General features: G+C 40.7%; 2 protein-coding genes and 1 long non-coding RNA gene across 7 annotated transcripts in view; 2 read left to right on the top strand and 1 right to left on the bottom strand.

Annotated features, from left to right (window-relative positions):
• The window catches only part of LOC108415343 (carcinoembryonic antigen-related cell adhesion molecule 5-like), a 653,433-nt gene extending 615,122 nt beyond the window's left edge, over positions 1-38,311 (top strand). The window contains exons 8-15 of the mRNA XM_037547406.1: positions 14,988-15,260; positions 20,163-20,432; positions 20,630-20,899; positions 23,611-23,958; positions 24,129-24,398; positions 34,467-34,742; positions 37,150-37,398; positions 37,518-38,311. Of these exons, the coding sequence (XP_037403303.1) occupies positions 14,988-15,260; positions 20,163-20,432; positions 20,630-20,899; positions 23,611-23,958; positions 24,129-24,398; positions 34,467-34,742; positions 37,150-37,398; positions 37,518-37,687 (2,126 nt within the window). The 3' untranslated portion in view covers positions 37,688-38,311. The remainder of the gene's footprint in view (positions 1-14,987; positions 15,261-20,162; positions 20,433-20,629; positions 20,900-23,610; positions 23,959-24,128; positions 24,399-34,466; positions 34,743-37,149; positions 37,399-37,517) is intronic.
• Positions 38,312-60,398: 22,087 nt separating this feature from the next.
• On the top strand, positions 60,399-129,228 carry LOC108416012 (carcinoembryonic antigen-related cell adhesion molecule 5-like). 5 transcript variants are annotated; one of them, XM_037547433.1, is made up of 15 exons: positions 60,399-60,452; positions 74,720-74,752; positions 93,918-94,268; positions 94,439-94,708; positions 103,894-104,169; positions 106,154-106,432; positions 108,952-109,200; positions 109,294-109,398; positions 109,608-109,676; positions 110,020-110,112; positions 110,779-110,853; positions 111,240-111,305; positions 112,502-112,594; positions 112,972-113,049; positions 115,509-116,141. In XM_037547433.1, exons 1-14 carry the CDS (start codon positions 60,422-60,424, stop codon positions 113,019-113,021), a joined length of 2,040 nt encoding a protein of 679 aa, XP_037403330.1. In that variant the 5' UTR covers positions 60,399-60,421; the 3' UTR covers positions 113,022-113,049; positions 115,509-116,141. The 5 variants fall into 5 exon arrangements, with proteins under 5 accessions (XP_037403330.1, XP_037403344.1, XP_037403339.1 ...); XM_037547447.1 differs by lacking the exon at positions 93,918-94,268; XM_037547442.1 differs by lacking the exon at positions 106,154-106,432.
• Positions 125,476-126,083, bottom strand: LOC119266043. The gene is made up of 3 exons (XR_005131828.1): positions 126,041-126,083; positions 125,796-125,868; positions 125,476-125,556 (listed from the first exon to the last, which is right to left on the bottom strand). It is a non-coding gene; the product is annotated as an uncharacterized LOC119266043 (long non-coding RNA).
• Positions 129,229-144,179: the final 14,951 nt, after the last annotated feature.

The following is a 144,179-nucleotide window of genomic DNA, read 5'->3' as shown; positions in this document are numbered from 1 at the left end:
TGCTTAACTAATGAATCAGAGCTTAATAAAACGTCTTCATTACATTGAATGATTATTAATACTTAACTAATGAATCAGAGCTTAATAAAACGTCTTCATTACATTGAATGATTATTAATACTTAACTAATGAATCAGAGCTTAATAAAACGTCTTCATTACATTGAATGATTATTAATACTTAACTAATGAATCAGAGCTTAATAAAACGTCTTCATTACATTGAATGATTATTAATACTTAACTAATGAATCAGAGCTTAATAAAACGTCTTCATTACATTGAATGATTATTAATACTTCACTAATGAATCAGAGCTTAATAAAACGTCTTCATTACACTGAATGATTATTTAGAAGTTTAAAAACAATATTAAGCTTCTTTCAGAACTGGTCTATAACTTTGTACAGACTTCAGCTCACTGTAGTGAAAACACCACGTTCACTTAACCAGAGCAGCTACGGCAAATTTAGAAACACAAACTCTGCTCTAAGACAGGCTCACACTGAGTCTTTGATCCACTCAGATTATTATGAAGTTCAGAAAGTTTTTCTTTTGTAACTTCTACAGTTCTGAAATCAGGGTTCGCTGATTCCCCACTTCTTGCGTCCTTGCAGTGTTTTCTGTGCTCTCTTTTCTGTAAATCATTATGATTGAAATTTTAATCATTATAACAGCGTCATGTTCAGCCTCTGACTGTAAATTATGCTCTGAGACTCTGTTCTTTCTTCTGTTCTCTCAGCTCCTGTTTTTAGAATAAGGCTATTTTTACAGCAAAGGGTATTTTACTGGTTTATAATCATTATTTAACATTTCATTATGTTCCTAAAGCCTTGACTGTGTAACTGTTTTACAGCTGACCATCCTCAGCAAACCTCGTATCTCCATTTCTGTTGATTTTCATTTTTTAAGATAATTTGAAAAAGCTTTTTGGCCTTTATATTGTGTGTAAAATTCATGAAAGATGGGCCAAAATAAATGGCCTAAAATGACTTGGAAAGAAGTCTGGTTCCATTGACTTACATTGAAAGTATTGTATGTTTGTTCCTTCTCCTCTAAAGTTTCCATTTTGGAGATACAATGTTTTGTTCCGACAGCAGTGATATGCACATGTTCCTATTCAGATAATATTTCAGACTGTTTGTTTAACCTTAGTGAAGCAGAGCTGCAGCCTGGGAAAGCCATTGCTCAACAGATGGTGGAGAGGGGCTGGCCCACCGAGTTAGGATACATTTTTTTGCCAGAAATGAAAGTATTAGAAGTAAAAATTTGCTATTAGTATCAAAAATACGTTCCACTCCTGTTCCCAAAAGCTACAGGGCAGGAGACTCTTCTGAAATGGTGTTTGGAAGATTTCTTCTACCCTAATATGTACTCTGTCCCAGAAAGTGCCAATTCTTTTACACTGCCAGAACGCATGAAAAAATGTTCCTCTTTCAGTTTTACATTTAAAACACAAATTAGATCTATCTGGAAACATCTTCTGTAAGCAAACAGGTGTGAAATATATCTTATTCATGAATTTAACATTAAGCTCATGAACACCAGATGAGGAACATTTGGTAAACAAGTCTTTACAAACATTGCACCAGTCCTCTTCTGTGATTGGTTGGCCCAAGTCCCTCTCCCAGCCTCCTCTCAGACTGTCTGATGATGGTTTAACATGTTTTAGCAAAATGCCATAAATTGGTGAAATCACCCCTCTAGCCTGGCTTTTCTTAACTAGCAGCTCTTCAAGGTCGGTTAATTCCTTTCTGAATCTCCCATCCTTAATAGTTGAGATGATCAGGTGACGAACCTGGAGATATTTTAAAAGTCTGACCTAGGTAACTCGTACTCTTCTTGCAGTTGTATAAACGATTTGAACAAACTTCCAGCAAACATGTGGGAAATGTTTTTAATCCCTCTGTCAAACCGAACTGAGAGTCCAGAGCTCTTCAGCTGAAAAGAGAAATCTGGGTTATGGGCCAGGGGGGACAATAATGAAAGACAATGAGGGATATTAAGATATTTCTTAGCATCTGTCCAGGTTATAAGAGCATTGTATAACACACAGTTCTCAGAGACACACCTCACCTTTACAGCATTATTAATGAACGGTAGCCTATTTGCATAACAACTGATCATCTGCTTAATTAACCAGTAATACAACTGCATATTAGGCACACAGGCACCCCCTTCCTCCGTCGCTCTCATTAATCTGGAGAACTTCAGTCTTGGCCTTTTATTATTCCATACAGATTTTGAAAACATTTTCTCTAAATCCTTGAAGAACATTGTGGGTAAATGGCAAAGGATTGACTGAAATAAATAAAGTAAGCAAGGGAGGATATTCATTCTTATAACATTCCCCCTGCCAAATAAGGAAATGGGGAGAAAGTTCCACGATTTATGATCATGTTTTATATTATTGATGAGTGGGAGATCATTTTTGTCAAAGAGCTTATTAAGGTCTGGAGTAATGTGAATACCTAAGTATTTAAAACCTTCTAATGCTAACTGAAAGGGGGATGTACCTGCCCAAGGTGTGTTGGGGGATATATTTAGAGGTAGAGCTAACGATTTTGAAAAGCTGATCTTATAGCCAGAGAATTTACTGTATTCTGATATGCACTTCATTGTAGCTGGAATACATTTTTCTGGGCGGGCTCAGCAAAACGTCATCTGCATAGAGTGAGATTCGGTGGTCTGCTCCTCCTACTCTAATACCTGAGATGTCCTGGTGGCATCTAATTCTTTCTGCCAGTGGCTCAATTGCTATAGAAAAAAGCAATGCAGAGAGAGGGCAGCCTCGTCTTGATCCTCGGCCGATCTGAAACTTTTCAGAAAGCAACCCATTCATATTAACGACAGCGTCTGGGTCGGCTGCATACAGCAGTTTAACTAAATGAATAAAAGTAGGACCCAAATTGAGTTTTTTAAAAACAGCAAACAAAAATGGCGAATCAATTCTATCAAATGCTTTCTCTGCACTGAGAGAATAGTATAAAACAAAGAAGTGACAAAATAGTATTAAAACACGAGAAAACAGGAAAACAGTGGCTATTATCCCCCCACAGGCACCAGCACCCTGCAGAGCACAGACAGGCACACGACTATTCAAACCAGCCTGTTTTTAAAGCCAACATCCCCTTAAACTGGACCAGCTCGACCTGGACAATGACTGTGTTAGTCCACTTAAGACTGAGCTCCTCAGCTCCTGCTAGACCCCTACTAGACCCCTGAATCCTGCTAGACCCCTGCTAGACACCTGAATCCTGCTAGACCCCTGCTAGACCCCTGAATCCTGCTAGACCCCTGAATCCTGCTACACCCCTGCTTGACCCCTGAATCCTGCTAGACCCCTGCTAGACCCCTGAATCCTGCTAGACCCCTGAATCCTGCTAGACCCCTGAATCCTGCTAGCCCGCTGAATCCTGCTAGACCCCTGCTAGACACCTGAATCCTGCTAGACCCCTGAATCCTGCTAGACCCCTGAATCCTGCTACACCCCTGCTTGACCCCTGAATCCTGCTAGACCCCTGCTAGACCCCTGAATCCTGCTAGACCCCTGAATCCTGCTAGACCCCTGCTAGACCCCTGAATCCTGCTAGCCCGCTGAATCCTGCTAGACCCCTGCTAGACCCCTGAATGCGGCTCCAGCTGTAAAACCCACGTCCGGGTGTTTAAGACTGGTTTAGGCGAGTCTGGGTGGAGGTGAGAGTTGGAGCTCCTACCTGCTCGTTAGGGGCTTCACGGGCGGAGCTTCACTACTGAACCTCCCGACCTGCTCTATGATCACGGACGCCGCTTGGGCCGCTCTGGAAATCGTCCTCACGCACGTGATTTGCAGCGTCCACGACCCGCGTCACGACTTTCTTCCATCTTAACTCGGCAGCCCCGACGCGGACTGCTGACTACGACCGGCAGAAGACCAGACGAGACTAAACGATACTGATTTACAGAATAATTCTGCTGTAAACTGTAGAGAACTGCTGCACATTTACAGCAGAAACAGCTCTGTGCTCTGAGACTCTGTTCTTTCTTCTGTTCTCTCAGCTCCTGTTTATAGAATAAGGCTATTTTTACTGCAAAGGGTATTTTAGTGGTTAATCGTTATTTAACATTTCATTATGTTCCTAAAGACTTGACTGTGTAACTGTTTTACAGCTGACCATCCTCAGCAAACCTCGTATCTCCATTTCTGTTGATTTTAATTTTTTAAGATAATTTGAAAAAGATTTTTGGCCTTTATATTGTGTGTAAAATTCATGAAAGATGGGCCAAAATAAACGGCCTAAAATGACTTGGAAAGAAGTCTGGTTCCATTGACTTACATTGAAAGTAATGTGTGTTTTTCCTTCTCCTCTAAAGTTTCCATTTTGGAGATACAATGTTTTGTTCTGACAGCAGTGATATGCACATGTTCCTATTCAGATAATATTTCAGAGTGTTTGTTTAACCTTAGTGTATTTTGATGAAACACAAATTACAGATTAAAACTCAGTTCTCAAATAGACATTAAAGAACCAGTAGGAGCCTAATGCTCCAGTGCAGTGGATCTCAGTGTGCTGTAGATTTTCATTCAGACAGTAAAATTACTCAGGATAAATTAACACAGTCATTTAAGAAAACGATCTTTTTCATGCTTATCCTAGAAAGACATTAGCACATTATTTGTGCTACTAACAGTTAGAACTTTGTTACTGAGCTTGATTTGAGCTGCTGGACATACTGACCCAGTACAAGCATGCGGTTCAACGTCAGTGCAGCAGACAAAATATTGGGAGAGTCTGTTCAACATAAATGATGAACTAACCCAACTTTGTGTAAATAGACCACAATATAGAAATATGTACACATGTGCAGTCGTGACTGACGTCTCTTTTTTCTGAATTTATACAAACACCATTTCACTTTATAGTAAATTTGTTTTGCTAGTTTATTTTTATGAACAAAAACATGAACTAACTCTAAATCTGCACTAAATCTAACTCTCTGAATCTGCACTGCTGTTCTCTTCTTTCTGTAGATCTACCCAAACCTACACTGACTGTAGAACCAGAGAGACCTGTGTTCAGTGGAGAGTCAGTCGCTCTGAAGTGTGAGATTAAAGATTATGATGGATGGACGTATCAGTGGTATAAACACGATAAACAGAGTGAACTGACTGCAGTGTCTCAGTCTGATTATCACACTGTAGACGGAGACACTCTCACCATCAGAGGAGACACTGTGATTAATGGAGATCAGTATCTGTGTAGAGGAGAGAGACGTGACAGACCAACATCATCAGAGTACAGTTCCTCTGTTACTCTCACTGTAGAGGGTGAGTCCGTTAATGTTTATATTTTACGTCTTTTCATGTTCACATATAAACAATTCAGTTAGTCAGTCTGTTGGAGACTCTAATGATTCTTCTTTTATGGTGACACTTTCGGTGGTCTAGAACAGTGGACCCCAAACCTGGTCGTGGAGACCCCCTTTGATCTAAACACTTTAACAGAAACACAAGAAGGTGTTTTAAGATGGGGGGGCAACTTATATATGACATGACAGATGAGGTCCTGCAAAATGGTTACTTTGTTTTTTCATTTTATTTATTTTATTTATAATTTGTGTCAAACAGATTGTGTCATACAGCTTTAATAATGTGAGAAATGACAATAAAAATATCTAACTGACACATCAAACCACTGACGCACATCTTCTCTCTGCTCTCTTGTTCTGGACCAACTTTATGTAAATGAGCTGAACTTTATGTAAATGAGCTGAACTTTATGTAAATGATCTGGCCAACAGTTTTCAGCTCACTGCAATGAAAACACTGCGTTCACTTAAACAGAGCAGCTACTACAGATTTAGAAAGTATAAAAACACAAACTCAGCTCTAAAACAAGCTCACACTCCACTCAGGTTATTATAAAGTTCAGAATGTTTTATTATTTATTCATCTGTTTATTGTTTATTTATTTGTTTGTTTGTTTTTAACTGTTGCAATCCTGGAATCAGGAGCTGCTGATTCCTTGTTTCTTGCTTCCCTACATTTTAGTGTTTTCTGTGCTCCTAACACATCTGATCTGTATAATGACATAATGAACAGGCCTTTACTGGGATCAGGTGGGTGTGTTAGTGCAGGTAACCATTAAAATGTGCAGGACAGGGGGTCTCCAGGACCAGGGTTGAGAACCACTGGTGTGGAAAGAGACACCAAGAATTCATTTTCATTTATTCCTGTAAACTGCGTGGATGTTTCATTGTTTGTTTCCATTTCAGTGACATGTTTAGTCTCTGACTGCAAAATGTGCTCTAAGACTTTATTCTTTCTTGTGTTCTCACAGCTTTACCTACTGCTGAACTCACTGTAGAGCCCAAATGGAGCCCTGTGTTCATTGGAGAGTCAGTCACTCTGAAGTGTGAGATTAAAGGTTATGCTGGATGGACGTATCAGTGGTATAAACACGATAAACAGAGTGAACTGACTGCAGTGTCTCAGTCTGAGCATCACACTGTAAACGGAGACACTCTCACCATCAGAGCAGACACTGTGATTAATGGAGAGCAGTACTGGTGTAGAGGAGAGAGACACGACAGACCAACATCATCAGAGTACAGTTCCTCTGTTACTCTGACTGTAAACGGTGAGCTCTTAACTATGATTTCTACTAAATGAAATTATTAATCAGTGTAGCAGGTCGAGGTTTTACAGCACTGAAATCTCTGGAGTTGATCTCAAATGTATCCAGGTGGTACCAGGGAGGTTCTAAGAAGTGCTCAAGAACCCCATGAAAATCATTCAGCACCCCGTTAGCACCCGTGAAAATGTTGATTTGCCTTTTTATATAAATAATGTGCCTTTCATTAGACTTTACGTTCATAAGTCTTTTCCACCTCCCACAAGTTTATAATTAATCTGTGTACCTACACAGTCCCTCACTGAGACCGCTGATAAAGGATCAGGTCTTTTAGAGAACTCTTAATCAAAACACCCTAAAATGCTGATCTTCAGTCAGACACTAACATATATACACACTACTATTGCGAGATCACTGTAGTGGATTATTTTAATAAGCTGTTTAAACACAAATCACTTCTTATTCCTTCCAAAAGACAGAAAAGTCAGAACTAACCAGTGAAAGTACCAGCAGCTCCCACTTTGAGTCAGTCTCTTTATCACTTACAGCAGCTGCTTCTGTACAAGTGAGTTTAAGGACCAGCTTGACCTGGACAATGACGGTGTTAGTCCACTTAACACTGAGCTCTTCAGCTCCTCCTAGACCCTTGAATCCTGCTAGACCCTTGAATCTTGCTAGACCCCTGAATCCTGCTAGACCCCTGAATCCTGCTAGACCCCTGCTAGACCCCTGCTAGACCCATGAATCCTGCTAGACCCCTGAATCCTGCTAGACTCCTGCTAGACCCCTGAATCCTGCTAGACCCCTGATAGACCCCTGAATCCTGCTAGACCCCTGCTAGACCCCTGAATCCTGCTAGACCCCTGCTAGACCCCTGAATCCTGCTAGACCCCTGCTAGACCCCTGAATCCTGCTAGACCCCTGCTAGACCCCTGAATCCTGCTAGACCCCTGCTAGACCCCTGAATCCTGCTAGACCCCTGAATCCTGCTAGACCCCTGCTAGACCCCTGAATCCTGCTAGACCCCTGCTAGACCCTTGAATCCTGATAGACCCCTGCTAGACCCCTGAATCCTGCTAGACCCCTGAATCCTGCTAGACCCCTGAATTCTGCTAGACCCCTGAATCCTGCTAGACCCCTGAATTCTGCTAGACCCCTGAATCCGGCTAGACCCCTGAATCCTGCTAGACCCCTGCTAGACCCCTGAATGCGGCTCCAGCTGTAAAACCCATGTCCGGGTGTTTAAGGCTGGTTTAGGCGAGTCTGGGTGGAGGTGAGAGTTGGAGCTCCTACCTGCTCGTTAGGGGCTTCACGGGCGGAGCTTCACTGCTGAACCTCCCGACCTGCTCTATGATCCCGGACGCCGCTTGGGCCGCTCTGGAAATCGTCCTCACGCACGTGATTTGCAGCGTCCACGACCCGCGTCACGACTTTCTTCCATCTTAACTCGGCAGCCCCGACGCGGACTGCTGACTACGACCGGCAGAAGACCAGACGAGACTAAACGATACTGTGGCGAACTATCGCGGGACTGAAACACACCTGGAGCACGAAGATGGCTGCCTCCAGGGGCTGCTTTCAAATTAAAAGTCCCCATCTCACCCTTAACCCTGCTGGCTACAGCTAGTAACCTGCATATATGTACAGAAAGATGCAGAAAGCACAGTAACTTGTTTTCAGGCTGTTAAAAGTTATATATCCGAGTATTTCAATACTACATGATCAAAGCATAAACTTTCAACAACGAGAGGTTTTTACATTTTATATGTTCAAATGTTTGAGTAACACATTTTCTGTTATATCCATAAAAATTCACTGACAAACCAGTATATTCAGTACTCCTACCTTCCGTTGTTACCTGCAGACAGGTACTCAGTGGCCATTTTATCAGAAACACTTACCATATAGGTAAACATTAAAGGAGCGTATAAATTGGACAGAGACTGATGGGCTACAGTCGGTCAGTGTAGACCTACAAAGTGCACCTTTAATTATTAATTAAGAGACACTTATTAGTCCCTGTGGTATATACGAGCGAGCACTTTGTGCTCGACTATGTGAGCCTGTCATTATCACCACGTGGGTGATTGATTGCTACTCACTGCGTGTGTGTGTGTTGTTGAGTGCCCGAGTAAAAGAAGTTGTACTGCATCCTTGCTTCCGTGTATCACTGTTAGAAGTAACCCACAGTATTAATATTATATAGTTAGCACGAGACTACAACATGGTGTCAGAAGACGGAGGTACGGAGTAATACGAGGACAGTACCATGAAAACTTTTCAACAGTACCGTGAAAACAATTTTCGAAGCTTATCCACAGCAAACACAGTGTGCGCTGCAATTCAACGGCGCAAAATGGAGCAATTCAAGCCACCGTCGCTGCTGATACTCACAGGTAGCTTAGCTGAAAACTGGCGTAGATGGGAACAGGGGTTCCGGCTGTACATGGACGCTTCAGGTGCGTTGGATAAAGAGGAGAAGGTTAAAAGAGCCATTCTACTTCACACTGTCGCCGAAGAAGCGTTAGAGGTGTATAACACGCTCACCGTCACCCCAACCGGAGAAAACAGCACAGTACTGATGGAGGACGTTATGAAGGCATTCAGGGACGACTCCAGTCCACAAAAGCACGTTGTCTTCGAACGATATCAGTTCTGGTCGCACACGATGTCAGCAGGAATATCGGTGGACAGATTTATCACAGAACTACACCAGAAAAGTAAAAACTGCGGTTTTCAGGAAATGAAGATGATATGATTAGAGATAAGCTAGTATTCAACATAAATGATACTCGGTTGAAAGAGAGGCTGCTAAGAGACACTGATTTAACGCTACGCAAAGCCATAGAGATATGTAGATCTTCAGAGCTTTAAAAAACACAGCTTAAAACAATGTTATCAATACCTGTCAAACATGATACATCTGTGGATACGTTGAAAAAAGCAACTGTACAAAAACGGACAGGATGGAACAAAAGCAAAATGAACAGCAAAAAGCAAGCGACAAATGGATGCCATAAGTGTGGAAACAAACATGAGCCCAGACGATGCCCAGCTTATGGTGTAACATGTCACAAATGTGGAAAAAACAACCACTTCGCAAAGGTATGTAGAGCAGACACTGAGAAAGGCAGTTCCAGAAAAGCAAAAACTGTGAATAACAGAGAGTGAAGTTGACTCTTTGTACATTGGCCTGGTACAATGTGAAGGAAAGAAAATGTCACGACGGTTGAAAGACACTGTATGGCACGAAACAGCAACAATCAGAGGCATGCGGATAAATTTCAAGCTTGACACAGGAGCTGATGCTAACGTGCTTCCCATGCATTTGTATCAGCAGTTACCAGGTTCAGCTCAGTTGCGGCCCACAGGGACTGTGTTAATTGCTTTTGGTGGTGCCCGCCTGCCTGTAGATGGTGTTGTGTCTCTAGAATGCAAAACAACCAAATGCATAGCTATGCTTGACTTCCATGTAACCAGCCATGCAGACAAACCGATTCTGGGTGGAAATGCATGTAAGAAGCTGCAGCTGCTGAAGAGGACTGAAGTGCTCACAGCCAAGTCGCCACAGACAGGACCACTTCCAGCTACCAAACAGGAGCTACTACAGAGATATGCAGAGGTCTTCACAGGACTGGGCGAATTTCCAGGAGTCCACCACATACACATCGACCCAGCGGTCACGCCAGTGATCCATGCCTGCAGAAATGTGCCCCTCTCTATTATGGATCCATTGAAAAAGACATTGAAACAATTGCATGAAAGTAAAGTGATAACAGCTGTCAGAGAGCCAACTGAATGGGTTAACAGTCTTGTTGCCACAAAGAAGAAAAATGCTACGCTTAGGGTGTGCTTGGACCCTTGCGACCTGAATCAAGCAGTCAAACGTCAGCACTTCTCCATTCCTACTCCTGAAGATGTTTGCAGCAAATTAGCGGGAAAGTCCATCTTCTCCATCCTAGATGAAAAGGATGGATATTGGCAGATTAAGTTGGATGAACCGTCATCAAAGCTCTGCACTTTCAATACGCTGTGGGTCGCTTTGGTTTCCTCAGACTCCCGTTCGGGATCAAATCGTCCAGCGAAGTATTTCAACAAAAGAACTGTGAGACCTTCGGTGACATTCCAGGTGTACATGTCATCGCTGATGACATGATTATTGCAGCATCATCGGAACAGGAGCATGATGTGATCCTGCATAAGGTGATGGAGAGAGCGAAAATAGCAAATGTGAAGTTTAACAAAGACAAAATTCAGTTCAAAGTCGACACAGTAAAATACTTGGGACATGTCATCACAGCAGCAGGTCAGTGAACAGGTGATGCCAAGATCAAAGCAATTGTTGACATGCCAACCCCTGATGATAAACAAAGTCTCCAATGTCTGTTAGGAATGACAAAGTTCTCGGCACAAAACATTCCAAATGAAGCTTCACTCACAGTTCCTATCAGACAGTTGTTGAAAAAGGACACGGTATGGCAGTGGTGTCCTCACCACAGTGCGAGATGACATCAGCATCCAAAATGACATTGTCATGATAGGAGAGAAAATTGTCATTCCCCAGAGCTTCAGGAATGTGATATTAGAGAAATTGCATTTTTCACACCAAGGAGTGCAGCGTACAAAAGCGAAGGCAAGAAAAATCCTTTACTGGCCTGGCATGGCACGAGACATAGAGACCATGACTGAGAAATGTGCACAATGCCAGCAGCTACAACCCAAACATCAGCGACAACCTCTCATTCCTCATCAGGTTCCAGAACTGCCATGGATGAAAGTCGGAGCAGACATCTTCGTGCTGAACGGTCAGTCGTATCTTCTGCTAGTTGATTATCTGACCAAATATCCAGAAGTGCTCAGTCTGCCTGATACAACTGCTTATACAGTAATTCAGAAAATGAAATCTGTTTTTGCAATCGATGCAATTAGCGATCCATCAAGACAGTGAAACATGCGCTAACGAAAGCCATGCAGACCGGCACAGACCCACATCTTGTACTGTTGTCACTGAGAAACACACCGGTGACGGGACTAAACATGTCACCTGCACAAATGTTGATGGGACGTGTCCTGTGGAGCACACTTCCTTGTTCCAGTGCTGTGTATGTCCATGACAGAATACAGGATCTACAGCGCTGTCAAAAACAACACTATGACCAGCATGCAAAGCCACTTCCTGTGCTGAGCTCAGGTGACACTGTGCACATGCAGACACGTCGAGGTTGGGAGCCTGCGGTTGTTATACAACAGAGAGATGAACCACGTTCCTACACCGTGCAGACTCCAGCAGGTATGATGTTCAGGAGGAATAGACATCATCTGAGGAGGATACATCCAAGTCTTTTCCAGAACAAAGACCCTGATCAACACATTGACTCAGAGGTGACACCTCAGACACCCAGATCAGACCAACCACCAGACGAGACGCCACACATTCCACCTCGTGAGAACAGAGACAATGAGCCTACTTGCTACACGAGATCTGGTAGGGCGTGACTGCCCTACCAGGTACAGGGACTAGTCCACTGGATGACATAACATGTCATTTAGTTTATTCTTGTTGTTTAAAAAAAAAAAAAAAGAAAGTGTGAATGTTAAAATTTACAGAAGATGAGAAGATTTGTTTAAGTTGAAGTTATTTACATTTGTTTAAAGTCTAAACACAAAGGTGAACAGAACACAATGCAAAGTTTGACAAGAAAAGTGTTTGATACTGATTTACTGAAAAGTCAATTGTTTACTGAAAATATGATTTATAGTGCTCTGGAATCTACATCTTGAAATAAGAGTGAGTTTGAGTTAATACACTTTAGTTAATGTATCAAGTTCAGATGGCGATAGTCGTGGACCATGTCTCAGTCTTGGAAAAGAGGGATGTGGTGTATACGAGCGAGCACTCTGTGCTCGATTATGTAAGCCTGTCATTATCACCACGTTGGGTGATTGATTGCTACTCACTGCATGTGTGTTGTTGTTGATTGCCCGAGTAAAAGAAGTTGTACTGCATCCTTGCTTCTGTGAATTACTGTTAGAAGTAACCCACAGTATTGATATTATATAGTTAGCACAAGACTACAACAATCCCACGACGGGGAAAATTTCACCTCTGCATTTAACTCATCTGTGAAGTGAAACACCACATACACACTAGTGAGCACACACACACTAGGGGGCAGTGAGCACACTTGACCAGAGCGGTGGGCAGACCAATCCGCAGCGCCCGGGGAGCAGCTGGGGGTTAGGTGTCTTGATCAAGGACACTTCAGTCATGTGCTGTCAGCTCTGGGGGTCAAACCAGCATCCTTCTGGTCATGAGGCTGGTTCCCTAACCTCCAGCCCATGACTGCCCCCGAATGTATTAGCTGTTATGTAGGTGTTACTGATAAAATGTCCAGTGAGTGGCCACTCAGTTTACACAGCAGGCGTAACTAATTACTGTAGTCTACTATGATCACTATTAACACAGTAGATGTGTTTGAAATATTTCTAAAGCATTTCATTTTTACTGCAAGCAGAATATAAACCAGCTGTGATGGTGTTTCAGAGCCGTGTCTACAGTGGAGACTCTGTCACTCAGAGCTGTGGATCAGGCAGAGTAAACCAAACACAGCTGATACGTTTCAGCTTCTTTGTGCAGAAAGACAGACGTCAGCAGTTAATTTACAGAATAATTCTGCTGTAAACTGTAGAGAACTGCTGCACATTTACAGCAGAAACACTGCAGTGATCTACTGTCCTCCTTAAAGCAGTGGACTGCAGTAAAGAGTGATGCAGTAATTAGCTGTGATTTGCTGATTGTATTGTGAGAGTCTGCCTGTCTCTGAACGTTGTGGTGATAGAGGACAGAGCTTCCCATCATTCCTTGCAGTTTTTGCAAGTCAGTTTTGCAGTCAGTGCAGCTCCTGCTTTGAACTCCCAGCCACTATAAAGATGTAGAACTCTGCTCTGCTGAGCTGCTGTGTTATTCTAGTGTAAAACAAGCTTTAGTCTGATAAATCATCAGAGCTCAGAGCTCAGAGCGGGGTGGGCTACTATGCTAGCTGACAACATGGATCAGAACAGATTTAGATGAGAACATGTTTGCAGAACAAATTAGTGAGTCATTATTTTATTATTTCTCTGTTCCACAGTTTCACTGAGTAACAATACAGGCTGATGCATTTTCATTCGTTTATCATGGTACTCTGTTGTATTTTTTGATGGAAATTACAGTTTGTGTCAAAATGAATTGAAAATATTAGGAATTTTAAGATGAGTTTATGTTTAATTTCGGTTCACAAAATATTTGATGGGTTGTGAGACAAACACTGCCTCTGCATGAGGACCCTGACCTGAAAAGGTTTGGCTTTAAAAGAATGCAGTTACTGTGGAGATAAAATGGGATTGGTTAAAAAACAACACAGTAAAAAGTGAATAATACACATTGTTTCATATTATATGTTATTATTATTATTAATAAATGTAAAAAGTACATGATTAGATAAATAGATCGATAAATAGATAGACAGACTACCAGACAGACAGACTATCAGACAGACAGACAGGCAGACAGGGAGGCAGGCAGGCCATTGTTCACAGGTAGTAAAAGTGTAAGTCTGGCCTGAGAACAGAAACACAAGAAAAGCCAAAATTGGATAAACCTGTAGAAAATCAATGATTGTGTTTTTTTGTTTGTCTCCTTTTTAATTACAAGTCATAAAGAGCGTAATTATCTGATGCTGTATTCTGTCAAAGTAATTGCTCCTCCTCCTTCTTGGTGTAAAACACACACGACTCCTCCAGTCAGTTCACTTTAGTAAATTGTTCCAAACTGTTTCTTTGCATAATCTCTCCTGATATTTTTGTGGATAAACAATGCCACTGCTCAAAATGCACATTCATTAGGTCAGTATCAGGTCAGTATCAGGGCCCCCAGTCCTGCAGCTCAGTGGAGACCCTGTGCTAAACGGGCAGTTCATGTTCGAAAATTACACAGTGCAGCCGAATTAAAGCAGTTCTCCTGTTTTAAGAGTGGGTCAAAATTCCTCCACTCGATGTAAAAGACGCATCACAAGTCATCACAAATGTTTGATTGTAGTCGTTACTGCCAAAGTTGGCACAGCCAGATATTAGGTTTTGGGGGCAATTACTTTTTCACAATAGTTTGGTTGATAGGTTAGGTAGGTCACATGGTTTTGGTATTGAATAAATCTTTATCTTCAATAAAGGAGGGATCATTTAATAGCTGCATTTTGTGTTTACTTGTGTTGTCTTTGTTTTAGAATGTAAAAATAGAAGTAGAAGAAATCGGGTGAGGGGCAAATACTTTTTCACAGCACTGTAGAAATCATCTTTATCTGAATTATTTGTTCTGAGGATTTCTTTCTCTCCACAGAGAGACCAAAACCTGCGGTGTCCATACAGCCTGATCATCAGGTGTTCAGAGGAGAGACTGTCACTCTCAGATGTGAAATAAAGGGAGGAGGAGTCTCTAACTGGCAGTACAGCTGGTTTAAAGATGGTTCATCCACTCCTGTCAGTTATAAACAGCAGTACAGTATCAGCTCTGTTACAGCGTCTGACGGAGGAACATACACCTGTAGAGGAGCAGTGAGAGGAACATCACGCTACTCACACTACAGTGAAGCCGTTACACTGACTGTATCAGGTGAGTGTGAAAAAGTTTTCAGCTCACTTAATACTTAACTAATGAATCAGAGCTCAATAAAACGTCTTCATTACATTGAATGATTATTAATACTTAACTAATGAATCAGAGCTCAATAAAACGTCTTCATTACATTGAATGATTATTAATACTTAACTAATGAATCAGAGCTTAATAAAACGTCTTCATTACATTGAATGATTATTAATACTTAACTAATGAATCAGAGCTTAATAAAACGTCTTCATTACATTGAATGATTATTAATACTTAACTAATGAATCAGAGCTTAATAAAACGTCTTCATTACATTGAATGATTATTAATACTTAACTAATGAATCAGAGCTCAATAAAACGTCTTCATTACATTGAATGATTATTAATACTTAACTAATGAATCAGAGCTCAATAAAACGTCTTCATTACATTGAATGATTATTAATACTTAACTAATGAATCAGAGCTTAATAAAACGTCTTCATTACATTGAATGATTATTAATACTTAACTAATGAATCAGAGCTTAATAAAACGTCTTCATTACATTGAATGATTATTAATACTTAACTAATGAATCAGAGCTTAATAAACGTCTTCATTACATTGAATGATTATTAATACTTAACTAATGAATCAGAGCTTAATAAAACGTCTTCATTACATTGAATGATTATTAATACTTAACTAATGAATCAGAGCTTAATAAAACATCTTCATTACATTGAATGATTATTAATACTTAACTAATGAATCAGAGCTTAATAAAACGTCTTCATTACATTGAATGATTATTAATGCTTAACTAATGAATCAGAGCTTAATAAAACATCTTCATTACATTGAATGATTATTAATACTTAACTAATGAATCAGAGCTTAATAAAACGTCTTCATTACATTGAATGATTATTAATACTTAACTAATGAATCAGAGCTTAATAAAACATCTTCATTACATTGTATGATTATTAATGCTTAACTAATGAATCAGAGCTTAATAAAACATCTTCATTACATTGAATGATTATTAATACTTAACTAATGAATCAGAGCTTAATAAAATGTCTTCATTTCATTGAATGATTATTAATGCTTAACTAATGAATCAGAGCTTAATAAAACGTCTTCATTACATTGAATGATTATTAATACTTAACTAATGAATCAGAGCTTAATAAAACGTCTTCATTACATTGAATGATTATTTAGAAGTTTAAAAACAATATTAAGCTTCTTTCAGAACTGGTCTATAACTTTGTACAGACTTCAGCTCACTGTAGTGAAAACACCACGTTCACTTCACCAGAGCAGCTTCGGCAAATTTAGAAACACAAACTCTGCTCTAAGACAGGCTCACACTGAGTCTTTGATCCACTCAGATTATTATGAAGTTCAGAACGTTTTTCTTTTGTAACTTCTACAGTTCTGAAATCAGGGTTCGCTGATTCCCCACTTCTTGCGTCCTTGCAGTGTTTTCTGTGCTCTCTTTTCTGTAAATCATTATGATTGAAATTTTAATCATTATAACAGCGTCATGTTCAGCCTCTGACTGTAAATTATGCTCTGAGACTCTGTTCTTTCTTCTGTTCTCTCAGCTCCTGTTTTTAGAATAAGGCTATTTTTACTGCAAAGGGTATTTTAGTGGTTTATAATCATTATTTAACATTTCATTATGTTCCTAAAGCCTTGACTGTGTAACTGTTTTACAGCTGACCATCCTCAGCAAACCTCGTATCTCCATTTCTGTTGACTTTCATTTTTTAAGATAATTTGAAAAAGCTTTTTGGCCTTTATATTGTGTGTAAAGTTCATGAAAGATGGGCCAAAATAAACGGCCTAAAATGACTTGGAAAGAAGTCTGGTTCCATTGACTTACATTGAAAGTATTGTATGTTTGTTCCTTCTCCTCTAAAGTTTCCATTTTGGAGATACAATGTTTTGTTCCGACAGCAGTGATATGCACATGTTCCTATTCAGATAATATTTCAGAGTGTTTGTTTAACCTTAGTGAAGCAGAGCTGCAGCCTGGGAAAGCCATTGCTCAACAGATGGTGGAGAGGGGCTGGCCCACCGAGTTAGGATACATTTTTTTGCCAGAAATGAAAGCATTAGAAGTAAAAATTTGCTATCAGTATCAAAAATACGTTCCACTCCTGTTCCCTAAAGCTACAGGGCAGGAGACTCTTCTGAAATGGTGTTTGGAAGATTTCTTCTACCCTAATATGTACTCTGTCCCAGAAAGTGCCAATTCTTTCACACTGCCAGAACGCATGAAAAAATGTTCCTTTTTCAGTTTTACATTTAAAACACAAATTAGATCTATCTGGAAACATCTTCTGTAAGCAAACAGGTGTAAAATATATCCCATTCATGAATTTAACATTAAGCTCATGAACACCAGATGAGGAACATTTGGGAAACAAGTCTTTACAAATATTGCACCAGTCCTCTTCTGTGATTGGTTGGCCTAAGTCCCTCTCCCAGCCTCCTCTCAGACTGTCTGATGATGGTTTAACATGTTTTAGCAAAATGCCATAAATTGGTGAAATCACCCCTCTAGCCTGGCTTTTCTTAACTAGCAACTCTTCAAGGTCGGTTAATTCCTTTCTGAATCTCCCATCCTTAATAGTTGAGATGATCAGGTGACGAACCTGGAGATATTTTAAAAGTCTGACCTAGGTAACTCGTACTCTTCTTGCAGTTGTATAAACGATTTGAGCAAATTTCCAGAAAACATGTGGGAAATGTTTTTAATCCCTCTGTCAAACCAAACTGAGAGTCCAGAGCTATTCAGCTGAGAAGGTAAATCTGGGTTATGGGCCAGGGGGGACAATAATGAAAGACAATGAGGGATATTAAGATATTTCTTAGCATCTTAGCAGACCATGGAAACACATTCCATGAAGCTCTCTACTCTGTTCTTGAGCTAAGCTGAAGGCCACATGAAGTTTAGAGGACTATATCGATTCTGACTCTGCAGAAAGTTGCCGACCTCTGCGCACTATACGCCTCAGCATCTGCTGACCCCACGCTGTCATTTTACATGGCCCACCACTTCGTGGCTGAGCTGCTATTGTTTCTAATCGCTTCCACTGTGTTATATTACCACTGACAGTTGACTGTGGAATATTTAGTAGTGAGGAAACTTCACAACTGGACTTGTAGCACAGGTGGCGTCAGATCACGGTACCACGCTGGAATTCACTGATCTCCTGAGAGCGACCCATTCTTTCACTAATGCTTGTAGAAGCAGTCTGCAGGCCTAGGTGCATGGTTTTATACACCTGTGGCCATGGAAGTGTTTGGAACACCTGAATTCAATGATTTGGATGGGAGAGTGAATACTTTTGGCAATACAGTGTATGTCAGCTGTGTAACTTTAGCCACATTATTTACAAATACTATACAGATACTGTTAAGTTTTACTTTAAAATGACCTAATATCTTAAATTTTGTTACATATCCGATAAAGAGCTACAGCTACCAGAAACAGTATAAACAAACATTGTAGCTAGCATGCTAACATTAGCTAAGTAAATCTTATCAGTCTCACATCACAACTAAAAAAAAAAAAAAACACCTCGTGGTTTATTGACAACAGGTCAGTAACATGATCGGGTATTAAAAAAGCATCTCAGGGAGGCCGAGTCTTTCAGAAGGAAAGATGAGGAGGGGTACACCAGTCTGTGAAAGACTGCACAATCAAATTGTGGAACAATTCAAGAATAACATTTTTCAAAATAAAATAGCATAGAACTTCTGTTTTTCATCATCTATGGTACAGAATATCATTAAACATCTCAGAGAATATGCAGAAATCTCTGTATGCAAGGGACAAGGCCAAAATACAGTATTTGCTGGCCGTGAACTTCGGGCCATCAGGTGGCACTGCATTTAAAACAGACATGATTCTGTAGTAGAAATCACTGCATGGGCTTAAAAAAACTTCTGCCGTTTACTGTCTGTGAACACAGTTTATCACTGCATCCGCAAATGCAAGTTAAACGCAAAGAAGAAACTGTACATGAACAGGATCCAGAAATGCTGCCACCTTCTCTGGGCCTGAGCTCATTTAGAATGGACTGAGAGGAAGTGGGAAAGTGGTCAGACAAATCTACATTTAAGATTCTGTTTGGAAATCATGGACACTGTGTCCTCTGGACGATAGACCACTCAGCTTGTTATCAATGCACAGTTCAAAAGCCAGTATTCCTAATGGTGTAGAGGTGCATTAGCACACATGACATGGGTAACGTGCACATCTATGAAGTCACCGTTAATGCTGAACAATATAGACATGTTTTGGCATCTTTCTGTTTTTTTCAGAGAAGCCTTGTTTACTTCAGCAAGACAATGTCAAACCACATTCTGCACATATTACAACAGCATTGCTCAGTAATAAGAGTCCAGGTGCTAAACTGACCTGCCTGCTGTCCAGAACAGTCACTAAAACATTTGGCACATTATAAAATGAAATATACAACACAGGAGACCCTGAATTGATGAGCAGCTGAAATCCTATACCAAACAAGAATGGGAAAACATTTCACTTTAAAAACTACAGCAAGTGGTCTCCTTGGTTCCCAAACGCTTACAGAGCATTGTTAAAAGAGGAGAGGATACCCAGTGGTAAACATGCCCATGTCCCTTTTTAGAACATGTTGGCATCAAATTCAGTAATGCTATGAATTAATGTTGTCATGTATCCTTATTGTAAAGTGTTATTGATAAACCTTCATTTAATCCAAGCTAAAGTTTAACCTTTGTTGGTGCAGCCCATTCAGAAACAATGACAGCAGATTTAAAGACTCATTAATAAAATACAGTGTATAAGACGATTGAACTACTGCTTGTGTTGTAAAATGAAAAGCAGCTCTGATTCATCATTTCATACCAACAGGAAAACCCAAACCGACTGTGAGGGCGGATCCTCGGAGCTCTGTCTACACTGGAGACACAGTTACTCTGACCTGTGAGGTGAAGTCTACTGGATGGGAGTTTCTCTGGTACAAAGACTCTCAGCCATTACAGCCTCAGAGTCCTGTAGATAAAGGCACCAAGACACTGAGTGTAACAGTGTCTCATGCAGGAACAGCAGAGTTTAGATGTGCAGCACGCAGAGGAGCCTACACAACACAGACCAGTGCTCCAGCCGTGATCACAGTTACAGGTTCGTCTGTTTTCTTGCAACAAATTTGACTTTAGAATAAATAGAGGAGGCATTTCTCATATCATTTATGATCAGTTATCCCATTATTCAGTCATTTTTCCAAACTCACGTGCATCTTCCGATTATTTGAATATAATATTTGAAAATTGAATATTTTAGTCTCAAAAGTTTCTAAATCATTCGTCCTGTTTTTACAGCGAGACCAAAAGCTACAGTGACAATACACCAAGCTGATCCTGTGTTCATCGGAGAGACAGTCACTCTCACGTGTGATATAGGAAGTCGACATCATTGGCAGTATGACTGGTTTAAGGATAGTAACCCTCTCAGTGAAGCTCAGTGGAGGAAGGAATACACCATTTCTAATGTTGCTGCATCTCATAGAGGAGTTTATACCTGTAACGGAAGACGGTCAACACAGCCGCGTTACTCAGAGACCAGTGATGCTGTTACACTGACTGTATCAGGTGAGTAACGTCTCAGTCACAAAGTCTTTCTGCTGTTATTACTTTGAAACACTGAACTGCTTTTAATGCTCTGCTTCTAAATGTTACACCTGCAGTTTATTCACTAGACAGTAAATTGTGTATAACTGACAGCATCTTCCACACCAAACGCATTTTTTCAGACATCAAAAGTATTTTTTTCACCCTCTATTTACTTTTGTGAACTCACTGTGGACAAAACCTCACTGCCCAAACACGGTCACCTCTGCTTTTGGAATGACTGTAGTGGAGCTGATGGAGCAGCTGAGGTCCAGCTAAAATAACTTTTTCACAAACGCTAAAAGCCTCAGAATCTCTGAAAACATACAGTCAGAAGAAACGTCTTCATCTTAGAATTTATAATCTAGATTTTATTTTAAATCGATTGGAGATGCACCGCTTAACTTTAAACATAGATGAAGCTACAGACACGAAACACATATCAGACCATTCAGCAGACGCAGCTCAAACCAACTAGCGTGACGTCATCGAGCGGTGACGTCAGCATCAGTACGTAATTTGGCTGGAATATCACCCAAAGTCTCGATATTATTGCTCTGCTCTTTGCCCTTCATATTCCAACAATGGGTTAAAACAGTGACATGATTCACAGATGATGCTGACCATCTTGGCTCTGTGGAGATTTCAGCTAGTAATCCAGTCAGTAATCCAGTTCAGAAATCCACCGTCCAGTGAAATCCACCTTGAAAAACACAGATAAATAATGAAAAGATAATAAGGGCGTAACGTGGAGCGAGGAGGCGGACGCACGTGCTGAGATAAGCGGGATTTATTAAGGGCAAATCCAAAATCAGGGTCGAGACAATAGAGAGAGCCAATACGGAGAGATCGTGGGGCCGACATGACCGACACCAGAATCAAACCAACTACACAGACAGAGATTGAAACAAAGCAAACATCAAACACAGACCAATACAAAGACCAGCGAAAACAAAGGGCAGACTCAGGGCTTAAATACACACCAGGAAGATGAGGGACAGGTGAAAACAATCAGGGGCAGAGTCACAAAAACAAGGGGCTAAACCAAAACATGAACACATGGACAGGACTGGGAGGAGCCGATCGTGACAAAGGGTGAAAATATTGTTTAAAGCTTAATAATATGTAAAAATCTGTTGTCATGATGTTCATAGGCTCTTCATGATGGTCAGGAGCTAAATAGAAAGACTGAATGCTGAGTCACCGCCTCAGAGGGCTCAGTTATATATTCAGCTTTACTAAAGCATCACTTCTTCATGGGTTCATGTTTGTGGCCCTTAAAGTAAAGTGGTGAAATATTACTTCTTTATCACTGTTAATGATTAAATAACGGACAAAAGCCAATCATTAAGATTTTATTTATCTTAAAACATCTTAATCCATCTAATTGTCTTTACAGTCCTCTGTCAATGTTTCAAAAGAAATAAATACACACAACACTAATAGTAAAATGTTTTAGCTGCACATACAGCTCAGTAAACACAACAGCACAGTTGCAAATATGCGACATAGAACACAGACATTCCTGATACAATAGAAATAAGCAGCGCCTTAAAATGTGCCTGATGTTCAGTTTATTAGAACAACATGTGAGACTTTAAAATGGTTTTACTTGATCCATTCAGGCCACTTTCCTAGCAGCAAATAAACACTGAGCTAAAGCTTTATTATGTGACAAAATCAAAATCAAACAAATAAAAATATAAAATGTATTTTCTCAGCTTTTTATTGTCTTAGCTTCACAGACACAGCACCAGATATTTAAACAGTTTTCTTCTAGTTTCACTGACTGACAGAGAAGGACAACCTGTCCTGAAGAAACAGAAACACATGATGATCCCACCTGATCAAATATGGGTCTTTGGTAGTTAAAACTTGTGAGAGGACTGTATACGAATATCATGAGATCATCATAAAGGCGTTTACACAATTAAAGAACATTTAACATTCAGTCGTCATGAAGAAACCAGGAGCCATAATTACTTTATCATTATCAGTTTATTAGTGTTTTATTTAACACTAAACAATTTGAAACAAACTTTAATTGGAAACTATCCAAACTAATCTGAATTACTCACAGCCTGCTAGCCTTGAGCTTACACAGTAGCCACAAGCTAACCCGCTAACAGTGAGCCAGCACACCAGCTGTGAGGAAACATGTTAGCCACACACAAAGACGCTAGAGTACACATAAGCTGCACTTACCAGGAGTGTGCTTTAGCACTTCTACTCAGTTTTGAAGTAAAGAATGGAGATTTTTTAGGGAAGGTACTGTTTGCCCTCACTGTGGATCTGCCTTTAACACCTCATTACAGTCTATGAATGTAGATTCATTCATGTGTTACACGTAAAGATACTTTTCTAAATAAAAACATTATTTAACGGTGTTCACTAATTATTTCATCAGTAACCAAACAGTGAAAAAGAAGGAAAGAAATAATTCACCACTTTACTTTGAAGGCTACAAACATCAGGAACCCATAAAGAAGTAATGCTTTAGTAATGCTGTATATATAACTTCACACTCCTGTTCAGTGAGGAGCTAAAGTTTAACCTTTGTTGGTGCAGCCCATTCAGAAACAATGACAGCAGATTTAAAGACTCATTAATAAAATACAGTGTATAAGACGATTGAACTACTGCTTGTGTTGTAAAATGAAAAGCGGCTCTGATTCATCATTTCATACCAACAGGAAAACCCACACCGACTGTGAGGGTGGATCCTCAGAGCTCTGTCTACACTGGAGACACAGTTACTCTGACCTGTGAGGTGGAGTCTACTGGATGGGAGTTTCTCTGGTACAAAGACTCTCAGCCATTACAGCCTCAGAGTCCTGTAGGTAAAGAGACCAACACAGTCAGAGTAACAGTGTCTGACAAAGGAAGAACAGAGTTTAAATGTGCAGCACGCAGGAAAAACTACTTCGACTACAGTTACCAGCGCTATGACGGCTACGACTACGACAACAGTAAGAAACGCCATGTCTACTACAACGTCTACAACACACATCGCAGTGCTCCAGCCATGATCACAGTTACAGGTTCGTCTGTTTTCTTGCCACAAATTTGACTTTAGAATAAATAGAGGAGGCATTTCCTGTAATTTCATGTTCACTTATCCCATTATTCAATAACTATTTTCAAAACTCACATCTTCTGATTTCATATTTAAGTTCCAAAAGTTTCTAAATTATTCGTCCTGTTTTTACAGCGAGACCAAAAGCTACAGTGACAATACACCCAGCTGATCCTGTGTTCATCGGAGAGACAGTCACTCTCACGTGTGATATAGGAAGTGGACATCATTGGCAGTATTACTGGTTTAAGAATAGTAAACCTCTCAGTGAAGCTCAACAGAGGAATGAATACACCATTTCTAACGTTGCTGCGTCTCATAGAGGAGTTTATACCTGTAAAGGAAGACAGTCAACACAGCCGCGTTACTCAGAGACCAGTGATGCTGTTACACTGACTGTATCAGGTGAGTAACGTCTCAGTCACAAAGTCTTTCTGCTGTTATTACTTTGAAACACTGAACTGCTTTTAATGCTCTGCTTCTAAATGTTACACATGCAGTTTATTCACAAGACAGTGAATTGTGTACACTGTGCACAATTATTAGGCAAGTCTTATTTTTGAGGATTATTTTTATTAATGACCAACTACAGCGCTCTCGGTTAATCCAAAATTTTAATAAACCTGTTTAAGAAAAATAAAGTGAAGTCAGGTCAATTGGACATGCCCCTAGGTGTGAGTGACTGTCTGTGTCTGTCTGTCTGCCCTGCGATGGACTGGCGACCTGTCCAGGGTGTATCCTGCCTTCCGCCTGATGACTGCTGGGATAGGCTCCAGCATCCCCCCCGCGACCCTGATGGAGAAGCGGCTTAGAAAATGGATGGATGGAAAGTGAAGTTTTGGGTTTCTTAGGAGAATATCTATATGTGCACATTTACTGGGCAACTATAATGGTGCAGAATTATTACGCAGCTAAATGAAAAACACACATTTTCCCATCTCACCTTTTTATTTTCATCTGTTCAAGTGAGAATTATAAACAAACAACTCTAAGCTTTCCAACGAACATTTCTAAGAAATAAAAAAAATAAATTAGTGACCCATATAGCCCCCCTTCTTTTCAATAACAGTGATAAGCCTTCCATTCATGGAGTCTGTCAGTTTCTTGATCTGTTGACGATCAAATTTTTGTGCAGCAGCAACCACAGCCTCCCAGACCCTGTTCAGAGAGGTGTCCTGTTTTCCTTCACTGTAAATCTCCCGTTTAAGAATTGCCCACAAGTTCTCAGTTGGGTTCAGGTCAGGTGAGGAAGGGGGCCACGTCATAAGTTTTTCATCTTTAATGCCTTTACTGGCGAGCCATGCAGAGGAGTACTTGGATGCATGTGATGGAGCATGTCCTGCATAAAAATCGTCTTTTTGAAAGATGCAGATTCTTTCTGTACCACTGCTTAAAGAAAGTGTCTTCTAAAAACTGGCAGTAGGCTTGGGAGTTGATTTTGAGCTAATCTTCAACATGAAAAGGTTCAACCAGCTCATCTTTAATAATACCAGCCCATTCCAGTACCCCACCTCCACCTTGCTAGGGTCTGACTCGAAGTGGAGCTCTGTCCCGTTACTGATCCAGCCACGGGCCCATCCATCTGATCGTTCAAGAGTCGCTCTCATTTCATCAGTCCATAAAACCTTTGAAAAATCTGTCTTCAGATTCTTCTTGGACCAGTCTAGACACTTCAGCTTATGTGTCCTGTTCAGTGGTGGTCAGGTTTCAGCCTTCCTTACCTTGGCCACGTCTCTGAGTGCTAAACATCTTGTACTTCTTGGTACTCCAGGTAGGTTGCAGTTCTGGAATATGACAGAACTGGAAGATAATGGGTTCCTGGTAGCTTCACGCTTGATTCTTCTCAAATCCTTGCCAGTTAATTTGCGTCTTTTTTTCTCAGCACGTTTCTTGCGACCCTGTTGACTATTTGCAACAAAACGTTTGATGGTTCTGTGATCTCGCCCCAATATCTTAGCAATTTCAAGAGTTCTGCATCCCTCTGAGAGACTTTTGGTAATTTTTAACTTTTCAGAGTCAGTTCAATCTCTTTTTTGGCCCATTTTGCCTGAAGAAAAAAGCTGCCTAATAATTATGCACACCTTGATACAGGGTGTTGACCTCCTTAGGCCACACCCTCCCTCATTACACAGATACACATCACCTGCTATGCTTAAATCCATTAAGCATTCAAGTTTATCCAGCTTGGAGTTAGAAAATATGCCTAAAAATGATACATTTTCAAAATACTCACTTGCCTAATAATTGTGCACACAGTGTATAACTGACAGCATCTTTCACACCAAACGCATTTCTTTGGACATCAAAAGTATTTCATTCACATTTCATTGGAATTTATAATCTAGATTTTATTTTAAATTGATTGGAAATGCACCGCTTAACTTTAAACAGATGAAGCTACAGACATGAAACACATATCAGACCATTAGCAGACCCAGCTCAAACCAACTAGCCTGACGTCATTGAGCGGTGACGTCAGCATCAGTTCGTAATTTGAATGATAATAATGAATATAGACTCTTTGTGCTGTTGTTGTGGCACAGAGTTGAAGAAAGCAGCTCATGTTAGCTACAGATGTACTCATACAAATGACTGATTTTATATAGACTATTTATCAGCGTATTTATTAAACAGGACAAGATGAACGCAGCGTGTGTTCTTGTTTTTATTTATTATTTTTTCAGGAGTAGCACTACCCATTTACTGAGGCAAAGGCCACTGGCATGTGGATAAAGATGCTGAGGAACTGCTCTGAGAAACAGCTCAACTTTAATAGATGCCGACAGCCGTTACATTATCATTAATGGAACCATAGTCAAGGACAGTCTAACCTTCGCTAATATTTATGGTCCTAATACAGACTCTCCAGCATTCTTCCATTTACTTTTCACAGAGAGATCTAAATTTCCTAATTCCTCCCTTATTCTTGGTGGGGATTTTAATATAGTCTCAAATGCATGTGTGAATTTCTCATCAGCACATACTGGTACAATCAGTCACTCAAACAATACATGTTAGATTTTGGACTGGTGGATATTTGAAGATCACAGAACCCTAATAATTTACATATTACTCCCCACACCATAAATCATCCTAACTAATAATTCCATTTCACACAGAATAATTGACTCTGACATTAGCAGCATCATCTCAGATCATGCTCCTATTAACATTTCTTTTCTTGTAGAACATAAAGCTCTACCCCCTCCATGAAGGTGCTTTAACACCGCTCTACTTACAGATGAAGACTTTGAAAGATATTTTGAAACAGGAATGGAGAGTTTTATTCAAATTAATGAGGACCGTTTTTTAAGGAGTGTCTCTTCCTAAACTAATGAAAAAACAGGCAGAATCATTAGACAAACCCCTTTAAAGCTCTCTATCAAATGCCAAATCAGAAATCACATGGACCAGATGGATTCCCAGCTGAATTTTATAAACGTTTTCGGTCACTTATCTTATATATGATCAGTATTTTATTGAACATTTTATAATTAACACAATTTACAAAGCCTCAGAATAAACAGTAGTAAATATCACAAAGTCAGGAGCAGGGAAAAGAAAGTTACAGTATGTTATTATTATAATTACAATATCAAAGATGTACAACATTGTTTATTTTCAAAACAAAAAGAAAAAATAGTAATAATAATAATAATAATAATAAAACAAACCAACAAATAAATAAAAATAAATAAAAGGAGGGTATATATGTAGTGCTACTACTTTAACAGATGTGACTGGATCATTTGGACAGGTGTGCGCTATGAGGTGGGGTTTGCTGAGTCTGAACCAATATGACCGAGGAATTTCTGCCACTTCTTAAAATACTGATTAGGTGTCCCTATCAACCTGAAAGAGAGTCTTTCATAGGAGGCCACTATTTAATAACTCGTACCATTCACTTAAGGTGGGAGCCTGAGACGACTTCCAGTGTCTCAATAGTAGCCTCCTGCCTACCATAAGAGCTGTCTGGATCCAATCACAGTAATAAACAGTCATGGAAATCAAAGGGCCTGGATCCCCAAAACATATAGGCTGGGTAGATAGGGATACTGTACCCCGATTATCATTTCGATGGTTCTGTGTAGCTGCAGCCAAAAGTCCTGAATTACCGAACAATCCCACATACAGTGAATTAGTGTACCTTCCAAAGAACACCTCCAGCAAATAGGGCAGTCTTTCAAGTTTGCTCTGAATAACTTACTGGGTGTCCAATAAAAGCGATTAATAATTTGAAACTGTACAAGCCTAGTTCTAAGTTCTCTGGACATTTTCTTTGATTTCCTTAGAATATTTAACCAATCATTATCATTGAATGTAACATTTAAATCTTTTTCCCATGCTGGTTTTAGCGAAGAGTGTTTGATGGACTTCTGTAGCAGAATATAGTAATACCTAGATGCTTCATGACCAAGGCCGAGCAAATTAAAGAAATGTTTTTGATCCTTTGCCTGTGGGGGTTGTGTACCAGCCCCAAACACGTGTAAGCAAAGACTGCAAATTTGGAGATACCGCCAACTCTGGTTAAGGGGAAGTCCATATTCATGCTGGAGATGCTCAAAGGATTTAAGAGAATCCCCTACATGTAGGTCCTCCACCATATGAATGCCCTGCAGTACCCAAACCTTCCACAGAAACGGAGACTTGCCAATACATAATTTAGGATTTGACCATATGCTGGAAAGGTTGTTCAAAAATGGACTGAATCCAACCAGCTTTGAGACTTTGCACCATACCCACTGAAGATGTGAAATGACTGGGTGATCTGACTTCACAACAGAAGGACAACTAATAACAGGAAGGGGGTGGCATACATGGCTCTCTATATCGAACCAAGGTGGAGCTCTTTCAGGGGGAAGTGACCATCACACCAAGTGTCTCAAGCAAAAAGCATAGTGGTAGAGCAGGAGATTAGGTATGCCCAGCCCTCCCTGATCCACTGGTTTTTGTAATTTACTCAGGCGTATACGAGGCCGTTTACCATTCCAAAGAAAAACATTACAAAGCTTCTCAAAATGATGAAAATATTTCAAAGGATTGGAGATTGATAGAGCCTGAATAATGTAGTTAAATTTTGGGGCAACATTCATTTTAAGGACATTGGCCTTTCCCCACAATGAGAGATAGAGTGGGGACCACCTGTCTATTTCCGCTTTAAAATGATCCAGAAGAGGTTCTACGTTAACCCTACTCAGATCAGACAAATTTGGGGGGAACAGGACACCGAGATATGTTATTCCTTTCTGAGGCCATAGAAATCGTGAAGAGAATGCTGTTTTAGGGCAATAAGATGTCAGGGGGGGGCTTCACATTTAGACCAATTTATTTTATACCCTGATAGTTTGGAAAATGAATCAATAGTTGTTAAGAGAGAATTCACCGATCTTTCGGGGTTAGAAATAAATGTTAAGATGTCATCTGCGTACAGCATTATTTTATGGGTCTTTTGGCCTATCTGAACACCAGGGAAGTCTGGATTCAGTCTTACAGCTACCGCAAGAGGCTCTAATGCCAAAGAAAATACAAGGGGGGATAAAGGCGATCCTTGGCGCACTCCTCTTTGTAGCCTAAAATATGGTGAAATAAGCCTGTTTGTAACAACAGCGGCTTTGGGCCCTGTGTACAAGATATGAATCCACTTTATGAAGACATCTCCAAATCCAAAAGCTTTCAGGGTCAGCAAAAGATAGCGCCACTCTACCCGGTCAAATGCCTTCTCTGCGTCTAATGACAGAGCAGCTATAGGTTCCTGGTCATTCTGAACATGCCACATGATGTCAATGAACCTTCTGATATTATCTGTAGAGTTGCGCTGATGGATAAAGCCAACCTGGTCAGGATGTACCAGTGTCTCCACTACTTTATCTAATCTCTTTGCTAAGACCTTATCTAGAATTTTTGCATCACAGTTAATAAGAGAAATTGGTCGATAGCTCTGACAGTTATGGGGGTCTTTACCCTTCTTGAGGATGAGAGAGATCAATGCTTCAGACAGAGTTGGCGGAAGAGAACCATTTGCAAAAGATTCTTCATACATATTCAGTAAGTACGGGGTTAATTCCTTACAATACATTTTGTAAAATTCTACTGTAAACCCGTCTGGGCCAGGTGATTTGCCGGTGGTTAAAAGTGTGATCGCATCTACAATTTCCTCCTCAAATACGGGTTTGTCAAGCTCCTCTTTCTGGTCTGTTGAGAATACTGGTAAACTAAGTTTGTCAAGAAAGGATTCAATCTCACCGTCATCCACCGCCAACTCTGTACTGTAAAGGTTTTTATAGAAATGATAAAATGATTCATTAATCTCTTTTGTAGAGGTTTTTAATTCCCCACCTAGATCTCTTATACTGGAAATTGTGCTTAAAGATTCCTGTTTTTTTATGTAGCTGGCAAGTAGTCTGCCAGCCTTATCTCCTTCCTCAAAATACCTCTGCCTGGCTCTGAAAAGAGAGAATTCCACTTTTTGTGAGAGAAGAGTATTAAACTCATATTTTAGTTGTACCAGTTTGAGTAGGGACTCATTCGACAGGTCTATTTTGAATTTATCTTCTGCGACACTGATTCTCTGCTCTAATTCCAACTGTCTTGCAGTTCTATTCTTTTTTTTGTAAGCACAGTGTTGGATTATGTGTCCCCTCAAAAAGGCCTTAGTGCTTCCCAAGCCACAGCCGCAGTTGATGCCGTAGGCAGGTTAGTTTCTGAATACATCTTAATCTCAGCATTAAGTGCTGTTCTAAATGCTTCATCCATCAGCAGACTTGAGTTTAGCCTCCACCGATGAGATTTTATTGTTTGGGTGAATGGTTGCATATAAAGTGTCACGCAGGCATGATCTGAGATTATTATATTCCCAATTTTACAAGATAAAATTGCAGGCATTAATGTTTTGGATATGAGGAAGAAATCAATTCTTGAAAAGGTTTGAAGTGGGGAGGAAAAAAATGTGTAGTCCCTTAATGTAGGACTCAAAGTGCGCCATATATCCACCAAACCTAAAGCTTCGCATAGATTTTCAAGAACCTGCTTTGATCTCCGGGGTTGGGAAGTGGATGGTCTACTCCGATCGAGCACTACGTCCAAGACCTGATTGAAATCCCCCCCTAGAATGACTGGGTGATTACCCATTCTATTCATACTGCACTCTAGGTCTCCAAAAAAAATGGCTCATCCAAATTAGGTGCTTAGATATTTGCTAATATTAATGTTTGTCCCTGGATTTCTGCCTGAACAATTAAAATTCTACCCTTTCTATCTTTAAATTCTTTTTTACATTGAAATTGTAAATGTTTATTGATGAGAATTGCCACCCCCCCGGCTCTTGGTTGAACCTTCACAAGAAAGAACATTGCCCACCCAGTCTCTACAAAGCCTCTTACACTCCTTGTCTGTGAGATGTGTTTCTTGCAAAAAGACCACATCATAATTTCTTGATTTCAAGAAAGACATTACTTTTCATCTTGTAATATTGTGATTTAACCCTTTCACGTTCCATGTGGTTCTGCTCAAACTCTGTGTATTTCCTAATGTAGCTGACATTAAATTTGACATTACAGCAGTATGGTGACCACCTGTCCATCATCTTCCAAATTTAGCTCAGTATGTAAAATGACCAAATCCCCAAGATCGTATTTATCCTTTGAATGAATAGATACACTGGCACTAATAAAAGGAGTAGCAATGACTGGGGTAAAAACAGAAAAACAAACAACCAAACTGAAAAAACAAAACAAGATGATGTAAATAAAACAAATGGGCTTCCACTCTCCTGGCGCCCCGAAAACACACCAACTAGGTCCGTGATCTGCAAGCCTGTGGCAGCGAGAAGGGCAGTGTCACCATCACAACAGCGAACTTTAAACAGTCTCTGTAACTCGACTAAACGGCTCCCTAAACGACGTGACAGGACGTGGGTCTCATTGTAACCTGAGAGCATCGACAAGGACATTATTAATGTAAGCGAGCAAAGGAGCTTAGTGATTAATATTGTCCAGACAACCAACAGAGCGGGATCCATAACAACCGTTCAATCAGTAACTCACTTCTGCACATGCGCAAGTATCTAGAAAAGCGGTTTACATTTACAAGAGACCAAAATTCACGTAAACTATGTATAAACAACGAAGTGGGTGGTTAAGAGCGGCGCTCTTAAGCAGTAACGCACATAAAACCTGTCCGTAACAATATTTACATTACCTTCAAGTTCTCTGTTGCTAAGCCATGTTTAACGGCCAATCTGGCCTACATCAAGTCCAGGACTCCCGCGGTACAATGCGCCATCAGGTGGGGGCTCGGCCACCGGCTGTAGGGCTGAAATGAAGCTCAGCGCGGTGCGAGCACTCTCAAAACGCCGCTCTCCTCCGCCCCCCGTAGCGATACAGAGAACCGCCGGGTATTTCAGTTTGAAAGCTTTCCTGCGGCCTCTTGCATTCTCAACACTTTGCCGCAAAGACACCGTTTCCTTTGAATAGTCCTGGAAGATCCGGATGAGGTTGCCATTCCAGCGGATTTCACCCTTTTCCCTCGCCGCGTTGGGTACTGACTCCTTGTCCTCCCAGTTAAGGAACCGGGTGATGGGAATTCTCTCCGGCCTGTTGCTCCCCATACGAGCGGCTGCCAAGCGGTGACATCGCTCCACCACGAGCCCACACGGGAACTCCAAGCCGAGCATCTCAGGAATCACATCCCACAGGAATTCTGCTGGGCCTCTCCCTTCGCAATGCTCTGGAAAACCCTGAAATCGCAGATTGTTGCGGCGGGATCTTTCCTGCAGCTCCACTATATTGAGAAGCTCGTGTATGCTAGCAATCTCTTCTCGGTCGCCCGCGCCATCTTTAGCGTTATCACGTTGCCTGGTTTTAGGTGGACTGACGCGTTTAGATGCCATTTTATCCAGCAACTGTAGGTCGAATAGCTGCTTGACTCACTCAGAGAGGAGATAAATGTAATCTGAGAGCCGTAATGTCGAAATTCTGAGCAAAAGTTGCAATGGTGCACGGAGGTCTCCCCCTAAGCGGCCATTTCTCAGATTGCGTCACGTGACTCCCTCCTCACCTCCAATTTCTGAGATTTATCAGAAAGCAGTTACACCCCAACACATCAATACAGCCCTCATTACACTGATTCTAAAACCACATAAACATGCTACTGACTGCTCTAATTATCAGCCAATTTCATTAATTCTGAGATAAAACATAATCAGTAAAGCGCGATCCATTAGACTGGAGTCTGTTATCTCCTCACTAATAAGTACGGATAAGACTGGATTTATCAAGGGGAGACAAACCTCAGAAAACCTCATTTGGACCTTTTTATAAACCGATGTTTTAAAACAGAACACTGAAATAAAAAGCCTGCAGGCGAGGCGGGGAGTGTGGAGTCAGGACAACTTAGAAAATATCATTTCAGTGGATTATGGTTCAGTTATGTTCCCTGACTAAGCTACTGAGATGTACCCCTGAGGGTCCCACCACAGTGAGAAAAAGGGTCCTGCCCCAGTGACAGTGTCGTACCGCTCTGAGAGAGTATAGGACTATTTATTTCTGCCTGCATCTCTAGTGTGACCACTTGTCTAGTGTGCATCGCTAAAACGCAGCATGTGTGGTTGTGAAGAGCGACAGTACATGAGGAGTTGAAGACGAGTCGATGAAACAGGTGAACAAGCCTCAGAGGTGCATCTGAATATTTTAAACTTCATATTGAATCTTCCTCCTGAACGACTGACCACCTGCCAAACACCCTGGTATCTGGAGCCTTTACCTGCTGTCATCGGGTGGAAGGCAGGATACGCCCTGGACAGGTCGCAGGTCCATCACACAAACCAAAAACAGCCGAATGTTTTTCTACAATCTCAAAAACCTAAAAACTCAGAACAGTATAATAAAATATTAGCTAACACTTAGCATGCTATGCTATCTCTGGCCAGCAGGGAAGCCGCGTTTTTTCCTCTTTCTCTTTTGAGGACTAAGTGAAAGAAATCACTGTGAGCTACAACTGTGGCTACAATTAGCACTATAGACCAGCTTTGATCAGCAGGGCGTGGCTGTTTTTCCCCTCACCTTTCAGAGACCTGGTGAAAACTATTTCCCTTGATTCCTGATGGGTGAGGGAAAAAACAGCTGCTGCTGCTGGTTAAACGTGTTAGCCAGTTCTTTATCATACCTTACCTGTCTAGTGCACCTCAGAAGTAGAAAAAACTGTGGATGAAACTTCAGCAACTCTCTTTTTTGTCGTCTTCCCCTTCAGGACTGTCTGTATTTTTATATGTAAGGTGTGTTTAGTGGCTTCTGTCAGAGGTTTGGACATTTTTCTGTTCTTAAAGCTTTCTGTGTGTTACTTTAGCATGGGGTTTCAATCTTTAACTGAACTCTGGGAAAAGTGGATTTGTGACAACAAACTGATTTGTTTGGTAGATAAATTGAGTGTTTAGGGTGGGAGTTTAGTCTGAACTGTGTGCTTCATCTCCAACTGCAGAAACACCTAAACCTGAACTCACATCAAGCCATAAAGGAGCCGCACCGATAGGAAATCCAGTGGTTCTGTACTGTAAGCTGGATCAGTCTGCTGGATGGAGGTTTTACTGGTCCAAACACACACAGAGCCCTGAGAACGAGACCAAGACTGAAACACACTCCTACACCATCAGCTCAGTCAGTGTCTCTGATGGAGGACAGTACTGGTGCAGAGCTGGGAGAGGAACCCCAGTCTACTACACTCACTACAGTGATGCTCTCTGGATAAACGTCACTGGTGAGTAGAAAACTTTCTGCTACTGATCTGGTGCTAAACATGGACTATAACCTGGATGCAGACAGCAGAGGTTTAATATACAGAGCTTCATGATCAGTTCACCTTTAACATTTAAAAGTTTTATTAAGGCTGTGTGGGAACTTCAGATCAAGCCTGCTGTGTGAACAGGAATGTATAAAGTGTCACATGGCTAGTTTTGGTTTGACTGACTCGCTGCCTAAAAGGAGAATTATACTATATATTTTTATATTATTCTGATTCTGGCGTAATTTAGTCATTCAGATGTGAACAGAGTCAGAATGTTTTGATGTGGAATGATGCATTAGAGAAAAACTTAATCACTTATTATGTCTTTACAGTGGTGGTGACGGGAACCAGCGGTCAGAATTACAGCAGTTTAATGTTCTGTCCTAAACCACCAGTGAAGCTACACATGTTTTAATGTAATGTTGACAGTGATATAGTGGTAAATATGAAATATGAACAGCCTGCATGTACAATCACAATCAAAATGATTATTATTATTCAGCCCCTTTACAAATTAGGTTTATTAGAAAAAAATATGTTTCAGCTGTTTGCAAAAAAACAAACAAGAACAATTTAAATAACTAGATAATTAGATAAGTTAGATAATTGGAAAATAAATTGCTCAGAAAGAAACCGTATCTTTTTATTTTGGCTCATCTCTGAAACTCTGTTACCCGTGTGTTGTGAGGTTTACACCTGCCTTACCCTCTTTATTTAATACCGTCCCAAATTTTATGCACCTAAAGCAACCTATTTAAAACATTACATTCATTTGGGCAGTAGCTGTGTTTTTGTTTATGAAACAGTGTAGTTTAGTTTATTTCTGGTAGCACCACACTTGCTAGTTAATGAAAATCACAGAACTTTCTGCCTCTACATATCAAAACAATATTTAGCACAACTTACTGACAGTTATGACGCTGCTGTCACTTAGTAACAGGCAGACGCACCCAGAACACCAAATCTGATTGAAGTGCCCGACCCCGGACTATACACAATGTTTTATCAGCTGCCATTGTAATCAGCCCTTTAATCAGCCTGTGGGATCCCGCTTCACTGATTTTCTGGATTTTCTTTCTCCTCCTGCCAACGTGCTGCTAGTGTAGAAAGTTCTACCACCCAGGATCAACAAATGATTGAGTATCCACTGTTTCCCAATTCAGGAAGTGTTTAATATGGATACGCACACTAGGAGACTAAATAGAGGACTAAAATGATCAAAGAACTGTCAGAACTTTTTCCAAAACCACAGGCGTTGATCTCACACATCATCAGGACATTCATGCATTCCCAGGCTGAGCGAGGGCTCAGTCTCTCATCTTGGATGCGTCTCTCCCAGCTGATGTTATTTTCTTCTGACTTCCCTCTGGCAAGAACTTTCAAAGCAGCACAGTGTGCATCACCCATCAGCTAACACTGATTGGCCCTGTACTCCCTATTTATATTTATATTGAATATATTGCGTCTTGCACCTTTTCCCACAGCACAGGGACATTTTGTATCACGGTTTATCTAGAAAATTCTATAAGATGTATCTCATAAATATAACTGTTCTGGGAAAGTGTGTATATATTGCAGCTTTACACTGTAGTGTTCAATAGTTTACTGTTTGTATTTCCCCTCTTTTGATCTCTTACATTGATCTCCTGTATTTCTCTACATAGTACTACACTTAACTACACAGTGTAATGTCAGTGCAACTACTGCCCTCTATCTCATTCTTCTCTGACAGTCATCTGGATGTTTGGTGACACTTTTTTATTTATTGTTACTTGTTGTCTGGTGTATTTGTCTAGTATGTGCAATACCCCTCTTGTGTGTGTCTCCTTCCCCTGTTGCCCCCTGTGCACTTCTATTTACACTTATACTTCAATACGTAGAAGCATGCTGCTCTAGTGAATACATTTAATTGGATTTTTGAATGCCCTCTATTCTAAATACATATGAATATAAACCAAACTTGAATATTGAATGAGGCCATTGATGAGTTGGACATTGTTTTCACACAAATGAAATACATTACATCAGCCTAAGTACTTATACACATTAAATATATTGATGTAATGTATTATAATAATGTGGATGTTCACATTTGAATCAAGTAAATTTAAAGCAACCTTTAAGCAACTTTTTTCAGTTTAAAGGCCATCCAGATGGAAGTAAAATGACAGAGTAGTACCAGTAAAAGAGGAAGTTACTCCAGGACTAAACTACTGAAAACCTTTTTCTACTGAAAATTTTACTGTGTGAAAATACATAAAGAATTTGTATCAATCCCACATTTACATATTTAGATCTGTCAGTACAGAGATCTCTGAGTTATAGTTCCTGTATTCTCTACAAATTCTTTCTTCAGTGTTGTTCTTACTCTGTCCTGCAGATGGTTCTGTGATTCTGGACAGTCCTGTCCATTCTGTGACTGAGGGAGATCCTCTGACTCTGCGCTGTTTATATCGTGACCCAAAGCCCTCAAACCTCACAGCTGAGTTCTATAAAGATGGATCACTCCTCCAGACTCAGACTACAGGAGAGATGACCATCCGTACTGTCTCAAAGTCAGATGAAGGTCTCTACCACTGTAAACACCCAGAGAAAGGAGAGTCTCCACAGAGCTGGATCTCAGTCAGAGGTTTGCTGATTTTAACAGAAAGCATTTCAATTATTTATTTGTATTTATTTGTTTTTTATTATTTTATAATATCATCCGTCCAACACTTACAACACTGCAGTTATTTCATTGTGTTTCAGGAGCTTCGTTCTCCGTCTTCAGTCTGCTCAGTAGTTTAATGGCAGTGTCTCCGTATCTGCTGGTGACCATTGTGTTGGGGGTCAAATGCTACAGAGCTCAAGGTGAGAACTCACAGTCTTCCTGTGGGTCACTTATAACAAACACACTCAGATGGACCTTTCAATATTAGCTAATATTCCCTATTAATATATGAACTTGAGCTTTGACTCATTAGTAATGTCCATCACTGTGTATTTCACAGCTAGACCTGATGAGGAGAACAAGCAGTGACAGAAGCTGGAGCATGATGATGAGTGTCATGAGTTTTACATTAGAATTATTCAACTGTGTGTTTTAAACCTCTTTCTCTCTTATTCACAATAAATCAGGTTCATGCTTAATGAATATTTTTGCACGTCTTCATTTGTTTGTCACTATTAATATTTTTATTTTTCAGTTCTGTCTTTATAAACAGTTGATACTGGCTTGCTTAAGCACAGAATATTTTATTGTTATAGTGTAATAAACATTGTACTTTCATCATAAATATGCAAGAGTAGTGTTGATGTAGTTTAATTTATCTCCTTTTAAAATATAATCACATTGGAACAGTTCGCATGTTTTATCTAAGCTAAGAGTTTATTCATTTATTAAGATGTATTTTTCTTTTATAATTGTTTTTGTAGTTGTTGTCGTGGTATTTTATCATCTGTAGTATCTTTTTTCAGTCATATCTCCTTTCGTTTGAAGGCTAGACATAACTGAAGTGTGATTCTGTACCGTTTGCTTTTGATTTTTAATAAATTTTAATAATTACAGCAGAATTATTGTTCTTTCTATTCCATTGATGTATCTACTCCAAATGTATGAGGCCTGATATTAAATATGTTTAGTATCCTTATTTTGGTAGTAGTACCTACCACTCAGAACCTGTATGGGCATTTCATATGTTCTCGAATGGTGTTGCCTCTGTGGACTATTTCACTCCTAACTTGTTGTGAACGTTCAGTTGTTCTCTGTACTGTAAACGCTGATAATCTCTGCACAACTGAACTCACAGACATCAACAGATTTTGATGACCAGCGTACTTTGATGTGAAAATGCACGTCTGTAGTTGAAGGTTGTAAGTTGCATGCAACATATTTTCTTTGTGACTTGACAGTTCAAGATCAAGGTAGTTGCTAATGTGTTGCTAGGTGCTTGGCATGGTGTTCGGGGTGGTTGCTATGGTATTACAGGTGGTTGTTAAGCTGCTGCCACATGATTGCTATGGTGTTGCAAAGTGTTTGGTATCTGAGGTGGTAGCTAAAATGTTGACAAGTGGTTGCTTGGGTGTTGCTAGGAGATTGCAATGTGCAATCACTATAAAGAAAACTACACACATTTAAATGGAAAACAATACACAATAATACAGGATAACACTGATAGAGCAGATGCTACTATTACAGTTACTGAAATACTTTGCAAACAGCACAACTCTGAGCGAGTAAGGAAATTAATAACTGATATCATAAATATGACATGGCTGGTAAACTGATGGCATTAATTAATATGAAAACAGAGAATGAGAAGCTGAAGATGACGGCTGCTGAAGCAGAAGCAAATGAGCAGCTCATGGATATTCATCTGGATGAGACTGAGGACACCATGGAGAAACATCTGGATACATACAGGAACTGAGCTGATGATGTGATGATAATACAGCAGAAGAACTGCTGGTATTCAATTAATATAAGAGCAGGAATTCAACTTAATAAGCAAACCAATAAGCAGAGCATCCAACATAAATAAAAAACTTTAGATTCACGAGTGCTGAACCACTGAGAAAGTAAGATCAAAGAAATACACGTCACTGTCTGTAATTGTAGAAGTAGAAAGTGAACCTATACAGTAAGTGGAGCTGATAAAATGGACAATGAGCATAGAAACAAGGGGTGGTCATAATGGTATGTCTGATCAGTGTATGCTGATGATGATGGACTCAGGACAACACACATATGACGATGATGATGATGATGGTGACGATGATGGACTCAGGCAGCACACATTATGATGATGAAGAATTAATGATAAAAGACTCACATGATGATGATGATAGACTCATGATGAAGACATGACATAGACTCAGGACAACACACATGATAATGATGATGGTAATGATGATGATGATGGACATGGGACAACCCACATGATGATGATAGACAATACATACATTTCGTACCATAATGAGCTCACAAAGGTCCAAAAGAGAGAATAATCTCTATTTTTTGTGATGGAGAAAACTAAACTCTCAATATCAAAACCAAAGATTAGCTCCATTAAGATTTACAGGTTATGCTCCTGTGTGCTGTGGAGCATGTTAGTTAACTTTTGTTCTAAGTAGTCAACATTTGAAATTTCATTGTAAGACAAGCTTTGATTAGCTGATGTGTTTTTTGGCCTGAGGGCTTCATCGCAGTTGTTGCCCTCAAGAAAGCCACGACTTGGGAAAATCGGGAGATGTGACACATTATCACGGAATAATGACTCAGCAGTTCTCCTTGTTTCATATAGAACAACTTTTGATTCCATTAGAAAACCATTTGCATTTAGAGTCGCCCACTGGGCACCTGTTAAACCATTAAGATCCTTTACATTCTGATATCAACCCATCAAAAAGTCAAAACGCATTGCAAAACCATCAGGAATCAACAGAACCACGTAATGGTTTCTATGGATTTTTTCAGCTGGGCTCATGGAAGTAAAGTGTGAAGGGTGATTCTGCAAATACGTGTCTGCAGTGAGATGCTGCAGGAGGTACAGTTAAAACTATTTGATAATGAAGAAGCAAAATCCATTTTGCTGAAACATAGTTGTGACTACTGTTCTAGTAAATGTCACTGTATGACACATGTGATGGCAACAAAAGTGTAACAGAGACATTTGTATGTGAGTTTGTGACTCACAGGGAAAGATCTGATAACAGTGGCCACAGAGCAGTGCTGAAGAAGAAGTTACACTCAAGAAATGACACTAGCAGGTACGTATGGTTCTCTGTGCACCTGTCATCCAGTCAGAGTAGCCTAGAACAATGTTTCTCAACCCTGGTTCTGGAGGCCCACTGCAATTTTTTGTGTTCTCCTTGCTCTTGACACAACCCTGATCTAACTAATCAATTCATCAACAGCCCAATATTGAGCTAAAGTGGCTGCATTAAAGCAGGAAGATCTCTGAAGTGTGCAGGGTGCTGGGCCTCTATGACCATGATTGAGAAACTAATGTTCAGAGTGCAAGCGTTCATGGTTTGGTTTATGTTCTATTTCAGTTTTGTGGGTTTGACCAGTGGAGGAGGTGCTAAAAGGCCTTTTACTCTGATTGTCACATTGTTATGCACATATTCACATCAGTCAAACTTCCTGTGGGATGTCCAAAGAAAGAAAAGGACTTGAGTTAAAACAAAGGAAAATCAATAAAATCCCATTCTGCTCACAGATAAAGTCACATTCACTAACAATTAAAGTCTGGATTCAGATATTCAGCTTTAATCAGCAATCAGTGTGTAATGAACAGAACACACCTAAAACAAAACCACTCACTGTTTTATAATTCTGAGCTGTTGTCTGCAGTACTGTGTACAGCCAGGAGGGGCATTTCAGCACAGCAGGCTCAGGAGGACATGATAAATGTGTCAAAGCCAATTAGTGTTATCACTAATCAACACTAGACAAATCTCAGAATCGCTGTACTGCCCTACAGTAGAGCTGCTTACAGCACTTTTCTCCAAGAATCTCTTCATCATGATGTGTAAAAGTTCCGTTAGGACTAATCTGTGTAGGAGAATGATGATTTATCACTACTCAGTGTAGAGAATATAAGAAGCACTGCACTGCAAAATACCTTGAAAAAAACCAGTGAACACTGGATAAATAGTTCTAACTGTATTCAGTATTGTATTCATTACATAAAACATATTCAGAATACATTTACAATACATATTGATAAAGCATGTGATAAATGCCGTATGTTACTTTCCAGGCAACGCAGCCCAGCATAACACTGATGCCAAGTTTATCACTTGTGAACTTGTGCACTACTGAGGACACTATTAAGTTCCATCATTCCTTAAAAGAGTTTAGTAACACTGAGGTTAACCCCTCAAATGGCCAAGGCCCACCAGCAGGGCCAAAGTTTAATTACACACTAAGAATAGCTCAGCCAAGTTACATTGAAGTCCCTGTTCTTAATGAATAATAAGCTTTAGTATGTAAAAATCCTGGGATTTTAAGGAGTAAATTAATTCTATTAGTCCATTCACACTGATTTTATAAGTCTATTCAGGCTGTAGCAGAGCTCAGTACCACTGACATTAATATCTGATGATATCATGACATGCTCAGAAAAGCATATTGTGACACATCACGATTTAATTTATAATGAGAATGATAAATATTGTTATATTGCCCCGACCTACAAATACTTAATTTCTGTAGTCTGAATATTTATTCCAAATACTTCTGCTACATTGTAATACAGTTACAGTATATCCCATTGCATCCCATCCCTGTGCGTTTGTGAACGATTCTCACAGGTAGTGTCTCTTTCCTGCCAAACGAGCAGAGCCATGGAGCTCAGAGGTAGAGGCCCAGCATCCTGTGTTTGCATGTAGAGCATAACCACAAATACAAACACAGAAAAACAGTCCTATCTCATGGGTCGCATAGTCAGTCTATGAATATAATGTCTGAGGCTTTAGAGCAGAGGGAAGTTATTTAGACAGTTGAGGTTTGACTTTTTTTGGAAATCAGTGGCAATTACATCTTCAGCTAATGAGGATATGAAACTCAGTGATGCAACACAGAAAGCTCTGTGAGACAGTAGACCTCAAGACAACGAGGTTTTTATTTAACATTTTACTAAAACACTGAATTGAGAACAGAATATTCTGAATACTGTCTGTACAAAATAAAGACACAGAACTCTCAAGACTAAAGATCAAGCCAGAAATCTCTGCATAATAATTCATTCAGATCTGAATATACACAGTCATGTAAAAGTAATTACGGAAGCAACATTTTACTGTCTCAAGAATATATCAAAGTTAAAAAAATTCACATCACAACAAGACCAAGAAAAACTAATTCATTTGTCTTCAGCAGGCCGGTCTGCTGCAATGGTCTCTTTACTGGCCCTCCCAAGTCCACACTCAGACAGCTTCTTCAAAATGCAGCTGCTAGAGGCCTTATGAGAACTAAGAGATCTGAAAACATTACCTCAAATCACTGCACTGGCTATCAGGTGAGTACAGAATGGACTTTAAAGTGTTGTATTTATATAAAAATCACTGAATGGCCTTGGACCAAAAGACATTGCTGATCTGCTTGTAGTTTACAAACCCAAAAGACCTCTCTGATCTCAAGGGACCAGTCAGTAAGCAGCGCCCAGAACCAAGCAGGGTGAGGCATCATTCAATCATTATGCTGCCAACTGCTGGAGCAAACTCCCAGATGAGGTCAGAAATGTACCTCATGCTTGAACCTCATGCATGGTTCATGACCTCAAGCATGATGAACCTCATGCTTGAGGTCACTTAAATCTGACTCATAGGTCTGTGCAAAGGCAAAAAGGGGCTCTTCATTCAGGAAAGTTGCACTCTTTGGGTTCAGAGACTGCAGCCCTTTCATAATCTCACAGCTTTTCTTTGAAAAATGCCTCTTCAGTTCAGTTATGAGACGGTCAATCACCTGATAGAAAAGTGCTCTGGAGATCATCATCATCACAGTTTCTCTGGCCTACAGTGCTCATCACCAGTGAGTCAAGACATCTTGAGCTGATTCTAGGATGTCTTTTATATTGTGTTTGTTCACCAATCTTGCATTGCTCAGCCAGCTCCTCAACCTCTTTCCATAATTCCCCAAAGTACTTTTCATGTCTGTAGTCCTGGAAAGTGTCTGTAAGTGCACCTACTAGCTCCACAGCCCTAGCTAGATCAGGTGTGCTGGACTGGACCAAGAACTTTACACAAGGTCACTAATAGCCCTGTGAGCTGCTCATCTATCTGAGAAAGAAGACCCCTCGCCTCAACTCATCTATCACCACTTCTTTCAAGTCCAAGATCCTGCAACAGTCTGAGAACTGCTGGAAGTCTGTCCCTCAGATTACGGCAGCCCACCTTGAGTCCGACAGTGCCTGTAGCTCCCTAGGCTGCTGCAGTAGGTTCAGCTCTTTCTGAACAGAAAACCACTTCATACTCACATCAGAGCCACACACAAAGTTAGAGGAGCTTCCTGAGCGGTTGACTCCTCCTCCTCCTTCAGTGGGGTGGATTACAATTCTGTGATACACAGCGCCACCTACTGCACAGGAGGGGCCTAGCAGTCAACAGGTTTTACCGCTTACAAAATGCACCAGGCGCTTTTCTACAAGACGTGCGGTGCTGTGACATGTCAGTCATCTGGGGTGGCACCTGGGGGGTCCAATCAGATTTCAGGGGGGGTCCAGTGCGTCCAGTGGAGAATGAATGTGAAAAGATCAGATAAGTGACGGATAAATGTCAAAATCATTCCCCCATCCAGCCGCCCACACTCGAGAGTGACATGAGCCGGCCCATCGGGAATCGTCCCGAATCTCCCGATTAGCCGCTCCGGGCCGCCCTCAGAGTAAAGTAGTGAAATATTCCTTCTTTATATTCCTTCTGTTATGGGAAGTGTCTTTACAGGCTTCTAACGGTCAACTGTTCAAAAGAAATACAGATTTATGACGGATATTAAAATGTTTTAAATGTGCTGGTAATATTAGCCACGTTACTACTCACAGTGAAGTAAATTGACCAGGTGTCCCTGTTTTCTTGGGGACAGGCCATGAGGACCAATGAGGACTGTGCCCAGAAGCCGGGGAGGTCTGGTTCCGAGCTGTCCCCATGTTCCTGTTTTTAACTGTGAATTAAAAACACACCAGGAAGTCCTAAAACAGACCTGGCAGCAGAGCCGGCAGGCAGACATCTCTCGTTGTGGTTGCTGTCGACTAACCACAGAAACGTCCGGTCCTAAAATCTGACTGGCTGAGCTGCTTTCAAAGCCGTTGTAAAGTCCTCCATATACGCTCCCTCATGACCTGCTCACAATAACGGAGTTCTGTATCACTGCGCCAGCTCATCTTCAGAGCTGACCAAATCAGCTGTAGGTCAAATGTCATCTTTAGTGTCCATTTTCTGTTTCTGCGCAAAGTAATAAGTGAAAACGTTCAAATGGCTTGAGCGTCTCTTACAGCTGTCAAAGTCGTTGCTTAGCAACAGCGCCTCAGCGGAGTGATACAGTGTTTGTGAAAAACCTGTGATGTTATGGTGAAATAACAGCAGGGTTAGAACGCTTCTCAACCAATCAGCTTGCGTGGCCGGAACTACCTGTCGTATAATAAAATACAGCAAACATGCTAAACAACTTTAATATCACATGTTTGAGGTAAAGTACTTAGGACACGATTCACTGTAAAATGGCAATATAAAAGACGAAAGGGTGTCATTAAAGAATGGCTTACGTTCTTCATATGTCCGTGTTTCAGTCAGAAGTAACATCAGACCCAAACCCCAAATGGCTCCATACCCCCTAAATATTCTGCTATGTACGTTTTAAAAAGCCATGCAGGCCATTTGATCAGTATGGATATGGCTGATTCCCACGTGGCTATTCTTAGTGATATTATGTGCTTGTGGGATGCAGGAGCCAGTATTTAAATACCTGCGTAGTGCACTACGTAAGACTTGCGGTGGTAATTTGGTGACCACAATATAGTTATAAAGCAAAGTGCTGCATTATACAGTGCTGTGTTATCATATGTTCATTATTATACAACAAACAGTTTAAAAGAATCAACAAAATGACCTCAATATACAGCGATGGGCGACTGGACGTTCTTCTCCTCATTCAGCAGTCTAAGGTTCCTTGCCAATGATACCGTACACCAGGGGTTCACAACTCTGGAAAGCCCAGTTTGGAGGTTTTCCAGCTCAAACATACCCACTTATCTTTCAATTGGCAGGTTAAGTGTAATCAGATGTGTTGGAGCAGGTAAATCACCAAACTGTGCTGGACACCGGCCCTCTAGGACCGGAGTTTAACACCCCTCCCATACACTAAAGCAAATACATTTCTAGGCAGAATACTTGTTCAGGTCAATTGTTATTAATTCTAATTTATTTTCTGTATAATTGTGTTTTATCATAAATGATGTTAATGGCTTTTAATCAGAGTTTTATACATTTCTGTCTGTTCTGTTAATCTCTAACTTTACTTTGGAAAAGCTGTTTCCAGTGCAGACAAATAATTATTTGTTTGGTAGATAAATTGAGTGTTTAGGTTGGGAGTTTAGTGTCTGCACTGTCTGAAGTGAGACGAGGCTGGTAATGTTGAAAACAGACATATTAGTCTGTTTATTGAAGTCACATCTTTCTCAGTATAAATGTCAAGCCACATCACTTACTTTGGATTTGATATCTAGGTTTAATATGATAGAGTAATAGAAAAACTCAGAGGGGAATCACCGCCTTGTCACTGTGCTAAAGTGTGTCCAGCATATGAAAGCCTGTAGCTTTGGGAGGTTTCACAGTGGGTGCATTGTTTGCAGATTGAGGCACAACTGAGACTCATTTTGCACACTGTTTTAGTGCTCCGATGTCTGCGCTCAGCACTCTATTAACTGCCATTATAATCGCCCCTTTAATCAGCCTGTGGGATCTCGCTTCACTGATTTACCTGATATTCTTTCTCTTCCTGCTTATGTGCTGCTCGTGTAGAGAGGATGGAAGTTCTACTACCCAGGATCAATAAATGTTTGAGCATCCATTGTTTCCAGAAGTGTTTAATATGGGTACTAGGAGATTAAAAAGAGAGCTAAAATGATCAAAGAACTGTCAGAACTGCTTCCAACATCACAGCCTCTGACTTCACACAACTTCAGGACACTTAGGCATTCTGCTGCCAGGCAAGGGTTCAGTGTACCATCTCCAATACCTCCCACCCAGCTCATGTTCCTGTTCCTCTGGCAAATGCTTCTGAAGCAATACAGTGCACATCACCTGCCTCAGAGACAGCTTCTTCCCCCAGACCAACAGAGCTCTTCACAGCTAACACAGATGTAGCATAGCTTAGTTTTATTAATTGTATAAATTGCACCCCGTGACCCAGAAGGATAAGTGGTTTAGAAGGTTTATGCATTCTGTTGAATTGTATATACTGCAGCATTACACTGTATTCAGTAGTGTACTCTTGATGTGCGACCCCTCGTGATATTTTACGTTGCTCTCTCACATGTGCAAGACCACCCTCCCTTATTGCCCCCTGTCCACTTCTGTTTATAATTCTATTTTCATATGTAGGAGCATGCTGCTGTAGTGTAAGAGCATCTTATTTTTTAATCCCGTGTTCTGAATATAAACACAAAAAACAGCGTGAATTTGGAATGAGCACATTGCTGAGTTAGTTCAGTGGAGAAACTGCAGGAGATTCAGAGAGATAAAAAACACTGCACTGAAAACAAAGTGGATCATTTTAAATGAGTTAATTGTGTACATTGGTTTCACACAAATGACATACATTATCCATCCATCCATTTTCTAAGCCGCTTCTCCGACAGGGTCGTGGGGGGTGCTGGAGCCTATCCCAGCGGTCATCGGGCAGAAGGCATGATACACCCTGGACAGGTCGCCAGTCCATCGCAAGGCAGACAGTCACTCACACCTAGGGGCAATTTAGCACGTCCAATTGGCCTGACTGCATGTCTTTGGACAGTGGGAGGAAACCGGAGACACGGGGAGAACATGCAAACTCCCCATTGAGAGAACCCTGGTCACCCGACTCAACATACTCAACATACATTATATCAACTTAAATTAAGTTAGTTAAGTACTTACACATAGTAATCATGTTGATATATTTCCTTCATGTGGAGCCAATGATCACATTAGAAGTACATTTAAAGCAACTTTTAAGCAACAGTTTTTCAGTTAAATGGCCAATCCAGATGGAAGTAAAATCACAGAGAAGCTGGTAAAAGAGGAAATCACTTCAGGACTAATCTACTGAAATCCTTTTTTTCTACTGAAAATATTAACATATGAAAATACATGAAGAATCCCACATTGACACATTCATACACGTCAGTACTGAGCTCTACTACTGAGTTATAGTTCCTGTATTCTCTACAAATTCTTTCTTCAGTGTTGTTCTTACTCTGTCCTGCAGATGGTGCTGTGGACATATTGTTGTTTTCCCACCTCAGGCTGTAAAATCAGAGACCATAAGCTGTTTTTTCTGAAATGTACTGCATTTTGATGACCCTGTAATGAACTTTTATGGAGCTGTATAAATGGCATTTAAAAGGCTGTTTCAACTAAATTCATTATTTTTCTATAAAATTCATACAATTATGAAATACATTTAGAATATTTCAAATAAATAAAATTAAAATCCAGAATTTGTGTTTTCTGTTTACTACAATGTAAGACTGAAGAGTCCCGCTTTTGGACTCCAAGCATTTGACTGAGCGCACACTGTCATGATCATCTATGGATGTGGTTTTCAAATGGTTTTCTTTGAAATGTGGTCCTCACTAAACATCAAACACAGACACATTTGCTTTAGGAAAAGGTTTATAAATGACACACAGCTGCACTTTTCATGGGCAAAATGTGCTGCACCATGCAAACCATCTCCAAAGACAGGCTGCTTGATTACAACACAATAATGCACAAAGCTAGACAATCTTTTTTCTCCAGCGTCATCAACAATAATATTAACAAAAGCAGAACACTCTTCAACATGGCTGAATAACTAAGTCATCTATATATAGATGGCTTTGAGTCTTCTGCAGACCAACAGAAGGAAAAACTACTTCACTGTTGCTCATGCAGTCCTCTACAATTCTGCACTCACCTGGGACGAGCTGCATGTCCCTCACTCACAATGAGCAGCACTGTGTTCAGCTACAAGCTTGAAATAAGGCTCTGCTGTAGTGGATAAGTACAGTTCATGAATCTGTCACAAAGCAAATTTTATATGGGTATTAACATTAAATCCACATGTTTGAATAAAGACACTGAAGCCCTTGTCAAGTAATGAGTTTTCAGACTAACAGGCTCGTGTGAGATTTATTGGGAATTAAATACTTTGGACTTGGACTAAATGCTCACTCTCACAGCAAGTACAACACACAACAAGCTTTAATAATGAGCTGAGATCAGAGGAGCAAGCAAACAAAAGGTAGGACAGAGGAAAAGACAGAACTAAGAGAGTAAAAGTAGAAGAAGAGGACAGACACGCCCGATAGGCAAACATCTGGCACCAAGGACAACGGGGAGCTCCAGATGCTACAAAATATTTAAAGAAAGTCACTTACATTCATCAACAAGGCAGAAGACACTTTAGATCTGCCACTGTTAAGGCAGGTTGACTGAGACCATCACCATCATAAATACGGAGGAACGTGGTCAGAGACCAAAACTTAGTACTGCTTTTATCACCAGCCTAGATTTATCTGGGCTGAACAGGCCTGACTCACGTCCTGGTTATTATTATACACACACCCCTCGGGGCAACTTAGTATCTCTTGAACTGTGGGAGGAAACCCACACAGACACGGGGAGAACACGCTTATCCTTCTGGGTCAGGGTGGGTGCTGGAGCCTATCCCAGCAGTCACTGGGTGATCACAGGGCAGACACACTGACATACACATTCAACCCAGTCTAGGAGAGAGAGTGTTCAGTGTGATGCTCGCTCTACCATTTAAGAATCATCTTTCTTTTAAGGTGCTTTTGAGAAAACCAGTCCAGAACAACATCCTCTCTCTCCTCAACTTTAGCAAGATTGGTGTTCATAAAGCAGTTCTGAGTTAGAGACTGATCTCAGATTCAAATCATCTGCATTTATGATGATCATAATCCCAAACACTGGTTCTAGATCAGCACTCTCATTATTGAGGTGGTTTTGTGAACTCAGGCTGTGAAGTTCAGCCAGTAGAGACACACTCCAGAGTGTTCTCTCTCTCTCTCTCTCTCTCTCTCTCTCTCTCTCTCTCTCTCTCTCTCTCTCTCTCTCTCTCTCTCTCTCTCTCTCTCTCTCTCCTACTGAGTTCATTCTCTCTTCAGTCTTTTCCTGATACCTCTGTTACTCATTTCTCCTGATGTTCATGTTGAGCTGTTCTCAGTTTGTTCCTTGTAAAGTCTTGTTCTGTTCTTTTCTAGCAGTTCTAGTTGATCTCCCGGTGAATCTTGTTCTGATGCTGTCTTTATACTCACGTTCGTGTTTTTAGTTCCTGTCTTGAACTGTATCAACTCAGTTTCTCTCCATTTGCCTGGTAATGGAGAAACGAGTCTTCCTGAAGCTTTGAACCAACTGAATCGATTCAAAAATGATTCATTGTTTTGAAGCACTCAAAACACCGCAGACTGGCGCCACCTGCTGGTCAAATTGGTGTAAATGCATCACGAGAACCGAATTTATTACCTCACATTTTCATCATTATTATTTTCAGCATTGTATTGGATTTGTCTACATGATGCAGACCTTAAAATAAAAATGTGAAACTATGTTTTTCTATTTTAATCATTTTCTTCTGGCAGTAGATCAAATCATAAATAATATTCATGTTCTGTATGGAATCAAAATCTGTGCATGTAAGCTGTTTTTGAACTGGGTGTTGGAAAGTGTTTGCACTTTTATAGGTTTTATTTATTCATGTATTTATAATTCATACTGGGGAGACAGTAACATGTCAGGTGATCAGAACCTGATCTCACTGCCTGATCGCTGATCAGTAAAGTGCTGTTTGAATAAGTTCATTATTATGAACCTAAATGGTGAAAACTGACTGGAGATCAGTAGGTGACCCACCTGTATTTGACTCGGGTTCACTAAGGGGGTCGACCGACTGTATCTGAACAGTTCTATGAGGTGAAGATCAAGATTTGATTGCGCATCATTTACTGCACTTGGCAGACGCTCTTATCGAGAGCAACTTACAATTCGATCAAGTTACACAGGTGGGTGAAGGTGGTGTTAGGAGTCTTGCCCAGGGACTCTTATTAGTATAGTGTAGGGTGGTTGCCCTGGTGGGGGACTGAACCCCAGTCTACAGCATAGAAGGTAGAGATGTCAACCACTACACCAACCAACCAACATAATTTTCAGGTGATTCACACGTCATTACTTACAATATTATTTAAGAACCGGAACCTTTTAAAACATTAATGTATACTAATCTATACTAATAATTTATACTAATTCCAACACTGGACACAGCAGTGCAGCTCATTCAGCTTGGCTGTTCACTGTTGTCAGTCAAAAGCTGTTCTGTCCACAGTTCTGTCTCCACAGCTGATGCATTTACAGTTTTATTATTTGTTGTTTATTAGTGGACTTGAATAGTGTCACTCAGTCCTCAGCAGCTCCACTGAAACCACATAATTTCACAGGATTTACTGCCAAATACTCGAGTATATCAGTTGTATAACCAACAATCAAACTTACACACCCAAAGGCCTGATATCCAACAAAAATGTAGACTAAGTAAAAGCAAAGTCAGATTTCCTCATAAAAAAACTTCAGCAACACTTCAGCCTCAAAATTCTCATCAGTGGCGCTGGCTCTGCCCAGAACTATTAGTAATAGTCTATTACAAAAAGGCTTTTTCCACTTTAGCTAAGCCGGGTCGGCAACACGTGGCTCTTCTATTACCCCGCTGTGGCTCCACAGCAGAACTAGAGTGTTAGGTAAAATATCTTAATCCTCCTTTGCTGTAAAATCGTTATAACACACAGTTCAAACACAGTTTTCACAATAAATGGTCTGAAATGCTGGAGTTAAGCATAACTGCTAATTCATCAACCTGTAACACTGAAGACTGACGTGCAGACTGCTGGTCTGAACAACGGAGATATCAGTCTCGCCCAGCTTGTAGCTGACAAAAAGGCAAAGAGAAAGATTTAAGATGAACATCGATCATTTGGAGACAAACTGACTTATCTGCATTTATAAGTCACTCCAGCTGGTTTCCTGAAATGTTTAATCTTTAGGAAGAAACTGTCAAACACCAAGTCGAGAGGCTGAAGTCACTTCTCATTCACCAGCTTCCCATTTTAATTTTTCTGTTCCACCTTAAATGGTGCACATTCTGCCAAGTCAAGCACCACTTAAGGTGGAACAGGACAAGTGGAACAAGAAGCTGTTGAATGAGAAACGACTTCAGCCTCCTTAAAAAAAAAATCCAACATGTTTTACTATAAACTGCTTCACTTTTGAGGAAATGTTTCCTGACTGAGATATGAGAAAAGCAGTGACTGTTAATCTGAAGCTTAAAGTAGAACAAACTATTATATTCTAACTAATATATATTATCTTCATAAATACCCTCTAATTAAATATCTATAAAAGCAGACATCAGCACAGAACTACATCTACACTGGATCAAAACATTAAGATCTTCAGCGATGAGCACATGGATTAGGATCCTTTCATAACTGCAGAGAGGTGGATGAGAGACTCTGGCCAGGAGACACCACCGTGATGAGATAAGATAAAATAATCCTTTATTATTCTCACAATGGGGAAATTCTCAGTGTTACAGCAGCAAAGGGACAGCAAGTCCCTCCAGAAAAAGAAAAGAAGTTAAAAAGAAGAGAATCAATAAGCAAGTAATTACTTTGTTAAATACTTAACAAGGTATTTGTACAGTTTGTTACTGTATATGGGCGATGACGAATATTTATCGTCTATTGCTAATCTCACTGTGATTATATCAGTACTAATAAACTCCCACTGAGGAGCTTCAGTTCACTATAACATACCGTATAATCACCGGTATAATATTTAGACATCCTAGAAGAGTGGATGTCTGTTACTGAGTCTCTGACGTGTCCCTGACTGATCCTCGGAGTGTAAACATGAATGTGTAAGCAGCACACGGGATAAACAGTAGGTGGCAGTATACAACAAATGGGCTTTTTAGAGAATGTGCTCATGGGACTGCTAGAATGTGAAGGTGTAGGTGATCAGAATCAGAATCAGAAGTTTATTGCCATTGTCAATGAACAGGATTCACAGACTAGGAATTTGCTTCGGCATGAAGGTGCAACATAAAAACAAGTAGTAATAGGCATGCAAAATTAAGTCCACATAAATAAATACTCTATGCAAATATATAGATAGAATGAATAAAAATAAAAATACAAAAGGCATGTACAACAGTACTATATACAACAGTGCAGGTGGAGTAGTGCAATTCAAGTAAAGTGACCAAGGCAGGGTTATAAAGAGGTAAGTGACGTGATTATATATTGTTCTTGAGTCCAATGGCAGAATGGAAGAAACTGTTCCTGTGGCGGGAGGTTCTGGTCCGAATGGACCGAAGCCTCCTGCCCGAGGGGAGTGGATCAAATAGTCCGTGTGCGGGGTGAGAAGGGTCTGCTATAATCCGATCCGCTCTCCCCACAGTCCTGGAGATGTACAGGTCTTGGAGAGATGGGAGGCGCTGCAGCCTTTGTCTGTCCCTGGCAGTGGCCCCAGTATACCACACTGTGATGGAGGAGCTGAGGATGGACTCGATGATGGCCGTGTAGAACTGTACCATCAGCTGGGCCGGCAGTTTGGCTTTCCTCAGCTGCCGCAGAAAGTACATCCTCTGCTGAGCCTTCTTGATGAGGGAGCTGATGTTCAGCTCCCACTTGAGGTCCTGGGTGATGGTGGTGCCAAGGAACCGGTAACAGTCCACAGTGGTGATGGGGGTGTCGGTAAGGATAAGGGGGGGCAGGGGGCTTGTGGCTTTTCTGAAGTCCACAGTCATCTCCACTGTCTTCTGGGCATTGAGCACCAAGTTGCTGTTGCTGCACCAGGTCACCAGCCGGTCCACCTCCTTCCTGTAGGCAGACTCATCACCGTCTGAGATGAGTCCAATGAGGGTGGTGTCGTCCGCAAACTTAATCAGTTTGACAGAGTCATGGATGGAGGTGCAGCAGTTGGTGTACAGGGAGAAGAGCAGGGGGGAAAGTACACAGCCCTGAGGAGATCCTGTGCTTAAAGTCCACGTGTCCGAGACAATCTTCCCCAGCCGTACTCGCTGACTCGCTGACTCATCTACAGACCTGTTGGCTCTGTAGGCAAACTGCAGGGGGTCCAGAAGGGGGTTGGTGATGGACTTGATGTGTGATAAGACCAGACGTTCAAAGGTCTTCATGACTACGGACGTCAGGGCCACAGGCCTGTAGTCTTTAAGTCCTGTGGCGCGTGGTTTCTTGGGGACAGGGACGATGATGGAGGACTTGAAACAGGCTGGGACATGGCCTGACTCCAGGGAAGAGTTGAAGATTCCCATGAAGACTGGGGCCAGCTCATCAGCACAGTGTCTCAAGGTGGCAGAGGACACGGAGTCAGGGCCCGAAGCCTTGTGTGGATTTAGCCTCTTAAACAGCCTGTTCACATCCTCCTCCTGGACTGAGAGGGCAGAGGGGGCAGATGGGCAATCCAAAGTGGTTGAGTGTATTGTGGTGTGGGGGGTGGAGGATGGGGGGTGTGAGTCCATGACTTCAAAACGTGAATAGAAGTCGTTAAGGTCGTTAGCCAGTTTGAAATCTTCTGAACAATGAGGTGCTCTGGGCCTATAGTTGGTGATCTCTTTCAGCCCCCTCCACACAGTGGCAGAGTCGTTAGCATAGAACCGCTGCTTCAGACGAGCATTGTACTTGGATTTAGCCTTTAACACCTCCCTGCTAAATTCATACTTTGCACCTCTGTAGCTGACTCTGTCTCCCTCTCTGAAAGCAACCTCTTTCTGCTGGCGAAGCTGTCTGAGTTTTGGTGTGAACCAGGGTTTATCATTATTGAAAGTGATTCTGGGGCGTGATGGGATGATGCTGTCTTCACAGAAATGTATATATGACGTCACGGTATCTGTGTATTCATCTAAACTGTCTGTAGAATCCTTGAACATGTCCCAGTCTGTGGTGTCCAAACACGTGCGTAGCTCCTCCACAGCTTCACTGGTCCACTTTTTATATGTCCTCACGACAGGTTTAGAGAGCTTTAGTCTCTGTCTGTACGCAGGGATCAGGTGAACCATGACATGATCTGAGAGTCCTAAAGCCGCACGGGGCACAGCACGGTAAGCACCACTCACTGTAGTGTAACAGTGATCCAACGTGTTCCCCTCTCTGGTCGGGCATGTGACAAACTGTTTGTAGTTCGGTAGGTCATGATTAAGTTTTGCTTTGTTAAAATCTCCGAGGATTATAACAAGGGAGTCCGGTAAAAACCGCTCCACGTCCATAATCTGGTCCGCCAGAGCACGCTCAGCTTCGTGCACATCGGCGCTCGGTGGAATGTAAATAGCGGCCAGAATAAATGAAGAAAACTCACGTGGGGCGTAGAACGGCTTACAGTTAATGAAAATGTATTCCAGAGAAGGAGAGCAGTGTTGGGAAATCACTGTCACATCGGAGCACCAGGCGTTGTTGATGTAGAAACAGACTCCTCCACCTTTCGTTATACCTCCGACAAGTTCCCGTCGTCTGTCCGCGCGGAGGAGCTGGAATCCCTCAAGATGGAGCGCACAGTCCGGGGTCTGTGTGTTCAACCACGTCTCGGTGAAGCACAACACACTAGAGGAGGAAAAGTCGCTATTTCTTCTCATCAGCAGCGCTATCTCGTCCATTTTGTTGGAGAGTGAGCGGACGTTGGAGAGGAAATTCCCAGGTAGGGGCGTGCGCGTCCCCCGTGTGCGAAGGCGCACGAGTACACCAGCTCGCTTCCCTCTTCGGCGGCGTCTCACTTTTTTGTTTATAAAGTGCACTAATAATGCAGCAGGCACTAGAAAAACTGGTGAAATGTCTGTAGGGGTTGTTGTTCTGATGTTTAGTAGCTCCTCGCAGCTGTAGGAGCACGAAGACACACGAATAACACACAAAAACAAACAAAACAAAGAGCACCCGAACGCCAGGGCAGCCGTACGTGGCGCCATCTTGGATTACATTCAGGGTATGCAGGGTACATAGATTTTACATAAGGATTCATTTTTGTTTTAGCCTATAAAAATATATACCAGTGGGTTTAAGGACTCTCCTTGCATATATAGCTTATGACAGCACAGTCAGCCTAAAGAAACTGGCTTGATGAAGTTTAATGCCTGCAAAACTGCATAGAGATTATACTCTATGTGCTCTACACAAACAACAAATTACAGTTTAATCACAGTGTAAGACGAGAGATCTCTCACAGTGTAAGTGCTGTCCTTCATCTACATCCCTGCACACCCACACCTATTTATTTGAACCTGGCATTAATACCCTTGATGTTTTCCCTTGTTTGGCCTCTGCTTTCAGACCTATTTGCTGCAGTTGGAATAGTGTATCTCTGAAAATTACAGCAGAAGGAAAAAAATACTTTACTTTTACTGTAAGTCAACATAACCAATCTGTTTTCTACATAATTTTGCCTCCACTCATCATGACATTCACACACCATGTCAAGGACAGACATTCTCAAATTATACCAGAGACTGAAAAGCAAAAAACTGGAGATATGAGAACAGCTGAAATATGACTGACCACTGTTTGTGCTGATGTTAATCATCTTTTCTTATCTTGAAGAAGCAGTTTGTGTGTTTCTATTTGTGACAGAATTTCCTAGAATGGGTGTTGACGTGTTTATTGTGGTTTATATGTGTTAGTTCAGCTTTGTAGGTCTGACAAGTGGAGTTAGTGCTGAAAGGCCGTATGCTCTGCTCATCACTTCAGAAACACAGTAATGTTCAGTTGTGCACACATAGAGCAAATTCAGCATCACCTAGAAAGTTACAGTCATTATACACAACAATAATTACAGGATTACAGGTCAGTTAGTTAGAGCTTACATTTTTACTTCTTCCTAGAAATATATACAAGTGGGTGTAAGGACGCTACTTCAGGTTTCACAGGTGCAGGAGTCTATATAGGCTACCTGGCTTGGATGTCGGTCTCCAAGGCTACCAACATGGTCTGAGAAGTGGAGGGACAAGGTCAAGAGGCTACAGCCAACACACAGAACTTATTTTAGCAGTTATGCAATTGTTATGTAAAATGTATAAAGTAAAACTAGAAGAATGAAGAACATTTACAGTTAGAGTTTGAATATTATTATCACGATATATAATGGCTCACATGTCAATATTACAATATAAAAACACACCACATTATTAAAGTGAACAATGTCATGTATTTTATCAAGTTTCTCAGCAAAGTATCTCAATATTGATAAATGTGGTGACAGTTAAGACCGAAAAGTGCTGTAAATCAATGTTGTGGCAAAAGTCAACAAATGATCTCAGTACAGTCGATATGTGTAGAAACCAAAACTAATTCTTTTTTTCTAACATACAGGCAGGGCAGGTGCTTCATTTCTGCTTACATGTTATATAAATAAAAAAAAAAAAAATCATACAGTGCTAATACACATAAAAGGTAGCATTAACTGACTGGCTAAGCACTGCTGCTTAATGCTGTCAGTCTTTACTACAACCAAGTGCAAACATTGTGTTTTCACTTTAATTACAATTGATCGTCACTGGTTTGCAAGACTTTATGGAAAAAACACACTAAAACATCAAAAATATAAACTATATTTTTCTTGAGAGCCATTTGCAGAAATCAACCCCCAGGGCATCAGTGCTGACCTTCATGCTTTGACTGCAGAACTGCTTAGAGATTATACTGTGATCTACATATGAACACATATGGCATATTTGTGCATTGTGTTATTTAACATAACACAGTCTATAAGGCAAGAGAAGCCTAGAGTAACCTCACAAAAATGACTATCAATTATGACATTAACTTAATGGTTTACATTACATTTAACATTGTTTTTAATGAAGTATAACATCTTTTCTGCTCTTGAACAAACTGTGTGTTTTGTCTGTGTCAGAATTTCCGAGCACGGGTGTTAAAACGGTCATTGTGGTTTCTCTCCATGTTGGTTCAGCTTTGTGGGTTCGATCAGTGGAGGAGGGGCTAAAAGGCCTCGTGCTCTGCTGTCACTTTAGTAACACAGTACATTTCACAGGTTTTTGCTGTTATTAAAAGTAAAGTAAAAAGTAAAGGCATTTGTATCTGTTCATGTATACGGATACTTCCAAAGAGAAATAAATAAAAACAAACAAAAAACTACAGTCCTGTGTGCAGACAGTGGGAGCATTTCTGCAGGACAAGCTCAGGAGAATATAGTTAGTGTGTGAAAACTGATCCATGTTATGTGGACACTACAGAACTTTCAAAATCTCAGAATCGCTGTACTGATCACTGTATGACATTTAGTTCTTGTGTTCTGTTGTCAGTGTAACAGTTTGTCCCCTATATGATGCTAAAAAGATCCAACAGAGTGCACTCAATCCCCCAAATACTGCTGACTCACAAAAGTGTCTCATGTTTGCCAAATAATAGCTTCAACAAGTTGTTGTGGTTGTTTCTGCACTGAAAACAATAAAATGTAGCCTATACATGGCTGCATGAGTGAAACTGAAAATTTGCTTGAATTTTATTCATGACAATCCATTAAGTGACAGACAGGCCTTAGGAGAGTTGGTGTGGACTGACCTTGAAGCAGGAATATGAACTACATTAAAAAAAAAATAAAAAAACTCTGAGCACTGTATCACTGGTCATACAGCCACAGAAATCCAGTAGAGGTTTCAGGTTTGAGAGCAGAGGGGAGTTATTTAGAGGGTTGTGGTCTGACTTCTGTAGTTAAATAGTGGCAATGACACCTTCACCTAAAGAGGAATTGAAACTCAGTGATGCAGAAAGCTCCATGACGACAGTGGGCCTCAACTGAGCTCTGACTGTTCTTTTACTTAGATTTAATCCAAATTACAAATTGATTGCATAGAAATAACAGAAGAAAAAACTAAAATGTAAACTGTAAATGATCTGAGCAATCAAAACAGACACATAACCTACGCAGCCGCACTCAATCACACCATGCAGTGAAACACACATGTGCACCTTCCAGCTGGAGTCCAGAGCAGCACAGAGGGGGTTAAATCTGATATCAGGCCTCTCACCGCCTCTAAGAGTAGAACTGATGAACCGTTTGTACTAAAACCCCATTAACACAACATGATGAACCATGTGTACCGACTGCTCGCATGCTAATCAGTAACATCTCTCACCCAGTCATGTTTGGCATCAAATATAGAAACAGATGAAGCTCTCTCTGCACTTCCTTTTTCAAATTATCTACCATATTTGGATGCACATGGTTTCAGGACTCGGCCGAGTCTGCTTGAAAGTACTGCACATGAAGATTCCCTTAAATGACTGATATTTAGTGTAAAGTCTCTGGATTAGTGCAGATTAGGGATCATTGACATTTTACACCATGTGATGACCCTCTAATGTGCTCTTTCATTGGCCAGTTTCTCTCAGACACTGTATGAGCCTGTAAAGTCTTTTTAAAGGAACATTTTAATTCCATTAAAAACTGATCAAAATAATTTAATCTGGTAAAATCACTCAGTGGTAAAAGCTCTGTGCTGTGAAAAAGTAACTGTTAAAGTAAAATTTAAAAAGTTGTACCTAATTTATTAGTTATTTTACTAGATTTTAAAGATAACGAGTAAAAATGTTTTTTGTTTTGTCTTTTCATTTTTTAAACAATTATTTCACTTAACTTAAACAAACGTTATTCAATGCCAACTGGCCCTGTGTATTTGAGTATTTGCCACTCTTTAGTTACTAAATCAACCAATTAACCAAATGTAGTTGATCATTTGGATCAATTCAATAAGACACACCCAAGCTTGATTTCTGCCAGTTCTGTTGAATCTAATCATCATTTAAACAGAACCTTTCCAGCTCTGTAAAGTAGTCCAAAAGATCTCAACAAGCAGAACACTGTGCCACAATGAAAATTAATTCCAAAATTAAGAAGAGTTATTAAAACGTATAAATCATGAAAATGTTACACAGCCATTTCCAAAGCTCTGGGACTCCAGTGAACCACAGTACGAGCCATTTTCTCCAAATGAAGAACACTTGTGGAACAATGATGAATCTTCCCAGAAGTGAAAGGCCTATCAACATTGTTCCAAGAGCACAGCAGCAACTCATCCAGGAAATCACAAAACAACCCAGATGTACATCTAAGAGACTGCAGATGATTCTCATCTCAGAGAAGGTCCATGTTCATGATTTCACCACTGGAAAGAGAGTTCTCCATGAAAGAGTTGCAAAGCAAAAACACAATCAAGAAGAAAATTCCTCTCACAATTGCCAAAAATCACCTTGATGACCTCCAAAAATATTGGAATGTTTTATGGACTGATGAGTAATAAGTGGAACCTTTTCTGGGTCCCATAACATCTGGTGTAAAGCTATCACTGTATTCTACTAATAACATCATATCAACAGTAAAACATGGTGGTGGTAGTATGATGGTGTAGGGATACTTCACTGCTAAAAGACGTGGTCAGCTTGCTATAATTGATGGAACCATGAGTTCTGCTTTCTAATATAGAACATCATCCAGTCTTTGGTCTGTGATCTGAAGCTCAAGTGTAAATGGGTTATACAACACAATAAAGACCCAATGCACAAGGCCAGGTCCACCTCTGAATGGATTAAAGTTTTGGAGGGGCCTAGTCACAGTCCTGACTTGTACTCTTAAGGACCAGGGGCAGTTAAAGGGGCAGTTCTTGTTCAAGAACCTTCCAATATGGCTAAACTAAAGCAATTCTACAAAGGATATAAGTACTAATCCTTGGATGATTTATCCAGATGTTGGCAATCGAGTTTTTCCTTTCGGTTTTCCTGAATTGTATTGTTTTCCATCTCTCCCTCTCTGTGACGTGTGCTGTGAGTGTAAGAACACAGGAAGTTGATTGTTGAACGCACTGCTCAGTCAGTCAGTCAGTCAGTCATTACGGGGACAGTATGGAGTTCAGGTCTCTCTCTGTGATACTCTGTGAGTAAATGTTCTCTATGTCTTCATTAGAGTGAGAGCTGCTGTATGAAGTTGTTAATATTCAGTCTGAGGGCTCTGAGATGATCAGCTTCTGTGTGATTCAGTAACTGTATGTAGTTCAGATGGTTTACAAGCTTTTCTGTCATGCTGAATTCAGAGTGTGGAGAGTTTCAGTTGGAGGTCCTTTGACATGTTTATTAGAAAATGATATGAGCTCTACTCTGCATTGTGGGTCATTATCAATGAACATGTATTTGTGTCCTTAATTAGTAAATAAATATTTAATTAAAATAGACAGCTCACGTCTGAGTGACTCTTAAATGACTTTAAATAATAAGTCATGGCCTAAAACTAAATTTAAAACATATCACTCACTTTTGTATTGTTGATTAATAATGCCTTTGCTTATGCGTGTTCCTCATTCAAACTCATTGGATACAAAATTACATATTTGGTTCCATTGATTTTTTTTCTTAAGTTAAAGTTTGCATGATGTTTCTGTCATACAGCATTTTATTAAAATATTTCAGAACTGAAGCAAACCAAAAACACCCCTCCCCCATCTGACCGGTCCATTCATCCCCTCCATCTGTACTTTACATCACTGACCAAACTATAAATAAGATGTTAAGTAATAAAATGAGTGAAAACACATTAAAATAAAGATGCTGGCTTATATAATGTGCTTCATACCATTTGCTTCAATCTTTTCACCACATTAAACAAACCTGTCTCCACGTCTGAAGAGTAGATGCTCCAGCATTATTGACTGTAGCTGCAGCTGATTCTAACAGTACTGTGGTCATGTAGCAGAAATAGTGTCGTCCACTAAGATTGTGGGAAAAACATCTCTGCGCAAATATTTTTAGCAGATGTTAAACCAGTGATCCAGATCTTCTTTAGTTTTCCTGTCAGGGCTAAACTGGAGTCTTCGTTAAGCAATAATACAGTTGGATCCACAGAGATTTCTTTCCCAATCAGAGCAGATAATCTGTTAGTAACATTTATTCAGAAGTCATGAAGCTCCTCACATCCCACAACATCTGCAATATGTTCCCAACTGTTTCTGTTGTGGGTGACGGTTACAGCCAGGATTTAAAGCAGCTTTTATAAAGCATTACTGTGGCATCCAATATACACTCACAAGCAACCTGTTCAGTTGCTTGTTAACACAAATAGCTAATCAGCCAATCACATGGCCACAACTCAATGCATTTATGCATGTAGAGGTGGTCAAGACAACTTGCTGAAGTTCAGACTGAGCATCAGAATGGGGAAGAAAGGTGATTTAAGCAACTTTGAACGTGGCGTGGTTGTTGGTGCCAGATGGGCTGGTCTGAGTATTTCAGAAACTGCTGATCTCCTGGAATTTTCACACAACCAAATCTAGCGTTTACAGAGAACGGTCTGAAAAAGAGGAAATATCCAGTGAGCGGTCAGTTGTGTGGACGAAAATGTCTTGTTGATGTCAGAGGAGAATGGGCAGACTAGTTCAAGATGATAGAAAGGCAACAGTAACTCAAATAATGTTTCCAACATCTATTAAAGGTGTTTAGAATTAAGGCAGTTCTGAAGGCAAAAGGGGTCCAACCTTTAACTAGCAAGGTGTACCTAATAAAGTGGGCGGTGAGTGTAATCTGTAATGATATTTAAAATGGATAATTTGGAGATTGGAATTTGAGTATTGATTACCGATCATGAAGTTTTCAGGTCTTCAAGTCTGTGTAACCCGAGCAGGTATATTGGCAGGACATTGTGTTTCTTCCTTGGTAAGAAATCAATTCTGTTGTGAAAGATGAGTTTATCACTCCTGCTGGTAAAGCACAGTGTGTCCAACCTGTAACATCATAATTCAGTAGATCTTACTGTAGGTTCATCTTGTATTAGTGACAGTATCAGCGGTGGTGGTCATTGATGCTGTAGATATACTGTGAGACTCTGCAGTGTTTGGCCAGTGCTCCGTGATAAACGTACTGATGTGCTGAATTTACTTTATTCAGATTAATATAATAGAAGGTGAATGTTGCTGCAGTGGGACACTTTCAGAGACATTACTTTCTCCAGCTCAGCAAACCTTTATAACAAGCTCAACATCTCCTTTACAGAAACAATACAATAGAAATGAACAAAGGCAGAACGATCTTCTGATCGTTGATGATGTTTCATGCGATTCTGTTAAAATGGGAGTAAAAATTTACAGTATTGTTAAAATTTACAGTCAGAGTGCGACACTTCATTTCTTTACCCCGTTGGTCATCAGACTGGTCCTCAGGTCTGTCTACCTTCATTTGATTTTCACTTCAAAATCCAGTATTGAAGAATGGCAAATGGGTCAATTCTGGCTTTGACGGTTATTCATTTACATTTACAGCATTTAGCAGACGCTCTTATCCAGAGCGACTTACAAGAAGTGATTTATCAATCTAGAGAAAGTATCTTTGCTAGTTACCAATAGCTTAGAGAGAAAGACAGTCCTGAGCTCAGATACTGCTAGAAACAAATATGTCACTGCAGACACCAAGAGAAAAAGAAACAGAGTTGAACGCAGAACTCTGTGCCATTCAATGCAATACAATAACAATAAGATACAATACAATAAATAAAATAAGTGCAGCTTATAATTCAATGCTCATTTAAGTGCTGTGTAAAGAGATGAGTCTTCAGTCTGCGTTTGAAGACAGCAAGAGACTCTGCTGTTCGGACAGCCAGTGGGAGTTCATTCCACCACCTGGGTGCCAGTACAGAGAATATTCTCGACGCTCATCTTCCGTGCAATTCAGTCGAAAAAGAAATAGCTTCATTTTACAGTTTCACAGATTATAAAATCAAAAACAAACAGCAGTGGAATAAAGGCTTGATTTTAACTGCTTTAAATTAACCAACAATAAACCGCAGAGTGCACCCATCGGTCGCAGGAGCTCAGAAATCAGACTGTCATGGTTAAAGAATGATGAGGACAGCATTAGTTTAGATTAGATCTGGCATTGTGGGAGGCTGTGTTACGTTTTTTTTTTTATAAAAACTGCACCAACATGCAACACGACTCCACACCCATGCACCTCAAATCATCATACAGTCTCAATATTGAATCCCCAACACAGTTCAAATCAGAATAACTCACATTTGTAACTGAGTTTAAACCAAATAATTATACTCAATTAATAAATTAAAAGCATTAACTGGTCAGTCCGTTGCCAAGCCTCTCTTAATTGACTGCAGCATGTAGTATCTTATATATACGCTGTCGTCAGCAAGTCTCAATCCGTGTGATGCACTGGCCAGCTGCCTTCTCATCTGCGCCTCCTTCTCCTGCTCCTCAACTCCCCCACAATTATATTTATTATTTAAATATTTATTATTATAAATACTTGTTACATTTTTCTTTACTCACGCAAACAAAATATCCTCACTGATCTCCACACACACACACACACACACACACACACACACACACACACCAAGCTGTGAAAAGCTGACACACACACAGCTGGAACAAGCGCAACACATAGACAGAGAGACACTGACCATACCACAGAGACACAAAGCAAATTCACAAAAAAAAAAAAAAAAAAACAGCAAATTCAACATCATCCTAAAAACACAAACACTTACTCCTAAATCCTCAAAGTCGACTCATTCATACTTCTCCTATAACGTGCTTTATCCGCCGCTCCTTTTTCTTATTGCTCCTTCTAAATTTGTGCCACCTGCTGAGGTGCAGATCATTCAGTGAAAAGCTGCGTCAGACACTGTTCGTCAACTAGTGATCGAGTGGGAACTGGTTGTGTGTTGTGTTGCAGTTCAGTAAGACTCTTATTTTGAAGTAAGTGTCCTCCCGCCCTCTCTTGTTGAGTGAGTTAGTAAAGAAACAGACGAGCTGCTCCGCGCTGCCTCCTCGGCCTCATTTATTTACTAGTGTTGTATGAAGACGCTGCTCACCAGCATACAAACAAACTACAAACCACACCATTGATTTTTCCCCATTCTACACCTCCAGTTCCTTAGAACTGACCCGAAACTCACCAAGTGATTTTTCCAGGACTTTAGGCCCGTCTAAAACCGCCTCCCAGAGGGCTTTAGTCCAAACCTGCGGCGTCTCTCTTTAACTCTTATTCTCTCTTTTTTTCTTTATTCCTATTTCTCTTTTATTCTTCACTCTTATGTTCTCATCTCTCTTTACTTTTCCTCTTCTCCATTTTCATTGTCATCAGCCCTGACACCCATCTCCACCCACTCCATCCTGCCTGCACCCTCTTCTTCACCTCTTTTCTGCACTGTCCATTGCTCTGGATGGTTGACCCAAGATATTTGAAGTCATCCACCTTTACGACCTCTACTCCTTGCATCTTCAACTTTCCACCTGCCTCCCTCTCATTCACACACATGTATTCCGTCTGGTCTCTACTGACCTTCATTCCTCTCCTCTCCAGTGCAAACCTCCACCTCTCCAGATTCTCTTCCACCTGCTCTCTACTCTCACCACAGATTACAATGTCATCTGCAAACATCATGGTCCATGGAGCCTCCTGCCTGACCTCATCTGTCAACCTTTCCATCAACATTGCAAACAAGAAGGGGCTCAAAGCTGATCCCTGATGTAACCCCACCTTCACCTTGAAACCATTTGTCACTCCAACTGCACACCTCACCACTGTCTCACTATCCTCATACATGTCCTGCACCACCCTAACATACTTTTCAGCTACACCCGACTTCCTCATACAGTACTACAGTTCCTGTCTTGGCACCCTATCATATGCCTTCTCTAGATCCACAAAGACACAATGTAGCTCCTTCTGACCTTCTCTGTACTTCTCTACCAACACTCTCAACACAAAAATTGCATCTGTGGTACTCTTTCTGGGCATGGAACCAAACTGCTGCTCACTGATCTGAACCTCTCGCTTTAGCCTTGCTTCAACAAGTCTTTCCCATACCTTCATGGTGTGGCTAATCAACTTTATACCTCTGTAGTTACTGCAGCTCTGCACATCACCCTAGTTCTTAAAAATGGGGACCAGTACACTGCTTCTCCACTCATCAGGCATCCTCTCACTCTCCAGGATTTTGTTAAACAACCTGGTTAAAAAGTCCACTGCCTTCTCTCCTAAACACCTCCATACCTCCACAGGTATGTCATCTGGACCTACTGCCTTTCCATTCTTCATCCTTTTTAAAGCTGCCCTCACTTCCACCTTACCAATTCTCTGCACTTCCTGATCCACTATCACTCCCCCCGTTGTCCTCCTCTCTCTCTCTCTCGTTTTCCTCATTCATTAGTTCTTCAAAGTACTCCTTCCATCTACTCAACACTCTCTGTTCACTCACTAGTACATTTCCCTCTTTATCGTTTATCAGCCTAACCTGCTGTACATTCTTTTCAGCTCTATATCTCCGTTTAGCCAAACGATACAAGTCCTTTACTCCTTCTTTACTGTCCAGCCTCTTATACAGCTCATCATAGGCCTGAGCCTTTGCCTTTGCCACCATTCTTTTTGCTATGCGACTAGCCTCACAGTACTCCTGCCTACTTCCTTCATCTCTCTGGTTATCCCACATTTTCTTAGCTGCCTTCTTCTTCTGAATACTCTCCTGGACTTCCTCATTCCACCACCAACTTTCCTTGTCTTCTTTCCTCTGACCAGACGAAACACCCAAAACATTCTTGCCAGTTTCTCTCACCACCTTAGCTGTAGTTTCCCAGTCCTCAGGTAGGACCCCCAAGGGCCTGTTGCAATTTTTCCCTGAACTGCCTGCAACCTTCCTCCTCCTTCAGCTTCCACCATGTAATCTTTGGCTCTGTCTTCACTCTCTTCCTCTTCTTTATTTCTAATCTCATTCTACAGACAACCACCCTATGCTGCCTTGCTACACTTTCCCCTGGTACCACTTTACAATCTCCAATCTCCTTTAGGTGGCATGTCCTGCTAAGGATATAATCCACCTGTGTTTATTTTAAATTGTAATATGTACTAAAATTATATTTATGGCTGATATCCAAGTGTCTACAGGAAAAAATTTAAATAAAAATCTCAAACCAAATCTGTCCAGCTAGCAAACACAAACGTCTGGATCTCCTTTTAACAGGCATGAAAATCTATATTTGCCAGTAGTTACTACTGATTACTGTAATCATTACTGTTGATAAATATTGCATTTATTGATTTATTTGAAAGCATGTCATGACATAGAAGTCTTCTTAAAATGACTTGTGTGGCCGTCCCAGTTTAACAGTAATACTGCATCAATCCACACTGGCTGTCGCTGCCTCAGGAGGGGCTCAGGAGTTGTGGCCATGGGAGCGGCCACACAGAGGCACATGGTGTGTGCACAGCCTCCTAAAAAGGAACTGTAATGTTTGAATGTCTTTGTCGGTGTAAAGTGTTATTTGTGGCTTATTGCATATTGGGGTGTTGTGTGTTAAGGGTTGGTCACCGTGAGGGTCAAGTTTATGGCTGTTGGTGACCTCTGCCTTTCTGCTGTGGCACTTCTTGTGATGGTAATCATGGCGTTCCCTCAGTCTTGTTCCACATTGACAACCTGGAGGGCCATTGTCCAGCAGAGTTGTGATTAACCTACACAAATACACCTGACTACATTTATCTGTTAATTGCCTGGTTTGGAGGGTGTGTTCAAGTAAATAAAACTAAACTGTGCTGAATACCAGCCAGGACTGAAGTTGTGCAGCTCTCCTCAATTCAATTCAAGTTTATTTATATAGCGCTTTTTATAACAATGTAGTCACAAAGCAGCTTTACAGAAGTTTGAAAACACACAGTTACAACATATATCCTGCAGTGAGCAAGCCAGAGGCGACGGTGGCAAGGAAACTCCCTCAGTCTGGAGGAAGAAACCTTGGGAGGAACCAAGACTCACAAGGGGAGACCCATCCTCCTCTGGTCAAACAGTGTTTACAATTTAATAAGCTAAATACCCAATAAATGCTAAGAGGATCTCTGAAGACTGGATGGTAAAGCTTTAGAAACTGCACTGGTAGAGGCAGTTTCTGACTGAGTCTTCATGAAAAGTGGGAGTGAGCTGAAACAGTCCCATCCTATCTCAATGCTGGTGCATCTGGATGGCACAGTGATGTAATTGAGGGTGATGCAGTTGGCACAAATGAAAAGGAGAGCAGGTTGGTGATGGTGAGGAGGAGGCCCTGATGGTCAGACTTCAGCAAGATGGGAGGGCAGTCATTATCTCAGGAAGAGTAAAGAGACAAAATTAGTTCTGGTCAGGAGTGAGACTGTAATAAGTATGATTTCCCCCAGATTGTGGTTGGTGACTCTGGCAGATCTAACTATAACAGCACAAACTAAAAGGAGAGAACCAGAAGGTAGCATAGATATGAGAGTACCTTGAGACACTGGGATCCCCCCACTCTACTGTAAACAAACCTGTGTGATCGCGTGATGTGGTGGGTCAACAGCACCAACATGTCAGTTTACCATAAGCCTCTATGTGGCACGATTGGCTCCTCCCACTCCATGTGCGTTGACAGGACTGTCTCGACTATGTCCCTGGATTTGCCCATAATAAATCTCGCTTATCTCAGCGTGTGCGTCCGCCTCCTCACTCCCCTTTACACTATGCCCATGAACCCCTGGATCTCCTGCCTTTAGATAAAGGGGAAGGCTAATTATCAAAAGCTAAACTAAACAAATGTTTTCAGTCTAGACTTAAAGGTTGAGACTGTGTCAGAGTCCCAAACATTAACTGGGAGATTATGCCACAATTTGGGGGCTTTGTAAGACAAAGCTCTTCCACCCATTGAGGTCTTCTGAATTTTAGGAACCAGTAGAAAACCAGCATCCTGTGATCGGATTAAGCGAGGCAGTTCATAATGGGAAATAAGATCTTGCAGGTACTCCGATGAGAGACCATGCAGGGCTTTACACGTCAATAAGAGAATTTTATAGTCAATACGGAATTTGATAGGAAGCCAGTGTAATGCTGTTAAAACTGGGCTGGTGATCAAATTTCCTGGTTTTAGTGAGTACTCTAGCTGCAGCATTCTGAACTCATTGGAGTTTATTTAGGTTCCTGTTGGAGCATCCTGACAACAACGCATTACAGTAGTCTAGCTTTGAAGTTACAAAGGCATGAACCAATTGTTCAGCGTCATGTAGGGATAATGCATTTCTTAACTTTGAAAAGTTTTGGAGGTGAAGAAACGCTGTCTTTGTAATATTACCTGTGTGTTGATTAAACATTAGATCTGAATCAATCGTCACACCAAGATTTTTAGCTACTGAACCAGGTATTGCAGAGAAGTCATCAAGATTTAACAATAAATCTGAGCAATTATTCTGAGCAGCCTTTGGACCAAGAAGGAGAACTGTTTATCTGGGTTTAAAAGAAGGAAATTCTGGAGCATCCAGTTTCTTATATCTTTTACACAGTCTTTTATTTTATTTAATCTGGATTTATCTTCTGGTTTGGCTGACATGTACAGCTGTGTATCATCAGCATAGCAGTGGAAACTAATTCCATGTCTATTTATAACTAAGTCTAATGGTAACATGTATAATGTGAATAACAGAGGACCTAAAACAGAACCTTGTGGAACTCCACATTTCACTTTTATATAATTAGATGATGCATTATTTAATTGTATAAACTCAAACCGGTCAGTGAGATACAGAAAAGAATAGAATGATCTATAGTGTCAAAAGCTGCAGTTAGATTGAGCAGTACCAGCAGAGATACGTGGCCTTGATCAGAGGATCATTTATCTTAACTAGAGCCGTCTCTGTGCTGTGGTGGGGCCTAAAACCAGATTGGAATTTTTCATACATCTTGTTCTTATGTAGACAGGAACAGAGTTGCTGGGCTACAGCTTTTTCTAAAATCTTAGAAATAAATGATAAGTTGGAAATGGGTCTGTAGCTTGACAATTCACTGGGGTTAAGATTTGGCTTCTTTATCAAAGGTTTAATCACTGCTAGTTTGAATGATTTGGGTACATGACCTAGGCTAAGAGAAGAATTCAATTATTAACTAATTAGCTTCTCTACGCTGATGCCACAAAATTCGCTCTCATTTTGCTAATCTGACAAATGGTAAAGTGGGACAAACGAAATTAAATATAAGGAAACTTTACTAATGTTTTTCTACTACACTTTTATATCCCTGTGCTGTAAGTAATTAGAAAGAAAAAGTGGAAAAAAGAGGAGGAACAATATTAAGTGTCCCACTTTACCAAGAAATCACTGTATTATATTATATACAGTGAGTCTTTGTGTAACAGAGGCTGAGGCAGGGTGCAAGTGCGAAGTGACTTCTTTCAAGATTCAGACAAATGTTATGACCACCTCATTGTTTCTGCGCTCATTGTCCATTTTATCAGTTCCTCTTACTTTATAGGTTCACTTTGTAGTTCTACAATTACAGACTGTAGTCCATCTGTTTCTATGATACTTTGTTAGCCCCCTTTTTGTTTAGCCCCCATGGACCCTTAGAGCAGGTACTATTTGGGTGGTGGATCATTCTCAACACTGCAGTAACACTGACGTGGTGGTGGTGGTGTTAGTGGATGTACGCTACAGCTACTAAGATTTATAGCTTCAAAATGTAGTGCGCTACTTAGCTACTCCCCCATCCCTGGGTATATGCAGCAGTCTTAATGCACTTCGAATGAGATGCAGGTGTGTGGGAGAAGAGGAGAGGAGGCAGAGCCAAGTCAGTCCCTCAGAGGAGAGGAGACATGACAGAACCATGCCTCTACAAGTGCTCCTGAAGTGCAAAGATGGTGGGTCTGGACCATAAGGAGGCACGGTCTCAGCCAGCAGAAAGTCCAGAGGAACAGGCAATCCATTAACTGGATCAGATGGGACAGGGACAGGACCAGCACTGTAGACGGGTAGAGTCAGTGACTAGGAAACCAGCTCTGGAGAATTGATCCTAAAAGCGGGCACTGGAGCAGCTCAGGAAGCCAGCACTGCAACATGAGGAGCATCCACAGGAGCTACAAGCCAAAAAGCTGACAATGGAGTGCCTTGGTAAACCAGCACCAGATCAGGAGCTTAGCACAGGAGATCATGACAGCGGAACAACTTTAGCAGCTCTCGGAGCCGCTCCCGGTGTAGAAACAGGACCATAAGCGAGAACAGAAACAGAAGCCACCCAGTGCACAGGAACAGGAGACACATGGACTAGTGTGTTAGAAGACACGGAGAACAAAGACACATTCGGAGATGCTGAGACCATGGGCAGGGTTAGGAAACTCTGAGGCCGTGCGGTCAAGAAGCTTGGAGGTTGTACTGAAATCCTCAGGTGCAGGCTAAGCCGCTCTGCTGGAACGTGCTGCAATGTCCAGGGAGCCAAGTGGCCTGCTGTTATGTCCACGGAACCAGGCAGGCTGCCACGACATCCACAGAGCCAGGCAGGCCTGCGGCGATAGAGCTCTACTCTGTCTCCTTAGCAATCTCCAAAACAGTAGGCAGAACTTTTAGACCTTCTGCCACAGAGGACTCTGCATCCACTGTGCTCCCATCACCCCACCTGGCAAAACAGGGACTGGTGAGATATCCTTACAGCCCCTCCATACCACAACCCCCCAAAAGAAATTTCCTGTGGAAACCTCCTCCTCCTCTGTCAGTGGGTCAAAGGTAGACTAGAAGAGACCCCAGAACTTCAATGATTTCTCCAATGACACACATGACCCTTTGCACTCTGTAATAATCTGTGAGTAAATGTTCTCTATGTCTTCATCAGTGTGAGAGCTGCTGTATCAAGTTGTTACTGTGCTTCTGTGTGTTTTGGTTACTGTAGTATCTTCAGTGTCCCTCCACAAATACTGGCATCCCTGCTAATCATGAGCAACATGACCTGTAAAAACAAACAATTACTTTATGATTTATTCAAAATATTAGCAAAAATCTTCTCTATTTAAGATCTAATCATTCAAAGAAAAATGAAATCTAATGTAAAAAAAATTCTTAAATCCATGTGTGCCACAATTATTGGCACCCCTAGAAATCTAAATCAAGTTTATTCTCATTCATATTTCATGTTTTAAAGTGTACCTGAGTGATTAGGAACACTTCAATGGTCAGCCTTTGCTTCCTGTTTCACTGGGGAATATACAGGAGGTGAAACACAGTCATCCATCACTTTGAGAAAGAGAATCCAGCAACAATGTGCAACAAAATGTTGTTGAACTCCACCAAATCAGGAAATGGCTACAAAAAAATAGTTTAACAGTTGTTGCCTATATTCACCATCATGGAAATAATTAAGAAGAATTAAGAAAACAACTGGAGATGTTAAGAATCTTCCAGGAAGAGGACGTATGGCCATACTGGCACTATACAAAGTGAGGAGAATGGATGACATGGACAAAGAATCTCCAAGGGTCACTAAGGGGAACTGGAGACGACACTTAGTTCTTGCTATCAGAGCTTCCCCAAACCACAGTAAACTACCACCTATATAACCACATGTAGTTTGGGGGCGTTGCTAGAAGAAAGCCTCTGCTGTCAAGGACCAACAAACTCAAGCTTCTACTGTTTGTCAAATGTTACTAGAACTTTCAGTGGGAAAGTGTTTTATGTGGATCTGTGATCCAGTAGGGCTGTATTTTTTTCCAAAGGCCCTGGACAATAATTTGGATACATGGTTATTGAGGACTTGGCTTTTAATTCTTAAACTGATCAGAATTTCTGGACAAAGTTAAACATTTGACTTAAGATACAAAGAATCTCCAAGCACCAGGATGTCAACTGATTATCGGAGTGCTCCAAGGACACAACTGCCCCCTTTTCTACCTCAGAACCAGCTTCCCTCCCAAACAACTATGTACTGAACCACTGATGTACTGAAGGTCATAACAGGTAAAACACCTCAAGATGGTGGAAATGAAGAGGCGGGAAAAGGATAAACAAAAGAAATGCTGAAAGCAGCTCAAACAGAGGTTGAACTACGAAGGTGAAATAAAAGAATGAGAAACCATAAATTCACTTCAGCTGGAAGCTTGAAGGGAAGGTAGACTTTATGTTGCAGTTGTTGTCTTTTCTATAGCTTGGAGCATTTAGCAGCTCAACACTCCTTTTGTGTTTTCAGTAGTTGTGGGGGCAGACAATTCTTTTTAGCCCTCTTCTCTTCTTTCTGTACTTTTGGGGCAGTTTCTCTTTTTCAGCTCTCTTTTCTTTTTTATTGTTGAAATGACCACCTGGGCTGTGTACTGCACTGGTCACCCCTCTACAAAGGTGTAACAAAGAGCTATTGTTTGCCACAACATTAAGTAGAGAGTCCGTAGGTGTGTCGGGTTGGACCTAATCAGCCCGAGGGTTTCTGGGAATTGGAGTTCCCCGAACTTATGGCCCCTTGCTGTGATCACTCTCTGCTTGCAGCTGGCGGTGCAGGCTGGGCACCTTGCTGCTGCCGCCCTCTGCTGGTAGCTGGTGGTGCAGGCTGGGCACCTTGCTACCTTGCTGCTGCCGCCCTCTGCTGGCAGCTGGTGGTGCAGGCTGGACCCTTACAGTTTCAAACTATGTTCAGCTCAAACAACCATGCTCAGAAATCTGTGTATGTGACGATGTCCTATGGTGAATTTGAGCAGATATGCAGGCTAATACACACACACACACACACACACACACACACACACACACACACACACACACACAAAATATAATGTCCAAAGGGGGAAAAAAAGGCTCTCTCTCTCTCTCTCTCTCTTTCTCTCTGCACTTGGAATCTGCAGATTTTAGATTTTAGTTACTAGTGTTTTTCGTGTCTTTGTTCAGTTTATTTTTGTTTTTCACTCCCAGCAGTTTGAGAGAAGTGCTGTTAACTATTAGATTCACTGCGTTTGCATGTTAAATAGTCTAACTGAGCTGCGTCTGTTTTCAAGTTTCATCAGTTCATTTTGTTCACAAAGTTTTTTGGCCAACAATAGTTTGTTCTGAAAACTGTGAGCACAGTCTTAGAATTTCAGACAGAAGTAAACAGCGCCAACAAGCCATCATCGAAGCTGGCCACAGTGGCCCATTGTGAACTGCAGCCTGACCACACCAGTCAAGCATTGCGAGCCATGAAGGGGTGCCAGTAATTGTAGCACACACATATTTAAGAAAATGATTTATTTTCTGATTTTCTTTTTTCAATCACTGAACTTCAATAAAGGGTTAGATGTTTGTTAATATTTTGAATAAAAGATCAAAAATATAAGCAGTAAAGAATGTTTTACAGCCTGTTTGGCTCATGTTTACCAGGAGTGCCAATATTTTAGGACACTGTAGGTCTGAATGTGCTTAGACACCGGCATTAATTAAAGGGGGTGTTTCTGAAAATGACTGAATGTGAACTGAAATAACAGCAGCTGTGTGAATGAAATTATACTGGGTTCTCATTGAGAAGAGTGTCTGTCAGTGTACAGCAGTGCTGTGTCTGCATCTGAGTGGTGTGAGTGATACGGAACATGTAGCTTTTCATTTTGGTGCTTATAGATCAGATGACATGTTTTGTTGATTTTCTAAATGAATAAAAGTCAACATCCTCTACAGAAACACACTTAAATATGACATTTTTCTGCACATTTTAGTGTGAAGTTTCTGTTTAATTTGTTGACTTTAATATTTTGGAAAAAAGGGCAAAAAATGTAAAGTGTGCCAAAACATTTTCACAGGAAACATTTTATGTTTTGCTTGTCGTTTCAATGTGTTAAATTCAGAAAATAGACATTAAGTATGAATAATTCTTCTGATGGTAAACAAATGCATCATCATCTTTTATAATTGATATTTTATTGAGAAAAGTCACTGATCCGACTTTTTTTCCACTAAACAGGATGTTTGTGAATTTGCTGTACAGCACAAACTCTGTCTGTAGGAATGACCACTGTGTGTGCCGACCCCACGACCTTTAAACTCCATCAACATTATGAAATTACTGTGTTTCTAAGCTGCAATACGTCCATATTTGGAGTGCTGGTTTGTCAAAGAAGATCTGCCACTTAAAGCTGACCATTCAGTGACCCGACTATTACCATTATTTAATTATTCAGCTTATAAATAAAGAATCTGTACTTTGTTCAGAATTGTGAAGCCAAACTATGTTTTTGGATAATATTATTAAAAGTGTTTTGATTTTATTTAAGCCATTATATATAAGACAGTAAGGTTACTGTACCTCCAGATGTTTCACCTGGTTTAAGGTTGGAATGGCTGTATTGCTGTGCTGCCCTTTCAGATTAAATCTGCCTGTGATAACAGCTAATCTTTCATATTAATGCATCATATCCTCTGTTTCTGTCTCTGCTTTAGTGCTGACTGTCCTCATCCACAGTGGACAAACAGGTAAATATTTGACCTTTATATGTGAATTATTTAATTTATATTCATAAACATTTTATTTTACATTTTTAACCTTTCCTTTAATGGATGACATTACATCCCAGCTAGAAAGGAACATTCCCATAACTTTGGCTAATGTTACCTATAAGTTCTAATAATGTTTAAAATCGAATGTTCAGAGCACATTTTAAAGATGTTAACCATTTCAAATAATATTCCTATAAGGCTCCACGTTAACTGAGATGTAACATTTTAACTGCTACATTTGGAGGATGTTGTAAGGACGTTGTCAGGGCCATGGATTATGTTACATGCTGATGTTTTTAGGGACGTTCCCAGAAGAACATACTAGGAACAACAAAAAAACTTCCCACTGAAAACATTACTAGAACATGTGTGTAAAAGTCTCATAAAGTTTAAGAACAAAACAAGAGAATATTAGAGACTCCTACCTTCCATTAGTACCTACATACAAATAAGTGCGCACACGTTTTAATACACAGTTACTGTTTATTTGCTGAATTTAACAAATTACAGGAAATAAAAGCATAAAGTATGTCCTGTACAGAAGGTTTGACCAGTAAATCTTGTTTAATGTTCAATTCCAATCAATTAAAAACAGACAATTCATCCCTTAGAATTTATTTTAAAGATCATGTGTTTCCTGTAGAGGATTAATTATTGATTCATTTTCAGTTAGAGAATCAACATATCATGTCATTTGACAGGGGTGACAAAATTTTGTATACATCTATAGGTGCTCTTTACAGGATTGCAACTACTGACTGTAGCCGATCAGTTACTGCACGGTTTATCAGCTTTCTATCACATCCATCAATGGAAAGGGACCACTGGACCACCACTGGACGACTGCTGACCAGTTTAACTGCAATTACTGTAACTGTATCTGTACATTTTACTGCAGCTAACACAGCAGGATTAACTTATATAATAACTAATATTAATTGATATATTTTATAAGATTAGCTAATAAAGTTAAGATTAATTAATAAAGTATCAAACTTTAACTGATATATTATATAACATTAGAAAATAAGAACATGAAGTGAAAGATTAACCTGCACTGGGTCACTATATAACTATATAACCCTTTTTTAATCTAAAGTAATGTACTGCAGACTGAGAGAAAAGTGGTGATATACAGTCTATCCATCCATGCATCCACTTTCTAAGCCGCTTCTCCGTCAGGGTCGCGGGGGGATGCTGGAGCCTATCCCAGCAGTCTTCGGGCGAAAGGCAGGATACACCCTGGACAGGTCGCCAGTCCATCGCAGGGCAGACAGACAGACACAGACAGTCACTCACACCTAGGGGCAATTTAGCATGTCCAATTGGCCTGACTGCATGTCTTTGGACTGTGGGAGGAAACTGGAGAACCCGGAGGAAACCCACGCAGACACAGGGAGAACATGCAAACTCCACACAGAGAGGACCCTGGCCGCTGGCCGGGGAATCGAACCCAGGCCCTCCTTGCTGTGAGGCGACAGCGCTACCCACCACGCCACCGTGCCGCCCGATATACAGTCTATACGATATACAGAACTAAAATTAACTACACTATATTGCTAAGTGTCTCTCATCTGCCTTCGCACACATATGAACTTGAGTGACATCCCATTCATTATCCATAGGGTTTAATATGATGTCAGCCCACCCTTTGCAGCTATAACAGCTTCAACTCATCTAGGAAGGCCTTCCTCAAGGGTTAGGAGTGTGTTTATGGGAATTTCTGACCATTTTTCCAGGAGTGCTCTAAGTCTCCACTCTAAGGGGCCAACTCCAAACTGTTCCCACAAAGTTGGGAGCATGAAACTGTCCAAAACCTCTTGGTCTTAATTAAGAGTTGCTTTCGCTGGAACTAAGGGGCCGAGCACAACTCCTGAAAAACAACAACACACCATAATCCCCCCTCCACCAAACTTTACAATTGGCACAATGCAGTCAGATAAGTACCGTTCTCCTAGCAACCACCAACTCGTCCATCGGATTGCCAAACAGAGAAGCGTGATTCGTCATTTCAGAGAACACGTCTCCACTGCTCTAGAGTCCAGTGGCAGTGCTTTACACCATGGCATTCAATGCTTTGCATTGTGCTTGGTGATGTAAGGTTGGATGCAGCTGCTTGGCCATGGAAACCCATTCCATGAAGCTCTCTACCTTGTTCTTGAGTTGATTTGAAGGCCACGTGAAATTTGGCGGTCTGTAGCGATTTACTCTGCAGAAAGTTGACAACCTCTGCGCACTATGCCCCTCAGCATCCGCTGACTCTGTCATTTTACATGGCCTACCACTTCATGGCTGAGTTGTTGTTGTTCCCAATCACGTCCACTTTGTTATTATACCACTGACGGTTGACTGTGGAATATTTAGTAGCGAGGGAATTTCACAACTGGACTTGTTGCACAGGTGGCATTCTATCACTGTACCACACGGGAATTCACTGAGCTCCTGAGAGCAACCCATTCTTTCACTAATGTTTGTAGAAGCAGTCTGCAGGCCTAGGTGCTTAGTTTTATACACCTGTGGCCATGGAAGTGATTGGAATACCTGAATTCGATTATTTGGATGGGAGAGTGAATACTTCTGGAAATAGTGTATGTTAGCTATGTAACTTTAGCCACATTATTTACAAATACTATACAGATACCATTAAGGTCTACTTTATACTGTTATAAATACTATGCAGGTACATGATTCATTCATCAGCGTACAAACAACGTAAGAGTACCCTTAAAGTTGCAACAGTGATTTTAAGGTCCAATGGTCTACCTTACATGAGATTTTCCTACAAAGTAGTGGAAAAGTAGATATTTGCACATTTTCATAACCAAATGTTTTAAATCAGACCATGAAAATAAAAAGCCTGGACATGAGACGGGGTTTGTGGAGTCAATACAGCTTAAAGTACAATGGATACTGGTACAATGTTGAATGTATGTTCCTTGACTAAAGGTGCTGGGATGTACCCCTGAGGGTACCACCACAGTGACAAGAGGGATACTGCCCCAGTGACAGTGTTGTACCGTTTTTTCTGAGAGTGTAAAATGACCTAATATTCAGTAAAATTTAGTTAAATATCAGATAAAGAGCTACAGCTACCTGAAACAAACATTATAACTAGCATGCTAACATTAGCTAAGTAAATGTTATCAGTCTCACATCACAACTAAAGAAAATCCGGTTTATAATAAAGAGTTCTCTTGAAATAAAATGTCTACTGTTGTTGGTTTTACTGACAGAGGTCTATATTTATAAAAGTCTACATATTATAGAAGTTTACTTACTGATTTCTATTAGAGACTCTGCTGTTCTGCTGTTTGATTAGCTGTTTAACTAACTCTGCTTTAACCAATGCTGTTATGATTTGAAAATGAGCCCTATGGTTGTTTTCTTAGTTACTGTCTAATAATTTTAAATGACAAAATTGTAAATTAACTAAATAAATAAATTCAACACCATTTCCAAAATGCTGTTGCTGTGCAAAATGTAAAACCTATATTTAATTGAGAACAGTAAAAAAAAGTCCACATATCCATTGTTGAAACTGACAAATGTTTTAGTTTTCTGAGAAATATATACACTGCTCAAAAAAATAAAGGGAACACTCAAATAACACATCCTAGATCTGAATGAATGAAATATTCTCATTGAATACTTTGTTCTGTACAAAGTTGAATGTGCTGACAACAAAATCACACAAAAATCATCAATGGAAATCAAATTTATTAACCAATGGAGGCCTGGATTTGGAGTCACACACAAAATTAAAGTGGAAAAACACACGACAGGCTGATCCAACTTTGATGTGATGACTTAAAACAAGTCAAAATGAGGCTCAGTATTGTGTGTGGCCTCCACGTGCCTGTATGACCTCCCTACAATGCCTGGGCATGCTCCTGATGAGGTGGCAGATGGTCTCCTGAGGGATTTCCTCCCAGACCTGGACTAAAGCATGCGCCAAATCCTGGACAGTCTGTGGTGCAACGTGTCGTTGGTGGATGGAGCGAGACATGATGTCCCAGATGTGCTCAATCGGATTCAGGTCTGGGGAACGGGTGGGCCAGTCCATAGCTTCAATGCCTTCATCTTGCAGGAACTGCTGACACACTCCAGCTACATGAGGTCTAGCATTATCCTGCATTAGGAGGAACCCAGGGCCAACTGCACCAGCATATGGTCTCACAAGGGGTCTGAGGATCTCATCTCGGTACCTAATGGTAGTCAGGCTACCTCTGGAGAACAGTTCCTCTGTTACTCTCACTGTAAACGGTGAGCTCTTAACTATGATTTCTACTAAATGAAATTATTAATACAGTGTAGCAGGTCGAGGTTTTACAGCACTGAAATCTCTGGAGTTACCAGTTGATCTCAAATGTATCCAGGCAGTACCAGGGAGGTGCTAAGAAGTGCTCACGAACCCTTTTTGCCTTTTTATATAAATAATGTACCTTTCATTAGACTTTATGTTCATAAGTCTTTTCCACCTCCCACAAGTTTATAATTAATCTGTGTACCTACACAGTCCCTCACTGAGACCACTGATAAAGGATCAGGTCTTTTAGAGAACTCTTAATCAAAACACCCTAAAATGCTGATCTTCAGTCAGACACTAACATATATACACACTACTATTGCGAGATCACTGTAGTGGATTATTTTAATAAGCTGTTTAAACACAAATCACTTCTTATTCCTTCCAAAAGACAGAAAAGTCAGAACTAACCAGTGAAAGTACCAGCAGCTCCCACTTTGAGTCAGTCTCTTCATCAGTTAGAGCAGCTGCTTCTGTACAAGTGAGTTTAAGGACCAGCTTGACCTGGACAATGACGGTGTTAGTCCACTTAACACTGAGCTCTTCAGCTCCTCCTAGACCCTTGAATCCTGCTAGACCCTTGAATCCTGCTAGACCCCTGAATCCTGCTAGACCCCTGAATCCTGCTAGACACCTGCTAGACCCCTGCTAGACCCCTGAATCCTGCTAGACCCCTGAATCCTGCTAGACTCCTGCTAGACCCCTGAATCCTGCTAGACCCCTGATAGACCCCTGAATCCTGCTAGACCCCTGATAGACCCCTGAATCCTGCTAGACCCCTGATAGACCCCTGAATCCTGCTAGACCCCTGATAGACCCTTGAATCCTGCTAGACCCCTGCTAGACCCCTGAACCCTGCTAGACCCTTGAATCCTGCTAGACCCCTGAATCCTGCTAGACCCCTGCTAGACCCCTGAATCCTGCTAGACCCCTGCTAGACCCCTGAATCCTGCTAGACCCCTGCTAGACCCTTGAATCCTGATAGACCCCTGCTAGACCCTTGAATCCTGCTAGACCCCTGAATCCTGCTAGACCCCTGAATTCTGCTAGACCCCTGAATCCGGCTAGACCCCTGAATCCTACTAGACCCCTGAATCCGGCTAGACCCCTGCTAGACCCCTGAATGCGGCTCCAGCTGTAAAACCCATGTCCGGGTGTTTAAGGCTGGTTTAGGCGAGTCTGGGTGGAGCTGAGAGTTGGAGCTCCTACCTGCTCGTTAGGGGCTTCACGGGCGGAGCTTCACTGCTGAACCTCCCGACCTGCTCTATGATCACGGACGCCGCTTGGGCCGCTCTGGAAATCGTCCTCACGCACGTGATTTGCAGCGTCCACGACCCGCGTAACGACTTTCTTCCATCTTAACTCGGCAGCCCCGACGCGGACTGCTGACTACGACCGGCAGAAGACCAGACGAGACTAAACGATACTGTGGCGAACTATCACGGGACTGAAACACACCTGGAGCATGAAGATGACCGCCTCCAGGGGCTGCTTTCAAATTAAAAGCCCCCATCTCACCCTTAACCCTGCTGGCTACAGCTAGTAACCTGCATATATGTACAGAAAGATGCAGAAAGCACAGGAACTTGTTTTCAGGCTGTTAAAAGTTATATAGCCGAGTATTTCAATACTACATGATCAAAGCATAAACTTTCAACAACGAGAGGTTTTTACATTTTATATGTTCAAATGTTTGAGTAACACATTTTCTGTTATATCCATAAAAATTCACTGACAAACCAGTATATTCAGTACTCCTACCTTCCGTTGTTACCTGCAGAGAGGTACTTACACTCAGTGGCCATTTTATCAGAAACACTTACCATATAGGTAAACATTAAAGGAGCGTATAAATTGGACAGAGACTGATGGGCTACAGTTGGTCAGTGTAGACCTACAAAGTGCACCTTTAATTATTAATTAAGAGACACTTATTAGTCCCTGTGGTATATGCGAGCGAGCACTCTGTGCTCGATTATGTGAGCCTGTCATTATCACCACGTGGGTGATTGATGGCTACTCACTGCGTGTATGTGTGTTGTTGATTGCCCGAGTAAAAGAAGTCGTACTGCATCCTTGCTTCCATGTATCACTGTTAGAAGTAACCCACAGTATTAATATTATATAGTTAGCACGAGACTACAACATGGTGTCAGAAGACGGAGTTACGGAGTAATACGAGGACAGTACCGTGAAAACTTTTCAACAGTACCGTGAAAACAATTTTCGAAGCTTATCCACAGCAAACACAGTGTGCGCTGCAATTCAACGGCGCAAAATGGAGCAATTCAAGCCACCGTCGCTGCTGATACTCACAGGTAGCTTAGCTGAAAACTGCCGTAGATGGGAACAGGGGTTCCGGCTGTACATGGACGCTTCAGGTGCGTTGGATAAAGAGGAGAAGGTTAAAAGAGCCATTCTACTTCACACTGTCGCCGAAGAAGCGTTAGAGGTGTATAACACGCTCACCGTCACCCCAACCGGAGAAAATAGCACAGTACTGATGGAGGACGTTATGAAGGCATTCAGGGACGACTCCAGTCCACAAAAGAACGTTGTCTTCGAACGATATCAGTTCTGGTCGCACACGATGTCAGCAGGAATATCGGTGGACAGATTTATCACAGAACTGCGCCAGAAAAGTAAAAACTGCGGTTTTCAGGAAATGAAGATGATATGATTAGAGATAAGCTAGTATTCAGCATAAATGATACTCAGTTGAAAGAGAGGCTGCTAAGAGACACTGATTTAACGCTACGCAAAGCCATAGAGATATGTAGATCTTCAGAGCTTGAAAAAACACAGCTTAAAACAATGTTATCAATACCTGTCAATCATGATACATCTGTGGATACGTTGAAAAAAGCAACTGTACAAAAACGGACAGGATGGAACAAAAGCAAAATGAACAGCAAAAAGCAAGCGACAAATGGATGCCATAAGTGTGGAAACAAACATGAGCCCAGACGATGCCCAGCTTATGGTGTAACGTCACAAATGTGGAAAAAACAACCACTTCGCAAAGGTATGTAGAGCAGACACTGAGAAAGGCAGTTCCAGAAAAGCAAAAACTGAATAACAGAGAGTGAAGTTGACTCTTTGTACATTAGCATGGTACAATGTGAAGGAAAGAAAATGTCACGACGGTTGAAAGACACTGTATGGCATGAAACAGCAACAATCAGAGGCGTGCGGATAAATTTCAAGCTTGACACAGGAGCTGATGCTAACGTGCTTCCCATGCATTTGTATCAGCAGTTACCAGGTTCAGCTCAGTTGCGGCCCACAGGGACTGTGTTAATTGCCTTTGGTGGTGCCCGCCTGCCTGTAGATGGTGTTGTGTCTCTAGAATGCACAACAACCAAATGCATAGCTATGCTTGACTTCCATGTAACCAGCCATGCAGACAAACCGATTCTGGGTGGAAATGCATGTAAGAAGCTGCAGCTGCTGAAGAGGATTGAAGTGCTCACAGCCAAGTCGCCACAGACAGGACCACTTCCAGCTACCAAACAGGAGCTACTACGGAGATATGCAGAGGTCTTCACAGGACTAGGCGAATTTCCAGGAGTCCACCACATACACATCGACCCAGCGGTCACGCCAGTGATCCATGCCTGCAGAAATGTGCCCCTCTCTATTATGGATCCATTGAAAAAGACATGGAAACAATTGCAAGAAAGTAAAGTGATAACAGCTGTCAGAGAGCCAACTGAATGGGTTAACAGTCTTGTTGCCACAAAGAAGAAAAATGCTACGCTTAGGGTGTGCTTGGACCCTTGCGACCTGAATCAAGCAGTCAAATGTCAGCACTACTCCATTCCTACTCCTGAAGATGTTCGCAGCAAATTAGCAGGAAAGTCCATCTTCTCCATCCTAGATGAAAAGGATGGATATTGGCATATTAAGTTGGATGAACCGTCATCAAAGCTCTGCACTTTCAATACGCTGTGGGTCGCTTTGGTTTCCTCAGACTCCCGTTCGGGATCAAATCTTCCAGCGAAGTATTTCAACAAAAGAACTGTGAGACCTTCGGTGACATTCCAGGTGTACATGTCATCGCTGATGACATGATTATTGCAGCATCATCGGAACAGGAGCATGATGTGATCCTGCATAAGGTAATGGAGAGAGCGAAAATAGCAAATGTGAAGTTTAACAAAAACAAAATTCAGTTCAAAGTCGACACAGTAAAATACTTGTCATGTCATCACAGCAGCAGGTCAGTGAACAGGTGATGCCAAGATCAAAGCAATTGTTGACATGCCAACCCCTGATGATAAACAAAGTCTCCAATGTCTGTTAGGAATGACAAAGTTCTTGGCACAAAACATTCCAAATGAAGCTTCACTCACAGTTCCTATCAGACAGTTGTTGAAAAAGGACACGGTATGGCAGTGGTGTCCTCACCACAGTGCGAGATGACATCAACATCCAAAATGACATTGTCATGATAGGAGAGAAAATTGTCATTCCCCAGAGCTTCAGGAATGTGATATTAGAGAAATTGCATTTTGCACACCAAGGAGTGCAGCGTATAAAAGCGAAGGCAAGAAAAATCCTTTACTGGCCTGGCATGGCACGAGACATAGAGACCATGACTGAGAAATGTGCACAATGCCAGCAGCTACAACCCAAACATCAGCGACAACCTCTCATTCCTCATCAGGTTCCAGAACTGCCATGGATGAAAGTCGGAGCAGACATCTTCGTGCTGAACGGTCAGTTGTATCTTCTGCTAGTTGATTATCTGACCAAATATCCAGAAGTGCTCAGTCTGCCTGATACAACTGCTTATACATTAATTCAGAAAATGAAATCTGTTTTTGCAATTAGCGATCCATCAAGACAGTGAAACATGCGCTAACGAAAGCCATGCAGATCAGCACAGACCCACATCTTGTACTGTTGTCACTGAGAAACACACCGGTGACGGGACTAAACATGTCACCTGCACAAATGTTGATGGGACGTGTCCTGCGGAGCACACTTCCTTGTTCCAGTGCTGTGTATGTCCATGACAGAATACAGGATCTACAGCGCCGTCAAAAACAACACTATGACCAGCACGCAAAGCCACTTCCTGTGCTGAGCTCAGGTGACACTGTGCACATGCAGACACGTCGAGGTTGGGAGCCTGCGGTTGTTATACAACAGAGAGATGAACCACGTTCCTACACCGTGCAGACTCCAGCAGGTATGATGTTCAGGAGGAACAGACATCATCTGAGGAGGATACATCCAAGTCTTTTCCAGAACACAGACCCTGATAAACACTTTGACTCAGAGGTAACACCTCAGACACCCAGATCAGACCAACCACCAGACGAGACGCCACACATTCCACCTCGTGAGAACAGAGACAATGAGCCTACTTGCTACACGAGATCTGGTAGGGCGTGACTGCCCTACCAGGTACAGGGACTAGTCCACTGGATGACATAACATGTCATTTAGTTTATTCTTGTTGTTTAAAAAAAAAAAAAAGAAAGTGTGAATGTTAAAATTTACAGAAGAAGAGAAGATTTGTTTAAGTTGAAGTTATTTACATTTGTTTAAAGTCTAAACACAAAGGTGAACAGAACACAATGCAAAGTTTGACACTGATTTACTGAAAAGTCAATTGTTTACTGAAAATATGATTTATAGTGCTCTGGAATCTACATCTTGAAATAAGAGTGAGTTTGAGTTAATACACTTTAGTTAATGTATCAAGTTCAGATGGCGATAGTCGTGGACCATGTCTCAGTCTTGGAAAAGAGGGATGTGGTGTATACGAGCGAGCACTCTGTGCTCGATTATGTAAGCCTGTCATTATCACCACGTTGGGTGATTGATTGCTACTCACTGCATGTGTGTGTTGTTGTTGAGTACCCGAGTAAAAGAAGTTGTACTGCATCCTTGCTTCTGTGAATCACTGTTAGAAGTAACCCACAGTATTGATATTATATAGTTAGCACAAGACTACAACAATCCCACGACGGGGAAAATTTCACCTCTGCATTTAACTCATCTGTGAAGTGAAACACCACATACACACTAGTGAGCACACACACACTAGGGGGCAGTGAGCACACTTGACCAGAGCGGTGGGCAGACCAATCCGCAGCGCCCGGGGAGCAGCTGGGGGTTAGGTGTCTTGATCAAGGACACTTCAGTCATGTGCTGTCAGCTCTGGGGGTCAAACCAGCAACCTTCTGGTCATGAGGCTGGTTCCCTAACCTCCAGCCCATGACTGCCCCCGAATGTATTAGCTGTTATGTAGGTGTTACTGATAAAATGTCCAGTGAGTGGCCACTCAGTTTACACAGCAGGCGTAACTAATTACTGTAGTCTACTATGATCACTATTAACACAGTAGATGTGTTTGAAATATTTCTAAAGCATTTCATTTTTACTGCAAGCAGAATATAAACCAGTTGTGATGGTGTTTCAGAGCCATGTCTACAGTGACTCTGTCACTCAGAGCTGTGGATCAGGCAGAGTAAACCAAACACAGCTGATACGTTTCAGCTTCTTTGTGCAGAAAGACAGACGTCAGCAGTTAATTTACAGAATAATTCTGCTGTAAACTGTAGAGAACTGCTGCACATTTACAGCAGAAACACTGCAGTGATCTACTGTCCTCCTTAAAGCAGTAGACTGCAGTAAAGAGTGATGCAGTAATTAGCTGTGATTTGCTGATTGTATTGTGTGAGAGTCTGCCTGTCTCTGAACGTTGTGGTGATAGAGGACAGAGCTTCCCATCATTCCTTGCAGTTTTTGCAAGTCAGTTTTGCAGTCAGTGCAGCTCCTGCTTTGAACTCCCGGCCACTATAAAGATGTAGAGTTCTGCTCTGCTGAGCTGCTGTGTTATTCTAGTGTAAAACAAGCTTTAGTCTGATAAATCATCAGAGCTCAGAGCTCAGAGCGGGTGGGCTACTATGCTAGCTGACAACATGGATCAGAACAGATTTAGATGAGAACATGTTTGCAGAACAAATTAGTGAGTCATTATTTTATTATTTCTCTGTTCCACAGTTTCACTGAGTAACAATACAGGCTGATGCATTTTCATTCGTTTATCATGGTACTCTGTTGTATTTGTTGATGGAAATAACAGTTTGTGTCAAAATGAATTGAAAATATTAGGAATTTTAAGACGAGTTTATGTTTAATTTCGGTTCACAAAATATTTGATGGGTTGTGAGACAAACACTGCCTCTACATGTGGACCCTGACCTGAAAAGGTTTGGCTTTAAAAGAATGCAGTTACTGTGGAGATAAAATGGGATTGGTTAAAAAACACAGTAAAAAGTGAATAATACACATTGCTGTATATTATATTATATATTATTATCAATAATAAATGTAAAAAGTACATGATTAGATAAATAGATCGATAAATAGATAGACAGACTACCAGACAGACAGACAGACAGGGAGGCAGGCAGGCCATTGTTCACAGGTAGTAAAAGTGTAAGTCTGGCCTGAGAACAGAAACACAAGAAAATCCTAAATTGGATAAAACTACTTAACTAATGAATCAGAGCTTAATAAACGTCTTCATTACATTGAATGATTATTAATACTTAACTAATGAATCAGAGCTTAATAAAACGTCTTCATTACATTGAATGATTATTAATACTTAACTAATGAATCAGAGCTTAATAAAATGTCTTCATTACATTGAATGATTATTAATACTTAACTAATGAATCAGAGCTTAATAAAACGTCTTCATTACATTGAATGATTATTAATACTTAACTAATGAATCAGAGCTTAATAAAATGTCTTCATTACATTGAATGATTATTAATACTTAACTAATGAATCAGAGCTTAATAAAACGTCTTCATTACATTGAATGATTATTAATACTTAACTAATGAATCAGAATTTAATAAACGTCTTCATTACATTGAATGATTATTAATACTTAACTAATGAATCAGAGCTTAATAAACGTCTTCATTACATTGAATGATTATTAATACTTAACTAATGAATCAGAGCTTAATAAAACGTCTTCATTACATTGAATGATTATTAATACTTAACTAATGAATCAGAGCTTAATAAAACGTCTTCATTACATTGAATGATTATTAATACTTAACTAATGAATCAGAGCTTAATAAAACGTCTTCATTACATTGAATGATTATTAACACTTAACTAATGAATCAGAGCTTAATAAAACGTCTTCATTACATTGAATGATTATTTAGAAGTTTAAAAACAATATTAAGCTTCTTTCAGAACTGGTCTATAACTTTGTACAGACTTCAGCTCACTGTAGTGAAAATACCACGTTCACTTAACCAGAGCAGCTACGGCAAATTTAGAAACACAAACTCTGCTCTAAGACAGGCTCACACGGAGTCTTTGATCCACTCAGATTATTATGAAGTTCAGAAAGTTTTTCTTTTGTAACTTCTACAGTTCTGAAATCAGGGTTCGCTGATTCCCTACTTCTTGCGTCCTTGCAGTGTTTTCTGTGCTCTCTTTTCTGTAAATCATTATGATTGAAATTTTAATCATTATAACAGCGTCATGTTCAGCCTCTGACTGTAAATTATGCTCTGAGACTCTGTTCTTTCTTCTGTTCTCTCAGCTCCTGTTTTTAGAATAAGGCTATTTTTACTGCAAAGGGTATTTTAGTGGTTAATCATTATTTAACATTTCATTATGTTCCTAAAGCCTTGACTGTGTAACTGTTTTACAGCTGACCATCCTCAGCAAACCTCGTATCTCCATTTCTGTTGACTTTCATTTTTTAAGATAATTTGAAAAAACGTTTTGGCCTTTATATTGTCTGTAAATTTAATGAAAGATGGGCCAAAATAAACGGCCTAAAATGACTTGGAAAGAAGTCTGGTTCCATTGACTTACATTGAAAGTAAAGTATGTTTGTTCCTTCTCCTCTAAAGTTTCCATTTTGGAGATACAATGTTTTGTTCCAACAGCAGTGATATGCACATGTTCCTATTCAGATAATATTTCAGAGTGTTTGTTTAACCTTAGTGAAGCAGAGCTGCAGCCTGGGAAAGCCATTGCTCAACAGATGGCGGAGAGGGGCTGGCCCACCGAGTTAGGATACATTTTTTTGCCAGAAATGAAAGCATTAGAAACAAAAATTTGCTATCAGTATCAAAAATACGTTCTACTCCTGTTCCCAAAAGCTACAGGGCAGGAGACTCTTCTGAAATGGTGTTTGGAAGATTTCTTCTACCCTAATATGTACTCTGTCCCAGAAAGTGCCAATTCTTTTACACTGGCAGAAAGCATGAAAAATTGTTCCTCTTTCAGTTTTACATTTAAAACACAAATTAGATCTATCTGGAAACATCTTCTGTAAGCAAACAGGTGTAAAATATATCCCATTCATGAATTTAACATTAAGCTCATGAACACCAGATGAGGAACATTTGGTAAACAAGTCTTTACAAACATTGCACCAGTCCTCTTCTGTGATTGGTTGGCCCAAGTCCCTCTCCCAGCCTCCTCTCAGACTGTCTGATGATGGTTTAACATGTTTTAGCAAAATGCCATAAATTGGTGAAATCACCCCTCTAGCCTGGCTTTTCTTAACTAGCAGCTCTTCAAGGTCGGTTAATTCCTTTCTGAATCTCCCATCCTTAATAGTTGAGATGATCAGGTGACGAACCTGGAGATATTTTAAAAGTCTGACCTAGGTAACTTGTACTCTTCTTGCAGTTGTATAAACGATTTGAGCAAACTTCCAGAAAACATGTGGGAAATGTTTTTAATCCCTCTGTCAAACCAAACTGAGAGTCCAGAGCTATTCAGCTGAAAAGAGAAATCTGGGTTATGGGCCAGGGGGGACAATAATGAAAGACAATGAGGGATATTAAGATATTTCTTAGCATCTTAGCAGGCCATGGAAACACATTCCATGAAGCTCTCTACGCTGTTCTTGAGCTGAGCTGAAGGCCACATGAAGTTTGGAGGACTGTAGCAATTAACTCTGCAGAAAGTTGCCGACCTCTGCGCACTATACGCCTCAGCATCTGCTGACCCCACGCTGTCATTTTACATGGCCCAGCACTTCATGGCTGAGCTGCTATTGTTTCTAATCGCTTCCACTGTGTTATATTACCACTGACAGTTGACTGTGGAATATTTAGTAGTGAGGAAACTTCACAACTGGACTTGTAGCACAGGTGGCGTCAGATCACGGTACCACGCTGGAATTCACTGAGCTCCTGAGAGTGACCCATTCTTTCACTAATGTTTGTAGAAGCTGTCTGCAGGCCTAGGGCTTGGTTTTATACACCTGTGGCCATGGAAGTGATTGGAACACCTGAATTCAATGATTTGGATGGGAGAGTGAATACTTTTGGCAATACAGTGTATGTTAGCTGTGTAACTTTAGCCACATTATTTACAAATACTATACAGATACTGTTAAGGTTTACTTTAAAATGACCTAATATTCATCTAAAATTTTGTTACATATCCGATAAAGAGCTACAGCTACCAGAAACAGTATAAACAAACATTGTAGCTAGCATGCTAACATTAGCTAAGTAAATCTCATCAGTCTCACATCACAACTAAAAAAAAAAAAAACACCTGTTTGTTTATTGACAACAGGTCAGTAACATGATCGGGTATTAAAAAAGCATCTCAGGGAGGCCGAGTCTTTCAGAAGGAAAGATGAGGAGGGGTACACCAGTCTGTGAAGGACTGCACAATCAAGTAGTGGAACAATTCAAGAATAATGTTTTTCAAAATAAAATAGCATAGAACTTCTGTTTTTCATCATCTATGGTACAGAATATCATTAAACATGTCAGAGAATATGGAGAAATCTCTGTATGCAAGGGACAAGGCCAAAATACAGTATTTGCTAGCCGTGAACTTCGGGCCATCAGATGGCACTGCATTTAAAACAGACATGATTCTGTAGTAGAAATCACTGCATGGGCTTAGAAAAACTTCTGCCGTTTACTGTCTGTGAACACAGTTCATCACTGCATCCGCAAATGCAAGTTAAACGCAAAGAGGAAACTGTACATGAACAGGATCCAGAAACGCTGCCACCTTCTCTGGGCCTGAGCTCATTTAGAATGGACTGAGACGAAGTGGGAAAGTGGTCAGACAAATCTACATTTAAGATTCTATTTGGAAATCATGGACACTGTGTCCTCTGGACTATAGACCACTCAGCTTATCAATGCACAGTTCAAAAGCCAGTATTCCTAATGGTGTAGAGGTGCATTAGCACACATAACATGGGTGACGTGCACATCTATGAAGGCACCGTTAATGCTGAACAATATATACATGTTTTGGCATCTTTCTGTTTTTTTCAGAGAAGCCTTGTTTATTTCAGCAAGACAATGTCAAACCACATTCTGCACATATTACAACAGCATTGCTCAGTATTAAGAGTCCAGGTGCTAAACTGACCTGCCTGCTGTCCAGAACAGTCACTAAAACATTTGGCACATTATAAAATGAAATATACAACACAGGAGACCCTGAATTGATGAGCAGCTGAAATCCTATACCAAACAAGAATGGGAAACATTTCACTTTAAAAACTACAGCAAGTGGTCTCCTTGGTTCCCAGACGCTTACAGAGCATTGTTAAAAGAGGAGAGGATACCCAGTGGTAAACATGCCCCCGTCCCTTTTTGAGAACATGTTGGCATCAAATTCAAAATTTCAAAAAATTAATATTTTTCAATAAAACTAAATTTCTCAGTTTAAACATTTGATATGTTGTCTTTAGTATTTTGCTTTAAAATATGGTTTACATGATTTCCACATCATTGTGTTTGTATTAGTAATGCTGAATTGTGTGGCATAATGTGCCAAAATGCTGTGAACTCAGTAAATGATCCACTAGTCTATTCTGTACTAAGAGAATAATAGAAAACCATATTATTAAAGTATTAAACTATTATAATCAGACCTACAGTAAGATGTGTTCATTCAGCAGCTCAACAAAGGCAGCTGCCCTGTACGTTACATACAGGTGTAAAAATCTGACCACTCGGCTGTTACTATTAAAAGTCTGAGGACTAATTAGGTGAGTATAACCCATGCAGTGCCAGTATACAACAAAGATGACCAGTATATGTTTTATTCAGTATTCAGGTTCCTTGCGATACCTCACTTAAAAAAAAAAGGGTAATCCACACGTCAAAGACAAGGATGAGAGAAAGAAAAAGTAGATGCTGTTTGGGCCTCAACAGCCAACTTCCCCAGGCCCATCTTCCCCAAACTTTCACCTTCCTTAAGATGGCTGCTCTACTTCCTTTTTTCCGTTCTCAAACCAGGGTTCACTTTCACAATAAAAGTCTTCCCATCCAGAAATTAACAGGAAAAGGTCACAAAAAATAATGTATATAAAATATACACACACCCACACTGATGGAAAACTGAGGCCTCACCTTCTCCCAATACATCTCAATGAACAGCCTAAGGTTCCTAAGGACTTTAATCCGTGGGGTCACCTAAATAACACTATCAGGAACGTAAGTGTTAATACTTCTAGATAGGGATCCCACAGGTCCCCTTTATGTGGCGGTGTCACACAGGAATGACCAGCCTATGAACAGCTAACTAAAGTGTTTCACCTTATTCATTGTTTCCTTTAAACAACGTGGGAATTGATTCTTGGTTGATTTCTGTCTGCAGTGATTTTAGTCTAAATCTAATCTAAATTCAGTCAAGACAGAATCATCAACTGGAGAAAGAAAAATCACTGACTAGTCTGAATATCTTTATTCATGTTAATAACTAATGATGTGTTTATTAGTTATGTTATTAGTTAATGTGTTATTTTCTTCATTATTAGTTAACAGTATCTGTGCCCCCTACAGTGAAGTGATACACTATTATACAGAGTTCAGATGTAATACATGGAGGATCCTTTGAAAAATAAAACACTATATATGTCACATTAAACTTTATTAAGAAAGCAGTAAATAATAAGTGAAACAAAAACATGTTACACAAACATGAAATACACAATAAAACATCAACTAATCAGTGTTTATCAAACTGGCTGTCAGATCACATCACCTCTCCACAGCTGTCTGACACAGTAAAGTGTAAATCAGCTCTTCCTCTGTTCACCTTACACAGCATAATAAACCATTTGAAACAAACTTTAGTTTGGAGTTTCCAATTAATCTGAAATACTCACAGCCTGCTAGCCTTGAGCTTACACAGTAGCCACAAGCTAACCCGCCAACAGTGAGCGAGCACACCAGCTGTGAGGAAACATGTTAGTACACATAAGCTGCACTTACCAGGAGTGTGCTTTAGCACTTCTACTCAGTTCTGAAGTAAAGAATGGAGATTTTTTAGGGAAGGTACTGTTTGCCCTCACTGTGGATCTGCCTTTAACACCTCATTACAGTCTATGAATGTAGATTCATTCATGTGTTACACGTAAAGATACTTTTCTAAATAAAAACATTATTTAATGGTGTTCACTAATTATTTCATCAGTAACCAAACAGTGAAAAAGAAGGAAAGAAATAATTCACCACTTTACTTTGAAGGCTACAAACCTCAGGAGCCCATAAAGAAGTAATGCTTTAGTCATGCTGTATATATAACTTCACACTCCTGTTCAGTGAGGTGGTGATGCAGTCAAGTTAAAGTTTATTAATATGGGGCTTTTCACAACAGGCGTTATTGTAAAGCAGCTTTACAGAAAAATCTGGGTCCGAGCCCCGATGAGCATCGCCACTGGCGACAGCGGCAAGAAAAACTCCCTAAAAGCAAGAGGAAGAAACCTTAGGAGAAACCAAGACTCAAAAAAGGGAACCCCTCCTCCTCCTCTGGTCGACACTGCAGAGCAAACAGTGACATGAGCAAAATGAACAGAGGAAAAGATTTTAACATTAGTATAAAATATTAAAATGCAGAAATGGGGAAAAACAGGTGAAGCAGTTAAATAGTTCAAATCTGTGCAGCAGCTTCAGGAGGGTCAGTTCATGCAGGTGAGGTCTGCACAACACTGCTCAGCAGGAAGCTCCATGGTGGTCAAACAGGTCCAGAAGGCTGGTGAGCAGTGGGCACCCGATCAAGGCAGAAGAAGCAACAGCATCAGATCCACAGGACAGGCAGCTGTTCAACTCAGGAAGGAAAACACAGAGTTAGTTTGTAAAGAGTGACAGATCATAGCATACAGTGTTAACAGAGAGCAGCAGAGACTCCGGCAGGTCGAGCTTTCACAGCCTACCTAAAAGGGAGAGCCAGAAGGTACCAGAGACATGAGGCTCCCTGAGAGGTCAGCGCCCCTCTGCTCTACCATCAACAAACATAAGAGAATGTGCGAGAGCAGCGGGACGACAGCGGCAACACTCCCAGTTTACTATCATACTCTATGACCATGAACCCCCAGATCTGTTATCTAACAGGAAAAACTAATGACTACACTCAGCATTCAGTTTTCCACAATTTAGCTCCTGTAAGAACATCATGAATAACTGATGTTAAGTGATGATTTTGATACTTGAATTACTACATGATGTAATATATTGATCCTGCATTAAGGCATTAATGAAACATGGTTACTTTATCAATATTCATGATGACTCATGATGTATTACATGTGACGATCACTCAGACATTAAATAATGCATGAATTAATGTTGTCATGTATCCTTATTGTAAAGTGTTATTGATAAACCTTCATTTAATCCAAGCTAAAGTTTAACCTTTGTTGGTGCAGCCCATTCAGAAACAATGACAGCAGATTTAAAGACTCATTAATAAAATACAGTGTATAAGACGATTGAACTACTGCTTGTGTTGTAAAATGAAAAGCAGCTCTGATTCATCATTTCATACCAACAGGAAATCCCAAACCGACTGTGAGGGTGGATCCTCAGAGCTCTGTCTACACTGGAGACACAGTTACTCTGACCTGTGAGGTGGAGTCTACTGGATGGGAGTTTCTCTGGTACAAAGACTCTCAGCCAATACAGCCTCAGAGTCCTGTAGATAAAAAGACCAACACAGTCAGAGTAACAGTGTCTGACGAAGGAACAGCAGAGTTTAAATGTGCAGCACGCAGGAAAAACTACTTCTACGACTACAGTTACCAACGCTATGACGGCTACGACTACGACAACAGTAAGAAACGCTATGTCTACTACAACGTCTACAACACACATCGCAGTGCTCCAGCCGTGATCACAGTTACAGGTTCGTCTGTTTTCTTGCCACAAATTTGACTTTAGAATAAATACAGGAGGCATTTCCTGTAATTTCATGTTCACTGATCCCATTATTCAATAACTATTTTCAAAACTCACATCTTCTGATTTCATATTTAAGTTCCAAAAGTTTCTAAATTATTCGTCCTGTTTTTACAGCGAGACCAAAAGCTACAGTGACAATACACCCAGCTGATCCTGTGTTCATCGGAGAGACAGTCACTCTCACGTGTGATATAGGAAGTGGACATCATTGGCAGTATGACTGGTTTAAGGATAGTAACCCTCTCAGTGAAGCTCAACAGAGGAAGGAATACACCATTTCTAATGTTGCTGTGTCTCATAGAGGAGTTTATACCTGTAACGGAACACAGTCAACACAGCCGCGTTACTCAGAGACCAGTGATGCTGTTACACTGACAGTATCAGGTGAGTAACGTCTCGGTCACAAAGTCTTTCTGCTGTTATTACTTTGAAACACTGAACTGCTTTTAATGCTCTGCTTCTAAATGTTACACCTGCAGTTTATTCACTAGACAGTAAATTCTGTACACTGTGCACAATTATTAGGCAAGTCTTATTTTTGAGGATTATTTTTATTAATGACCAACTACAGCGCTCTCGGTTAATCCAAAATGTTAATAAACCTCAAGCATGAATGTTTAAGAAAAATAAAGTGAAGTTTTGTTTTTCTTAGGAGAATTTCTATATGTGCACATTTACTGGGCAACTATAATGGTGCAGAATTATTACGCAGCTAAATGAAAAACACACATTTTCCCATCTCACGTTTTATTTTCATCTGTTCAAGTGAGAATTATAAACAAACAACTCTAAGCTTTCCAATGAACATTTCTAAGAAATAAAAAAAATAAATTAGTGACCCATATAGCCCCCCTTCTTTTCAATAACAGTGATAAGCCTTCCATTCATGGAGTCTGTCAGTTTCTTGATCTGTTGACGATCAACTTTTTGTGCAGCAGCAGCCACAGCCTCCCAGACCCTGTTCAGAGAGGTGTCCCGTTTTCCTTCACTGTAAATCTCCCGTTTAGGAATTGCCCACAAGTTCTCAGTTGGGTTCAGGTCAGGTGAGGAAGGAGGCCACGTCATAAGTTTTTCATCTTTAATGCCTTTACTGGCGAGCCATGCAGAGGAGTACTTGGATGCATGTGATGGAGCATGTCCTGCATAAAAATCATCGTCTTTTTGAAAGATGCAGATTCTTCCTTGACCACTGCTTAAAGAAAGTGTCTTCTAAAAACTGGCAGTAGGCTTGGGAGTTGATTTTGAGCTAATCTTCAACATGAAAAGGTTCAACCAGCTCATCTTTAATAATACCAGCCCATTCCAGTACCCCACCTCCACCTTGCTAGGGTCTGACTCGAAGTGGAGCTCTGTCCCGTTACTGATCCAGCCACGGGCCCATCCATCTGGTCCGTCAAGAGTCACTCTCATTTCATCAGTCCATAAAACCTTTGAAAAATCTGTCTTCAGATTCTTCTTGGACCAGTCTAGATGTGTCTTGTTCAGTGGTGGTCGGGTTTCAGCCTTCCTTACCTTGGCCATGTCTCTGAGTGCTGAACATCTCGTACTTCTTGATACTCCAGCTAGGTTGCAGTTCAGGAATATGACAGAACTGGAAGATAATGGGTTCCTGGTAGCTTCACGCTTGATTCTTCTCAAATCCTTGCCAGTTAATTTGCATCTTTTTTTCTCAGCACGTTTCTTGCGACCCTGTTGACTATTTGCAACAAAACGTTTGATGGTTCTGTGATCTCACCCCAATATCTTAGCAATTTCAAGAGTTCTGCATCCCTCTGAGAGACTTTTGGTAATTTTTAACTTTTCAGAGTCAGTTCAAGCTCTTTTTTGGCCCATTTTGCCTGAAGAAAAAAGCTGCCTAATAATTATGCACACCTTGATACAGGGTGTTGACCTCCTTAGGCCACACCCTCCCTCATTACACAGATACACATCACCTGCTACGCTTAAATCCATTAAGCATTCAAGTTTATCCAGCTTGGAGTTAGAAAATATGCCTAAAAATGATACATTTTCAAAATACTCACTTGCCTAATAATTGTGCACACAGTGTATAACTGACAGCATCTTTCACACCAAACGCGTTTCTTTGGACATCAAAAGTATTTCATTCACATTTCATTAGAATTTATAATCTAGATTTTATTTTAAATTGATTGGAAATGCACCGCTTAACTTTAAACAGATGAAGCTACAGACATGAAACACATATCAGACCATTAGCAGACCCAGCTCAAACCAACTAGCGTGACGTCATCGAGCGGTGACGTCAGCATCAGTTCGTAATTTGAATGATAATAATGAATATAGACTCTTTGTGTGCTGTTGTTGTGGCACAGAGTTGAAGAAAGCAGCTCATGTTAGCTACAGATGTACTCATACAAATGACTGATTTTATATAGACTATTTATCAGCATATTTATTAAACAGGACAAGATGAACGCAGCGTGTGCTCTTGTTTTAATTTATTATCTTTTCAGGAGTAGGACTAGCCATTTACTGAGGCAATTCCCACTGGCATGTGGATAAAGATGCTGAGGAACTGCTCTGAGAAACAGCTCAACTTTAATAGATGCCGACAGCCGTTACATTATTATTAATGGAACCACAGTCAAGGACAGTCTAACCTTCGCTAATATTTATGGTCCTAATACAGACTCTCCAGCGTTCTTCCATTTACTTTTCACAGAGATATCTAAATTTCCTAATTCCTCCCTTATTCTTGGTGGGGATTTTAATATAGTCTTATATGCATGTGTTAATTTCTCATCAGCACATACTGGTACAGTCATTCACTCAAACAATACATGTTAGATTTTGGACTGGTGGATATTTGAAGATCACAGAACCCTAACAGTAAAGAATTTACATATTACTCCCCACACCATAAATCATCCTAACTAATAATTCCATTTCACACAGACTAATTGACTCTGACATTAGCAGTATCATCTCAGATCATGCTCCTATTAACATTTCTTTTCTTGTAGAACATAAAGCTCTACCCCCACCATGAAGGTGCTTTAACACCGCTCTACTTACAGATGAAGACTTTGAAAGATATTTTGAAACAGGAATGGAGAGTTTTATTCAAATTAATGAGGACCGTTTTTTAAGGAGTGTCTCTCTTCCTAAACTAATGAAAAAACAGGCAGAATCATTAGACAAACCCCTTTAAAGCTCTCTATCAAATGCCAAATCAGAAATCACATGGACCAGATGGATTCCCAGCTGAATTTTATAAACGTTTTCGGTCACTTATCTTATATATGATCAGTATTTTATTGAACATTTTATAATTAACACAATTTACAAAGCCTCAGAATAAACAGTAGTAAATATCACAAAGTCAGGAGCAGGGAAAAGAAAGTTACAGTATGTTATTATTATAATTACAATATCAAAGATGTACAACATTGTTTATTTTCAAAACAAAAAGAAAAAATAGTAATAATAATAATAATAATAAAACAAACCAACAAATAAATAAAAACAAATAAAAGGAGGGTATATATGTAGTGCTACTACTTTAACAGATGTGACTGGATCATTTGGACAGGTGTGCGCTATGAGGTGGGGTTTGCTGAGTCTGAACCAATATGACCGAGGAATTTCTGCCACTTCTTAAAATACTGATTAGGTGTCCCTATCAACCTGAAAGAGAGTCTTTCATAGGAGGCCACTATTTAATAACTCGTACCATTCACTTAAGGTGGGAGCCTGAGACGACTTCCAGTGTCTCAATAGTAGCCTCCTGCCTACCATAAGAGCTGTCTGGATCCAATCACAGTAATAAACAGTCATGGAAATCAAAGGGCCTGGATCCCCCAAAACATATAGGCTGGGTAGATAGGGATACTGTACCCCGATTATCATTTCGATGGTTCTGTGTAGCTGCAGCCAAAAGTCCTGAATTACCGAGCAATCCCACAGACAGTGAATTAGTGTACCTTCCAAAGAACACCTCCAGCAAATAGGGCAGTCTTTCAAGTTTGCTCTGAATAACTTACTGGGTGTCCAATAAAAGCGATTAATAATTTGAAACTGTACAAGCCTAGTTCTAAGTTCTCTGGACATTTTCTTTGATTTCCTTAGAATATTTAACCAATCATTATCAGTGAATGTAACATTTAAATCTTTTTCCCATGCTGGTTTTAGCGAAGAGGGTTTGATGGACTTCTGTAGCAGAATATAGTAATACCTAGTTGCTTCATGACCAAGGCCGAGCAAATTAAAGAAATGTTTTTGATCCTTTGCCTGTGGGGGTTGTGTACCAGCCCCAAACACGTGTAAGCAAAGACTGCAAATTTGGAGATACCGCCAACTCTGGTTAAGGGGAAGTCCATATTCATGCTGGAGACGCTCAAAGGATTTAAGAGAATCCCCTACATGTAGGTCCTCCACCATATGAATGCCCTGCAGTACCCAAACCTTCCACAGAAACGGAGACTTGCCAATACATAATTTAGGATTTGACCATATGCTGGAAAGGTTGTTCAAAAATGGACTGAATCCAACCAGCTTTGAGACTTTGCACCATACCCACTGAAGATGTGAAATGACTGGGTGATCTGACTTCACAACAGAAGGACAACTAATAACAGGAAGGGGGTGGCATACATGGCTCTCTATATCGAACCAAGGTGGAGCTCTTTCAGGGGGAAGTGACCATCGCACCAAGTGTCTCAAGCAAAAAGCATAGTGGTAGAGCAGGAGATTAGGTATGCCCAGCCCTCCCTGATCCACTGGTTTTTGTAATTTACTCAGGCGTATACGAGGCTGTTTACCATTCCAAAGAAAAACATTACAAAGCTTCTCAAAATGATGAAAATATTTCAAAGGAATGGAGATTGGTAGAGCCTGAATAATGTAGTTAAATTTTGGGGCAACATTCTTTTTAAGGACATTGGCCTTTCCCCACAATGAGAGATAGAGTGGGGACCACCTGTCTATTTCCGCTTTAAAATGATCCAGAAGAGGTTCTACATTAACCCTACTCAGATCAGACAAATTTGGGGGGAACAAGACACCGAGATATGTTATTCCTTTCTGAGGCCATAGAAATCGTGAAGAGAATGCTGTTTTAGGGCAATAAGATGTCAGGGGGAGGGCTTCACATTTAGACCAATTTACTTTATACCCTGATAGTTTGGAAAATGAATCAATAGTTGTTAAGAGAGAATTCACCGATCTTTCGGGGTTAGAAATAAATGTTAAGATGTCATCTGCGTACAGCATTATTTTATGGGTCTTTTGGCCTATCTGAACACCAGGGAAGTCTGGATTCAGTCTTACAGCTACCGCAAGAGGCTCTAATGCCAAAGAAAATACAAGGGGGGATAAAGGCGCTCCTTGGCGCACTCCTCTTTGTAGCCTAAAATATGGTGAAATAAGCCTGTTTGTAACAACAGCGGCTTTGGGCCCTGTGTACAAGATATGAATCCACTTTATGAAGACATCTCCAAATCCAAAAGCTTTCAGGGTCAGCAAAAGATAGCGCCACTCTACCCGGTCAAATGCCTTCTCGGCGTCTAATGACAGAGCAGCTATAGGTTCCTGGTCATTCTGAACATGCCACATGATGTCAATGAACCTTCTGATATTATCTGTAGAGTTGCGCTGATGGATAAAGCCAACCTGGTCAGGATGTACCAGTGTCTCCACTACTTTATCTAAGCTCTTTGCTAAGACCTTATCTAGAATTTTTGCATCACAGTTAATAAGAGAAATTGGTCGATAGCTCTGACAGTTATGGGGGTCTTTACCCTTCTTGAGGATGAGAGAGATCAATGCTTCAGACAGAGTTGGCGGAAGAGAACCATTTGCAAAAGATTCTTCATACATATTCAGTAAGTACGGAAAAAATGTGTAGTCCCTTAATGTAGGACTCAAAGTGCGCCATATATCCACCAAACCTAAAGCTTCGCATAGATTTTCAAGAACCTGCTTTGATCTCCGGGGTTGGGAAGTGGATGGTCTACTCCGATCGAGCACTACGTCCAAGACCTGATTGAAATCCCCCCCCCTAGAATGACTGGGTGATTACCCATTCTATTTATACTGCACTCTAGGTCTCCAAAAAAAAATGGCTCATCCAAATTAGGTGCTTAGATATTTGCTAATATTAATGTTTGTCCCTGGATTTCTGCCTGAACAATTAAAATTCTACCCTTTCTATCTTTAAATTCTTTTTTACATTGAAATTGTAAATGTTTATTGATGAGAATTGCCACCCCCCCCCCCCGGCTCTTGGTTGAACCTTCACAAGAAAGAACATTGCCCACCCAGTCTCTACAAAGCCTCTTACACTCCTTGTCTGTGAGATGTGTTTCTTGCAAAAAGACCACATCATAATTTCTTGATTTCAAGAAAGACATTACTTTTCATCTTGTAATATTGTGATTTAACCCTTTCACGTTCCATGTGGTTCTGCTCAAACTCTGTGTATTTCCTAATTTAGCTGACATTAAATTTGACATTACAGCAGTATGGTGACCACCTGTCCATCATCTTCCAAATTTAGCTCCGTATGTAAAATGACCAAATCCCCAAGATCGTATTTATCCTTTGAATGAACAGATACACTGGTACTAATAAAAGGAGTAGCAATGACTGGGGTAAAAACAGAAAAACAAACAACCAAACTGAAAAAACAAAACAAGATGATGTAAATAAAACAAATGGGCTTCCACTCTCCTGGCGCCCCGAAAACACACCAACTAGGTCCGTGATCTGCAAGCCTGTGGCAGCGAGAAGGGCAGGGTCACCATCACAACAGCGAACTTTAAACAGTCTCTGTAACTCGACTAAACGGCTCCCTAAACGACGTGACAGGACGTGGGTCTCATTGTAACCTGAGAGCATCGACAAGGACATTATTAATGTAAGCGAGCAAAGGAGCTTAGTGATTAATATTGTCCAGACAACCAACAGAGCGGGATCCATAACAACCGTTCAATCAGTAACTCACTTCTGCACATGCGCAAAGAATCTAGAAAAGCGGTTTACATTTACAAGAGACCAAAATTCACGTAAACCATGTATAAACAATGAAGTGGGTAGTTAAGAGCGGCGCTCTTAAGCAGTAACGCACATAAAACCTGTCCGTAACAATATTTACATTACCTTCAAGTTCTCTGTTGCTAAGCCATGTTTAACGGCCAATTCGTCCTACATCAAGTCCAGGACTCCCGCGGTACAACGCGCCATCAGGTGGGGGCTCGGCCACCGGCTGTAGGGCTGAAATGAAGCTCAGCGCGGTGCGAGCACTCTCAAAACGCCGCTCTCCTCCGCCCCCCGTAGCGATACAGAGAACCGCCGGGTATTTCAGTTTGAAAGCTTTCCTGCGGCCTCTTGCATTCTCAACACTTTGCCGCAAAGACACCGTTTCCTTTGAATAGTCCTGGAAGAGCCTGATGAGGTTGCCATTCCAGCGGATTTCACCCTTTTCCCTCGCCGCGTTGGTTACTGACTCCTTGTCCTCCCAGTTAAGGAACCGGGCGATGGGAATTCTCTCCGGCCTGTTGCTCCCCATACGAGCGGCTGCCAAGCGGTGACATCGCTCCACCACGAGCCCACACGGGAACTCCAAGCCGAGCATCTCAGGAATCACATCCGACAGGAATTTTGCTGGGCCTCTCCCTTCGCAATGCTCTGGAAAACCCTGAAATCGCAGATTGTTGCGGCGGGATCTTTCCTGCAGCTCCACTATCCTTTGCTGGAGACTGGACATCTCAGCGCGAGTTGCAGATGGACTCCTCAAGTGAGTCCAGTCTGCTCTCTGCACTCCCAAGTCGGGTAGGGACCTCTGTGAGTTTGCCCTCTATCGATGATGTCGTTTTCCTGATTTCCTCCAGGCTGCGACTTTGTTCGGCAGACATTTGCTTGAGAAGCTCGTGTATGCTAGCAATCTCTTCTCGGTCGCCCGCGCCATCTTTAGCGTTATCACGTTGCCTGGTTTTAGGTGGACTGACGCGTTTAGATGCCATTTTATCCAGCAACTGTAGGTCGAATAGCTGCTTGACTCACTCAGAGAGGAGATAAATGTAATCTGAGAGCCGTAATGTCGAAATTCTGAGCAAAAGTTGCAATGGTGCACGGAGGTCTCCCCCTAAGCGGCCATTTCTCAGACTGCGTCACGTGACTCCCTCCTCACCTCCAATTTCTGAGATTTATCAGAAAGCAGTTACACCCCAACACATCAATACAGCCCTCATTACACTGATTCTAAAACCACATAAACATGCTACTGACTGCTCTAATTATCAGCCAATTTCATTAATTCTGAGATAAAACATAATCAGTAAAGCGCGATCCATTAGACTGGAGTCTGTTCTCTCCTCACTAATAAGTACGGATAAGACTGGATTTATCAAGGGGAGACAAACCTCAGAAAACCTCATTTGGACCTTTTTATAAACCGATGTTTTAAAACAGAACACTGAAATAAAAAGCCTGCAGGCGAGGCGGGGAGTGTGGAGTCAGGACAACTTAGAAAATATCATTTCAGTGGATTATGGTTCAGTTATGTTCCCTGACTAAGCTCCTGAGATGTACCCCTGAGGGTCCCACCACAGTGAGAAAAAGGGTCCTGCCCCAGTGACCGTGTCGTACCACTGAGAGAGTATAGGACTATTTATTTCTGCCTGCATCTCTAGTGTGACCACTTGTCTAGTGTGCATCGCTAAAACGCAGCATGTGTGGTTGTGAAGAGCGACAGTACATGAGGAGTTGAAGACGAGTCGATGAAACAGGTCAACAAGCCTCAGAGGTGCATCTGAATATTTTAAACTTCATATTGAATCTTCCTCCTGAACGACTGACCACCTGCCAAACACCCTGGTATCTGGAGCCTTTACCTGCGGTCATCGGGTGGAAGGCAGGATACGCCCTGGACAGGTCGCAGGTCCATCACACAAACCAAAAACAGCCAAATGTTTTTCTACAATCTCAAAAACCTAAAAACTCAGAACAGTTTAATAAAATATTAGCTAACACTTAGCATGCTATGCTATCTCTGGCCAGCAGGGGAGCCACGTTTTTTCCTCTTTCTCTTTTGAGGACTAAGTGAAAGAAATCACTGTGAGCTACAACTGTGGCTACAATTAGCACTATAGACCAGCTTTGATCAGCAGGGCGTGGCTGTTTTTCCCCTCACCTTTCAGAGACCTGGTGAAAACTATTTCCCTTGATTCCTGATGGGTAAGGGAAAAAACAGCTGCTGCTGCTGGTTAAACGTGTTAGCCAGTTCTTTATCATACCTTACCTGTCTAGTGCACCTCAGAAGTAGAAAAAACTGTGAATGAAACTTCAGCAACTCTCTTTTTTGTCGTCTTCCCCTTCAGGGCTGTCTGTATTTTTATATGTAAGGTGTGTTTAGTGGCTTCTGTCAGAAGTTTGGACATTTTTCTGTTCTTAAAGCTTTCTGTGTGTTACTTTAGCATGGGGTTTCAATCTTTAACTGAACTCTGGGAAAAGTGGATTTGTGACAACAAACTGATTTGTTTGGTAGATAAATTGAGTGTTTAGGGTGGGAGTTTAGTCTGAACTGTGTGCTTCATCTCCAACTGCAGAAAAACCTAAACCTGAACTCACATCAAGCCATAAAGGAGCTGCACTGATAGGAAATCCAGTGGTTCTGTACTGTGAGCTGGATCAGTCTGCTGGATGGAGGTTTTACTGGTCCAAACACACACAGAGCCCTGAGAATGAGACCAAGCCTGAAACACACTCCTACACCATCAGCTCAGTCAGTGTCTCTGATGGAGGACAGTACTGGTGCAGAGCTGGGAGAGGAACCCCAGTCTACTACACTCACTACAGTGATGCTCTCTGGATAAACGTCACTGGTGAGTAGAAAACTTTCTGCTACTGATCTGGTGCTAAACATGGACTGTAACCTGGATGCAGACAGCAGAGGTTTAATATACAGAGCTTCATGATCAGTTCACCTTAACATTTAAAAGTTTTATTAAGGCTGTGTGGGAACTTCAGATCAAGCCTGCTGTGTGAACAGGAATGTATAAAGTGTCACATGGCTAGTTTTGGTTTGTCTGACTCGCTGCCTAAAAGGAGAATTATACTATATATTTCTATATTATTCTGATTCTGGCGTAATTTAGTCATTCAGATGTGAACAGAGTCAGAATGTTTTGATGTGGAATGATGCATTAGAGAAAAACTTCATCACTTATTATGTCTTTACAGTGGTGGTGACGGGAACCAGCGGTCAGAGTTACAACAGTTTAATGTTCTGTCCTAAACCACCAGTGAAGCTACACATGTTTTAATGTAATGTTGACAGTGATATAGTGGTAAATATGAAATATGAACAGCCTGCGTGTACAATCACAATCAAAATGATTATTATTATTCAGCCCCTTTACAAATTAGGTTTGTTAGAAAAAAATAAGTTTCAGCTGTTTGCAAAAAACCAAACAAGGACAATTTAAATAACTAGATAATTAGATAAGTTAGATAATTGGAAAAATAAATTGCTCAGAAAGATAAACCGTATCTTTTTATTTTGGCTCATCTCTGAAACTCTGTTACCCGTGTGTTGTGAGGTTTACACCTGCCTTACCCTCTTTATTTAATACTGTCCCAGAGTTTACAAGAAATCTTTGTTTTAAAAAAGTATTTGGTGCATTTTACACAACGGTTTGCCTTACGTCCTCCAGCCAGCGCGTAGGTTTGTTTGGAGAAGTTTGGAAATGGTTAAATAAAAACACAATCAGACATAAAATTACTTCTTATTGTATTAACATTATTGGTTCTTGTTATGAGGCTTTTCTGAGTAAATGAATGCTTACTGCCCAATTAAATAGCATTTCAAATATATTTTATAATTCAGGGGCCTAAGGTTTGCACAATTCTGTACATCAGTAGAGAGAGAGAGAGAGAGAGAGAGAGAGAGAGAGAGAGAGAGAGAGAGAGCAAAAGGCGGGGGGGGGGGGGGGTAGGTACATCCATCCATCCATCAATCCATCGATCCATTTTCTAAGCCGCTTCTCCATCAGGGTCTTGGGGGGTGCTGTGGGGGAGGGGTACAGTCAAATGCGAATTATGCTTTGATGATGAAAGTTAACAATAAGTTAACATCCTCTACAGAGAACAAAGTTCTGCACATTTACAGCAGAAAAAACGGGGCTTGTGCAAAAGAAAAAAGGCAAATTTTATATTTTGTTTTTTAATTTTATTTCCTCTAACAGTTTAAATTCAGCAGATAAATAGAATCGGTGCACTAAGATTTCCGGACATATGCCATATTTATGTGTCCTCTGTAGAGGATGTGTTCACTTATTTTCTCTTAGAAAATCAACCAAACAAAGTATCATAACTGAGGTTATTAATCTCATTATGCTCCACCCACTGGAGTCACTGTGCATTATGTGTGAGGCTGAAAAACTGCAGGAATGAAATGATCAGACTGTGCTGTAGGGATGAGAAGATCCCTATAAAGAACTGAACTGAAAGACTGAAAATTTAGCCTAAAAGTTAGCCTGTTAGTTTGTTGTGTCTCTCTAGCCCTTTAAGTTCCATTAGGACTCATTTACATGGAAACTGTGAGGATAATCTGCTGTATAATGGACTCATAAGGCTGAATGAATCATTTACCGTGTGTTAAACATGTTAGTTAGATGAATGAACCAATAGAAATTGTCCAAAATTACCTTGTAATAAAGTTATGACTTGTTACATTAAAGTACACAGAAATATGAGATTTGGTTACTGCAGAGACATTTGATGCATTTGTGCTAGTAATTTATTTATTTATGTATTTTTGGCCGTTTGTTTTGTGTATATATTGATGCTAGAGTCTGTATTTTACAGGTACGACTCGTTCAGACTCTCTGACAGTCAGTCCCAGTAGAGCTCAACATTTTAGTGCTGGCTCTCTCTCACTGAGCTGTGAGGAACAGAGTAACTCTACTGGATGGAGAGTGAGACGATACACACACAGTGAGACGGTGTCAGATTGTTCATCAGGCCTGGGATCAGTTACAGGATCTACATGCAACATCAGCTCCCTCAGCACATCCCATACTGGAGTGTACTGGTGTGAGTCTGAATCTGGAGAGAGCAGCAATCCTGTCAACATCACAGTGACCAGTGAGTCTGTATTATTTCATCAACATCACTTTTGTACAAACCTCAATGTTTGTGTCACATGTGGTCATATTGTCAAAGAAAACTGAGAGTTAATGGAGTATTATAAATATTCAATAGGCTTAAAAGTCAAATAGTAAATAAAGATTTTCAATATGCAAACAAGCATTTCTTCATCATTATTCATGTTTTATAAGAACCATGAGAGATCTGAACTCTGTTCTCCACTAGAGGGCAGTGAAGAGCCAGCATCTTTTGTTTTGGTCAGAGTTTGTTATCTTTTTAGTCCAATGAAGGAAGCAGAGAAAGACCACTAAAGCTGGTTAAAGACTACAGCACACTCTACCAGAAGCTCAGCACTGCCTGGGGAGCAGATGTAGCAAAGCGCAGCTCATATAGATTTGTTAGAGTAAAACTTTCAACATCGTTTAGGTTTGGAATCAGTTAAATAAAGTTTCACACACTTGCTGTTTTCCAGCTAAAAGGTTCAAGAAATCAACACATTTGTCTGTTTATCTTAAAGACTTTACAGCCACATCTTTCCTACTGTAAAGTTCAAGCCACTTACTGTGGATTGGTGGTCTGGGTTTAATATGGTACGGTAATAGAAAGATGCTGAGTGGTGTCACTGTCTGTGGTTACTGTCTCCTGGCGTGTCCAGCGTACGGCAGCCTTGGGGGGATTACACTGGACACATTTTTTTCAGATTGAGGTAAAACCACTGTGCACTCTGTTTTGATGCTCTGCTGTCTGTGTTAAGTCTGGCTGTCTTTTGTACAGAGCACTCCAGGTGCTAAACTCAAAGCAGCCAGCTAGTCTGTGTCACAGGTGTATTTTCTGTGCTGACCAGTCAGATCAAAAGGAAGGTGGTCCTTCAGTAATGACTGTAGTCACTGAGTACCCAGAACTGTATGATCAAACTTAGTGTGACCATAAATAAACAGATAACAGTGTAGTTTAGTTTATTTCTGGTAGCACCACACTTGCTAGTTAATGAAAATCACAGAACTTTCTGCCTCTACATATCGAAACAATATTTAGCACAACTTACTGACAGTTATGACGCTGCTGTCACTTAGTAACAGGCAGACGCACCCAGAACACCAAATCTGATTGAAGTGCCCGACCCCGGACTATACACAATGTTTTATCAGCTGCCATTGTAATCGGCCCTTTAATCAGCCTGTGGGATCTCGCTTCACTGATTTTCTGGATTTTCTTTCTCCTCCTGCCAACGTGCTGCTAGTGTAGAAAGTTCTACCACCCAGGGTCAACAAATGATTGAGTATCCACTGTTTCCTGATTCAGGAAGTGTTTAATATGGATACGCACACTAGGAGACTAAATAGAGGACTAAAATGATCAAAGAACTGTCAGAACTTTTTCCAAAACCACAGGCGTTGATCTCACACATCATCAGGACATTCATGCATTCCCAGGCTGAGCGAGGGCTCAGTCTCTCATCTTGGATGCGTCTCTCCCAGCTGATGTTATTTTCTTCTGACTTCCCTCTGGCAAGAACTTTCAAAGCAGCACAGTGTGCATCACCCGTCAGCTAACACTGATTGGCCCTGTACTCCCTATTTATATTTATATTGAATATATTGCGTCTTGCACCTTTTCCCACAGCACAGGGACATTTTGTATCACGGTTTATCTAGAAAATTCTATAAGATGTATCTCATAAATATAACTGTTCTGGGAAAGTGTGTATATATTGCAGCATTACACTGTAGTGTTCAATAGTTTACTGTTTGTATTTCCCCTCTTTTGATCTCTTACATTGATCTCCTGTATTTCTCTACATAGTACTACACTTAACTACACAGTGTAATGTCAGTGCAACTACTGCCCTCTATCTCATTCTTCTCTGACAGTCATCTGGATGTTTGGTGACACTTTTTTATTTATTGTTACTTGGTGTCTGGTGTATTTGTCTAGTATGTGCAATACCCTTCTTGTGTGTGTCTCCTTCCCCTGTTGCCCCTGTGCACTTCTATTTACACTTATCCTTCAATACGTAGAAGCCTGCTGCTCTAGTGAATGAATTTCATTGGATTTTCGAATGCCCTCTATTCTAAATACATATGAATATAAACCAAACTTGAATATTGAATGAGGCCATTGATGAGTTGGACATTGTTTTCACACAAATGAAATACATTATATCAGCCTAAGTACTTATACATATTAAATATATTGATGTAATGTATTATAATAATGTGGATGTTCACATTTGAATCAAGTAAATTTAAAGCAACCTTTTAAGCAACTTTTTCAGTTTAAAGGCCATCCAGATGGAAGTAAAATGACAGAGTAGTACCAGTAAAAGAGGAAGTTACTCCAGGACTAAACTACTGAAAACCTTTTTCTACTGAAAATTTTACTGTGAAAATACATAAAGAATTTGTATCAATCCCACATTTACATATTTAGATCTGTCAGTTCAGAGATCTCTGAGTTATAGTTCCTGTATTCTCTACAAATTCTTTCTTCAGTGTTGTTCTTACTCTGTCCTGCAGATGGTTCTGTGATTCTGGACAGTCCTGTTCATCCTGTGACTGAGGGAGATCCTCTGACTCTGCGCTGTTTATATCGTGACCCAAAGCCCTCAAACCTCACAGCTGAGTTCTATAAGAATGGATCACTCCTCCAGACTCAGACTACAGGAGAGATGACCATCCGTACTGTCTCAAAGTCAGATGAAGGTCTCTACCACTGTAAACACCCAGAGAGAGGAGAGTCTCCACAGAGCTGGATCTCAGTCAGAGGTGAGAAAACCATTTCAGATTATTTGATTCTTTCTGCAGCACTACAGAAAACAAACTCTTTAAATACAAACTTGTGTGTTTTTCTGTCTTTAGGTTCTGATTCTAAAACTGTAATATTAGCAGTGTCAGTGGTACTGAGTTTAGTCCTGATCCTCATCATCATACTGGGTCTGTTTTGGTGCTACAAGAAGAAGAAAGGTTTGAAAACTACTTTGTCTGTTCACTTTGTGCAAACTAATCATTTCTGTGCATTGCAGTAGCTGCTGATGATATTAAGAGGAAAGTGGAGTAACTTGTGCGTCTTTAATGTTCATGTTTCAAAAACAGCCGAAAGTGAAAAGCGGATGTTTTTAAATTTTATCACTGAACCACTAAAGCTGAAGATGTAGAATCTCTGTCTTCTACAGGAGATCAGCAGAACACCAATCAGACACCAGACCAGAGTCAGAGTCCAGGATCCACACAGCTGCAGACGGGTCAGTTTTACAGTGTTTATTACATAAACCTTTTTTTCTGCATGTAGCAAATTAAATGTTGTAGTTTTAAAATATTGCTCCATCATAAAAACAGCTTTGACTCAATCCCTCACTTTTCCAAGCATTCATCTAAAAACCTCACTTGAGCAAATACAGTGATGGACCACCCCTACAGGAATTCACCCAAGGAGAAATGGCGAACACCAGGACCGTGTTTAAGAGCGTGTTTAACACGGTGTAGAAACAGGAGGCCAGATTAAAGACTATATTTTGAGTAGTCAGTCTAAGGACTGTGAAAGCAGAATGAGGCTGGAGAAAAAAGTAGATATTGTTTTTATTTTAGATTCTGGACCTGAACCTGGTGATGTGACTTATGCTCAAATTGATCTGAAAGACAAGAAGAAGCCAAAGAAAACTCAGGACAAGCTGCTTGAGGGTGAGATCAAGAGAAAATATCTAAATCAGTGATGTCAGGTGGTAAATTATTTTAATTGATCATTTTTGTCATGATTGGTCAAATTCCTCCCATTTTGTTATAGTTACAAATAAGCTTGATCAGAAAGTGTTTTTTGTTGTGTGTGTGTGTGTGTGTGTGTGTGTGTGTGTGTATATATATATATATATATATATATATATATATATATATTATTATTATTATTATTATTATTATTATTATATTTTTTTTTTTTTTATTTTTTTTTTATTTATTTATTTATTTATTTTTTTGCTTATGTGTTTTCACTAAAAGGATTGGCTTCTTGAGTTTTGCACCGGCGCTTTTAGGACCATGTTACTACAAACTAATGGAAGTCTATGTTACTCAAAATCTTTTGGGTGGTCCTTCTTTTAAACTAGCTCTAAAGCTCAACTGCTTCAGACACAGACTCCTCTTTGACATCAAACTTGATGAACTATGAATAGGATAAGGGGGAATTTAGATTTTATTCCAGTGAACTGTACCTTTAATGGGCAGTCCTCACATTTATAACAGTGTTGATATGGTGAACGTGGATAACATTCATTTTATTTTCTATGCTTAAAAGTGAACTCTGACCATGTAAAACACAGCAGCGCCTCTAAACCGTGACTCTGACTGTTCTAGATGATTCTGCTGGCGGCTCCGGAGATCTAACTTATGCTCAAGTTAAAACCAAGAAAAAGAAATCCAGAGGAAAAGGTAATAACTGTGGAGCCCCGCTGGTGACATCCTGTATAAAAATAATGCATGGCCATGACTTAATTATCTAGTTCCTACGCATTACTAAGTCATGGCCATGACTTAGTAAAGCGTGGGAACGAGGCCCTAATGTGTGGCCACGACTTAGTAAGACACGATCTCTTTCCCCTGACTTAATCATCTCATTCCCACACCTTAATAAATCATGGCCACGCATTAGGATGTCCTTCCCACACATTAATAAGGCGTGGCCATGCATTATTTTTATTTATACAGGATGTCATCAGCAGGGCTCCGTAAATAACTGCATTTCTGCTTTAACAAAATCTGTTTTCTACTTAAATTGGCTTCAGTGTCTAAACTGATTTCTATACTAATTAATGCAGCGACACCATCAGATGAGGTGACGTATTCCCAGATTGCAATGAAAAGCCTGAAACAGGACAGCAAAGGTAAGAATTACATACCACACATTACAACAAGCCCTGGCTGATAAACTACGTTTGTGGTCATTATATACATTTTATTTGCCACAATATCACTGTAAGGACTGTAGTTAGTGACTCGTTGGTGACTAGTCTATGACTGAATGGTTAAGTGGAGCTGAGAATGTCAACATTTATTGTTTTTGTCATAAATTAGGTAAAAATGTCACAGTTTGCTTTCCTGAGCATGTCGTGGATGTCGTCAGCACTTCTAGAAGACTGACCTGCATGTTTCATTACAAAGTTTCCTGTTTAATAGGATTGGTGCTACACAGCATGTTAAATAATCATTTGTATACTTTAATGAGATTTTAACTGTTCCAACATTTAAAATGTCAGAAAAATATAAATTCTTACATATTGTGTATGATGAAAATTTCTTCAAGTATCGTGATCTTATATTTTCTCTGTATCGTCCACCTCTATGGTTACACTAGACTGTGGCAGTTCAGTACTGCAGGATGTGATTGTTTAGTGCTGCAGTCTGACCTTTAGTTTCTTTACTTTCTACAACATGTTCTCACCAACTTCACCTCACAACTAGTGTGTAGCACCATAATTACACAAGTGGCTACTTACAGGAGTGGAGGAGGTGGAGAAGCAGAATTTTCCGGAAGGAAAGAGCTTGACCCTTAGCTAGACAGGCCAGAGTTAGCTAAGGTAAACAACTTTGTAATGCAAACTCTTTTTTGAGTGATTTAGCATAATAACTGCTCCGTTTGGCTGCTTAAGTTTCAGATCACAAAAAAAACAACAAAACACTTTTGTTTGGTTATTGCAGCAAGAGGCAGAATACAGTGCAGTTATATTAGACGTCATGTGCAACAAATAGAAGAGTTTGCTGAATTAAAGTCAGTTTGCATGCAGCAAATTAAACAGTAGTTTTAAAATATTTAGAATTTTATTGCTGCAGCATTAAAACAGCTTTGACTCAGTCCCTCACCTCTCCAACGGTCATCTAAAAAACCCACTTCAGCAAATACAGTGATGGAACGGCCCTTCAGGAGTTCCCCAAAGGAGACAAATACCAGAACAAGAGCACACAGTATAACACAGTACAGACACAGGAGGCCAGATTAAAGACTGTATTTTGAGGAGTTTGTTTAAGGATTGTGAAAGCTGACTGAGACTGAAGAAAAAAAGGAGGTTTTGTTTTCTTTTAGATTCTGGACCTGAACCTGGTGATGTGACTTATGCTCAAATTGATCTGAAAGAGAAGAAGAAGCCGAAGAAAACTCAGAACAAGCTGCGTGGGGGTAAGATCAAAAGAAAATGTCTAAATTAGTGCTGACAGGTGATTAAAGTAAACGTGATTGATCATATTTGATTGTTTAATTGTTACCTATTTTACTGTAGCTGTAAATATTCTTGATCAGAAAGTTTTTATCACTTTCACATTAGTTTTATTTTCTCTCTGCATTCACATCAGCCTGAGCATGAAAATCACCTGAATTCCACAGAGTGACCAGTTTTCAGTTATCAAGATTAGCCTGTGTGCTAACTTTGACAGCACTAATCTAAACACAGTATAATCTGAATTCTGCTGTAGTTCCTGACCGTCTGTGCTGTAACAGATTAAATGCTTTCAGCCTGTTCCTGGTTGATGCTAATCCAGTGTCATTGCTCTCTGTAGGGAAGAGCAGGGAGGAAGCTGATACTGTCTACTCAGAGCTGAAGAACTGAGTAACAAAGGGAAGATGAGCTCAAACAGGTCATCACACTTCCCTTTCATAAATGACAAGTGACGGTGCCGGTCCAAAAAAACTCAAATATATGCAATCTTGATCAAAAGTTTAGGTACACCGAATTTACTAAACACTGAAGTCAGAAGTGAAAATAGTTTGATGAGCTTGAAAATGTTGATGAGCTTGAAGCTGAGTGAGAACCATAGCAAAGTACTAGTTAATATCTGTTTAATATAAAAAAGAAAACGCATTCCTTTCCCTGTAAATGTTCAGTTGAATAAGAAAAGGAATGTGTTTTCTTTTTTATATTAAACAGATATTAACTAGTACTTTACTCTGTTTCCCGCTCAGCTTCAAGCTCATCACCATGAAAGCTAAATAACCATTGAAAACGTCTCTTTTTCTAAACAAACACATTGTTATTAATCTTTTGCACCAAATATGTTTTAAGGTTAGTTAGACGGGTAGAAATGTTATCAATCCTGTAGGAAAATGCAGGACTAGAGCAGCAACAAAACAAGGATACAGTCATATGCAAGAGTCTGATCATCTTAATCATATTACATTTTGTTGATTTTCTAAGTGAAAATAACCAAAAATGCAGACAGACATTCTCTACAGTAAACAGTTTAAATATGACAGTTTTAGTGCACAATTTCTGTTTATTTGCTTAGTTAAAACAACATAACTTTAAAAATGTACTCTAACTTTGGCAAATGCCACATTTCACGTTTTACTTTTTCTGATATGATAAGTTCAGCATATAAACAGTAATTGTGTATTAAAGTGTGCAGACATTTGTTCTCTGGAGAGGAAGTGTAACTTACTTTCACTTAGACAACTCCATCCCCTGGAACTGCCACTCAAACCAGTGTTTGTTCTAGCATCTTACTCACCTGCCATATTACCCCACCTATCTGACTGTCACCTCACTGATCCCTTTCTCTGCCACTATACACGCTTTAACTGCTGCTGCACTCAGCACTTTAACTTTAGACTCATACTTTGCACAATGTAAGGTTTACAGGTATGACTGTGTGTGTGTGTGTGTGTGTGTGTGTGGGTCTGAGTGAGTGAGGTAGGAATGCAGGTTTTATTTTATTTTGTTATATTTTATATTCATTTTATCTCTTTCCCTATATGTGAATGTCTGTCTGATACTGTGCACTGTGAGCTCCTGTAACCCAAACCAAGTTCCTTGTATGTGCAGCACACCTGGCCAATAAAGCTTGATTCTGATTCTGATCAGAACAGAGCTCAGTAACAGTCTCAGCAGTGATGTGTAACAGATGGAGCAACACTGACTCAGCACTGTAGATTAGCAGATGTGTGCTTTAATGTGGGTGAATATTATGGGATAGAACTTTACTATTATATTATTTTTATTATCAGTAGCAGCAAAACTAGTAAATAATTTTTGTATATATGCTCACTGGGCACTTTATTAGGTACACGTACCTACATATCTACACTGATGGTCTATTTTACCAGCTCCACTCGTCATATAGGTGCACTTTTGCAGTTCTACAGTTACAGACTGTAGTCCATCTGTTTCTCTGATACTTTGTTTACTATCTTTTACACTGTTCATCAATGGCCACAGGACCACCACAGAACAGGTCTTATTAGGTGGTGGATCATTCTCAGCACTGCAGTGACACTGACGTGGTGGTGGTGTGTCAGTGTGTGTTGCGCTGGTCTGAGCGGATCAGGCACAGCAGTGCTGCTGGAGTTTGTAAACACCTCAGTGTCACTGCTGGACTGAGAATAGTCCACCAACCAAAAATATCCAGCCAACAGCGTCCTGTGACCACTGATGAAGAACTAAAGGGTGTCCAACACAAGCTGTGCAGCAGCAGATGAGCTGTCGTCTCTGACTTTACATCTACAAAGAAAACCAACAATGCAGGAGAGACTAATAGAGTGGACAGCAGCACTGCTGTCTCTGATCTACTCATACCAGCACAACACACACTAACACGCCACCACTTTGTCAGTGTTACTGCAGTGCTGGGAATGATCCACTGCTTAAATAATACCTGCTCTGTGGTGGTTCTGTTGGGGTCCTAACCACTGATTAATGGGGTAAGGCTGGGATAATAGATAATGCAAACAAACAGATGGTCTAATGTCTCTAACTGTAGAACTAGAAAGTGCACCTGTGTGGTATGAAGGGCTGATGAAATGGACAAGAAAGTGTGGATACAAGGTAAATGTACCCAATAAAGTACTTGGTGAGTGTACATTGTATCATTTTTTCTGGATAGTGTAAAACATTGTACTATGATTTTTTAGTTCACCCACCTCTACTAGACACTAAAGTCAGAAATGAAAGTAGCTGTGAATCAGTGATGTTTCTGAAATGGTGCCGTTTCTGTTAAATGACTCAAGCTGTTCACTTTCTCATTTGTAATTACCTTATTTGAAATCTACACTTTACATAATCTGAAATACCAAAAATCAATAAAAGGCTCTTCTCTCGCAGGTCCATGAAGGAAGCTTGTGTGCCTTAAATCCTCAAAAAGGAGTCCCTGAAAAGAGTCACAGCTGTCCAGATGTGTCCTCTGAGTTCTCTCGTAGTGAGAATGGTAAATGTGTGTATTAGAGAGTGTGATGCTGTTGTAAAGCCTGTTTTACTGCACTATTCAAAACTAGTCATTTACAGTGACGCCTGATTGGAGATTTAAAGGTGCAGACAGAAGATGCAGGACGTGACCTTCAAAACATTTTATGTTCATTTTAACATTTTAAAGTTCTATTTTCTTTCAGACGTTTCTGTAAATATTGTGTTACGGGAAAAACGTCTTAGTTACTCGTTTGTTGACTGTAACTCATTTATGAAAATTCAACTTCAAACTTTAAGAATATTCAAAAAACCTGAATTCACTGCTGAACAGTCAGTGAGATTAACATGCCTTAGTGTGTTAGATGATCTCTGGCTGTTTGAGTGATGACAGTTTATTTAGTTATTTTCTACAGTATGAGGTCTAATTTCTTACCCATGATAAATATTATTACAGTGATAACCTCACTTTAAACTAACATGGTTGTATACATACTGTGTCAAAGCTTTTAACATTGCTAAACTTTTTTATGTAATATTTTTATTTTTCTATAATCTGCATTTTTTAAAATGTCATATTTTTGTTTATTTGATTAATTTGATGGTTTTAGTCATTATTGTTATTATTATTGTTTTTATTATCCTTATGCCTAACCATTACCATATTATCCTTATGCTTAACAAATGCTTAAAATATTCATTAACTGATAAAAAAAAATACAAAATGCAGTGGTACTAAGTTTTAATATTGCTATTCTTACTGTATTTTAACCCATTTGTTCGCTTTATTTTTACTTTTTAATCCAATTTTAGTTTCATAACAATTAATTCTCTTATGCAATTTATTTGTTTAGTTTGGTTTTATAACTAACTTGATCGATATTTTATGATGTAAAAACGATTTCATAAATTTTTGAGTGATGCTTGAAATTAACAAATAAATGTTTTTTTAATTATTATTCATTTTTGAACGATTCCTGGAATTTACATAAATAAACATTTTTAATCAAAACAGCTCTGACATTCTGTTCTTCTCTACGTTCAGAGAGAGAATTCAGCTTTGATCGGGGTCCGTCTGTAAAAGCTGTGGTTGAGTATGAAGTTTAAAGCAGATGGATGTTAAATGGGGGTCATTAACTGGCTGTTCTGTGTGTTTAAGTTCCACACCAGCTTGCTGTTTTTAGTTAAATGCTCCTGTCTTTATGTGGAGATGATCTGTGTCTGTATCTTATGCCAATCTACAACAATGCCTGCTTAAAAATCTTTTTCATGGATTAAAAAAAACATTGTAATTTACATCAAATTAAATTTTCATTTCCAATGACTCTTAAAAAAAAGCAGCACATTCAAGTCAAATTAAACAGCCTTCATCCTACAGTGTAGTCTGCACTGCTGGCGAAAAATGGCGCCTAAGTAGTGCCGTATTTTGGAGAAGCATCTCATTCATTCTCTATTGTGGATGTTCTATAATGCTGATCTGAAACCTGACCCCAATTACATCCTTCTAGCCTTTAATGTTATGGTGGGCTCCAAATATCAAGGCAAGAACAAAAGCAATGGCAGAGGTGATGAAGACGACGGCTGTAAACCATCAGATATGCAGACCTCAGTAAACATGGATGCCTATATAGTCATCCTGCCACTTTACTGATGAACTACATTAATTCTCCACCAGCTCTCGGGCGTGTGAGCATTATGGGACACTGTTCTTCTGTTCTTATTGATACATGGGAACCAAAGAAACACGGTCACATTCTCCATCACTGATAAAACTGATACTATCTGCTCTTCTTTCAGTACCTCATGTTCTGTGTTTTGCTCCTGATCTGAACAGACTAAACCTCTAATCTGCATAAGATACATTTGCAGTCCTGAAATGTTGATGCCTTTTTCAGTTCTAACGCCACTACAGAAGAGAACATCTCAAACATCCAAGAGCAGATAGAGAAGCACTTTATTCTATAGTACAGTAAATACCTAATACTGAACGGGTAAATATGATCTAATCTGCATTCTGGCACATACTTTGCAACTGTAGCACTGAGTATTAACAGGTAGTTACATCAGAACCTCAATGCCATGATTACTTAGTATTTAACAGGTGCTTATGAGGTGTTTCATTATTGGTATAGACTTTGGATTAAAGGGACCTTTTGCATAGATTAATGAGAACTGATCACTGTGAGTGACCTGTAAACTTCTGTCCACATTTTAGGCCAAATATGATTTAATGCCTTTAACACAGTCAACTAAGATACTACATAAAAACTTGGTACTGGTTTGTTTTTTGCACAGGATGCTGGGAATCATTTTTCACCTTCATGTTCTTCATATATATTAAACACGCAATGCGTTTAGAAAGGTAAAAACACAAGATTGGTGAAGTAAACTGGTGAACTTGGGCTGAGAGGCTGAAATGATGTGATTATCATTCAGAGTAGTTCAGTGTGAAATGCACCTGTGGAGAAATTTAGAGAGTCAGAATCGTTCACTATTGTAGTACTAGGAACCAGACATCCACAAATCAATATATTGAGACCACAAATTAATATTTTGAGGCCTCAAATTACTATAAGGCCAAAAATGTATATATTGAGCCCACAAAATACTATATGGCCACAAATTAATATATCAAACTCACAATTTACTATAAGGACACAAATTAATATTTTGAGGCTACAAATCAGGGATCAGTGTTGGGTTACGTCTCCTAGGGGTGAGATGCACAAAGTGGAAGCAAGACTGCCCACTCAGACGCCAGACCAGAGCAAAAAAAATCTAATAAATAAATAATAATAAACACATCAAATACAGATTTGACAATTTATTCGATGCTTTGCACTTTCATCCTGTCATCAAAGTTATTTTCAGCAGTCAACTGAAGCAAGTGCACAAAAAATAAAGGAAACATCACTTCAGGGAGGCCCAAGGCCCAAAATAACAAACAAAAGAGCTTAATAAAAATAAAAAATATAATATAACTAACTAAACTAACAAGAGAAAGGGAAAGGAAATTATAAAACCTCTACAATAAACAGAGTCCAACAGATCAAACACCAGGGCAGGCCTCTCCTACGTTTCCTTTCATTAAAAAGAAACAAGATGATAAAAAAGTGTCTTCACTGGCCCACAGGCACCTGTAGGCCAGCAAATCATCCACAGTAACTGGTCTGTCCACTGGCGGGCAGCCAGGGGAGCAGAACTGTGCGAAGCCAAATAAGAAAATAGCCGCTCCATATTGCGCCAAAACACCAAAGACCTTTTATAGCCAGCGCCAACTGGAACAGGCAATCACACGCCGGGAAAAACGAGATCAGTCACGCAGCAACGTCCACCTGAGAACACTCAGACAGAGAGAGAGAGAAAAGGAGACATCCAGACTCAGGACATCCAGTAACAGTTAAACTGGGTGGGCTTTTGCATAAGACCATGTAGGACGTGTAGCTACAATCATAAAAGATGATCATCAGGAGCTCTGAATCCTGGCTGTGTGTCTCTATAATGATGATAAAGAATCTTTTCTTTTATGGCTCCTAAACTGTGGAATAACATCATCAAATATTAGGACTGCAAGCTCCATAAGTGTTTTAATATCCAGATTAATCGTATATTTTAGATGAGCATATCCTGGAGTTTCCTTTTCATTCTGCAGACCATCGTATTTTATCTTGCATAGAGCAGCAAAGTAGATAAAACTAAAAAGCATGAAAACAGCATTTGAAAGAAACAGCTATAAACCATCAGATGTGCAGACCTCAGTAAAGACTGATCTACTGTCACTTTGATGATGAACTGAACAAATTCTCCACCAGCTCTTCAAACATTCAGAGACACTGTCCGTCTGTTCTTCTAGGTATGTGGGACCCAAAGAAACAAGGTCACATGCTGCATCACTGATAAAACTGATACTATCTGCTCTTCTTTCAGTACGTCATGTTCTATGTTTTGCTCCTGATCTGAACAGACTAAACCTCTAATCTGCATAAGCTACATTTGCAGTCTTAAAATATAGAAGCTTCTTTAGGTTCAGCACCACTGCAAAAGAGAACATCTCAAACATCCCAGAGCAGATAGACAAGCAGACTGTAGCACTTTAATGTGTAGTACAGTAAGTGTCTAACGCTGAATGGGTGAATATGATCTAATGACAAGTCATTTCTGGTAAACACCTTGTAATTACGCTGCAGCACTAAGCTTGTATTTACAGCAGTACTACAACGTCATGAATACTTAGAACTGAACAGGCGATTATGAGGTACTTCATTATTTGTATAAACACATTAAAAGGACCTTTTCCACAGATCAGTGAGAAGTGATTACAGTGAATGATCTGTCTGCTTTAGTCTTTTGTCCACATTTAGGCCAAGTAGGATTAAAGGCCTTTAACACCTCGAACAAAGACACGACGTGAAACACGTTACTGGTTTGTTCTTTGCACAAGACACAGTTCATATTTTTCATGTTTCTTTTACTCATATACTGAACACACAGCGCATTTATAGAGGTAAAAACGCAAGACCAGTAAAGAAGTGAAATAGAAGTGAACTGGGTGAACTTGAGCTGAGAGGGTGAACATGATGTGACTGTTGCGCCACCTAGTGGTGGGATATAGTTTTATAAGATAGATTCTTTATCTGGGCAGATTACTCACTGAGCAATAATGACTTATAAATAGTTTAATTCCTTTTTCTTGATTTAATTAGACTTTTTGATTCACTCATTCATTCATTTTGATTTTGGACTGTTGAGCAACTGAAGTTGTACATCAAGCAAGAATGGGAAAGAATTCCACCTACAGAGCTTCAACAATTAGTGTCTCAGTTCCCAAACGCTGAGTTCTCTCTCTATTACAGTCTCTCTCTCTCTATTACACTCTCTCTCTCTCTCTCTCTATTACACTCTCTCTCTCTCTCTCTATTACACTCTCTCTCTCTCTCTCTATTACACTCTCTCTCTCTCTCTCTATTACACTCTCTCTCTCTCTCTCTCTATTACACTCTCTCTCTCTCTCTCTATTACACTCTCTCTCTCTCTCTATTACTCTCTCTCTCTCTATTACACTCTCTCTCTCTATTACACTCTCTCTCTCTCTCTCTCTCTCTATTACACTCTCTTTCTCTCTATTACACTCTCTCTCTCTATTACACTCTCTCTCTCTCTCTCTCTATTACACTCTCTCTCTCTCTCTCTATTACACTCTCTCTCTCTATTACACTCTCTCTCTCTCTCTCTCTCTCTATTACACTCTCTCTCTCTCTATTACACTCTCTCTCTCTCTCTCTCTCTCTATTACACACTCTCTCTCTCTCTATTACACACTCTCTCTCTCTCTCTCTCTCTATTACACTCTCTTTCTCTCTATTACACTCTCTCTCTCTCTCTATTACTCTCTCTCTCTCTATTACACTCTCTCTCTCTATTACACTCTCTCTCTCTCTCTCTATTACACTCTCTTTCTCTCTATTACACTCTCTCTCTCTATTACACTCTCTCTCTCTCTCTCTCTCTATTACACTCTCTCTCTCTCTCTCTATTACACTCTCTCTCTCTATTACACTCTCTCTCTCTCTCTCTCTCTCTCTCTATTACACTCTCTCTCTCTCTATTACACTCTCTCTCTCTCTCTCTATTACACACTCTCTCTCTCTCTATTACACACTCTCTCTCTCTCTCTCTCTCTCTCTATTACACTCTCTTTCTCTCTATTACTCTCTCTCTCTCTCTCTCTATTACACTCTCTCTCTCTCTCTCTCTATTACACTCTCTCTCTCTCTATTACACTCTCTCTCTCTCTCTCTCTATTACACACACTCTCTCTCTATTACACACTCTCTCTCTCTATTACACTCTCTTTCTCTCTATTACACTCTCTCTCTCTCTATTACACTCTCTCTCTCTCTATTACTCTCTCTCTCTCTCTCTCTATTACACTCTCTCTCTCTCTCTATTACACTCTCTCTCTCTATTACACTCTCTCTCTCTCTCTCTCTATTACACTCTCTTTCTCTCTATTACTCACTCTCTCTCTCTCTCTCTCTCTATTACACTCTCTCTCTCTCTCTCTCTATTACACTCTCTCTCTCTCTCTCTCTATTACACACACTCTCTCTCTATTACACACACTCTCTCTCTATTACACTCTTTCTCTCTATTACTCTCTCTCTCTCTCTCTCTCTATTACACTCTCTCTCTCTCTATTACACTCTCTCTCTCTCTCTATTACACTCTCTCTCTCTCTCTCTCTCTCTATTACACACTCTCTCTCTCTCTATTACACTCTCTCTCTCTCTCTATTACACTCTCTCTCTCTATTACACTCTCTCTCTCTCTCTCTCTATTACACTCTCTTTCTCTCTATTACTCACTCTCTCTCTCTCTCTCTATTACACTCTCTCTCTCTCTCTCTCTATTACACTCTCTCTCTCTCTCTATTACACTCTCTCTCTCTCTCTCTCTATTACACACACTCTCTCTCTATTACACACTCTTTCTCTCTATTACTCTCTCTCTCTCTCTCTCTCTATTACACTCTCTCTCTCTCTATTACACTCTCTCTCTCTCTCTCTCTATTACACTCTCTCTCTCTCTCTATTACACTCTCTCTCTCTCTCTCTCTCTCTATTACACTCTCTTTCTCTCTATTACACTCTCTCTCTCTATTACACTCTCTCTCTCTCTATTACACTCTCTCTCTCTCTATTACACTCTCTCTCTCTCTCTCTCTATTACACTCTCTCTCTCTCTCTCTCTCTCTCTCTCTCTCTCTACACAATGTAAAAACAGACTAATTCTATCTTTACAGTGTACTTACCCTAAACAGCCCTGGGTTACTGTATTCTTCCTCCAGAGCGATGACGAATGAGTTCACGATGATAATCATCAAAATGAACGCACGAAATAAAGAGTGCTGAGTGAGGGAAGAAATGAACGCGTGACACCGCTCATCTCTCCTCCTGCACACAAACAACAAACACAAAAGAGCAACTGTTACTTTTCTTCAACTCCAATATTCTTTACCCTTGCACCACTATTCACACAGCAATATAAACGTTCTTCACACTGAGGCTAAAATAAATGAGTTGATCAAATTAAAGCTGAAATTTAAACGTTTCACACTGAAGCAGGAATATAAAGGCTTTCTGATGTTGATAAAGAGCTTTAAATCATTTACACTCTGCAGCTGGAGGTCGGGTCCTCCACCGAAAATCTTCTGCTGTCCATGATGTCGTGATAAACAAAGCTCACACTGAAAACTGTCCAAAACACACAGACACACCACAATGTAAGCCTTTAGTACACATCGTCATGACAACCATTATGACATCAACATGGCAAAAAGCTTGGTTATGACGTCATGGCTACGCCACCTTTGGACATTAACGTTAGCGACGTCGCTTTTACACTTCAGTAATTAACCTTATCGTACCGGTGGTCTTACAGGACCACCTGCTCTTTAGTTCTGAGCTTGTCTGTCGGATGTTGTCGCATTAACTGCACAGCACTAAGAAGCCGTTTAGCCTGGTGAGATTAGCTGAGGACGTTTCTCTCACAGCGACCTTCCCGCCCTTATTTAGAAACGAACGGAGGCCGTTTAAAATACTATCCTGACTCCGAAAAACCGCAGAGCAGCTCAAACTGCGCTTTTACTGCATCTTACCATATTAAGACGACTAGTCTCGGTATTTCTCCATTTCCTCTCTTTCATTAATGAAGAAATCACATTAAAGCACAAATCAGTAAAAACACTCACCTTTCCGGTCTCTGAGTTTACTGCTAGGTGATGACGCCACAAAAGGGGCGTGGCCAACGGGCGTAGAGCGGCCGAGTTTCGCGCCAACAGCAGAGCAGGAAGAGCAAATTGAGCTTTTATGCTGTTACTCAGAAACTTCATAGAAACGACTGCAGGACCGGTTAAAGCTGAAAACCCTTCTGTCTCACAGCTTCAGCTCCACATAGAAAACATGGCACAGCCACAGAAAAGGCTTCTACTGTTCATTAAAGCAAGAATCGTCTTTCCGCGTAGGAAAATATCATGTTAGTCCTAGGAATGTTTTAATCGGGAAAACTGCGCGTGCGTTCTGGAGCTGCTCAAGAGTTTTTGGTGTCAGGTTCACGATTGTATTGAGAGGATAAGAACATCCATTTGTTTTTACTCCAGTTATTTATTGTAAGAGACCCTTAACCTAAGGAAAATCTGAGCAGTGAGGATAACCTCATATTTCATAAGGGTTTCCATGTGTCCCTTCGCTTCCGCCCTAACCGCTGACTTCATAGTGTCATCCCCTTTGATTGCGACTAGAGTCAATAGGAGGTCAACATAAAGGGCATCCCTAGGATCACCAAAGCACCCAAACACTTTTGTTAGGGCCCGATTCTTAGCCCACCACCTTGTTCTCCCTACTGGGGTCAGTTTTCTGTGTCTGCTGTTGTTGGTGATGACCACTAAAGGACTGTATGTGCTGGTTCTGCTGATGTGAGATGTGTTGTATGGGGGGTGTCGGTAAGAACACCATGAAGCAGTTGTCTCCCCTTCCTTTAGTTTATTAAACTCACACTTGAATTACATGTGCAAGAGCCTCAGTTGTGTGTGGTCTGTAAACAGAATAATCAACATACTGAATTAAACTAACAAAATAATAAATCTTCTTAGCATTACTTCAATTACTTAAACATAGCTGAATTAGCATGACTAACTATCTCGACACTTAACAACACTTACTTGGTTGGAATGCACGCACACAACTCCTCACATGCTATCATCTTGAGGCTGTGATCCAGCCAAGCTGAAGTGATAACTTGCCTGAAGCAGCAGAGCTGAACCTGTGCTCTATGCTCCATATAAACTAAAACTAAACTGCACGTGAAAAGGGGGGCGGGGCTAGGCTTCAATGCCAGAGTCTTTCTTACAGCTGTCATCACTCATCTCCTCCCACTTCTGCATGTGTTTCCATGACTCCCTCAGAAACACTGCCACATTGTTTAGTTTAGTAACACCAGACATGGAACTGTGTAGGAGACTGCTCAGAGAGAAATGCAGAGAACCCCTCATACTGTCCCTGCATATTGGCAGCACCATCAGTGGAGTTGCCAATGTAAATGCTGAGCTCATCTAAGGTCTGTTTCAATGCCTCTGTGAAATACTGATCTGTGGACTTTCCACAGTCCACCACAGCAACCAGCCGCTCATGAATGACATCTGTAACATATCTTAAGATGATAGCACACTGGTCTGTTGATGAAACGTCTTGAGCAGTATCAATTTGAACTGAAAACATGCCTGCCTCTCTAACCTCATCTGCAATCGTGCTCTTTATCAACTTTTTAAGGACGTCCACAACTTTGTTGTTTATGTCCTTCGATATAAGAGTCACAAGAGAACCCCTACCTTTTGCCCCACTGTCATGATGTATTTTGCTTTGCTCAATACAACTGCTAATGTGCTGCTGAGGGCACAGATCATACCAGCTCAAAAGAATGAACAACTCTAAAAAGTTGCCACGATTGACTGCAGTGTTTTCTAGAGTATAAGCCCTCTCTGCTTTATCCCCTCTGTAACTGAGACCACATTTTCCTATGACTTTAACCACATCTACTATGTGTTCCATTACCTGATGCTTCTTTTTCACCTGCTCATGATGTAAAGACATTTGTTTGCCTGCCAGAAGGCTTTTTACATCTGCCCCTTTAGCCATCAGAAAGTAAGCATCAGCACCATCCCTGTGGATCTTACTTCTCATGCTCTCCAATGCGCTGATGAATATGTTTCCATGCCTTCATACCAGCCTTTCTGAATGGATTATCAGTTGCAGCAGGTGCAAATGCCAAACAGACAGAACAATACAGTGGCTGTTACAGCGTCACTCCCACCTCTCTCTTCCCCGGCTGCAGCCCTCAGAGTAAAGTAGTGAAATATTCCTTCTTTATATTCCTTCTGTTATGGGAAGTGTCTTTACAGGCTTCTAACGGTCAACTGTTCAAAAGAAATACAGATTTATGACTGATATTAAAATGTTTTAAATGCACACACTGCTTAAAAAACACACAATAGCAAAGATGTTTCACATTTAGAGTCTTTAGAAACCAAGACCCACCATTAGTTTATCCTTTTTAATGTAATAAATAAATCTCCAAACAATGTAAACAAACTGTAATTGGACTAACAATCAAAATTAAACTGAATTTCTCATCCACTTTTATTCACTCACTCACTGGATTGGCTGGATTGATCTCCACAAACTCCACTTTGACAAGTAACTGTATCCTCCAGGATGGAATCTGGCAGCTGTACATCACATCATAAACACATGTTCAGAGCAGTTTATGATAAAATATTAATAAAGGCAGTCAAATGCAGAGACACCATGACCCAGTTCAGCATTAGCTGTCTATCATTTACTTTTACCAGTCATGTGGAATTTAACAGTGCTGGTAATATTAGCCACGTTACCACTCACAGTGAAGTAAATTGACCAGGTGTCCCTGTTTTCTGGGGACAGGTCATGAGGACCAATGAGGACTGTGCCCAGAAGCCGGGGAGGTCTGGTTCCGAGCTGTCCCCATGTTCCTGTTTTTAACTGTGAATTAAAAACACACCAGGAAGTCCTAAAACAGACCTGGCAGCAGATCCGGCAGGCAGACATCTCTCATTGTGGTTGCTGTCGACTAACCACAGAAACTTCCGGTCCTAAAATCTGACTGGCTGAGCTGCTTTCAAAGCCGTTTGTAAAGTCCTCCATATACGCTCACTCATGACCTGCTCACAATAACGGAGTTCTGTATCACTGCGCCAGCTCATCTTCAGAGCTGACCAAATCAGCTGTAGGTCAAATGTCATCTTTAGTGTCCATTTTCTGTTTCTGCGCAAAGTAATAAGTGAAAACGTTCAAATGGCTTGAGCGTCTCTTACAGCTGTCAAAGTCGTTGCTTAGCAACAGCGTCTCAGCGGAGTGATACAGTGTTTGTGAAAAACCTGTGATGTTATGGTGAAATAACAGCAGGGTTAGAACGCTTCTCAACCAATCAGCTTAGATATTCACAGTGTAATGCTATTGTAATTACTGCCACCTACATAATTCTTTACTGCCAGTCACCTGGACTGTTTACTGTCGCTGCTTTATTTATTGTTACTTGTTATCTGGTGTATTTGTCTAGTATGTGCAATGTCCTCCTGTATGTGCAAGACCACCCTCCCTTATTGCCCCCTGTCCACTTCTGTTTATAATTCTATTTTCATATGTAGGAGCATGCTGCTGTAGTGTAAGAGCATCTTATTTTTTAATCCTGTGTTCTGAATATAAACACAAAAAACAGCGTGAATTTGGAATGAGCACATTGCTGAGTTAGTTCAGTGGAGAAACAGCAGGAGATTCAGAGAGATAAAAAACACTGCACTGAAAACAAAGTGGATCATTTTAAATGAGTTAATTGTGTACATTGGTTTCACACGAATGACACACATCAACTTAAATTAATTAAGTTAATTACTTACACATAGTAATCATGTTGATATATTTCCTTCATGTGGAGCCAATGATCACATTAGAAGTACATTTAAAGCAACTTTTAAGCAACTTTTTTCTGTTTAATGGCCAATCCAGATGGAAGGAAAATCACAGAGAAGCTGGTAAAAGAGGAAATCACTTCAGGACTAATCTACTGAAATCCTTTTTTTTCTACTGACAATATTAACATATGAAAATACATGAAGAATCCCACATTGACACATTCATACACGTCAGTACTGAGCTCTACTACTGAGTTATAGTTCCTATATTCTCTACAAATTCTTTCTTCAGTGTTGTTCTTACTCTGTCCTGCAGATGGTGCTGTGATTCTGGACAGTCCTGTTCATCCTGTGACTGAGGGAGATCCTCTGACTCTGCGCTGTTTATATCGTGACCCAAAGCCCTCAAACCTCACAGCTGAGTTCTATAAGAATGGATCACTCCTCCAGACTCAGACTACAGGAGAGATGACCATCCGTTCTGTCTCAAAGTCAGATGAAGGTCTCTACCACTGTAAACACCCAGAGAGAGGAGAGTCTCCACAGAGCTGGATCTCAGTCAGAGGTGATCGAGTACACAGAATTACAAATTTTCTTTATATTATTTGATAATTTTATGAGTCTAACAGTTTCAGCACTGCAATGATTTTGTTTTTCAGATGAATCTAAATCAGGAGCTTCATTCTCAGTGTTCAGTCTGCTCAGTAGTTTAATGGCAGCATCTCCGTATCTGCTGGTGTCCATTGTGCTGATGGTGAAATGCTACAGAGCTCGAGGTAAGAGCACAGTTTGTTCATTAACCTGAATGAATTGTCATTAAAATCATTTTAATTAACTTAATTAAAGGCTAATTTGAAGTGTTCATCATTGTGTATTTCACAGCTAAACCTGATGAGCTGAACTCAATGTGACCCTTAACAGAAGCTGGAGCTGGAGAAAGTTTCTTTGGTCATGGTTATGATCTTGTGAGAAGCCCAAGTTTGCGGTTTAGCAGTTTGCATGGCTGTGCTTTACCTTTCATAGTTGAGGAACATGTTAAACCCCAATTAGAGATCATTTCATCTGGTAAGTCAGTAATAGAGGTTTTTAAATAATGACTCCACTACCCTGTATGATCAGTTGATATATTTGCTTTCCTAAATTCTTTGTTTTATTGTTATTACTGTAACAAACTTTCTGCTGTCAGCAAAAAAAGAAATATGTAGAAGGTCTTGATGCAGGTTAATATAATATTTTTGATATATTTGATAACTCGTAAATTTCATTATGTGAGCTACAGTGTTCAATCCCTTTTTTAAAAATATATTTTTGTTTTAATTTTGTTGTATTTTCCTCTTATTTCATTGCCAGTCATATTCATCCTTCACAGCTCTTTGTTTCAAAGGTAAACAAAACTGAGATGTAATTCTGTTCTGTCGGCTTTAGTGTTTAATAAATATTAATAATAATATATTTACAGTTCTCTTGTAACAAACTACCCCTCCTGGGTCTCTGCTGCAGTGCACATGTGCTTTGGTTTGTTTTCTTTTCTGGCTCCACCCACTCCTCCATTTCACACACCTACAGTTGATCCTGGACTCATTGGCACTATTGATCTGCATTAGCTGAGCAGCAGTTTAGTCTTGAAACAGGTTTGGTTAAACTGGTAACATCAGGAGTCCAATAAGCAACTTTTCATCAAATTAAACCTGACTGCTCTGTCAAAACAAGCACGAGCCTAAATAATCCTTACTAAACACCAGCTAAACTGCATGTACTGTCAAATTACTTCATGATCAGCTCAACTAAAATTGTGTACAGTGCTGTGTCTTTTGCCACTTTCCAGGAATAAAGTTCATGTTAGGCCTCAAAACTAATGTAAATAGTGTAATGTAATGTAAAATGGGGGTTTTCCTTTGGTGTCTTTTAACAAAGTTACTCAAAATAAGTGCTTGATGTTGTTTTCCCACCTCAGGCTGTAAAATCAGATACCATAAGCAGTTTTTTTCTGAAATGTACTGCATTTTGATGACCCTGTAATGAACTTTTATGGAGCTGTATAAATGGCATTTAAAAGCCTGTTTCAACTAAATTCATTATTTTTCTATAAAATTCATATAATTATGAAATACATTTAGAATATTTCAAATAAAAAAAATTAAAATCCAGAATTTCTTGTGTTTTCTGTTTACTACAATGTAAGACTGAAGAGTCCCGCTTTTGGACTCCAAGCATTTGACTGAGCGCACACTGTCATGATCATCTATGGATGTGGTTTTCAAATGGTTTTCTTTGAAATGTGGTCCTCACTAAACATCAAACACAGACACATTTGCTTTAGGAAAAGGTTTATAAATGACACACAGCTGCACTTATCATGGGCAAAATGTGCTGCACCATGCAAACCATCTGACTGTGTTGATGCTTTGCTGCATAGCTTGTGATGAATGAGATCTTGATGAACGAGGTCTCGGAGGAACGCTGCTGCAGTTCAGCTCCATAAGAGAGAACGTAGGAAGGTTGAACACGGATGGCGTAAAACCAAACCTCAGATCTACAAAGAAATCTCCAAAGACAGGCTGCTTGATTACAACACAATAATGCACAAAGCTAGACAATCTTTTTTCTCCAGCGTCATCAACAATAATATTAACAAAAGCAGAACACTCTTCAACATGGCTGAATAACTAAGTCATCTATATATATGGCCCCTGAATTAGTTTCAGCTGAGAGATGTAATGAGTTTGTATACTTTAACACTTAAATCTATGTCAGACGAGCCTTTACTACATCTATATCCACCAAAGAGCCTGTGTTCTCTGCATCACCACATTAAGGTATCGTGGTTAAAATGTCCCAGTTTAGTGCTATTAATAATTCAGTTTTAGTTGATCCACTTGAAGTCTTCACACGTTACCAACCAATTAAAAACAAAAAACTTTTAAAAAGCAGCAAACAAACTTCAGAAAGTAAACACGTCACTCATGTTGGGCATTTTCCTAGCACGGTTGTTAAACCTCTTAAAAAAGAAAAGTCTAGAAGCAACTCTAGTGAGTAATTACAGATATTTCAAATCTACCTTTCATGGGAAAAATCATTGAGAAAATCATTTTCAAATGTAAGGTGTTGTTACTAGTCGTGGCCACTAGGTGGAAGTACATGCGCTACGCGTTGTTTCTCTTTATTGCTGCTGTTTAGTAAATAAGACACAGTGTTGTGGGCTTCCCTGAAGGTGAGATAGGCCGACTGTGCTCTGGGATTAATCCCAACTAATCCTTTAAAAAGATCTAACATCCATCAAGGTTTTGGCCAGATTACCACTGGATAACATGTTCTGTTCAGTTAGTGGTCCAAATTAGTGCATATTTTCAAGCTGTTTTTGTGTTTTCTTTTGTAAATATAGCAAGTGAAAAGGTGGTGTGACCTGTTTTATATGCAGGCTTGGGAATTTAAACTGTTTAAGAAGTTTGTGTGTTTTATTTAATGAGAGTGGTGAATGCCATTGAGTGCTGTGTACATTTTAAATGGAAGAAAATGTGAATGTTAGCTGAGACTTTCGTTGAGTGTAAGTTAGAAGTGGGGAAAACTGCTGAATTGACAGTATTGTGTGCTTCCTTGAAGAAATGCCAAGCTGCTGTCTGAGCTTGACAATAAAACAGCGCCACCAGTTGATCACACCACATTCCTGCGCTTCCTGGTCCCTTTCATTACCATCAAAACACAACGCAGAGACCAGCTGGGGAGCCATGTAGAGAGGCGAGGGTTACACAAACAACTTAATGGCTGCCCTTAAACAGCTGTCTAGACTAATTTCAGTCAGGTTCCTGGCCTGATCAAAGTACTGAATCAGCTCTAATTAGGGTTATTAATGACCTTTATTTAAATACATTTAAAGACTGAGATACTATTACTGGTCTATAAATTGCTTAACGGTGTCGGCGCAGCGTAATTATCTGATATGCTGCAGCAATATGAGCCGAGCTGAGCTCTCAGAAAGGGCTTTGAGTCTTCTGCAGACCAACAGAAGGAAAAACTACTTCACTGTTGCTCATGCAGTCCTCTACAATTCTGCACTCACCTGGGACGAGCTGCATGACCCTCACTCACAATGAGCAGCACTGTGTTCAGCTACAAGCTTGAAATAAGGCTCTGCTGTAGTGGATAAGTACAGTTCATGAATCTGTCACAAAGCAAACTTTATATGGGTATTAACATTAAATCCACATGTTTGAATAAAGACACTGAAGCCCTTGTCAAGTAATGAGTTTTCAGACTAACAGGCTCATGTGAGATTTAATGGGAATTAAATACTTTGGACTAAATGCTCACTCTCACAGCAAGTACAACACACAACAAGCTTTAATAATGAGCTGAGATCAGAGGAGCAAGCAAACAAAAGGTAGGACAGAGGAAAAGACAAAACTAAGAGAGTAAAAGTAGAAGAAGAGGACAGACACGCCCAGTATACAAACATCTGGCACCAAGGACAACGGGGAGCTCCAGATGCTACAAAATATTTAAAGAAAGACACTTACATTCATCAGCAAGACACTTTAGATCTGCCACTGTTAAGGCAGATTGACTGTGAGACCATCACCATCATAAATACGGAGGAACGTGGTCAGAGACCAAAACTTAGTACTGCTTTTATCACCAGCCTAGATTTATCTGGGCTGAACAGGCCTGACTCACGTCCTGGTTATTATTATACACACACCCCTCGGGGCAACTTAGTATCTCTTGAACTGTGGGAGGAAACCCACACAGACACAGGGAGAACACGCTGATCCTTCTGGGTCGGGGTGGGTGCTGGAGCCTATCCCAGCAGTCACTGGGTGATCACAGGGCAGAAACACTGACATACACATCTAGGGGCAATTTAGCATGTCCAGTTGGCCTGGCTGCATGTCTTTGGCCTGTGGGAGGAAACCAGACAACCTGAAAGAAACCCGTGCAGACACAGGGAGAACATGCAAACTCAATACAGATAGGACTGCAGTCGCCCCACCTAAGCAAACCCAGGCCCTTCTCGCTCTGAAGCGACAGCACTACCCCCTGCGCCACTGGGCCATCCTGACACTGGGATACTCAGTTTCACAAAAACATCTGTGTGTTAGGATCAACCCAGTCTAGGAGAGAGAGAGTGTTCAGTGTGATGTTCGCTCTACCATTTAAGAATCATCTTTCTTTTAAGGTGCTTTTGAGAAAACCAGTCCAGAACAACATCCTCTCTCTCCTCAACTTTAGCAAGATTGGTGTTCACAAAGCAGTTCTGAGTTAGAGACTGATCTCAGATTCAAATCATCTGCATTTATGATGATCATAATCACAAACACTGGTTCTAGATCAGCACTCTCATCATTGAGGTGGTGTGGAAGTTCGCCCTTTTGGCGGAAAAACGAGCCGAAAACTTCTCACATTAAGACTCATAGAGTCACGTTTATTACTCGAAAATGAAACAGGCTGGAGCGCTGGAGTGTGGCCGACCAAGGGGTTGTGGCACTGGGGACAAAATCTCCGGGGACCCGTAGTGGCTGACCATAGACCAACTCAGCCGAGGAGGCCTGTAGGTCCTCCTTAGGTGCTGTCCTGATGCCCAGCATGACCCAAGGGAGCTTGTCAACCCAGGAGTTGTCCTTCAGGCTGGCACGCAGGGAGGCTTTCAGAGATCTGTGAAAACGTTCACAGAGGCCATTACTCTGAGGGTGGTAGGCCGTGGTGCGGTGGAGTTTAACTCCCAAGCTCCCTGCAACAGCATTCCAAAGTTCAGAGGTAAACTGAACACCACGGTCTGAGGAAATGTCTGATGGGGTGCCAAAAACGGGACACCCAGGTACCAATAAATGCCCGTGCCACATCAGCTGATGTTATGGAAGACAGTGGAATGGCCTCTGCCCACCGTGTGGTCCTATCGACCATGGTGAGCACATAAGAGAAACCCTGTGAGGGTGGAAGTGGGCCAACCAGGTCGATGTTGACGTGGTCGAAACGTCGTTCCGGCACTGGAAACTGTTCCAGTGGTGCTTTGGTGTGGCGGTGTATTTTGGCACGTTGGCACTCCACACAGGTGTTCGCCCAGGCCCTCATGTCCTTTTTAAGTCTGTGCCACACAAACTTGGCGGCCACCAGCCGTTGTGAGGCCTTGGTTCCGGGGTGTGAGAGGCCATGGATGGCGTCAAAAACAGGCTGCCTCCACTTCGCAGGCACAACAGGCCTAGGAGAGCCCATGGAGACGTCGCAAAGCAGAGTGGTGCCAGCATTGTCGAACGTCACATCTTGCAGCCGCAGCCCAGAAGTGGATGAACGGCAAGCCTGCACGTCCGCTCTGCTGCCATTCTGCCATAGTCCAGGCCGAGGTGGACCCCCCCCCACAACAGCACGGGAGAGGCAGTCTGCGACACAGTTGTGCTTCCCAGAAAGGTGCGCCATGTCCGTCGTGAACTCCGAAATGTAGGTCAGCTGCCTCTGTTGCCTGCCAGACCATGGCTGAGTGACCTTGGACATGGCGAAAGTGAGAGGTTTGTGGTCCACAAAAATGGTGAACTGGCATCCCCCAAGCAGGAAACGAAAGTGTCGGATGGCGAGGCACACACCAAGTAGCTCCCGGTCGAAGGTGCTATACTTCCGTTCACTGGGACGCAACTGGCTGCTGAAAAAGGCGAGAGGCTGACAAGCATTACCCACCCGCTGCTCGTAAACCGCACCGACCGCATAGTCCAAGGCGTCCGTGGTAAGTGCGACTGGGGCAGAGGAGGCGGGGTGGGCCAACATGGCGGCCTTAGCCAGGGCTGCCTTAGCGTCCACAAAAGCCTTGTCTCTGTCCGGGCTCCAGTCCACAGTGTGTTTAGGCTTGCAGCCTTTCAGAGCCTCGTACAAGGGTTGCATAGTTTGGGCGGCTCTGGGGAGAAAACGGTGGTAGAAATTAACCATGCCTAGGAACTCCTGTAAGGCTCTGACGGTGACTGGGCGTGGAAAAGTGGTGATGGCCTCCACTTTTGATGGAAGCGGAACGACCCCGTCCTGCGTGACTCTGTGCCCAAGAAAGTCTATGGTGGACAGGCCGAACTCGCACTTGGCTGGATTGATGATGAGCCCGTGCTCAGTGAGTCGCTCAAACAGAGTGCGAAGGTGCAAAAGGTGCTCTGAAGGTGATGAACTGGCCACCAGGATGTCATCGAGGTACACGAATAAGAAAGGCAGATCCCGTAACACAGAGTCCATGAGCCGCTAGAAAGTTTGAGCCACACCATGTTTGGCTGTGGAAGACGAGAAAGTGGGCTGCATGAGTGCTGGAAACTCAGCTAGCAGTCGCTGGAAACTGTCCGTGACAGAGAGCAGGCTGGAGAGGTGTACTGCATCAGAGTCGCTGAGTGCACATGCATAAGAACAAAAAGTGACGGCGATCCACTGGGGGGCCGTGGGTGTCAGCTACCACATCCACTTGTGAAGCAGGCAGTACACTCCGCTGTGCCCCTGTGTCGCAGAGGAAGCGCCGGCCGGAGATGGAGTCGCGGATGAAGAGCAGCCTGCCCGCATGGCCGACGCTCACGGCCACTAGTGAGTGCCGGCCTTGGCGTTTCCCCACTCCACCGAAGCTGCACGGAGAGCGGCATTGCTTGGCCTTGGGGCCAAACCTAGCATGGTAGTAGCACACACCTGATGACCGCTGCTGATGCGGGGCCGCTACCGCGATGAGCATGTGATCATCCGGAACCTCAGATACAGCACCAGCAGGGAGAAGGGCAGCTGCGCAGGGCTGCTGACTAGCCAGGAAACACCCGTCAGCCTCAGCAGCCAGTTCTCTGCAATCAGTGCTGGCAGTGTTGGCCAACGCAGCTCTCACATGGGCAGGCAGTTGGCGCAGGAAAAGGTGGAGGAAAAGGAAACCTGGCTTGTTGTCACCAAGCAGATCGAGCATTCGGTCCATTAGCTCTGAGGGCTTGCTGTCACCGAGCCCCTGAAGAGAGAAAAGCCTACTGGCCCTCTCAGTGTCAGACAGTTCGAATGTTTTCAGTAAGTGTTCCTTCAGGGTTTCATACTTTCTTGTCAGAGGGGGACGTTTAAGTAGGCTCACCACTCTCGATGCCGTAGAATTTCCGAGGGCAGACACCACGTAGTAGTATTTAGTTTCGTCAGCGGTGATCTGACGCAAGGCGAACTGTGCCTCAGTCTGAGCGAACCAGGCTGAAGCAGAAGATTCCCAGAATTCCGGGAGCTTGAGAGACACAGCGTTGGCGGTCATGGCGATCTGGAAACGTCCAGTAAACAAACGTCGGGGTCACCAGTGTGGAAGTTCGCCCTTTTGGCGGAAAAACGAGCCGAAAACTTCTCACATTAAGACTCGTAGAGTCACGTTTATTACTCAAAAACGAAACTTAACCTCGCGCCCTGCACGACAAAACGTGCGGCACTCTTAAAGGGATCGCAACTATAACGTGAATCATAGCAATAAAGATGATGAACCAACAACAGAACACACAACAGAACACATAAGAAAGTGAATTATGCCGCCAGTGCTAGGAGCACTACAGTGGTTTTGTTAACTCAGGCTGTGAAGTTCAGCCTGCAGAGACACCATCTGCTCTTAAAGCCATTCAGGAGATTAGCTACAGCTGTAATCCGTTGATTTAGACATTATAATGAAGTCACACGAGGCAATTGTTTGAGTTTAATAGCAGATGAGGCATTTTTTCTACACATATAAACAAGACGTCCATTACTTGGTAGCTGTGTGTGTTACGCCCCTGAGAGGGGGAATGATAGAGAAAAATGAATGCTTTAGAGCAAACAAGACACGATGGTACTGCTCACAGCTGCTTCACTTTATAAGCCATGTGATACCATGCATAGAACTAGCATTCATTACATTAAACTCGCTTCATAGCAGTAGAAAAGCATACACTGTTCATGAGCTAACATATGTTTGACAACCATAACAAAATAGTTCACTTCACAGTTTTCAAAAGGAAAGAAATACATAAATTAAATGCAGAAGCTCCTAAACGGTCCTCTCAATATACATTCATTGTACTGTTACTCACTTCTGGCTTAGCATAATCACAAGTAACACATTTTCAATATTTTCCCCATATTCCCCACAACTTCCACTTACACAGAACAGTAGTACCTTATTAACTCGGTACTTAAAGCTAGTAAACTCCACATACCCCTATCTAAATCATAGCAGACACATTTTGAACACAAACCATAGCAGCAAATTTATACATCACCACAGGCTTAACGATAAATGACAGGCACATTTGCAGTGTCTAGCTGAGCTGCTTAGTCCTTTAACTCTACACACTCCAGATGTATCGCTCAATACAAAGTTACTAAAGAACATATAAGTAGTTTCCATACAGTATGAACAGTGAAAAATGAATAAACTTAGTCTTTACAGAAATCCCTTGTTAAATGAGCATAGAACTCCTTAGAATGAGGTTTGGTAGCTTATTTTTTTTCTCTTCGAGCTTTTGTCAGAGCATCAGGTCAATGGACTAAGGTAGTCACTTGCAGTTTAGAAACGCCACATAAAGTTGATAAATTCGCTACTAAACCACAGTTAAACAGGATTTAACAAACAAAATCCTTCTTTAAACATCAAACTCACAATTTTCTACATATATTTCGTACCTGAGAGGGGGAATGATAGAGAATTAGCTTTAGAGCAAACAAGACACGATGCGTACTGCTCACAGCTGCTTCACTTTATAAGTGATAGTGATGTGTCGTTCGCGAACGATCCGGATCTAAGAGCTCTTTGAAGTGAACGATTGGAACCGGCTCCACAATGGGAGCCGTTTTAAGATCCTATTTGGGAGCCGTTTTTTTCCTTCAGTATCTCGCTGTCTCTCCGCCTCCCTGTCGTTGCGCTTGTGCTCTGCAAGAGCCACAGAGCCGACAGTTTTTTTCCAACGTCGTTTTTTTTTTTGTCCTTCGGTGCCTCGCTGTCTTTCCCCCCCGCCCCCGTCTCCCTCTCCTTGCGCGTCTGGCTCTGCTTCTGCCAGCGCTACAGAGCGGAGAGGTTTTTTTCCTCAGTCGGTGCCTTAATGTCTCCACTGCCCGCATGTCAAGCGTGTGCTCCACACATCTGACCAATCACACGCAGCTTTCAATTAATGTGGTGGGAAAACACTGAAAAAAAAGTTTATCTCCACTTTTTTGTGGAAACGGCAGGCAATTGGCCAAGCTGTACTCACATACAGCGGTCAAGAAGCACGGCAGAAAGAAGGGGCGTCTGTGTGAGAACACAATAGGCCTAGGTGTGAAAATGAGTGACAGAAAACGTAGCAAGATTTGGACTCATTTTAATGCAACGTCGAGCTCCAGGGCAGAGTGCAGACTGTGCAAAGTCAGCATTTCATATAGAGCAGGCTCGACAAACAACTTGCACAGGCACATGAGGACATCGCACTCATCAGTATTGCTGGAGGAGTCGAGACCAGAAAGGGAACCTTCTGACAGTGCAAGTGCATCAACTGCAACTACTTCTTCAGGTGCAATAATATCAACTCTAACTGCTTCTTCAGCTGCCACAACGTCTGCCCCCATTCCTACACCCCAGCCTTTTTGTGGAAGTGGTGCTATTTTGTGATACTTTTTGTGCTGACGTTTTTCTCATCACAAGTGCTTAACAATGTCAATAATGAAACAATGTTATAAAATTAGGTTTAAGCTATTAATTAATTAATTAATAATGTAAAAATATATATATGGGGAGCCGAAAGAGCCGGCTCTCCACAGTAAGAAGAGCCATTAGAGCCGCATCTCAAAATAGAGCCAAAAATCCCATCACTAGTCGTGAGGTGAAGATCAGGATCTGATGGAGCATCAGTTTCAGGTGAATCACGTGACATTACTTAAAATATTGTTTAATAACTGGAATTTTTTAAAACATTATTTTGCACTAATTCTCTTCATTTCTGTGTGAATCAGCAGAGCTTTCAGAGATCACTGATGGACTGTAAACCTTCATACTGGACACATCAGAGCAGCTTCAGTCAAAAATCAGTTCCGTCTCCAGTTCCGTCTCCACAGCTGATGCATTTACAGCTTTTTATTTCCTGTTTTTTAGTGGATTTGAATAGTGTCATGCGGCCCTCAGGAGCTCCACAAACCACATAATAATCTCACAGGTGGAGCTCACAGGTGAAGACTGACTGACAAAAACTTGAGTATCTCAAACAGACTGAACAGAAACCAGGTTGAACCTGTGCTCAGACGACGGGAGCCTCTTTCTGCATTTCCTGTGCTTTTCATGAAGAAAGCCCTTCCTCTTCCTACAGGAAGTCAGCTGCTCTTTACAGGCCCATCAGTGTTTCCTGCCATATTTATACGCTAAGATATTATATATTATCTTTATAAATACTTGAACTAAATAAACATCTACACTGGATCAAAACATCAAGAGCTTCAGTGATGAGCACATTGAGTCCATTCAAAACTACAGAGAGATGAACAGGAGACTCTGGCCAAGAGATGGCGCTATGCAATGCCTCTGTGATGGGCACCAATGGGGCATCAGGATCAAACTTTATCGGCCAGGTAGCTTACACACACAAGGAATTCAGTTTTGGTTACAGGAGCTCACAGTGCACAGTATCAGACAAACATTTACATGTAGTGAATAAAATTAAATAAAACATGTTCTACCATCACTCACACACACACACACACACACACACACACACACACACACACAGTCATACCTGTAAACCTTACGACGTGCAAAGTATGTGTCTTAAGTTAAAGTGCTGAGGGCAGTTAAAGGCTGTATAGTGGCAAAGAAAGGGACAAGTGAGGTAACAGTCAGATAAGTAGGGTGGACGGAGCTCCCAACCAGTGTCGTCGACTGTGGTGCCATTTTGGAGGTCAACACAAATAGTTTGTTAGTTTATTGTTAACCTCACTCTGATGATACATATCAGTGCTAACAAACCCCCACTGAGGAGCTTCAGTTCACTATGATATGCTGTATAATAAACTGTATAATATACAGAAATCCTAGAAGAGTGGATGTCTGTTACTCTGACGTCCCTCACTGATCCTCATACTTTAAACATGAATGTCTAAGCAGCACACAGGATAAACAGCAGGTGGCAGTGTACAACAAATTAGAGCGTCTGCTTGTGGGACTTGATAATGCTGGAGTGGAAGGTGAGAGACTTTGGCTGTTGAACGCAGACTGTTAGAAAGTGAAGGTGTAGGTGATACAGGGGTCTTAGTTACAGTTTACATCAGGACTCATTTTTGTTTTAGCCTATAGAAAAATATACCAGAGGGTTATAGACTCTTTCTCCATTTACTGTTGCAGGACTGTATAGACCTGGTTTGGAGGACCTGGTTTGACCAGTGAGGAAATGAGGTCAAGAAGTAATAGTCAACATACAGCACCAACTTGAAGCATAACATTTATAAAATAAGACTGAACAAAGTAAGAAAGTAAAATCAGAATTAGAGTTTGCATATACAGCTAATGACAGCACAGTCAGCCTAGAGAAACTGGTTTGATAAAGTTTAATGACTGTATAACTGCATAGAGATTATACTGTGCTTTACATATAAGCATACAACAAACTGCACTGTACTCACAGTATAAAACAAGAGATATCTGAAAATATCAGTGCTATCCTTAATCTACAGCCCTCCACCCCACACCTACTAAGCTGACCCTGGTATCATTCCCCTTGATTTGTTTCCACCTCTGCTTTCAGACAGTAACAAAACATATATAACAAGTGTATCTCCAAAATGGGTCTGACCAGTGGAATTAGTGCTGGCCTTGTGCTCTGCTTGTCACTTCAGAAACACAGTCAAATCAAAGTCATATCAATAGAACCAAATCAGCACCACCCAGAAAGCTACTGTCATCATACACAGCAGTGATGAAACCTGAAAACAGTGAATCTGGCCTTTCATCACTAATTAAAAAGCATTAGTATGTAATCTACATATAAACACACATAGCATATATGTGCAATTTGTTGTTTAATATAATGCAGTTTATATTACTTTACTTACTTGTATAAGACAATCAAAAGAGGTAAGAAGAGCTGTACTCCATAAACACATTTATATGAACCTGATACTTACAGGAGACTAATTTACTGGACTGTGGGAATATGTGGGGTTAGTACAAGGTATTAGACTGAACTAAGTCTAGACTAATCTGACAAAAAGACTTCTATCAAAATGATTAGTTATTAATATTAAAATACCCTAATGTTTAACATTATATTTAACATAATTTCTGATAAAGTTAAACATCTTTTCTGTTCTTGAACAAACAGTGTGTTTTGACCATGTCAATCTTTCCAACCATTAAACCATTAAAATGGTCATCGTGGTTTCTGTATATTTTGCTTCAGCTTTGTGGGTTTGATCAGTGGAGGAGGTGCTAAAAGGCCTCGTGCTCTGTTTGTCACTTTAGTAACACAGTACTTTTCACAGTGTTTAGCTTTTATCAAAAGTAAAAAGTAAAGTAAAAACATTAGTATCTGTCCATGTTCAAACAGACACTCCAAACAAAACAAAGAAAAACTCACTGCCTATTAACACTGAGCTGTCGTCTGTAGTACTGTGTACAGCCAATACACGGTTTCAGCAGAACAAGCTCAGGAGAGTTTAGTCAATGTGTCAAGTGGACACTACACAACTTTCAAAATCTCAGGATCGCTGTACTGATCACACTTCATGACATTTAGTCCTGGTGTCAGTGTAGCAGTGTACACTCTACATAATCCTAACGAGGTCCCCAGCAGAGTGCACTCCGCCCCAAAATCCTGCTGACTCACAGAAATAAACAGAAGAAGCATCTTATATTTGCCAAATTAAAGCTTCAGCAACTTGTGGTTGTTTCTATACTCAAAATAACAAAAAAGTGTTCTGCACTTTTTGAAATTTTACATGGTTGCACGACTGAAACTAAAGTTTCTGCTTAAATGTACTCATGATGTAGCACACGTACGGGTAACGCAGCAGCTACGTCAGCTAACTTACAGTCTGTGTTATTCATTATACCACAGTAGTATTCACTATGAGGAATGTGTCAACCGTAGATTGGGGTTCTTCAGGGGTTTGGACCAGTATCAATATCTTGCTAGGTAGGCCAAGGAGGGCTTGGACAGAGATGCAACGGACCAGAGTGTACAGGGTTTGAAATACAATCATGTATTTATTTACGAAAATGATGTGACTTCTTTCTGTGTGTGTGAATGTGTGTGGATAGCTTAAGAAAAGAACAAACAAAAAACCTAAATGAAATATTACAGAGTGTAATATTTATATACAGAGTATAATATATACACAGGGTGTAAATGAGTTATTAGTTCAATGGACTGTATTCAGATAAGAAAAATAATAACAACTCCCTGAATCATTGACACAAAGCACAAGTTCAGATGCAGAAAAACTACAATAGTACACACACACAGTAGTCAACTCAGATTCAGCATTAAAAAATAATAAATCTTCAGTGGTGCCAGTAACATATCAGGTATTCACCTCAGTTTAACAGCGTAACGGTGTCTGTCAACTTGAAATGAGAACCAACAATTTTCTTCCTTTTCTTACAGTCAATGTTTTTTTTTCTTCTCCTCTTTCTTTTTTGTGTGATATCATCTCAAAGTGTCAGAAATGTGTGTCCAGATCTTCACTACCCGGGTAGACTAAAGTTTCGTGTGTGTGTTTCGAGTGTACTCTGGGAAGTGTAGATTCGGGTGGCTCGCCATGGTGGATCTGTGGAAGTTCATTTACTTTTCCCGTCAAATAAAACTCTTGCGCTCTTGACCAAGGTAGCTAACTTTATATCTCACACATTTATGCTCCGACTGTTTTAATAACTAACTCACTTATCAACATTTTAAACCTTTTACAACATGGAAATATACACTTATTTACACATAACCCCTCATTAAACAGCACTATCTGAACTCAGTGGAGTTTTCTCTCCACAAATGAGCAGCCAATGATGAGAGTTTATCCAACTCAGGGCAAAATAACACTGAAATGGGGATTTTTATACAATTTACAATTTAACAGCGTCTTCAATTACTGCTCACAAAATTTTCAACTCGCCATCAGCTCTGAAACAGCACTCCCACATTGGGGGGTGGTGAGTAGAGAGAGGGAGAGAGGTGGGAGGGGTAAACGCACATGCTCTATAGAATGGCTCAGCTATAGAGCGCTTATTTTAACAGGGTTACAATGATATATCATGAAGTGACCAGACAGACCCTAGGAGAATTTGTGTGAACTGAGCTTGAAGCAGGAAGATGAACCACATTAAAGTGGCTCCAGAGAGAGTGGCTCCACATTAAAGAGACCCACAAGAGGTTTGCACATTGAGGGCAGAGAGGAGTTATTTAGAGGATTGTGGTCTGACTTATTGTGTTTCAGTTAAATAGTGGCAATGACATCTTCAGCTACTGAGGATTCGAAACTCAGTGATGCAGAAAGCTCCATGACGACAGTGGGCCTCAACTGAGCTCGTTTTTTTTTTAAACTTAATTTAATCTCAATTAAAAAATAGACTGAAATAACAACAAAATAGAAATAATAACAGAAGACACACTGGAAAGCAAACTGTAAATCAAAATAGACGCACAACCCACAGAGCCGCACTCACACAATCACACCATGCAGTAAATCACACATGTGCACCTTCCAGCTTGAGTCCAGAGCAGCACAGAAGGGGTTAAATCTGATATCAGGCCTCTCACTACCTCTAACATCAGAACTGATGATCTGCACTTAAACCCCATTAACGCAACATGCTTACTGACTGCTTGCATGCTAATCAGTAACATCTTTAACATCAGTTATGTTTAGCATCACATACAGAAATAGATGAAGCTCTCTCTGCACTTCCTTTTTCAAATCTGTTACCATATTTGGATGCACATGGTTTCAGGACTGTAGATGATTCTGTTTGAAAGTTCTACACAAAGATGTCCCTTAAATGGCTGGTATTTAATGTAAAGTATCGGATCCATAATCTGCACTGATCCAATGACATCTTAAACAGCATGTGATGACCCTCTATAGTGTGTGTTCTTTCAGTGTTTCATACATTTCATTGTCTGGGTCTGGTAGCTCTTTTTTTAAAAACAAGGTTAATACCATAAAAGATGGTAACACCTTAAAAGATCATTTAATCTGGTAAAATCATTGAAAACACAAATCAATGAAGAATTGTAAACGTAAAAATAAAAGTATTACCTGATCTTTTCACTTACTAAAGGCAAATAGTTATTCAGCACCATCTGGCCCTACATGAAAAAGCATTTTCCCCATTTAGTTACTAAAGTTGATCATTTGGACACACACAAGGTTTATTTCTGCCACCCCTGTTGAATCCAAACATCATTTAAACAGAACCATTCCAGCTCTGTAAAATAGGCCAAAAGATCTCAACAAGCAGCACACTGTGCCACAGTGAAAAGAAATTCCAAAATAAAGATGACTTATCAAAATGTATAAGTCTAAAAAGTGTTATGCCACAGTGACAGCCATTATTCCCAAATAGAGAAAACATGGAACAGTGATGAATTTTCAAAGGAAGGCCTAAGTGGGCACAGCAGCAACTCATCCAGGAAATCACAGAAGAACCAAAAAGAATATCTAAGAAATAAAAAAACGTCAGATAAGGTCAGCAAAAAGCAAAGCAAAAAATGTTAATTAAGATAAGAAATTTTCATCCAAGTTGAAAGCTCAAGCATAAATACACTGTATTTCCAAAAGTATTCACTCACCATTCCAAATCATTGAATTCAGGTGTTCCAGTCACTTCCATGGCCACAGGTGTATAAAACCAAGCACCTAAGCCTGCAGACTGCTTCTACAAACATTTGTGAAAGAATCTGTCGCTCTTAGGAGCTCAGTGAATTCCAGCATGGTACCGTGATAGGATGCCATGTGTGCAACAAGTCCAGTTGTGAAATTTCCTCACTACTAAATATTCCACAGTCAACTGTCAGTGGTATTATAAAAAGTGAAAGTGACTGGGAACAACAGCAACTCAGCCACAAAGTTGTAAGCCATGTAAAATGACAGCAGGGGGTCAGCGAATGCTGAGGTGCATAGTGTGCGCAGGTCACCAACGTTCTGCAGAG

The sequence above is a fragment of the Pygocentrus nattereri genome, chromosome 2, assembly GCF_015220715.1.
Source record: "Pygocentrus nattereri isolate fPygNat1 chromosome 2, fPygNat1.pri, whole genome shotgun sequence".
Lineage (NCBI taxonomy): Eukaryota > Metazoa > Chordata > Actinopteri > Characiformes > Serrasalmidae > Pygocentrus > Pygocentrus nattereri.
Note: the sequence above shows the minus strand (reverse complement) of the source record. Positions and strands in the feature narration are given on the sequence as shown.

Bases quoted from the DNA above. Each gene is read 5' to 3' on its own strand.
- LOC108416012 (XM_037547433.1), top strand. From the start codon at position 60,422: ATGGAGTTCAGGTCTCTCTCTGTGATACTCT. The intron at 110,854-111,239 runs GTAATAACTGTG...TAATTAATGCAG, and splicing joins AAAGAAATCCAGAGGAAAAG to CGACACCATCAGATGAGGTG. The intron at 112,595-112,971 runs GTAAGATCAAAA...TGCTCTCTGTAG, and splicing joins TCAGAACAAGCTGCGTGGGG to GGAAGAGCAGGGAGGAAGCT.